At 40.1% G+C, this 144179-nt stretch overlaps 2 protein-coding genes and 1 long non-coding RNA gene across 9 annotated transcripts in view; 2 read left to right on the top strand and 1 right to left on the bottom strand.

Moving 5' to 3' along the window:
- Positions 1-3781, top strand: part of LOC134424049 (uncharacterized) — a 14871-nt gene extending 11090 nt beyond the window's left edge. Inside the window, exons 4-5 of the long non-coding RNA XR_010029319.1 lie at positions 2318-2384; positions 3663-3781. This is a non-coding gene — a long non-coding RNA (uncharacterized LOC134424049). The remainder of the gene's footprint in view (positions 1-2317; positions 2385-3662) is intronic.
- Positions 3782-5164: 1383 nt separating this feature from the next.
- On the top strand, positions 5165-47325 carry ESRP2 (epithelial splicing regulatory protein 2). Of its 6 annotated transcripts, none has more exons than XM_063167812.1 (17): positions 5165-5321; positions 5588-5740; positions 6649-6777; positions 24263-24376; positions 25414-25528; positions 26268-26366; positions 26488-26542; positions 27335-27445; positions 28282-28414; positions 28606-28648; positions 29147-29448; positions 31411-31632; positions 32902-33088; positions 34340-34535; positions 35544-35721; positions 42947-43056; positions 45958-47325. In XM_063167812.1, the coding sequence occupies exons 2-16, from the start codon at positions 5606-5608 to the stop codon at positions 43034-43036; spliced, it is 2109 nt and encodes a 702-aa protein (XP_063023882.1). In that variant the 5' UTR covers positions 5165-5321; positions 5588-5605; the 3' UTR covers positions 43037-43056; positions 45958-47325. The 6 variants fall into 6 exon arrangements, with proteins under 6 accessions (XP_063023882.1, XP_063023883.1, XP_063023879.1 ...); XM_063167809.1 differs by having other exon boundaries at positions 5167-5321; positions 27338-27445; positions 32902-33100; XM_063167811.1 differs by having other exon boundaries at positions 5168-5321; positions 26268-26360; positions 27338-27445; positions 32902-33100.
- A 17338-nt stretch (positions 47326-64663) lies between these two features.
- Positions 64664-129265, bottom strand: NFATC3 (nuclear factor of activated T cells 3). Of its 2 annotated transcripts, XM_063167805.1 has the most exons (11): positions 129111-129265; positions 112739-113858; positions 104627-104789; positions 92426-92625; positions 91586-91758; positions 90707-90847; positions 89058-89113; positions 88273-88399; positions 85424-86470; positions 76750-76851; positions 64664-68121 (listed from the first exon to the last, which is right to left on the bottom strand). In XM_063167805.1, the coding sequence occupies exons 1-11, from the start codon at positions 129208-129210 to the stop codon at positions 67997-67999; spliced, it is 3354 nt and encodes a 1117-aa protein (XP_063023875.1). In that variant the 5' UTR covers positions 129211-129265; the 3' UTR covers positions 64664-67996. The 2 variants fall into 2 exon arrangements, with proteins under 2 accessions (XP_063023875.1, XP_063023876.1); XM_063167806.1 differs by lacking the exon at positions 76750-76851.
- Positions 129266-144179: the final 14914 nt, after the last annotated feature.

Below are 144179 nucleotides of genomic sequence, written 5' to 3'. Positions count from 1 at the left end.
TAGAAGTATTCTGATCTAAGACTGAATGTCAGTCTTGCTTAAAAACCTGCCACAAAAAGGATATTTTCCTTTGAATTTTCTTTCTCATATTATACTATACCTGAGACTAGTAAAAAAAAGAAGCAATTGCAATGAAATATATTTAGGCAGGTTGTAAAGGCAATAAAGCTTCACACGAAGTCAATTTTGAATCCCAGGTAAGGCAGATTGAGAGGGTCAGGAAGTACTTGCATATTCATCTCATTAGGTAACAGGAATTGTAGCACATGGCTTGTAGAATTTACCATAGCATAAAGATCCTGTCTCAACTAGCTGCAGTGAGTTATTTAGAAACTTAGCAATGAGATCAGATTGGAAACCAGGAGAAAGTTTCTCATCAGCAAAGCAGTGCAGCAATGCACTGGAATGGGTCATCCCTGGAAGTTTCCAAGTCACAGCTGGACAAAATACTGGCTGGTTCAATGTGCTGGCAGTGCTGGCAGTAAGCCAGTGTTGGACAAGGGGGCTTGCAGAGGGTCAGCAATCATTTCAGTGATTCTAAATCCAGAAAGTTGTTCAGTAAATTATTTGACAGATGGCATTATTTCCAATTTTAAAAAGAAAGGAAATTCAGTTTATTTGTTATAAACTGTTAACTTTAATGTAAATCTATGATAATATTTATGAAGGACACTACTATGCAAGCATGTTTGATCTGTCCACAAGTTTGGCGGAAAAGTAAATGCTTTCAAAAGCCTGGTAAGTGTAATTTGGAGAAACTTGGCTAAACAACTCTCAGCATATTCCAGTGGGAACTGAGCACATATAAAATCTTTGTCAGATTAAACCACTGTATTGATTGTCATCCCATGAAGAAGAGAAGCCATGTGAAATAATAGGGGAAGTAATTTCATTTTTATTTATCTTGTCTAGTCACCAATTTTATGTTTTAACTTACCTTTAAGTCAATAGAAATAAATTCCAACTGACACAGGATTCTAAGTGAATGCTTCCAGTGTGGCCTGGTGGTGCTGGTATCTGCAGGGTAAAATCCATCAGAACCACAGTTCTGAAGCTCTTCTGCACACTGCTGAGCATTTGTGGCTATCTCAATGGAAATTATTTCGAGGCTTCTACAGTGCATTGTAATCATGGCACAACTACCTGGCAGACCAAAAGATCAAATCTCTCCAAACATCTGGACAGCAATCAAAGAACACTACTAAGCACTCGTTCCAATGCCTTTTCCCACTCATTTTCTGTTAAAGAAAGGATGCCAGAAAATTCTTTACCTATGGGTTTATGTTTCAGGAGTTACTGTAAGCTCCTCCTTCAGCAAATATTGCTGCAGTATATTACAATCCAATCCAGGAGTTAAGGACTGAATGGGTGTGAAATTTAAATGTCTTCTCACATTTGCTTACACATCACTTACAGATCTTTTGCTTCCAGTGCCAGTTCAGTTTGGAGAAGCTGAGGCATGCAGAGAATTTACTACTATCCCTATGGCTCCATACTTATTCAATTTAATATCTCTGTTTCTCAAAATCATAGGAAAAAAATTAGCTAGAAGAGACTTCTGGACATCTTTTGGTGCACATCCTTGCCTTGCCACCATAGCCAATTTTGAAATTAGACCCAACTTCAAAGTTAATTCACTTTTTTCAGGGTATTTCAAACTATTTTACAGGGATAAATATCATCATTATTTTCCTCCTCTTAACTGATGAGTAAAATATTCATGAGGACAAATAACTTCTCAATATCATACTAGTTTGGAACAAATGATTGACTTCCATATTCCCTGAAAGGTTATTGAGGTATTTCTCTAGATCTAAATGCAGCCAGGATATTACTCCAGATCTCATGTCTCAAAGTTTCATACTCCTTTTATCAGGCTTTTACAAAAGGACTTCAGTCATCAGGACATTCAGTTCACAGGAATTTTTAATAATGTAGTAAAAAAGATCCCTTCCCTTCCCTTCCCTTCCCTTCCCTTCCCTTCCCTTCCCTTCCCTTCCCTTCCCTTCCCTTCCCTTCCCTTCCCTTCCCTTCCCTTCCCTTCCCTTCCCTTCCCTTCCCTTCCCTTCCCTTCCCTTCCCTTCCCTTCCCTTCCCTTCCCTTCCCTTCCCTTCCCTTCCCTTCATGAAAATGCCACTACAAATTTATCCATTCAAGCACAATGCTTTTAATGAGTGTCTTCAATGGTCTCATGTGATCTAACTGTAAAACTGATCTATTTTACAGTTTTAATTGCTTGATTAATAAGAAAATAATCTCAGTACTGAGCTTGCGTAACAATGAGTGTCCATCTTTAAAACTTTTCTTCTCCACCCAGTTTCAGTTATGAGACATAATCCTTGTATGGACCTCTCTAAATATGCCTGCCAGGATTAAAGCTAAAGGTGAGCAATAACTATTTCAGCAAGATCTTGGTTACAAATTAACTTTTCTATGCTCAGTGTACAGGGGCTTGTCCCATATGTTTTTCAGGAACTGGATCCTGTTGCTGTTCTGTTGAGACATACGATGTCATTCCTTTACATTATTTAGGTCAATAAATTGCTAGTGTAGTTCAGAGCAGAGAATGGGAGGATTGTGGATAGAAGATGAATGAAAAGCTGATTGCATAATCTGATACTTTGAAATGTCTGTTATTGCAGGAAGGCCAGCATTTATTTAAGGGTTGTTTTTAAACACTTTAGAATTTTAAGTTTTAAGTTCATTTAGCTAGAATAGTTCAGATAAATTAGTAACAGTAGAATTATATGAGTCAAGACAGTCTAAAAGTAGAAACCAGATGGGCTTTCTATGAAGAGAGGCTACGTTTTATGAGATGAACTAATATAATTGTAAAAAGCATGGAAGCTTTTGGGCTCACCAGCCTTCAATACCATGTGTAGATTTCAAATCAATTTTCAAGGGTGTTTGTCATTTATTTGAGGAGGATTTCTTTAATCTGAGATATTGCTCTGAGTGAATTACAACCATTTTTCTTTCACATTAGATCCTAAAGACAACTACATATGTATTGGCATTCTCTGAGCCAGTTCACTGGAGCCTGTGAGCATATGTGTCAGCCTGGCCAAGAGTTTATCATGTGTATGATCTTCTATAGAAATCTGCTAATTAAAATCCCATTATGTAGGAAGTACTTACATATTAGGGCTACAAAATGACATCCTCATGAAGACAGCTAAATTGCCACAGCTTGGAATTTTTTTTTCTGTGAACATAGCTACAGTTAAAATCTGTATTTACACTTAATCTGTATATGCACTTATTTGTACAAACACTGCCTCTCTCCAAACACCTCCATATATATATGTGAGTTTGGGAGGCAGGGAACAGGTTGGGAAAAGAGGAACAGTTCTCACACTTGCAATCATTTTTATGGTCCTTATTACAGACGTCAGGGATAAGAATCATCCCACACCCAATAACAGTCTGTTACACTGTTTCATTACCACTGTATCCAAAGGATATAACAGAAGGAAAATGAATGGGGTTTTATTCTACCAAGTACTTCTGGAAATGCATTGACAGAGGAAAATATAGCTGTGGCATGAATTCAGCAATGCTAGAAAATACAATGCTGAAAATATTTTGAATATATAAATATATACATGTTGCAGCTTAAAGTTTTCAACTTTGTTCAAGAATTTGCCCTTTCTGTAACAAAGTATTTCCAGGATTGCTTCTCAGGCAGCTCCGTGAGTTGCAGAGACAACAGCTGAGAGGTGTTTAACTGTCTTGTGATGTCCAGTGAGATGCACCTGTGCAAGGTTTCCTGCATGGCCTCTGTTAGGTAAATACTTTAAATACTTGTAAAACATGAATTCTAAGGTACCTCACATTGAACAGCATCATTGAACTGTAATTTGTTTTCATTAAAATAAATGGAATTAGTCTTGCTGGTGGTGTTAGCATGAGGAATCAGTGCTTGCTAGAAGGAGGTCCATAATAACTGCTATAATTAATCAATTATAAAATTGGAATGTTGAAAGAAGACGAGAAAATGTGATTTAATAATTTAAGCCATCAGATATTCATAGTTAAATGTCCAGATCTTCATTTTCCCAGGATAGACATCAGTAGCTAAATAGCAGAACCAATTTTTGTTCAGTAAAAACTCTGTTTCAACACAACACTAATATTGAAATATAAACTGAAGACTTAATGAAACAAAATAAAAATTATGACTAGTCTAACTTGAAGCATTTGGCCTTTAAAAATCATTAGTAACTCATCAGTAGTGGCAGTAGAAAAAAATAACTTTCAAAAGAGTTTAGAAGCCTTTTGATCTTTTTTTTTTCTGTTTTAAAATTTCAAATTGAAAATATCCCTGAAATTTTTCTCAGTCCCCAATGTTACAAATATTGCCGCTGCTGTTAAGCAGGAGTGTTTTCATAGCAGCTAAACTTGGTGGTGTATCCCGTTGTAGTCTCACCAGTGAGAGAGGAGAGAGGAGTGGAGAAAAGCTGCCCACCTTGGACTGCAGTTAATGCCCGGGAGACAGCTCCTTATCCAGCACTTGTAGGGGAGAAAATGCAGGTTTTACACTGTGTTTTTGCAAAACTTCCTAGACACATCTTTTCTCAAAACAAAAAGAATTGTTCTATTGAGACCCATCTTCACAAATTATATTAAAGACAGGGCCCAAATTGCAAAGTACTCTCTGCCTGGAATATCTATTAAAAATCCGTGTGGAATGTTACACTTTCATTACACATTAGCGTTGGTGTCGGTAGCTGGATACACACACAGCAACGTGCACAAAGGGCAATTACTTAGAAGCAGGTAAAGACTTTGCTTTCGTGGAATTCAGTGCTAAGTCATAAATTGTGTTTTAGCCACGTAAATTGTTCAGATTTGCCCCGAACGGGGCGCGGGTCGGATCGCACCGAGCCCCCAGTGCCCCGCACGCCGGGCGCGCACAGCCCGCACCCAGCGCCGGGCGGCACCCGCCGCACTGAAAGCAGGTAGAGGCACTTCCTGCAGGCAGAATTCAACAGAGAAAGGGAGTTTGCCTCTGATCTCCTTCAAAAACCAATCAGGCCGGATCAGCCAGGCGTTGATTCTCCCTCCGTCCCTCCTACACCTTTTCCAGAGGCCCAATGGCCTTGTCCCTTTGGGAGATTGACTAGAGTCACATGAGCTGCACCAAGGGCAGGTAACTCAGGAGAGGGGAAGGGGAAGAGGGAAGGAAAAAAAAAAAGAGAGAGAGAAAAAAAAAAAAGCCCAAGCCCAGACTGAGCTGCCATGATGTCAGAGGTAGAGAAACCCACAGCTTGCTAATTTCATCTCCCAATCGGCCCCGGGAAGGAGATCACCGGGAACAGGTAGAGATGAGAGCTTTCTTTCTCCATGTTTTTTTTTCCTCAAATACCCAACATCCTAAATAGCTCTTTCTCTCCTCTTTATATCGTGACTTCTCGTTCGCTTCTTTTCCCTTTGATTACTTGGAGGTAGGGGGTGAGCCTTGTGGGAAATTTTTGGTTTAATTTTTTTTTCCTTGTTTGTTAGTGTGTCTTTCTTTTGCTTTTTTTTTTTTTTTTCCTCTTTTTTTTTTTTTTTTTTTTTTTTTGACCTCTGCTTTTGATTGTAGTTGTTTCCCCCTGTGGTCATGACGGCTTCGCACAGTGACTCTTTGGTGGTGTTGTTTGGGGCAACAGCTGGTGCATATGGGGCTAAACTGGGTTCGGATGAGAGGGAACTAATTCTCTTGGTGTGGCAAGTTGTGGATCTACAGAACAAGAAGGTATGGCTTCGATATCCGGGGCGAGGGCGCGTTCCCCGGCGCGGGGCGAGCGGGCTGTGCCGGGCATCGCCGCCTGCCCGGAGCCGTTTGTTCATTTCACAAATGCACCGAGGGGAGGGGAGGGCGCGGGGCCCGAGCCCGGGGCTCATTCCCTGCCCGGGGCTCATTCCCTGCCCGGGCCGCTCGCTCGGGGAGCTCCTTTTTGTTCCGTCTTCAGGGAAGGAGTAACTTTTCAAGAAAGTTTGGCCGCTTCCACACCCCACTGCCTCGTCCGCCTTAAATCATGTGCAGCTTCGAGGATGTCTACGGACTTTTGAAGCTTTAAAACAAAAAGTTCCCCCCGGTGGCTCCGAGCGTGCTCGCTTCCCTGGGAGCCGGCTCACGGTCACCGTTGGACCCTTTGGGCCTGCTTTTTGTTTGTTTAGCCAATGTTTGGATAACCTTTAAGAGAATATTGACTTCTTCTAATTCTTAGGCCAACCTAAAAGTCATCTCTAGTATTTTTTCTCCCCAAAAGCCCTATCATAAATAACCCCCTAGAGATGAAGGGCTTTGATAAAACAAACAGCACTATCAATTTCATTAGTGGATTCACGAAACTGCCTTAATATTTAGTGATCTTCCCTTTGTATTTAACAACTCCCGCAAAAGTCGGTGCTAACTGCAAAAGGCCTCCCACGAAATGGGCTTGGATACTGCGAAGCAGAGAGCGTGGCTCTCCGGGGTGGGAGGGAGAGAAACCGCGGCCAAAGGTTTCGATTTGTGAAATAGACAAATGCGTTTTCTCCTGGCGTTTATCGGGAGGTGATACTGCACCTTTCTGATTTTTCTGCAGTCTCAACACAATGCTAGAAAGAACTATTTCGATTGTTCCTCACTTTTGTCCATAATTTCTTGAATGTTTTTAGGTAGGGACACTACACAAATCCCTGGTGAAAGCAGACAACTTGGACTTAAGTGACCAGTGTCGCGAAGTCAGCGGCTTAACACCAGAGGGACTGGGCAAAGCTGAACCACTGGACCGGGTTCTTCAGCAGGTGAGCTGCTGCTTTTGGGAGCAGGGGCTCTTCAGAGTGAAGCCTGTGAATGAGATTTAAAGGATTTGAAAAAGGAAACGGATTTTAGTTTTGTCTTTCACTTTGAAATCACTAGCCAAGTTTTCATGCTTGTTTTTAAGCTAAACCAAAAGAGACCTGAACCATTTGAAATGGGAACTCCATAATTCTGAAACAGTTGTGTATGATACCAGATTATTTGAGTTGATGCTGTGAGTCCTTGAAAGATCTGACTTCTGGTTTTTTTTTTTTTTTTTTGATGGGTCTACTTTTATTCCAAGTTTCTTTTAAGCTTTGAAAGAGTAGGCCAGTAAGAGTACTGCTTAATAAAGCAGCGCTAATCAAAATTTCAAACTTCACATGGTACATTCTAATCTACAGGTTCACTGCTCTAATGTATATTGAAAACCTTTTTCTCATTTGTTATTCTTAAAATCAGCTGAAATCTTCAAAATCTTTCATGTAACATCAGATATGCTTGTTGTGTATCATTCTTTTACAGATGAGATTAATGAGTGGATTATAAAGTGATTTGGTTTGATTATTTTCTGATGTCTGTAGTTTTGCTCTTTGTCTCATTTAATATCACATTGAGACAGTAAATCTAAAATTTGTATGATACTTACAGCTCAAGAAGACTTAAGCTACTTGAAAAAACTTAGCACAAATAGTGTACACATAATGCAGTTCCCAAAAGTTTGCTTACTTTGACTGTCTTTTCTATGCATGAAATGTGCTTGAATGGAAAAATACAATAGCACATTTTTGTGTAACATATAAACCTGCCTTTCCACACCTTGTCTGAATCATTCGTAGGTGTGTTTCAGCAGAAACTTGCTTAGGCAGTAGAACAGGTTCATGTTGCTGTAATTTCTGGTGACACAGATAACTTGGCAGACTTGGTCCTAACCCTCTTTGATACTGCATGGTTAACACTACACTCTGGAGTGTCTCTGAACACGTAACTTCTACGTGGCCTAACATCTGTCAGCATTGGCTGCACTGGCATTTGTTCTGCTTGCATTTGTTTTGTTAGAGTCCAGGACTAAGAGGTGATTTTTTTTTTTTTTTTTTTAAAGCTCCATAATAACCCCTGAGAAAATGTGCAGCTGCAGGTTTGATCTTGTCCCAGATCTTGCACTAAAGACATCTGGAACAGCTTAGCCTAGTACACTCTGTTTACCTTTATAACAGACACACTTTAATTATACCCAATACTTTATGAGAGATTGTATCTTATTGCTGTAAATTGCACTGTAGGTGGGTCTGCTTTAGCAAATATAAGGAAATACTACCTTTGTGTGTAGGTGGGTAGAGACTCTTGAAAAACAACAATTTTTTTCCTTTTTGTTTGCATATATATGCAACTAAATAATGATTTTGCTGTTAATTGTTGGATGCCAGTTGTGATGTGGCCAGTTCCATCACCTTACCTAAACTCTTCTCCCTTCCCCTCTGTGTCCTGACTCCTGTGGGAATTAGGAAAGAATTAATTCAACTTCCCACTTACAGTGGTGGCAAAAAGCAAAACCCCATATTCTTTATTAGTAAATCCTTTCCTGCATTTTTGAAGACAAGTCCACGGGATATTTTAATTGCATCATGTATTTTAAGGATGAATCAGGTGACAACACATTTTTTTTCATAGTTAAGCATTTTGATTAGCAAAAGCAACAGGTAGTTGAAGTGGTTATTTGAAATGGAGGAGGAAAAGGAAGTAGACTTGTACCTTGATTTGAGATAATGTTATAGAGTATGTGAAATTAGCTTTCCACACCCTGCCTGGACTGTGGTAGAAAATTGATGATGCAGCTGAAAATTGCTCACCTTAGCACATATCTCAATCATGTAAATGAAAGTTTTGTGTCTGCTTCTGGTTTTTTGCCTTGGGTTCCCAATCTCCACACGTAGAAGGAAGTGAGAACCACTGAGCACAAATCCATTGTAACTTTTATCCATGCTTCAGAGGCCTCTTTCAACTTCAAACATTCTGTAGTTCTGAATCAGTGATTTGTAGCTGGCAAACAGCAGATCAGCTTTTGTGGGTCTGGAGTCATTCCCCCGACCACAGAAAGTCCCCTTCTATTGCTGTATAGTTCACTTTCCAGCAATGATGGGGTCTACCAAAGGCCTGTAGCCTGTGGTCAAGTCTTGCTTTTAGCCAGGCACTTCATCAAATAATGCATCTTTTTAATTTTACTTCATATTTTGGCACACTTACTACTTGAGTTTGTCTTGAAATTTTCTGAAGTAGGGTTCCTTCTCAATAAATTTTGGCTGTTGCAATTGTACAAGGTAAAGTCCTGAGGCACACTGCCCCCAGATAACCAAGCTGCTTGCTAAAGCATATGCTCTGTATGTTTTGTTGTAAGGTGTTTAATACTGTACTTGTCCAGGGTAACAAGCATTTGATTCCAGAGGTACTACTGCAGCTATGGGATCCATCTGTATTTTCTCATAGGTGGTGTGCAGGGTTGTGATAGCTTTCCTTTGTGGGGGTGGAGTATGTACAAATGTCAGGGAAATAGTTACCTGAAATTATAAAATGTTTGCCCTTTGGGAGCCCCTTGCTTGATGTATTTGGTTCAAAATGGCATTAATAACTTACCTCTAATGTGAGACCAGTAATGGTGAACTCACAGCTGCTGAGATGTTGTAAAATGCTACTGAGTAGAAAACTGAGGATTTTTATTTAACAAAGTGGGAGATCTCTTGTTCAAGTGTGTATTTGGAACTCTCTAAAGTCTGTGATCTAAGCTTCTAAACATGTATCAACTACACTACTTACCAAAGGGAATAGTTCTCTTCCTGCATGGCTGGGACATTCTTGCCAGTTTCATTGTTCAGATCCCCAAATCACAGGACTGGCTTATTTAGCATGTTATTTATATTTTTCTAGTTAATTGCTGTAGCTTTATAGTTCCCCACTTTGCAAGCTTTTAAGGGAGAGTGGTTATTCTCAGGCTGCTCTCTGAAACCTTGTAGGAATGGAACCTTGCTTTTAAAGAGCAAAACCAAAATGAACTTTGCCTTTCTCTCAGCCCCATTACTCTGTCATCAAAAAGCTGCCATCCTCATGTGCTTCTCTGATTGTAGCCACGGGGGCTCTAAGTTAAAGATCCCATACGAAGTTGAAAGTGTTGTGAATTTCTTAATCCCTCCCATATAGAAAACCTGGCTGAATCAGCATGACTTGCCTTAAGACATGTTACTTTCCTTTTGCAAGGCAATATTTGCATGTCTTCCTGAAAAAAGATGTCTAAGAAGAGCTAATAATGCTGGAGAACTGTCTGCAGTATTCAGCTGTAATTACCATCTTTCTTTGAAAAATATACATAAAAAGGGAGACATTCTCATGTGAGACCTGGCTTTGCTTTTGAACCTACTAAAAACATTCATTTTTAATCTATGGATTGATATTAAAATATTAAAAATTTGTTTAAAAGACTCTCCTTGTCTTGCTGATTGAATATACTGAATCAAATACACCAGTGAATATTTTGATTCATATTCTTAGAGAGACAAAGCTGGGCCTTTGCCCCCCACTACTCCCCTAAATAATGCTCAAATTGAAAATACTGAGTGGTTGCCACTTTATCAGGTGATAGCAAATTGCCAGTTCCCTCAAGCATGTTCGGATGCCTATTGATCACCTAGCTGAGCTGCAGGTGCAATTTATTTTCAGCAAATTCAGCAAGAAACAAGCTGGTTAAATGAGCTTTTGGAAACAAATGGGATGGGGGGAGAGGTGGAAGAACTCATGAATTCCTCTAACCTGATAAACCGGTTACAACCCTTTTTTTAAGAGAAACTTGTTCTGCAGCTTCTTCTTCACAAAGTGCTAGCAGAAAGTTTTCTTGGCTCCCTTGCCAGCTGTCGCATCTTCATTTTGGTTAAATGATTTATAAAATTTATTTTAATACCCCTCTCAGTCTTCAAATTGCAGAAAAATCTGAAAATGCACGGTGACTTTTTATTCTTTTGAGTCTTACAGTTGATCTTCCAACTTCAGATTATTTGTTGGCTGCATCACCTCAATAAAACTTCTAACAGAGTTTGGAGTATTTGCTGGGTCTGAGTTCTGATGGTTTGGAGCAGGTGTTTGGTGAATCTTTGCAAGTGTTACCAGACAGGCTGTTCTTTCCACAACAAACACTTAGGGTGTCGTTTCACAAGATTTGGCTTCAGCAGTGAAGCCAGCTTCTCCCCTGGCCCTGCACCAGACTTTGCCATCTTTTTGTTGTGTCAGTAAAACCCTTTGTGAAGCTGTGCTGTAAACAGGATCACTGAAATGAGCAGATGGGGTGGGAACTTAAAACTGCTTTGCTATCCAAGCTCACATCCTGTGAAACTACACCCTTTGGTTGTGTTTTCATGATCCAACACGTTTGATGACGATACCAGCTTAAGCTGTTTCTGCTCCTGAGCACTTCAGTGGCAACTTTGACTTAGGCAGGTGCTGCTACATGGCCCTCCCTCCTGCATTCTGCCTGTACAAAAGCCTTTGGGGCTGCAGATGGAGCTGGAGCAGGGCACTGTTCTGAGCTGAAGGCAGTTCTGGTTTGGAGTGGTTTTGTCTGATGCTCATGTGGCAGATTAGGAAGTTTCCCAAGGGCAGCCAGAGCACTAAGGTGTGGGTGAAAGGAGGGTAACATTTTAATACAGGTACAGCTGAGCAATTGATGTGAAACTGTGGCCTTGGTTTGGCATCAGCAGTGAGTGATGAGGATTTCCTGACAGACACAAGGGCCTTCAGGTTCCCAGGGTAGGTAAGTGATAGATTCCTGTTCTTACAGGAGGGCTGAGTGTCCTGTATGCAGGTAGCCTTATGTAGAGTTTTCACATTTATTAACATCCAATAGCTCCCTATTTTCATGGATAAATGTAGATGAGGATTGGTTAAATTATGTTGCATATGTCTTATGTGCTAATGCTTCCTGTAGCTGTAGGATGTTGCAGTGCGGATTTTTATTGTTCTTTTAGCTATGGCTAACTTTTTTTTTCAGAACCTTAGTTGCAATTCTATTGATAATGGCCTAGATAAATTATTTTTGTCTTTACAAATGTCTCAGTGCTACCCAGCTCTGAAGCCCATTACATTGTTCTTGAAACACTCAAATCTGGTCCCTCCAAAAGCCCAGAAAAGACTTGATAGCATAAACAGTTTTTCTGTTATGTATATTAAATATATATATGTGTATACAGAAATATGCATATGTAGACCACGGGAATCCATTTGTTATTGGTAGCACTTATGTTCTGTTATGTTGTGTGGAAAATCAGTGACCTTACCTTCTCCAAATGCGGCAATACTTTTATCTGAATTCCTCAAGTATTCCCTGTAGGAAATAGGAAGGTTTCCTTGCTTTGTTCCTGTATTTAGGTGTTTCACTTCTGAATGAGCAAAGAATTAATTAGTAAAAGAATTTGTCTAAAGCTGCGAATTCTTTTCCTTATAGGCATAAAAGTGTGGGAGCCTTGGCAAGCTGGGCTATCTTCTCTTAAAACTAGAAGTGACAATATTCATGAGAAGTGAATAATTTGGCCCAGTGATTTGAAGATATGAGTAGACTTTTTTGTGATCGCAGATGTTGCTACATTTTCTGGTGAAGTGGAACAGTAACAATTAATTACCAAGTCTGAGATTAGCATATATGGACAAATAAACTTTACTATGAGCTTGCAGAACAGCTTGAGGTGCCTGTCTTCACGGGGAGTGATGTTGTGCCATGTTTGTAAACTGTGTTACTAATACATTTGGATGTTTCCACACCTATAATATGTCTAAACACTGAATTTCTCTTGAAATTGTTCTTATGGGATTTTTTTTACATCATTGAAAGACAGCAAAATAGAGGGTAGAACCATTTTAATACAAAGATTGCTGGATTGCATGGTCCTCAGGGACTTTGAACTTCTTTCCTCTAACTTGCTCTAAATAGCTACTGAAAAAGTCACTGGAAGTGTGTTAATGAGTTATTGTCAGGGGTTTCAAAAGTGGCTGAGGAATAAATGAAGCATAAAGGATTTTAACATGCAGATGGGGCATTTAGCGACATGGTTTAGTGGTCTACTTGGTGCTGTCAGGTTAATGGTAAGACTCAGTGGTCTTGAAGTTCTTGTCCAACCTAAATGATTCTGTCATTTGCATTCTATTATTTTGGCAGTAATTATGTGTGCAGTGCTTCTATCTGTTCTTGCTGTTAACATGGAAGCAGCTTAGAAAACTGTGTGGATTTGTCTGAAAGTCTGTGCTCTTTCTATCTTCCTCTGGTAATTTTTGGAAAAGGTTGCACACTTCGTCAATCTGTATGTTGGTTACTTGATTTTTCCCCTCTTTTAATAAACCAACACTCTTCAGTTATATATGAAGTTCTTGGGTAGCTGAGTGCTGCCAAATGAGGGCAATGTCTCTGTCAATCTCTTGCAGCACTTCTTTGCAGAGCAGTTGGGTTTCAGACTGATGCACAGTTACTGGAATTGATACTGCTAGCAAAGCAGTGCTGTGGCCAGAACTAAAAATGCTGATTAAAGATTAATTTTTAGCAACATAATGTCAACCCTCTCTCATTTTATAATTTCTGTCATTTAGAGAGGAAATTTTATATCTCTTAATTAGAAACAAGAACAGTAATTCTCCCTCATGTTCATGTCTTTGCCATCTCCTCTGCTCTCGAGAAGTGTTTTTTCTTTCCTGTAGAGATCTCATGCTGTTTTCTGTTAGCTACAACCTTATTCCAATAAAAAGGAGGAAATGCTGATGCTCTAAAAGACACCTTGACATGTGTTCTAGGAGTGTCTTGAGTCAGAAGTCATGTTTGTTCTACAAATCTTGTTTCAGTGGTAAACTGTGGTGATGTTCTTTAAACTGTTCACAACTTGCTCCAGTGTACTTCTATATAATAGCCTCTGTTCTTGCTTTGTTCACAAACAGCTGCTTTGCTTATTTGTCCCTCATTCCTTAAATCCACATGCTGTGAAGGTAGATGTGAGTAAGGGGATAAATATTAAGCAAAAGGTATTGGGAATTGAAATTCAAATGATCACCCCTTTTGATGAGAGACAAAACAATTAAAACCAACTCTCTCATTTCCCCCAAACTTCTATTTCAAAATATTTTGGTTTCTCTTTCCTTCTGCTGCCTTTCTTTGTAGAGCTGCAGTGGGCAGAGTGTGGCAAAAAAAGATTGAGAAATGGATATTTTATTAACATTGTATAACACACCAATCCTCTTAAATCAAATACCATTGGATGGGAGTGGGATAATGAGAGATACAGAGTTGGAAATACATAATTGTCACAAGAATATGACTGTGACAGAGTTCTGCAGTTTGTTTGACTGGTAACCTGAGTGTCTCAGTGTTATTTTTTACAACAGAATTAAAGTTATACAGGACTTCAGATAACTGTAAAGCATGCGAGATTGCACCTTGTAAATATGAAGTGCAGAATAAAACTGCTGTTCTGGTGGTTATGCTTAAAGAAACAAAAGAAAATAGAAATCAACATCCTTTCTCTATAGGTGTCAGATACTAAGATTTGATCACAAGAAGCTGTGACTTGCTTCACATCCAGACAAACTCATGTCAAGCCTTCCCAGTCATAAGGAACTTGCTTTGGAAGCAGAAAGTTACCTGAAAGGGAGGATGTAGTTCTGTAAGAGGAAGCAACATCCAAGTAATATAACCATTAATGTCCTTCTGTGTTGGCCAGGTTTGAATCCTTTGGAAGACCAAGTGTAAATTTTGATATTACTCAGTTGTGAACTGCTAAAATCATATCTAATAGTTTCTCACTCTCATTTTTCCTTATGAGTCATTACCAATTTTTGATGCTTGCTCTAATCTGTGATTTGAAAGTTTGAGAGATTGAAGGCAAACCGATTTAGGGATCTAATTCCACTTGTCCTTTATGTATTTGTGAAAACATGTTTGTACAAGAAAGGGAACACTTCCCCATTTACAAAGCTAAGCAGAGTCAATTCAAGAAAGTTTGACTTTCTTTTGCTGATATTTGTAAGGGTTTGATCAAGAATCACTTGGATTCTTACATAAGCAAAGATACTTCATAAATTTCAAGACTGTTATTGAGAAAAGTCCATGATTATTATATTCTTACAGTACAAGTTTAATGGAGAGGCAGGAGCATGAGAAAATCATGCAGGAAACTGGGTTGTGGATGATAAGTGTCTCTTCATTCTTTTGGTGTTGCCTCATCTTCTTACTTTCCCTGAGTACTACTACTACAACAACAACAAAAAAAACCAACTTGAGAAACAACCTACTAGAAAAAAAAGTTTTAATTTTGCAGGCATTGGCTCTTCTCCTACAACTGGTTAAGCTTGCACTACAAACAATGAGGTAGTGTTGAGTAAATAGAGCAGTACCAAGCATTACAGTCAATAGAGCCAGTGCTAAAGATCACATTGCTAATAAAAGTTTGTCCTTGAAACAGAGGTGAGTGGGGGAGGTATAGAACACTGAGAGAGAGCTTGTGCTTATATCAAGACTTTGGGAAATGTTGCAGTCATGGCATTAATTAAAACCTAGAATTTGGAAAGTATGTTCAACCTTGTCTTTCAGGCTGTAATGACTTGCTCTGTGAGTTGAGCTGATAGCAAGCAGCCTGTGAGGACTGTGAGGCACCATTGTAAACCTGCTTGAAATGTAGGTAAAAGGTTGACAGAGTAGGGATTTTTTTTGTATAAGTAGTATTCAAAATTTTCTTTTTGCTTAAAATCAGACTTATGAATGATCTCTGCTTACAAATGATTACGTATTTTAGAAGACATGCATATTTTTTGTGTTATTTTGTTGGTTTTGATAGCTGTGGCCTCTTTCACACAGATTAATTTAAAGTGAAAACAGTTTATCTCAGTAAGTGTTTCTTTATTTAGCAGTTTCCTGACACATAATGTAGTAGTAAAGTAAGTCCACAAACTCTGAAATTCTTATGTTGCTGGACTGGGGTGCTTTATCTTACACAAGGCTAACTTCAAGTAGCTTATTTGTGGAGTACTCTGCATATTTCAACACTCTCTTATTAAAACAGGTTGTGCTTTTGAAGATAAAAGCCTGTGACCTGATTGCTGTGACATTCAGATGGCCTGAGCCATGGTCTTGCCTTTTATGCTTAATGCATTACCCGAATTAGATGCTGTAGATACCATAGCTGGAAAGCATGCAAATAGTCTGGTGTTTCAAACTTCCATCTAAGAAATAATTAATCAAAAATGGTCATAAAGTGCTCAAGTGGCATGGTTTGGACAGATCTTTGTCATGGCAGAAGGTTAGATGTTTGCATTCTTTCCTAGGAAGAATTAAAGCATTTAGTTAGCTATTGTTTACTTTGCTGCACAAAGACCCAGGTCCAATTAAAATGAACCACAAAAAGAAATAGTGTGGAAGTTTCATTTTTAAAACAGTTTACCACAGCCCTGAGTAACGATGGGCTGCTTTCTATGCTCCACAGAGTATCACTGGATAGACAAACCATGACAATTGTTGCTCTGTTTCTGTATTTCATGTTCCACCTGTTGCTGAACAATGCTGAACAAACTTATTTTTGTGCAGGAAATTAGCTGTAGGCTACTCTCACTAGCTAAGTTTAAAGTAGCCAGTCCCTCTATGAATTCTGAAGGAGTATAATGAATTTTAAAGGAATTTTCTCTGTTTTATGGAGTGAAAGGATGCAATAAATTTGAAGAATACTTTCCATTTTCCCCCTTGAAGTCTTGCAGTAATTATAAGAGGTGTCTGTAGACCTTTTTTTCTTGAGAGACCTGTGAGGTGACAACAAGGAGGACAAGGTGGTATTATTTCCTGTAACTTCAGCTTCCCAACAAAGTAAAAATAAAAGTGACTATCATAAATACACTTAAAAGCATAATTCTGTGTTTTTCAACTACTGCTTTTTTTGAAGATTTGTGATTGGAATTTCATGGCAGAGCCCCAAGCCTAGGATAGCTGAGACCCTCTTGCCACCTTTTGCTCACAGCATGAGTGGAAAAGAATTAATTTCTTTCTGTGAGAGGCAACAACAGGAGTTTGTCTAAATAAGCAGCTGCTGTGGAGGAAACTGCTTTGGAACAGCTAGAGAAGCAGCAGGGTGTGCAGCACCTGCTCTGGACCTCTGTTCAGGAAAGAAGACAAAGTGACAGCAGATTATCAGGTGTAAGAAGCAGCAAAATGTACTCGAGGAGAAGGCAGTCTCCAGTGCTTGAAGCTCAGTGCCACATCCTGCCTCTCCTCGAGACTTAGTAGGGTAAATTTGCTCTTACACTTGCAAATTCCAAGATGGATCTGTACTCTAACTGGTTTTGGATATGTAATGTCTCTCTTGAGTACATTTATGATGGCCTTTGTGACTGATTGATCCTTCTGTTATTTAATGTAGTTTCTAGGCCATCCAGAGGTATAAGGTGATATGTAACTTGACTGGTCATACTGGGCAAAATTAGATTCTCTGGCAAGCTGGAAATGGGCCCCATGCTTTTGTCCAAGCTAGTCTGCAGTCACTAAATAATCTCAGGCATTAGTGTTCAGTAGAGCAAATAATTGCCTTCCTCCTAATAGGAGAAATCAACTGGCAATATTATTTTTGAACATTTCTAGTGAGTGAACCTGGGCTACCTTGTTTGCCCAGCAATGAATTCACACTAAGGGGCAATTTCTTTTTCATGTTTATGTCTGATTGGTATCTAAATATTGTATTTTTACCCCTATTTAGCTAGAAGGGGAAAAGAAGTGATTTGTAGCTTTTGGCTACACTGGGGGTTATGCTTTTTTCTTTTCTTTCCATACAGCAATTTCAGTACAAGGTCACCATGTATCCATTATCAGCCATGTGGAATATCAGTTAACAGATGAACAAAGGCAAGGGCTTACTATAGGATTCTCTGTTTAAAAAGTTACCCAGCACAATAAAGGGTTATCATACTTGTAAATAGTGCTGAAATGCAGTCTGTGCACCTCCCAGTAGTATTGACATGCTTTAAATTCCTCCATTGCATGGATAAGGCTGGCATTATCACCAGGAGTGGAAGAGTGAAGGAGCAGAAGACTGCTCATGGAGAGTATTGTAAATAGATGTGAAACCCTCATGAGTGTAGGAACTGAGGCACAATGACCAAGTGAAAATATTTCCCTAGGCTGTCATGTCGTGGTGTGTTGTGTGTATGCAAGTCTTGTATAACAAAGCCATGGCTTGTTACTCCTGACTTTTCTCATGCTGTGTTAGACCCTTTAAGTCTTTGGACAAACTTCAGAATTCAGTGGTGCTCCAATCTTCCTTATGTTTTAGTGGCAGACAGGTTCTGTTAATGAGATTTGGCTGCATCTCAACTCTTGATCTCCTTCACTTCCCCCCATCCTGGAAAACATGTCCCTTCCCAAAAACCCCCAGCCTCTCAGGTACACACTGTGGTGCCTTTGGTGTCCTGATCTTTGGTGGAGCTGCAGAGTGGGCAAAATAGAATCCAAAGTGCGGGGAGTCACACAACAGCTGAGGCTGGAAGGCACCTGTAGATGTTGTCCAGCCCAAGCACTGAAAGCAGGGACACTTGAGCCGGCTGCCAAAGACAATGACCTCTTGGATCTTTAGTATCTTCAATGATGAAGAATCTGCAACTTCTCTCAGCAGCCTCTTTCATTGTTCATCTGCTGGAGATCTTCTTTCAGGAACCACACCTGCAACTCTATAATTGGGTTTGGGTGTTCTCTGGAATAAATTGTAGAGGACTTAGCATAAAATCAGGCTTTGAGGCAACAACTGCAGTGCCTTTTGCCTGTTGAAACAGAACTGGGAATAGAAAATCTTAAGTGAAACCTTTTTGAAGATTATCCTTTGTTTTCCAAGAAGACTGATCATTGTTATATGCTCAATGCTACAAGCAAAGAATGACTCACACCAAAAGCCTGAGAGTCTAAAGCTCTAATGTTGTGAATTGCAGTAATGTCTAATAAGTGATGATGATTTTTTTAAAATACAAGTTAGACTGGAAAACATCCATGGTTATAAACAGTATGGCTTTATTCATAGGTTTGCACAAAGGAGGTGTAAGCAGTGCACATTTATGTGCCTCAGATAAAACCTTTTTCTTCTCAGGGTACTTTACAGATCTGTGGATTCTTATTTTCACTTTCTCTAGAACAGTTTCATTTTAGTAATATGAGGGATTTTTAAGCTCAAGGGAATATATCAGAATGTAAGTCCTAAGTTAACCAAAATAATTTTTTTTCTAAGTTATTCCTGAAAGTTTTCTTCTTAATAATGACAAAAAACTGTCATTCCTGAAAAAAGTTTTATTGTCAGGGGTTTTGTTTGTTTTGGTGGTTTTTGTTTTGTTTGCTTGTTTTTTGTTTTTTGTTTTTTTTTTTTGTAAAGCACTAACCTAGTATGCTAAACCTGTTTAAAGTCTTTCGACAGGCTTTAAGCCAAATCAATTATCATCTCTCTGTCTCATGTCTCCAATTTTGACTGGACCAGAAATGATCTGTTCACCCTCCCAAGTTTAAAGATGGCATGGATGAAAAAATGAGCACTTTTTGATATGCTGATCTGGCAGGAAGTTGACCATGTATTCATCTGCAATCACCAAATTGTAAACTCTGGGCAGTTTAGTAACATCCTGTTGATACTACTGATTTGAAACCAGATTCCTACACTGTGAGGACCACTCTTTGTGCAAAGAATGTTGATAAATATAACTCATCTTTCTACTTGAAAATAGATTCAAATCTAGCTTCAGTGTGAACTACAATCTAAGCTGGTTTTTTTTTTATTTTTATGTTATACTTGCATGGAATTCCAGACCTGCTTAAACTGCAAGGATGCCTTTAATTCTAAAGCTTTGTGGATGATTTTGTCTTAGCTGTGATGGGTCAGTAGGGCCAAAAGAAGCAAAACAGAGAAATTCTGTGCATGACTAAAGGAAAGGATGCTGCTTTAAAGACTCACTAGGAGCTGCTGGAAATCTGATGCATAAGGGACAGCTGAATTTTCTGTTACTTCTCAGAGGTGATTTGAAGAAAGAACCCCCCAGAGTACCATGGTGTTTTAGAAATGGTTCTATTTGACAGCATGGATGCATTCTGTGCCTGAATTATCTCAGTGTATAATTACCATGCCAGGCACAGATACAGCACAGATGCAGTGGCCTTTCTCAAGGATGACAGCTATTTTTAGTAAGGAAAATGAGACTATCCAAATAGACAGATGTTTATTTTAGTTTTTTGTGCATCATAACTGTAGAAAAAGCTTAATGAAGAATCTTCTTGTTTCTCCAAGATCTACATCTTAGCTCAGCTATATTTAAGGCAACACGAAGTGGGCTGTTATTTTAGTCCCTTGGGATTCATCAGTAAAAAACACAGCAGCTTGTGCTGGCTTTCATCCAGATTTGCTGCTGGCAAAACATGTCTCTTCAATCTCTTTGTACTCTCGCTACATGACCAAAATCCTGTTTAGCCAGTTTTTCAAACTGCTGTTCAAAGTCTGTCCTTCCCTCTCACCACCTTTTCTCTAAGAACTGTTTTAGGTTTCGAGGAGGCAAGTATACAGAGCAGTTTGTTTGATTCTTCCTCTTCCCTCTGTTCCGTTTTTAATCTTGGTGTGGAATTATTGAACAAATTCCTTTAAATAAGGAATGACTCATCAGAGCTTTGCTGGAGAGACTGATCTGGTGGAATAAGCAAGAGAGGTGGAGGATGATGCTAATAGACTGGTTCTTGCAGTCAGAATGAGGGCTGGTTGCAAGATGCAAAGAGGTAATTAGCAGTGTGTGAGTGCTGTGGAAGGAGCAGAGGAGCAGGGCAGACAGGGTGTGTGAGCTTGGTGGGGGCAGTGCTGAGGTGGGGCAGCTTTGCCTGCTGCAGTGGGGGCATGCTTGGATGGCAGCATGAAGGTGAATGACAGCAGGTAAATAGCTGAGATGGATTTTATTAGTGGAGTGAAGGAGATGGAGATGGAATTTATGAAATGGCAGAGTTGTGGACAGGTTGTTCAACATGTGAGACAGAAAAACGTAATGTAAATCAGGTGCTGGTCTTAACTTGTCCTGTGCTTGCTCCATTTGGGTGGATGCTGGTTCAAGGCTGGCTTTTGAAATGCTGCCTGAAATCTGTGGTGCAAGAAAGGAGGCTGAAGATGGCTTTTCCTGGGCAGTGCTGAATTGCTTAACTGGTGTGGCTTGTTGTGCTGAACAATGTGGCTTTACAAACACATCTGCCCTAGTTGCTTTAACAAGTTTGACACATGGGTGGGTCAAGTGGGTCTATTGCCTGAAAGACTTGAGGGTCCAGTGTCATCTATAGCAGCAAGAGCTGGTCCACAGCTATGCCTCTGATACTCAACCTCTGCAGAATTAGGAGACATCTCCTGTGGGTGAAAGAAGCTACTTCAGGCTAATCTCAAATATCTGGCCTTCCTCTGGGGCTGTTTTGCCCCATGCTCTGATTCTGAGTGAATCTTCCCATTCACTCTGCTACCCCCTCCTCTCCTCAGTTAACCCATGCCATAGTTGAGCTGATTTGGATAACAAAGGTTGCTTATATCTCCTGACTATTCTTCCCACAGTCTTCTTGCCCTCTTCCAGAGCAGTACACCCCAAAGTTTGAAACAGGCTGGTTTTAAAATAGGAGTTTCTAAATAAGCTCCCAGCAAGTCCTGCCAACCTTGTGGCAGTTTATCTAAGGCACTTTAAGCTGCAGGCATTTGGTAAGAAAAGTAGAGTATTGTTTTGACATGTTGATTGTTCCACTGGAAAGGAGTTTGCAATGTTGAATGTTATCACTGACATTTAATAAATATGCAGTGCAAATACTAACGCTTGGTACAAATAAAAACAAATCCTGATCCTTGGGAGTTCTTTAAACCTTAGTGCAGTTGGAATTCTGGGCTTATCAGTGTCCCTATGCAATATTTTACTACTCTGGCATCTTCTCAGTACAGGCTTCTGAAAATATCTGTGTTTTCTTTTCAGCTGTAGGTTGTGTGGGAAATACCACCTGGAAAAAATGTGAATAGTCTAGTGCAACAGTCTTGATTTTTACTAACTTGACTTACACCATTTGACCTGAGCATTTCCTTCCTTGTGCAAACATTTTTCTCCTTTTGTTTTCTAACTTGATGACGTCTTTTTGATCTACAGTTCTTACATTTTATGTGTACAGCAGGAGGCTGCTTACATTTGTTGCTTTCTTCAGATTGTGTGGGTTAGATTTCTTCTTGTACCTGATCAAAATAGCTCCCTAACTGCACTGCCTGTATTGGCTCTTGAGCATCTCCAGTAACACAGGGTACAAAGTTGAAGGTTTGGGGAGTGTTTTATTGCTGTTCATCAGTAAGACTCTGCTTCCTTTCAGCAAGAATCCCTGTGCACCCCCTCTGGAGGCTGATTCCTATCACCATTTCCAACCCCTTTTTACAAATATTTGCTCTTTACTGTGTGCATTAGTTAAACAAAAAAACCCTAATAAGTTGCTGCATTTAGTAAGAAAGCAATTCTCATGTGTGTTATTGTGGTGAGAATATTTGTTGTTGGTCTGTGACTGTGGCCGTCCACAGAACTACTTTTCTGAAGTGGTTCCTCTGGAGTCCACTGGAATTTTCTTCTTTTTTTGATGTTTACACATCATCTGAGGTATTTTGAGCACTCTCAGATCTCAATTTTCTGACTTTAAATCATCTTTGAACAATAACTGGCTTTAAAGCCTCAGGTTCTTCAAGACTTCGGCTTGTGGTAGGACCACAACCTGTACTAGCAATTGGGAGGAAACAGGCTTTGGGAATCTGCAAGTTTGGGATGGTTGATTTTTAGTTAGTTGTTTTAGTTAGTTATACACCATCTGTTGGTGGTGTATTTGTTCTTTTTGTGTGGTTTGGTAGTGTGCGGACAATTGCATTATAAAAGTTTTTGTTTTGTGGGGATATTCACCCTTCTTATAGTTTCAAATATGTTCTCTGCTATTAAGTAACTTCACTTTATAGATATGTTCCTGTCTATATCTGTAAATATATCTGCAAATGAAGCAACTTAACACAAGGTGCTGAGCTGAGTGCCCCCCTTACCCAGCTCTGCCCCTCAGTTCCCTGTTTTGATGTGTAGTACCCACTACTACAGAACTCTGAACTCAGAATGGTAGTGGAACTCTGGTCAGCTGCCCAAGCCCCTGGATTGGTTTGAGCAGTTATTTTGAAATAAAGCTTGGATGATCATGTCTCTGCTCCTTCTAAATCATGTTCAATACACGTGTTTTCCCTTGTGGAGCCTTACCTTTGGGCTACAGGTGCTGCAACTCTTGCTCACACTTGGGTTCTGTGTAGCTGTGGGATCAGGTCATTAGGACATCACCTTTCCTGAGCAGAGACTGTAATGATGTAGTGTCACATGTGTTGTGATAAAACAAACCAACTCTCTTTTCTCCCCATACACAGGTTAAAAGACAGCACAAAGATATTGTCTAAGTCTCAAGTCAACTTTTAATTTGCTTTTGGGGGTGGTTGTTTTGGAGTTATAGTCTGTTGCTGAGAGCAGTGGGTGGCTATTGCATTGTGATTGTAATTATTGCTTGTTTGTGAGGTGATGCTTTCCTGGGAGGGAGTAGCATCAAGAGGGAAGCTTAGAATAATTACATTTGTCCCCTTGAAAATTAGTTAACAAGCTACTGCTTACTGATACATGTAGGTACTATAATATGCTAGCTGACTTATTAGGAGCTAGGAATTTAACACTGGTAGGGAGTAATAAAAGGCTGGAAACTGTTATCTAAGGATGGAAAATAAAGTAGAATAAGACAGCTGGAGCTCTTTCCTCTTGAGAATTAATCTGCTGGGGGTTAGCCACCCTAGAGCTGGGAATAATTTTTTTTAAATCTAGTATTCATAACATTTTAGCTATACCAAGACCTTTTTTAGCTTGGACGTGACTTGATTATCATTTTACTTTTGAAGGTATTAGATCACTATTTGTTTGGCTTTTCTTAATATATGACTTTTGAAACATAATTAAAACCTAATGAGTAGGTTTTTTGTTTTTGAACTAAAAAAAAATTATTAAGGATATAATCAGAGGTGCTATAGGTGAAGAAAGGGTATTGCAAAATCAATGTTGTGATTTATCTTCAAAGTTCTTTCAAATATTTAATAACTTAAATTATAGTTAGTCCAGATTCTGTACATTACCAGTATAGTATTATCACTTTTCATATAAACTCATAATTCTGCTGTATCTTCCTAATTAGTCTTTTTTTTTTTACTATATTCTGGGTGTTCTTGTTTGCTATTCCACAAATGCATGCAGTTTATTTACCTTCTTTAATCAGGAGCCCATGTCTGTTCTCCATCATGTTTTTTCAAAAACTTTTACAAAATGTTGAATTACTTTATCTCCTTTTTAAAAAGTGCTGAAGTAATGGCTGGTGCATGAAATTATCAGTCACTACAATAAAAATTTCTCTTCATTTTCCAGTTTAGTCAGCTGGTATCCAGTGATTTGAAAGTACTTGGAAGGAGCTCTTACACACTCTGCAGTGATGGCCAGTTACTCATCCGACAAGTTCTCCACCCAGAAACATCCAAGAAGGTACAAGATCAGAACTGGTGCAGAGAGGCAGCACTGGGAGGGGAGTAATACAATTCCACCTGGGAGCTGGAGTGTCCCAAGACCATTGAAGATGATTCCTTCCCTGCCTGAGCCATGAGTAGTTGTTTTAGGCACTTACTCTTGAAAGTCAGCCACACTGCTTGGACTCCCAGATGAGCATAAGGAATAGGAAAATTAGGAAAAACAGGATAGAGACAGAGGCAATACAAGTACTTTGAATTCTGTGTGTGGAGTATAAACAAAGGTACAGATCAAACCTCAGCAGAAGTGATGGAGAACTATTGCTTTGCTTAGGCTTGTATTAAACCAGTGTCCTGTGGAGGGTAAGCACACAGGTGGTGGTGTGGCCTGGCAGTGGTTCCCCATCTACATTTATTCAGTGGGAAGCAGAGCTGCTTCTTGTTTGCTACTCCCACATGAAGCAGCAGTTTCTGCTCCAAGTTCCTGGAGGGTTTAGAGCACCCTGTCATGCACAGGGAGGAGAACCTTGCCTTTGTGCAAGGTGGTGACTCTTGAGTTTGCTGGCTTAGCAGGGTCTGCAGGAACCCCACAAGAATGAGACCTGCTGACATAGAAGGAGCTGGCCAGTTATTGGGTCTTTTTCTGAAAGTTGCTGAAAGAGATTTTGTATTCCGTGACAATATTTATTTAAAATTTGTCATTGTGGTTTGGTACAAATCTGCTTTTCAGTGTAGCCACAAAAGATAAAATAGTGTCAAAAATAGGAATTAACAGTAAAACGTAGACATATTAAAATATTTTTTTCCCAGCCATCCTCTCCAGCTGTTTTCCATGGGTCTGACTCCCAGAGGTTATTTGACTTTGTTCATGTAGACATCCAGTTCTGTAGTTATGGAATTTGAACTGTGTTACAAAGGAACCAAACTGCTCCATCACCTACAAGCTGGTGATGTGGAACTACGTAATTTCTGAGAGTGCCTCATTCAGTTCAAAAGTATTACTTGAAATTTAAAGGATTAGCATGTATAAACCAAGTATTTTTGCCTTCCTTGTAGAACTTCTTGTTGTCAGACTGCTTCTATTCCTTTTATGATCTGCGCAAAGAATTCCACACTTGCTACCCTAGTTCAGCCGCCGTGAAAGACCAGACTATCAAGACCATGGCAGAATGTATCCTTTTGCTGCAGCTTATATCCCACAAGCAGTTCAGTTCCTTGAGTTTTATCTCTGTGATTATTACAAAGTTTAGAAGAATAAAACTAAATGTGGGTTTTATAAACTCACAGGGAAAGTGAAAGGAGTGTCTACTTAAGTGTGTGTCAGGGGAGTGGCTCTGCTTGCATTTCCCCCCCTCCCCCCAAATTGAATCTAATTGATTTCTAAACCATATTTAGTAAATCTGCCAAAGAAAAGCATCTCCTGCATTGGTGCTTGATCTTAAAGGAAAAGCTGAGCTGTCAGTGGGCTTTTTCAGCACCCGCTGGCCTGCAGGTTTCCACTGTTTGCAGATAATAGTTATCTTGCATGATCCTGACTAAAATGAGTTGAAAATAAAGCAAAAACAAGACCCAAACAATACTCTATATCTTAGTTCAAATTAGAGAGATTGTTGGGGCCCATCTGAATGGGATTGAAGTTCAGTTATGTTTAAAGTGATAGGAACTTAGTCAGCTTTTCCTTTTTTGGACTATTAACACTGAGATTATGTAAGCTCTCAATAGTTTTCAAACTGTGGTCTGTTGCAGTGAATATAAACCAGTTTATGAGCAGAGTAACATGTCTAATAGCCACATGTCCCTGCTAAGACCAGTACATTTGATTATTAGTTCTGTGCTAATTTCAGGAAAGCCTTATGACTTGTTTACAAAGGATTGTGCAAGTCTGTTATTTTCTATAATCACCTGTTTAGATCTAGGCTTAGGGACAGATGAAGCAGAGGAGGACTTTGGCGTGTGGCAAGTGAAGACCATGGTGGCTATCATTTTCAGCATGCTTTCAGAAGGTTGTAGTAAGTTAACTATTTATACTGAATGCTGAAATCCTTCTTTTCTGAAAGAATTGGCAGTGATGCTGTCATTCTTAAGTAATCTCTGACTCTGGTTATATTTAAACTTCTTGTTTTGTCACAGATCACATATTTACTGAGCCTGAAACTGTGAAACACAAGTATGAAACAGGTCCTTGGTAAGTGCCCTTGTCACGGTTGTTTACAAACAAAGATGAGTCTTGTGTACGGCAAGGAAAGCTTGTGAATATTTCCCCATGGTCATGTGAAAGCAGGCTGGCTCCTGAGAACAGCCCAGTGTACTCAGCAGTCACTGCAGTGCAGCCAGACTGTGGCTGGCATGCTGAATGCTGCACTTTAGTCCACCTCTTTAAAGTCACTGCAAGTTAAATGCTCTTTGTTCTCTTGCCTCTGTTTTGCATGGCAGCGAGGCTGTTTTATCTTACCCAGGGTGAAGAAATATTTGTGAACTTTCCCTAAGTCAACAGGGCTGATGGCCAGTGCACCCTGCATGAGCTGAGCTGCGTGGTGCTTCCCAAAGTGCTTTTACATGCTGAATTGGGTGTTGGGTTCAGGCATGAAGGGACAGGATGGCTCATTCTTTACAAATGCATTTCAGTGTCCAGACTGAAATATTTTAGGCATAAGTCATTTGTGTTGCTTGGATTGCTAGATCTTTCAAATAAAATCAATTCAGTTCCTCATTACTTTGCATTGAGGCAGTTTTCCTATTTTTTTGTTTAAGGAACTGCAATGTGGTGACAACATTGTGCATCTACAGTGTTGTAGATATAAAGGAATTATCCAAGTTATCTTCCATTTCTTTATTGAAAGGAATAATGGAGATAGGAGAGTCTCAACAGAAAATATGCTCCAAATTTACAATTCAGTTAGTTGCAATCTGAAGTTTGGTAAAATATTGGAAAACCTGGATGAAAGCTTAGTTTGTCTTCTTTTTTCTTTCTGTGCAGCAGTAAGTCTGAAACTGTGGACAGTGAGACAGTAATACGTGCCAGAGGTTTGCCATGGCAGTCTTCAGACCAGGACATCGCTCGATTTTTCAAAGGACTCAACATTGCCAAGTAAGATAAGGAAAATTAACCTTGCTTTATCACTTTATCACTTTGCCTTTAAAACCAAGTCCCTTTAATATTTCTTTTACATACATCCCCCACTCTCCCCACTGGAGTCCTTCAGTCTTTCCCCACTTGACCCCTTCCCATGCTGTGGCCATGACAGCTGAACAGGTTTATCAGCCTTAGAGTGTGCAAGAGAAAGTTTAGAAATGTGTGAAGAAGAAAAGAGACTTATCAATGGAAAGCCAATATACATTCATTTATTGCTAGTATCAAAAGGGAGAAACTCCTACTGCATTAATCAAAGCAGAGGCCAAGGCATGAAAAAAGCTTTAATTTTGTGCCAACTTATTATTCTTCTATACCTCTTAAACAGGCCACATTCAGAAACTTCTAAGTACTGTTTGGAATAAATTTTCATATGATTCATGTATATACCTATGTATAGATTTATGTGTATACATATATATGAAGAGAGTGAGGTTATTTATCATACCTGTCACTTAATATATATTCCAGATCTCCAACACTGAAAAAATATATTTTTTTAATTTAGAGAGATGAGGAATTTCAAATGTACATCTGAGATAATAGGAGGGACAAATTTGCAACTTTATGGGAGTTGAGAAAATGATGAACAACATGAGATCCACGAGCTCAATTAAACAGATTTTAAAGTATAATTCTGTTACAACAAAAATTAAATTTTGGATAGTAGCAATTTCTTTTTACATCTGTAATCTTCATGTTTAAGTCTGATTCCTTTACTATTCTTACACAGTTGTTTATTAAATATATTAAAGATTCAGACTAAACTTATATTTGTTGACTTTACCTTCCAGAGGTGGTGTGGCTCTTTGCCTGAATTCCCAAGGAAGAAGAAATGGGGAGGCTTTGGTTCGGTTTGTCAATTCTGAGCAGAGAGACCTTGCCCTGGAAAGGCACAAGCATCACATGGGTAGCAGATACATTGAGGTAAAAAGCTGTAACTTGAAACAAATCTTTGGAGAGAAACCTGAATATTTTAAGCTACGTGCTCATTTAAAACCAAACTGCACTTCTGTTTTCCTCAAAGTACCAAAACACAATTCTCTTGAAAGTATATGTGTCATTTAAAACTGAACATTGTGATTTTCATGTGGTTTTTTTTTGTTCTTTCTTTCAAGGTTTACAAAGCAACTGGAGAAGAATTCTTAAAAATTGCAGGAGGTAAGTGATGCTGAAGTTCAGTGTGATTACTTCAGTTCGTAGGAATGTTGTTCAAGTTCTTTTTTCTTTCCTTGACTGAGGATGCAAATGGATAATGAAGTAGCTTTTCCTGTTTTGTCTTCCAAGAATGTTTGACCCTGTCAAGTTGTTGAAACTGAGCTATGAGCATTTGAGCTGTGATGTTCACAGACTTTCCTCCTTCTTGGAGGAAGACCAGCCTTTGCAGTGGAAGCATCCATGTATCTTGTATTAATTCACACTGATCTTATCTTTGCTCCAATTTTATTAAAATATGAAGCACTTGCAGATGAAGAGGTTTTCCCCTCAAAACAGATTGCTGAGAGTTAGTAGTGTTTTGGGTCTTGTCTGGTTTTGTTGCTGGCTGCTTACCTACTGTATTCCTTAGTGCTTCCCCGCTGCTGCTGAATCCCCTGGAACTGGGTGCCCAGCCCTGACCACAGGTTCTTAGCTGACCACGTGCTGTTATCTCTCTGCCAGGCACCTCCAATGAAGTGGCCCAGTTCTTGTCCAAGGAGAATCAAGTTATCATCAGGATGAGAGGCCTTCCATTCACTGCTACCCAGGAAGATGTCTTGGGCTTCCTGGGGCCGGAGTGCCCAGTCACAGGAGGGAAAGAGGGACTTCTCTTTGTCAAGTACCCAGATGGCAGGCCCACAGGAGATGCATTTGTGTTGTTTTCCTGTGAAGAATATGCACAGAATGCACTTAAAAAGCACAAAGAAATACTTGGAAAACGTTACATTGAACTCTTCAGGAGCACAGCGGCAGAGGTCCAACAGGTTGTAACTATTGATTGTGAGATTCAAAACAGAACAGTTGAAACATTTCTTCTAATGCTTACACACAAATATGTTGTAGAGAATCATGAACATTTATTATATGAAAAATGTTAAGAAAGGTCAATACATATTTCCTAATGGGCATGGAAAATTGTGCAGCATTGGTTTTGCTTTGATCGGGGAGGGGGTGTTGGTTTTGGGGTTTTTTTTAAGCTGCCACTGCTTGGGTGGTTTAATTTTTACCTTCCTTCAGGCTATAAAGTGAAAATCATGTTTTTCTTTTCCTTAAAGGCTGACTGAAATCACAAAAATAATTCTAAAAATATAGTAGATTGATAGTGTTGTAGTAATACTTCTTGAGAATCTGCAGTCTTTAAATGCTAGTCTCCATGTACAGAATTTCTAATATTAAATCCAAATCTGGATGCATGAAATGAGCAACTGCTTTCTTGGAAACTAAGAATTAAGAGGATATATCTGGTTTTTTTGGTGAAAGGAAGTGATTTTTTTTTTTTCCCTGAGGTGATATATTTCCTTTTTCCCCTGTCCTTCACCAGTTCCTATCATTACCTTCTTAAACTGGTAAAACCATTATATTTTGTCACCAGCAGCTTGTCCCTATGAAAAATATCACATATAGTATTTTTCTTCCTGACACAGAATACTTCTAGACTGGTGGCTCCAGGGGGAACCAGTATTAGGTTTGGTCAGGTGTTTGCATAACCACTGGCTATAAAAGTGTAATACAGTTACTGTGCAATTTATGTGACAGGAGAAATCTTTCTGTAGAAGGGATGGGGCAAGGGAAAGGATATCCACACTTGTAGATCATTGCCACTACTGTGATATGGATATTACAACAGCAAAGAATCTGTGGGCTGTGAGGATTGGGACGTGGCATTTCCCTGTCCCCCATAACTTCCCTCCTGAGGGAGAAGGAAGCAAAATCCTCTAAGGAACAAAATCACTCTGTCACAGCAACCAAGTCTCTGCTTCCACTTTTTTTAGGGAGACCTGGATATAGCTTATATTCATTGCTTCTTCCTCTATGACAGCTGTCTAGGATGACACCCAAACTTTTTTGCTGCCTGGGCAAGAGATTATTTCTTAGGAAATTATGGGCTACTTGTTTGAGTAATTACAAGAATCAAAGCCAGCTCTCATCTATTTAGTGTAATACAAAGTAATTGCAATATTCTCCACACAACTAAGAGAAACTTCTGTCCTGAAATGCATTACAAGGACATTGTTGAAACCAACTCCCTAAGCCAAATAACTTTTAACAAAACTAAAGCTTTGTGACCTGCTTTTAGTAGCTCTTTTGGCAGAATGTGTTTATTTGTGATAATCATCAGTAAAAATGGTTTTCAGCAGTAAGCCCCTACATGTTTTGTATGATCCCTTTGTCATTTGGAAATGAGTCAAGAGAAAATGTTGAGATCAAAGTCTCCTATATTCTTATCTTTAACTTTTATTTTTTCCTCAGAAAATCTGTACTTGGAGATGAGCACTGGGGTTAAACAAATAAGCACTCTCACTTAACCAATCAGTTTTTAAAATAAATTAAAATTAGTACTTTCACTTACTGGCTATTTCAGGTCTCAGTCCTTTTAAAATGATTGGTTTTAATTTACCCTGATTTAACTAAGAACTGTGTGTGGCAATACTGGTTTATTAGCACAGATGTGATTTCAGATGTTCCTTTTTGAGATGCCATAAACAGTAATAGACTTTTAACTTTTTTATATTGACATGAGAAAAGTCTGTCATTGGGGTCTGGCAAATTGAATTTGTTAGCCTTCCTCTCTCCTTTTCTGAGTTTAAAACTTTCAAATGCCCAACAGAAAAGTAACTGCAGTGACTTAGTATAAGAAGGGTTTGTTGGAAATAGTATTGTGAGAACTGCCCTGTGCTCAGACAGATGATTGTAAATCTGCATTGCTGTGGGTTTTCTGCCAACAGGTACTCAATAGATACATGTCAACACCTCTTATTCCAACCCTTCCAACTCCCATCATCCCAGTCATCCCCCCTCCGTACACCATCGCCACGGGCAGCGTCCGCGACTGCGTGCGGCTCAGGGGCCTTCCCTACACTGCTGGCATTGATGACATCTTGGAATTTATGGGAGATGCCACGGGGGATATCAAGCCCCATGGAGTTCACATGGTCCTTAATCAGCAGGTAAGGCATTTTGCATGGGAGGAGTAACTTTGCATTGACTGAACAGGTTAGGAGTCAGGGCAGCTTACCTGATCTTGGCTTTAGTCTTCTCCAGCCTTGGGAAAATGTAATGTTCTCTTCATCTGTCTTTGCCTCATTTCTCTTCCCCTTTTACATACACCCTTGCTTTTCTCTCTCTGTATGTATATATGCATCAGCCTGGGAAAGATGAAGCTTGTTCTTTGAATGATAACCTTATCCTGGAGGTTGTTTTCAGCCAGAAGCTGGAGATACATTACAAAAATCTCTCCTTTAGATGGCATAGCTGCTCTGTCAACTTCAGGGTTCCTGCTGCGTTGAGTGCTCTTTGTGTCAAAATGAGCTTTTTCTAATTTGATGAGCAGTTGCTCAGGTTTTAAAGAGAGTTGATAATTAAAAATTGTGGTTTGGGTGTATTTTAATGATGTGATCATAGAGATATATTTTCCCTGCTGTCTTGTGTTAAAAGTAAGCTCTTAATGAGAGAAATACTGAGGTATTAAAGAAAACAAATGACTGATCTACTATATTTGTTTAGGAGTTTCTTTTGTGTGTGTATATTTTTTTGGTTAAGAAAGTTTTTTGTATTTTATACAGACAGGTATCTGTCAGATTGCAGAAAATCAGGCCTGGAAATCAACTTCCAATGCAGCTATGGACTTTACGAAAGGATCTGGAACTTTATGCTGTTGTACTATTACCTTGAAAGCAGTTGTAGGGAAGGCAAAGCCAGGCTCTTCCTAGAGCTTCACAGCAAAAGAATAAGAGACAATGTGAATAAACTACATCCAAAAACTCCCATTCCAGTTGATGGAAAAGGGAAAAAATAAAATCACAATGAGAAATTAGCTAAGCACCTGAACAGATTCCCAGAGGTGATATGGAACCTTCACCCCTGGAGATGCTCAGATTTCAAGTGGAGAAGGCCATGAGTGGCCTGACGTAAATTGAAAGTTAGTCCTGCTTTGAACAGCTTTTGGATGAGAGACCTCCACATTTTTTTCCGTGCTACATGATTCTGTTTCTTTCTGCAGAGGACTGAAGCAGCATTGTGTTAACTGGGCACTTGTTGCATGAGTCTTGATTTTTCTGCTCCTAAATAGAATTGTTGAGTTGTGAGTCATTTGTGCCAGAAAAGGAATAAGGATACAGGCTTTCAGGAGATGTTTGATCTTAGTCCTTTCTGCATTTCTTGTGATCTGGGTGATTTCATAACAGACTGACCTACAATTACTTCCCCGCCTCCCCTAGGGACGACCGTCAGGCGATGCTTTTATCCAAATGAAATCTGCTGACAAAGCCTTTATGGTGGCTCAAAAATGTCACAAAAAAATGATGAAGGACCGTTATGTGGAAGTATTCCAGTGTTCTGGAGAGGAGATGAACTTTGTTTTAATGGGTGGCACTTTAAATCGTAGTGGCTTATCCCCACCGCCATGTAAGTTACCATGTAAGTCTCCAATTCTTCTGCTCTCTGCTGCTAAAGGCTGATATGTGGTAGGTGCTGAAGCTTTGTGGCCTTTCACCTTTTGACTCGGGTTTTGCCATGATCAATAATCATCCATCTGTGTACATGCTAAGATTGGAATTGTTCCCTTTGGGCAATAATGGGACTGATCAGAGGCATTTTTATTGTATTTTCGGTGGTGAGTAGAGGGCAGCAAGGCCTTGCCAGTGAAATTGTTGCACACTTTGCTTTTTATGGGTGTACTGTTCTTCTGAGCTCTGCAGTAGACTTGCCTGTAGTGAAATCTACTTGGAATAAGAGGGATTTTTAAAATGGGGAGAAGTTCTGTATTCCAGCTGCCAATGAGTGCTCTTGCTATCTTGCCTCAGAGCATTCAGAAGGTACTCTTTGGGCTTGTTTTTGAAGGAAAACACCCACTGGGATGATATACTAACCAACCATAGAGTGGTGAAGTTGGATGGATTTTAATTTTTTTATTTTAAGATTACAGTGAACCTTACTGAGGAGCTATAATGGAATTTTACTGTATTGTTCTAATTAGTCTCACTACCAAATCACAAAGCAGATACTGATGTATTTGCAAAATAATAAAAAGCTGCCAAATATAGTACATAAAACCAATTTGACTGCACACCAAGCCAAGCTTATTGTTCCTGGACAAATTAGGTATTTATTCATCAAAAACCATCAGACTGGTGATCTAGTGGGGTATTCTCCCTTCCATTTGCTGTATCCTAAAAATACTTTTTGAAGTCTCAGGAAGCTTATACATAAAGTCTCATGGTCAGTAGTTATGGATGCCCATGTGTGCACCCACGTGGATGCCCAAGCACTATTATGGTGCTTTTGTCCCACAGAGTACAACTTCTGTTAGAAAACACCAGGGTGTGTTGGTGTGCACGCCTGCTTTCTCTATGCACATGGCTTTATGCTTTCTTTTATTAACTCTGAAGTTCCCTACTTTCCATTTACATTTAGACAAGGCTGCTCACATCTAGAAGCTGTGAACTTTTAGCAATTACTCATTCCCAATGCCCGAGTTGTTTTTCGTGGCAATGTAGCAAAGGTCTCCAGGGGAGAGGCTAGAGAGCAGTCTCTGCTCAAGGGTTCATCAATCATGCCCAGATGGTTTCAATCACATTGCTGTAGGAGAGGAGTTACTCATCTGAGACTTCTCCATTCTGATTGCTTTTTTGTTGCTGTGTCCTGGTTTGGTTTTAGGTCTTTCTCCACCAGCTTATGCTGCTTTCCAAACAGCAGCTGTGATCCCAGCAGAGGCAGCAGCCCTTTACCAGCCACAAGCCCTCCTGCCATCCACCAGGACGCCCCAGGCCTCTGCAGCTGCTCCTCCAACTGTTACCTACTACCCAGCTCAGGCTGCTCAGCTCTACATGAACTACACAGCTTACTATCCCAGGTAACCCCGAGATTTCACTGCTCCTCTTAACCTTTCATCCCAGTGCAGTAGGTGACTCTGTGATCACCTGTGAACAGCTCTTAAATTTGCACTTCTAGTGTAGGTAGTCCTGGGAACTTAATGTTCAGCAACAGAGGCAGAAACCATTTTAACTGTTTCTCTGTGACCTTGTAAGGGGATTCATCTCTGTAGGTTCTGCTTCAATCTCGTGATAATGTTGGCCAAAAAGGGTATTTTTGGTACTGAGGCAATGTCATCAAGGCAGTTCTATTTCTTGGCCAGAAGAGAAACTGTGTCAATTCACACCTCTACCCTCACCTCTTAGTTTGTTCTTTTACTTACAAAACTGTTTTCATGCTGAAAGACTCCTCATAGGTGTGTACTCGGTGTACTCGGTTTGATTTTGTACATCAGTGAGACCAAAGAACATTTTTACATGTGAAAGCAAAGCAAATCTCCACCTTTTCCCTTCCACAGATGGTATCAGCATGAGTCACTGAAGTCTGGTACAGGGGTTGTGGGGAAATAGCTTGTTCACTGATAGCTCCTAGGCTTGTGTGACACTTGCTAGCTTGAGTATCTAGGAATTTCCTAATGAGCCCTGACCAGTGATGGAGATGCTAATTACTCACTATTTTGTGGCTCTGAAATGCCAGATTAGGGTGTTTTCCTCCTTTTCATACTATGGCAACACCCCTCCCCTTTATTTCTTTGTGTTTTCATTAACGATCTACAACAAGTCATCTGCAGCTACTATTCCTACTCCCCTGTGAAATGACAAATGCCACTCCTTTTGTCTTTAACTACAAATGTTAGCCATTTTCCCTTGCCTCCTTGCTCTAAAAATAGATCATAAGACGCTGAAGAGAAATTAAGAAAGTCCTCAAAACAATCCACATCTCTGTTTTTCTGTAGTATTTGGATTATTTTTCAAATCTAAGTTTTTGGTTTCCTAGTAGAAACAGTTACTGGGTTTTGTAACAATTTTGCTCCCCCTCTCTCTTTCAGCCCTCCAGTATCTCCTACCACGGTGGGGTACATTGCAGCTCCCCCAGGAGCTGTGGCAGCTGCTGCCACTGCCACCCACACTCCCATCCTGCCCCAGCCTGGAGCCTTGGTCCGGATGCAGGGCTTGCCATATAACACAGGAATGAAGGAGATACTCAGTTTCTTCCAGGGGTACCAGGTTAGTATGTAGCCCTCTCCTTGAGACCTCTTTGGACCTCTGAGTATTGATCAGTGGAGGCCAAACTGACCAAGCGAGAACTTTTGGAAACTGCAAGATGCTTGTTGTATATTTAACTGGCAGACTGAAGAGTAACACACGATTTGCCTTCCTTCCCATTAAATAAACAAATCCTGATCTGGAAGCAGTGATTTGGTGTCTGGGTTTGAGTTTGAAGAGTTCAGAGCCCCAGTGGGAGTGGGGCTGCAAAGGGGCTGCCACAGGAAAGTAGGGGCTGCCAGAAGTTTTCTGTCCTGGCCACTTGGTGGTGGGATCCTTTTGGTAGGGTCAGTGTTTGACCATCAACACTGAAAGTTTGCTGATTTCTAATACAGAGAGCTGTGAGCTGGGTGTGGTGACTTGCAAAAAGAGACAGATGTCTTGGTCAAACATTGTTTCAGTTCCTAATAATTTTGGTTACAGGCAGGAGCATCTTTCATTAAAGCTATATTACATTGCAAACTAAAGAAAATCTGTATTATCTGTGCTGTCCATTCTGACAGCAAATATACTACAGGTAATATCAGTCTGTATGGACTGATGGAATGCTCTCAGGTGAACAAACAGAAATTTATCTTCTTGGTAAGTCTTAAAAAGAAAAAAAAGGCACCAGCTACAAACACTGTTTTCCAGCAGCCCTTATTTGATGTCTTCTGCCTTTTGTCTCAGAGGATACTGTATCTATATCCATGGTTTGTCATGACATATTTGCTAAAAGGAAAGGTAATTGAATATGTTCTGGTGAGTATTTAACCCCTGTGGGTAACAGCACTTACACAGTTCCAACTCTGCCCTTTTGGGTACTACTTGGAAGCTCTGACCTAAAATCCTCTTTGTGGCTCTCAAACCACTGCAAGTAAACAAGTGATTTGTGACAAAAGGCAATAATATTTGCATGTTTGTCCTTCAACATTTTGGGACAACAGTGATATTGCAAGAGGTAATAGGAAACATTCAGGCATGGTATGTTTTCTTTCTTCTTTTTTTTTTTAACCTTTAGATTCTTAGAAGACAATGAACTTTAATTTGTTGAGCCAGATATCTGGTATGCAATAATTGTAGACTGAGAACAGATGCTTAAATGTGTATGTTCCAAGTTTTGAGTATTTGGAAGATGCAGTGCTCTACCTGTTGTGTCTTCTCTTTGAACATTACATTTTTGTTTTGAAAGCAGTTCTGCATACTCAATTTTTCAGTGGAAAAAGATTATCACATAAAAAGTATGGTGAATTTTGACTAACAGTAAAAAGAAGCTGCATATTGTATTTTAGGGCTTTTTGTTCCACAGATATTTCCAGAGTTCAAACCGAGTTCAGTTATTTGTGGCTTTCATGATACCCAGAGAAGTAATAAACATTCATCCCATTGTTTAGCCATCAATATTTTGCCTTTTAGTTGTTTTCTACTGCCTGGGGGTTTTGATGGATAGATGGTGGATGTATTAAAACCTTAAGTATGGAAGCTTATTTGCTAAATTGAAATTCAGCTAGAAGTGTAACAGTACCTTTGAAAAATGTGACCTGAACCTGTCCATGCATGGAACAGATCAGTGACCACCTCTAGCACCTCTGCCTTTTGTTAAATCTTCAGTTTAGTGAACCTGGACTTTGTGTCTCATGCTCAGTTTGCCCTTCTCCTCATTTCTGCATTTGGATAGCAATTCCTGGTGCTTGTATTGCACAATTAAATGGTTATAGGAACAGAAATTTTGCCACAAGGTGAAACCTATATTCTGTTGCTGCAACCTCCTGTGATCATCAGTTACTGTTATTAAATTGGTCACCTCTTTGACTTCTTTAGAAGATGTTGTCCAAATGAGATCAGGCTCAAGGTCTTATAAGGGAACCAGGAATTCTTTTGAATTGTTCTTGGAATCCTGCATGTGGTAATGCTAATTTTATAGTCATTCCTTCCTTCAGGGCAAAAAGAGATGGTGACTTACTCTAATGGGACAATATTACATCTCTGGAGCAACAACTAATTTTTTTTTCTTTTTTCCTCCCCTTTCTTCACATTGTTTTCTCATTTTCTGCTGCTGCTGCCCAAGGATTTATTGCACGATGCTTCCGCTCGTTCATAAAGTGAGCCCTTAATAATCATCAGTGGTTTGGGCATGCTTTTAATCTGTGTACAGCTAATTGATGTTGGTATTCAATGGTCTTCTGTGTTGGTATTCTGGGAACGGATCGGAGATGCTGAAATGGAAGGGTGATTTTTGTCTTTGTGTGTCCTTGTCTGGAAGGAACAGGGTTTAAGTTTTAGTTCTTGCTTTATTCTCCTCTGAATTTTTCCTTCAGGCTTCATGGGCTCTGTATATTGCATGTGTGCACATGTTGCTACTTAAGTGAAGGCACTTTTCATACCAGACCTGCCTCTTAAGAGATATCATGGGCTTCAACAAGCTGGTCTCAACATCAGTACATGCTTCTAAAAAGAAATAATTTAAAAGTCTGCAGATCAGCATTTTAATTTTCTTTTAATTTTATTAGTATTAGCCTCTTGTTTAGTGTTTCAGCAGCTCAATTTCTTCCTGTAGTTCTGTCTTCTTGGGGTTTTTTTGGTGGAAATTCCTTCCAGCTCCCATGTATTTCTTGTAACTTGGATTAAGCAATTGAAAAACTTGGGAAGAATTTTAATAGTAAATCAGGGAGATGGCAATTTTCCCCATCACCTTTCTGTATAATATTGTAGTATACTGTAATCCTCAAAAGAACTAATATTAGTACTCTCTGATTCAGTAATTCACATTAAATTATTTTTAGTTGTAGTGTAAAGCAATAGGGCCATTGATTTGAGTCCAATTATGTGCTGGATACATAGCTAAAGGATAACTAAAAGCAGCCACATAATCCAAGCCAACTAAAACCACATTGAGAAAGCAACAAACCCCAAAATAACCAAAACAACAACAAAACCCTCACCATGCCATTCACCAGCTGCTCAGCATATCCTGGTCTCTGGGCTTTATGTTGAAGTGAGTGACCCATGGATGGGATTGTGAGGAAACTCTTGAGGAATTCAGAAAAGTAACTCATATTTCATATCATGGGTTGAAGTCTGTGGAAGAGGTGGTGCAAATGTAGTAATAACATACAGCAAAACTCCTCAGTGTTACTTCAGGCCATCACTCTGTACAGCTGCAGAAGCAGTGAGAGAACTCCAGTAAATAATTATTGAACAGGGGTAGTAATTGTGATGAATATATGTGAAGTTGACACATAGCAGGACAAAATTTTTTGCTGAAGAATTTTTATTTTTCTTTATTTAATGTCTAAATACTTAATAGGTTTTACTATTTAGCCACTAAAGGAATTAATGCAAAATATTTTAGTCTCCAAATACTGGAGACTCTTTTGGGGTAGGGGTTCTCATCCAGTTTTTGTTTTTTGTTGTTGTTATTTGGCTTGGTTTTGTTGTTTGTTTGGTTTGGGTTTTGTGTGTGTTTGTGTGGGTTTTTGTTGGTGTGCAATTTCTCAATAATTTTTTTCTGAGAATGCAAATAGCAGCAGAGTTGGTATCATAACAAGAACTGGTAGGTTAATGTAAAAGCAGAGGTAGTTCAGCTGTGCCTGTGGTCTTAGCTGACCAAAAACCAGTTCTCAGCTGTTGTCTTGGCCAGGATTCAGCCTCCTTTTGGTAGTACTTGCCCAGTTTCTTGGAGGTTGGCATGAATGTGAACTCATGCCTGCCTGGAAAAGACCCTGTGGATTAGTTCTTAGAAAGCAGACTTGCTGTTTAGGTAAGTTGTGTGTAAGAATAGCTGTTAAAAAAACCCCAACAAAGAGACTAGAAGATGACTAAGATTTAGGGGCCAGGGTCACCACCTGAACTTTTTAAAAGCCCCCTGAATTTGCTGAAAAAGGCTGGATTGGAAATGTAAGGACTTCTTTGTGTACATGTTTCTACATAAGAAAAGTGTAAAATAAATAGTGTTCTTGAAAGCCCTACTGGGCTTAAGTGTCTTTTGTCTGCAGCTATAAAGAGTTTTTGCAGTATATTAATTCTCCAAGGCTTCAGAGACACAGAATTTAAGGCTTGCTGGTAGAGGGGAGGAGGCTGAGTTGTAGTTAAAACAGTACTAAGGAAGTCAAGGGAAGTGGATGGATGGCTAAATTCCAAGGGTACTAATGACATTTCTCTGCTCTGTCAGGACAACAGACATCATTGTTGCTGACTTTTTAGGGATTAGGAGTTTCTTTCTCTGAAATGTGTGCTTAAACAAAGTATTCTCTATTTCCTTTAAGATCTTTTTGGAATCTGATTCTCTGCAGTCTGAGAGGTGGATACCCCATCATCTGTGTGCCAGTCCTAGGCATGGCACCCTCTGACTAGGGAAGGGAAGGGGGAAGTGGCAGAGGAAGAATTAATTCCCACTTACTGAGGTTGGAAGTTATCTGGCAACACAGACACTATTCCATGCTCACCCCCACACTCTCAGAATAGAGCACACTGCTTGTTTTGCTTTATTCCTAAATTTATCTCCCACCTGGAAATGTTGCCTGTGTGGAGAAAGCATTGTGAGACTGGGACCAGTAAATTAGAGGTTACAGTTTCTGTCTGTTGCCTCCCACGTTTGAAGCAAGAAATTAAAGTGGCACCCTCTGTATTTTTGGAACAGGCATTACCTGTTTCAGTCTCTGATATACAGAAGGTTCAGGTGGTATCTTTCCCACACAGAATTCAGGTATTTGTGGGTGTTTGTGTTGGCAGTCTTATGGTACAATTGATGTGCTTCTGGGGGCAAAGCCAGTGCAGGGTGTTTCTTCTGACTCTTGTGCACAAGGTTGCAGTTATCTACCATCAAACCTGATTCTGTATTCCAGGCTGAGTCTAGCTAGGCTTTTTTCCAGAGTCTGAGAGTTCTCTTTGGGAACTGTTCTGTGATAAAGTTTACAGGCAATTTGGGCAAGAATTGCAGCCGCCTTCCTGAAGTGGCCATTTTGTCTATGATGTTTTCCTTTTCTATCATTTGCTCCTGTTTTTCCCAGTTGGAGTGTGTCTAAATATACTTTCCAGTTTCAATGCTGTTTTTTTTTTTTTTTAGCAGTGGGTTATTTTCTCTAGATTGCTTTGTATGTGCTGTTTTTAGACTGAGTTTGAATATTCACTGTAGGAACTGCAAAAATGAAATGGAAATCAATGACTTACTGGTTAGTGACCTGGTTAAATCTGTGCGCAGTCTGTGAGGGGAAGACAGTCCCATATTTCTCTCAGCAAGAGAAGAACAAAGAAATAAAATAGGTTGAAGAAAAAGAAAATTCAAGGAGGAAGTTTAGTGTATTGCATCTTTATTAACCAGTTTACCCTTGGTCTGGTCCTGTGTGGTTGGATGTTCTTGTTTTGTTCTTATGGGTTTTGAAATGCAGACAGAATCAGAAAGATTTACAATCATGTGCTTACTTAGGCAAGTTAGGGTAGTTTTCATTTTATTTGAAGAATTTACTGTTCTACAGCTTCTGTTTTAATTGACTGCAGTCTCTCACCTATCCTTGTGATTAGATGCTACTTCTATTTCTAGGTCTTTTGATGAATTTAGTTTTCTTCTTTCTTTCTCACTTTCTTTAGGTTTTTTGCCTAAGCTCTGACAACTCTGTACAGGATATCTTTACAACTTTCATATTTTCTACATTGTTTATTCCATTTCAAGTGTAACTTATGAAATACTGTCCCTTACAAGAGTAAAACTGTAGAACTTTGCCTACTGTACATCTACTGATAATCTAAAGTATGTACTATCTTGAGACATTCCTTCCAAAGAGTAAACTTACATTTTGTAGATTTGTTTCAAGGGCAGGTCTGGGAATCATAAATCTAATATTTGCACGGTCTGGTTGCCCTGGCAGAGACTATCTAGAAAATACTTCTTATATTTGTCTTTTACTTAATGGCATGGGTTTAGATGTGGCTAGAATTCAGTAGTAAAATTTTGGGGGGTTCTTTTCTTTTGTGTTCTCTGGGCTCTTGGTTATTGTTTTCTGTGAAAGGTGTGTACAAGATGGTTGGTGTTTTTCTTTTCAGCTTCCCTTTGGATGGATATGTGTTCTGTATGCCCAAATATACTCCTTTTCTCCCTAAGCTGGCAGGAGACTTTTTGCATGATAGAAATATTAAAGGAAAGGCAGCACAGTGCACCTACATTGTATGCATTTGGCAATCATCTAAAGCATTAGTCTGTCTTGGGGGGGAGACAGGAAACTCTTCTTGCCACTGAAAAGATATTCTACAACTCAGGTTGTGCTAAAAACTATTGTCTTCTGGATTACAGGAACCATTCAAGTAATCTCTGCAGCATGTGTAAGAATGCTCAGTCCCTTCCCAGGATATGTGATTTGGAAAGATTATGTGCTAAGAACAATATTTCATATTGATGTATTTCCTGACTATATATATTTGTACCAGACCAGTAGTATGAGTGATTACTGTTCATATTCAGCATCTCAAAGAATTCTTAGATCTGATTCACGTATGAGGATTTTGTTCTAATTTGATAGTGTGACTGTTCTGTGCAGTCATTATTTTTATTTTAATATATTACTTCTTCAAATCTGTAATGATGCAGTTACACTGTATAGTTTATTTCATTTTCTAATGTAGAAATACACTACACTAGCATAAATGCTATTTTACCTTGTGAGTGCATTCATGCTGGGGCATTGATTTTCTTTCATTACATTGGTGTAGCCTATGGAGTGTTTTTCACTCTTCCTTGGAGAAACTACACTTCATGAGTGCATAAAAGATCTGAGTGAGATCCATACAATTATTCTGATCCCCCGCCTCAGTGTGCAGAATGGAAGATGCTCATCTGTCCCAGTGAGAGCCATCACTGGGTTTGTGATTGTGCTTATGAAAATGTAAGGGTTTGGTTACCTGGTGCTGCTATCTCATGAGTAGAAGGAAGAAAGGAGCACTTCATGGTCTGAGCTATTTCCCTTCCTTGATAAGGAGCAGTTCAAATACACAGTTTAGAACATTCCCCACAAGCACTTACTTTATTTCTACAACCAGTAATGCAATTAATGTATGTTTTATCTTACATAAAAGTTGTTTCTGTCCAGTTCAGTGTCTCCTGCCAGTTGTTATAGCTGATGCTCTTAATTGTGGTTGCAAATGATGGTCTGTGTGGCTTGCTGTGCCAGACTGTTCCTTCTCTTGCTGATTGTCCCATGTCACACTTGTACTGTAGTATGCACCTGATGACTACAATGGCCTAATTCAGCTGAGCGATCAAGCCAGGAGTGTGTTACAAGCACCGAAAGAGTGGGTCTGTTTGTAACTTTGTAACTTCTGAAGAAGGTAAGCTGTGACGGCCAGAGCCTGGCTCTCCAGAGGTGAATGGGAAGGGAAAGAAGGGCTTGGTGCTACAGAGACTTTTGCTTGTGGCTCTCCCCTTAGTAGCTTGCATTGGGATCCTGGTTTTAGTCTTCCTGCTTCAAAAATCAACTAACCCAAGGAAATGGGCTGGCTGTGATCTGTGGCTGCTGGGGCAGCAGTGGTGGAGGTAGTGATTGCCTGGTTCTGCTCAAGATGGTATGTTCAACCTCCAGAATGGTTTGTTGATGCTTGTATCTCATGTGAACCTTTCAGTCCAATATTTCTCTCTTAGTAAAGTCATAGAAGATGATTTTTTTTCTCCCTGGTAATGCTAGGAAGAACACAGAAATATGTGTGTGAAAACCCCCAGACCTCTGGCTGTGTATTTCTGTACCATATAACTGGCTAGAGATTAATGTCTCCTTCTTGTTCTCCCTAATGCAACATGAACTATTGCATTAGTTTTTCCAGATGAGGTTTTTTGGTTATAGTGACTTTCTAATGCAACTATCTAGGTTTGCTAACAGTAAATTTGCCTGCATTTTTTGGCACTTACACAGTTCTCAGAGAAATTTTATTATGGCCTATGTGAACTACATGATGCCACAGTACTACTGTATTCCATTCAAAAGTCTACTGATTAGTTAGTACATTTTCTTTTTCCGTAAGAAAAAACCAGAACAACCTCTCAGTTTAAAAATGGCAGTCACATACTGTGCCTTGAGAGAATTACTTTCATAGACAAATGTACTTTCACTAACAACCACCAAGTCAGTTGTTTTCAAATTAGTTGTTTTCTTGTGGTGTTTTCTTGATCTGTGAGGAGCAGATGGACTGCATGGTCTGGTGATTAACTGGAAAACCAGATCAGCACTTGGTTTCTACTAAGTGTGACATGGAAACAGTCTTTGGCCAATTCATGGAGTAGCTCAGTCTGAATTATAAGTGGTACAAGGTAGTATTATATAGGTACCACTGTTAGAGAGTTTAAAAAAAATTCCAGGAAAAATATTTGCATGAATCTGAAGCTAATTTTAAAACACATGTGTACATACAGAAAATCTATTTCTCTAGAATTATTTGTATAATAATAATAATAAATAAGTACTTAAACCAAATATATCTTAAAATTAAACTGAAGAGGTTAATTTAGTCCTTTTAATTATGTTGCTTGCAGATTGTGTAGACTTCTTTGCTAACTTTTTGTGCAGCTCTCATAACATGAATTTCTAGACCCCTACATTGGTATTACACCAATACTGCCATTTAAACTATGTTCTTAGAGCTCTCCTCTGTGCTCAGAGGTCTAACTGTGTTCCATATGGTTTTCAGCTGACTCTGGGCTGAAATATTAAAATTCTGTTCTGGACTGATAGTAAATTAGTTGATCCCATATGGATTAACAGCAAAGAGCTGGTTTAGAGCAGAGGATCTTTTAAGTCAGATTTGCAGCTCAATCCAAGTTCTGTACAGCTTTCTCTTTGAGAGGGGGTTACTCTGAAATAAAACAAGATTGTTTTATTCCAAAATAAAAGTGGGCTTTAGAGGTTATGTATTTTATCTGTCTTTTTTTATTTCTTTTGCATGTTATTTCTTAACTAACTTTAGTTTTCTGAGAAGAAATTATAGAAAGTTTGTACTAACTGCCTTATGCATGGTTTTGGTTTTTTAAGTGTGCTGTTTCTTATATTTTAAGAATATTTTTACTGCCTGCTCAGTGTTTGGGTGAGTGAACCTCTAGCATGCACTTGATTTATTTTCATATGTTTGAATGTAAAGCTGATATATGGTATGATACATGAATGAAATGCTATTGGTAATAACTGAGAAGTCTGCTGCTTCTTGTAGTCTACCAGACACACACAAGTTCTACAGAAATGAACACTTAAACATTTTAATCTTTTATAAACTCAAGAGAACATATGTCACATGAACATAACTTGAATTAATATTCATAAAACTGGTTGGTTTTCCAGCATTGCTTTTTCTGACACTGTTTTTCAAAAAAACTAACTTTGTATGCTGAGCTTTTGGTCCTTCAGTCTCTCATTGTGAAACTTCACTGAGATTCATTTCTGTCCAGCAACCAGGAGTTCAAACTTAGCTTGGAAGAATTTCCTGCATCTTATGGAAAATGGATGGGGTAAAATAGGGCTGACTGTAATGTCTGCTTTGAACTTAGCAATTTGGACCTGCCTTTTAAGACTTTATGAGGGCAAATGCGCTCAAAAGTAAATCAGCTGCAATGACTAAATAATCTTGTCTGCTAACCTGCTTTTCCTTAGCCTTGTTAAAATTACAATAAATATTTATTTAATTCAATTTTACACCAAATTTTACTTAATTGTTCTGGAAAATCTTCCTTGTGCTGTATACCTGTGTTGACTTCAGCTCATTCTCCCAACACAGAACTCACACAGTGCTTTTATTTTTGGCATGTGTGTTGGTGTTTTTTGTGTGTGAGTATTGACATGCCTTAAAAGCCTTTGTCACTTGGCCAGTAGTCAGTCCCTATAGTACAAGAATTATTAGTGCCTGGATTTCTTGCTCCATTTACCTCCTACTAACATCTAACTCTCTCCTTTAATCTCAATTGCTTCTCTAGAAAAATTTTTGCACAGAATTATGTCTACATCACTATATTCAGCACTCCAGCAGAGTCAGAGCTGCTGCAGTTTGCCAAGCGAAAATTTCTTTTCATCTTTGATTCCTTCTCCTTCCCATTCTTAACTTCCAGAATGTTTTCACCATGGACACAGGAGTGGAGTGAGCCAGAAGCACTAAAAAATGCACCAGCATTAAAAACTACATTTCCAGGTGTCCAGGTGTTGTTGCTGGTCTTAATAGTTTTTTTTTTAATTTTTTCTTCTTGTACCATTGCAGCTCCAAGCAGATTCCATCCTCATGCTTTACAACTTTAGTGGGCAGCCCAGTGGCGAGGCGTTGGTGACTTTTCCAAGCCTGGATCTAGCTAAGCAAGCAGTGGCTGAGAGAAATGGACAGCTCCTGGGCAGCCGCAGTGTGCAACTGCACCTGGTCTAACTGAACACTCTGGAGGATGAGGAGAGGATGCTGCACTCAACACCCTGCCCTCTGCAAAACAAGAAGTCTTCCCTTGCCACCCAGGCAGCAACAAATGTGCCTTTTCAGCATAACCTGTTGGAATGCAGCATGGTGCATGTCCTTTTTAATTTGAAAAATGGTGTCTCCCATGCCAAAGATAAAGTGAAGCCAAAAATTGTGCAGTTAATTTACTTAATTTCTAATGTACCTGTGTAAAAAGAAGCAAAGCTGCTCCTGGCATGCAGTTAATTCTGAAGACAGTCCAGTATCACTTCAGCTACCGGGGCCACGGGCGAAACTTACTCAGTAGCATTTGAAGTGGAAAACGATGCTCGAGTCATTCAGATCCTTCTGTGTTTAGTTTTTAAGAGTTTACACTTGACAAAGTGTCTCATTCTTGTAGAGTTTAAATGTCTTTAGAAAGGTCTTTTGGAATGCATGTCTTACCCAGTTCAAAGCGTAGATCATATTGATTTTTGTTTTGTTTTGTTCTTGACTGGAAAATATCAGGATGCTGGATCCTGAACCAATTGTGCTTTTTCATGTTTTCATTAGACATTGTTTTGCAAAAGCCATATTTGACCTTACCAGTGTACTGCTGCAATGTGTAAAGCAAAAAAATAAAACCAACAGCAAAACCAGAAAAATCCACTCTTCCCATCCTGCCCCTAACCCCATATTCTTAATCTCTACAGGACCAAAAATGGCACATAAACCTGAGTACTAATAAGTTATATTTTTTTATTTAAGCATAATAGCTTTCAGATACTGTATTAAAGATTTTGCTCTAGTTTATGTGCATGCAATTTGTTTACATCTTTAAACTACTTTATTTGTATATTATGAAACAGCAAGATATGTTGAAATCTGAATTCTCTAGTGCATGCTTTTTTCTTTTTCCCTTATGTGTATATACATAAGCTAGAAGTACTTTTACGTCATGTAGCATGTGTTTAAAAAAAGACATCTGCTGTAGAAGCACTAAATGACTTTGTTTTTACTGTGCCTTACTTCTAAATCATTCCAAGTGCAATACCAGCAGAGCAAAATGTAATGAATTCTGTTGTTGACATGTTCATGGATGTCTGAATTGATCTTTTTTTGTTAGTGTACAATTTGAGTTGTACTTTAAAGAACTGAATGATGTATGCTTCTTTATATCACAATAAAAGAGATGCTTACAATGTGCATTGCCTTTTGAAAGTAATTTATGCTTTGCTTTAATGTATTTTCACAGAGCATCAGGCTTTGATAAATAGCTTTACACACTTTTCTCCTAGATTTAGATGAGCATTTGTACTTTGTGACATCTCTGTTTTTTGGGGGGTTGTGGTGGTTTTTTTGTGGTTTTGGTTTTGTGGGTTGTTTTTTTTTTTTTCATTTTGTCTTTTTGCATGTTCTAGTAAGCCAGAAATCTGTATGATGCCTGCTTCTCTCCTAGTGCAACGCATTTTAGGCAACATGATGTAACTGTTTACATGCTTAGTGTTCTCTTTCTGTTGCCAGAGGAAACAAAGTATTGAACTTGAAATTGCATTTGTGTTTGCATTTAATTGACCTAACGGGTCACTCACTTATCTGTGCAACCCAAAATGCTACATTTAAGTCAAGATGCAGCCAGTCTGCCTTTTTGTACTGAAAATTAAACAGGGGGAGGTGATCACATCAAGATAAGAAGGTGTGTTTCTCTCTAGTCAGACATATCTCATACCAGATACCATTTCATCATCAAAATCTCCCAAATTAAGTTTCAGCACAATCAGGTGGAACTGGAGGGAAGGTTTTTTAATTTTATTTTTAATGGGAGTGTTTACACTAACCTATTTCCAATATTCATCTTGGTGAAGTCTACCAAAAAATCTTACTTTTAAAGTAATTTGAACAGTATGAAGGATAATTAGCCTTTCTCATTGTGCCTTGGAGGAAAATTTGGTAGCTGTGTAGTCCATTTATCACACACTTACAGTCTGCCACAGTCCAGCTGGTGACAGCTTTGCAGGCTATTGAAACCTTCTCATTTTTCCTCTTATAAAACCCAAATAGAACTTGTGGGTTTCTGCTTCCTTGGCAAGGTGAGGCAGGGCTGGACTGGAGAACCTCAGCCATATCAGTCGTGATATAGATGCAAACACTCTCCCTACTCATTTAACACCATTGTGACTTACTTGGAAACGATCACAGTTCTGCTTGGGGACCAGCCCCATGCCCATCACAAACTGCAAACAGGCTCTGCCATGTGTGAAATCTGTACCTATCGCCCACTGCTGTTTCATTCCCTGTTTAGCATGAGATGGTGGAAAGCGGCTCTAGAAAGTGAACTTGGGGATGTTCCAGGCTGTGTGGTTTTCTGTGTGAAACCAAACATGTGGAACATGGGACCAGAGTATAATTTTTAGCAGTTACTGGTGTAAAATGACTGCAAGGGGAGTGGCAGCATTTTGGGTAGCCCAGAGCCTTCCAGGTGGGGCTGACAAGAGACCAGGCCTGAGGATGCTCTTCTGTGAACTTTGACTTTCTTGCTCATTTTGAAAACTGTGGTCTTGTCTAAAAAAAAGAATAAAAGACAAAAAAATAAGGGGGGAACATTGAAAAATGAAGTGCTGCTGACATAGGGCGGTGGCAGGGATCCATCATATTCACAGGATATTCCGAGTAGGGAAGGACCCACAGAGACCACCCAGTCCAACCGCAGCGTGAATGGCCCACGCGGGGATCGAACCCGCGGCCTCGGCGCTGCGGGCACTGCGCTCTGCCCGGGGCTGAGCCTGTGAGGGGCCAGGCCGGGCCGGGCCCCGCGGCACCGAGCTCCGCCAGCCGCCCCTTGCGCTGCCCTCTGGCTCGGTAAAACCGGGAGGCCGAGCCCGAGCGGGCCGGTCCTCCCGAGTTTGGCTGCAGGGCCAGAGGGGCCGCGCTGGGCTGGGCTCGCACCCGGCCTTTGAAGCTTTGCGGCCCGCAGGCTTTGTGCCCCGGCCCCTCAGGTGAGGCAGAGCTCGTGGCCGTGGAGCTGCGCTGAGCCCTCAGCTTCACCTCTGCTGCTGCTGCGGCCACCAGCAGTGTCCCTTGGGGGCTGCTCACCTGGAATTTTGCTTTAGAGTTGATGAGCTGGCTTCAATTCCAAGAGCTCTCCTTCCCAAATGGAAGATAAATACTTGCATGACACGTGTTTGGATGATGGCTTCCATCACTGGTGAACGCTGGGAGCTTGGGGTAAGGCCGAAGTGTTTTGTGTTCTTTGATAAATTAATTTACTCTTTGTGATTGAAGTTTTAGACTATGCTGTGCTGCAAAGCTTTATCAGAGGAATCCCTGTCTTTAAATGCATGTAGCTTAATAGAAAAATAAAAAAGTGTTAAGCTTTAAGAAGTAGTGAAGTTTGGTAAAGAACTCTGATTTGACTTTTACTGTTGTTAAAGAAAGGGTCCTCACACTCAGCCACAAAACTGGATTCTCAAAAAGAAGCTTTTTCTGTGCTTGCCATCACAAAATCCTTCACCTGCATGTGTGTTGCCATGTTGAGTAACTGCACAACAGAATTACCACTGGTTGTATTTCTTCTCCTGATTTCACAGTACTGACAGTGCTGGTTTGGAGATGATTCATTAGTCATTTCTGCTCCCACTCTCTTGAGACTGACAATTTTACCTGGAGATGATTTCTGTCTTGGCCTATCCCATGGGATGTTCCTGCCCAGCTTAGAGAGAAGATAGCTTATTCTTATTATACTTGTTGGAGGTGAGCCTGAAGAGTTTGAAATGTTCTCTGTTTCAATAGTTACAGCTGTGGATCCAGATCAGGTGTTTCTCCTTGGGATTTCCTCATTTGCAGAGCAGGCTTGCCCAAGACAGGCCTAAAAGTTTTGTTTGTTTATTTGAACTGAGATATTTTCAACAAATATTTTATTAGTGAAATTCAATTCCTAAATTTTTTTTAAAGAATAAAGGCTTTTCAGCACCTTCATTTCTGAAATAGTATTTGTTCTGTTTCAGCCAGTTAAAATGAACTGCTGGTGAAGGCTGGCAGTTCAACCTCCTGGGTCCTGTCTTACATAGAACTGTTATAAATCTGTTATAATCTGTTATAATATGTTTTGAAAATCTGTTATAATATGTTTTGAGTCTATTGCTAGAAGTGTCTCCTAAAAGCTGATTGCATCTAAGGAAAACTTGAAATATTCTGAAACAGAAAATTCCTGATGTGCCAAGGTTTGCCCGTAGTAAATTTTGCCTTTTTATATCTACTTGTTATAAATCTTTTGAAAAGGAATGGATGAGGGCTACTGTGTTATTTAGCTGGATATGCAGCTGAAATGCAAATCTTCAAATAAAGATGACAGCATGTTAATTTACTCTTGCTAATTGCAATTTCTTTTATTGCAATGTTATTATAATAGTTTTAAAAGATGTTTTAAATACATGTTTTTATATTAAATAGTTTTAAATACATGCTTTTGTAGTTTTTTTAATAGCTATTTTTTGTGGCTTTCTGTGTGCTTGCTGATAATATAAAGTTGAGAATAAATAAAATGCCTCCCTTCTGTAAACATTACTAAGGTACTGCTGTAATTGTGCCGATTCAATGTTAGCCGTGTCTTTGGGAGAATGTCTTTTGCTGCCAGCAGATGTCCCCTTTCCATCGGGGTTCGCAGGAAGCAGCTTTGGAGCCGGCAATACTCTGGTGTCTGAGAGCCTTAAAGTCCGAGGTCATTTTGCAGCTCATAAAATTGTTGATTTAAGTTGGTCGTGTTGTTTTTTCATTTTTTCCTTTTTTTTCCCCCCCAAATTTGTCCTTGTTTTTTCTGTTATAAATGTTGTCTCCGAGTTCGTTGATATTCAACACGGCTGCTTTGAAATGTTCAAACTGATTTCAAGGTGTGAAAATCACAGTGCTATCTGACCGCATTTAGTCGGGGGAAAAAAATTAACTTTTAAAAACTGCTCTAAAAATGAAATGCATAAAATGTTTGCTAGCAATCCAGTGGCAATGACTGGAGACAAAAGGAGTGCTTTAAGTGTCACCCTAATGAAAACATGCTGTGTTGACCAAAATGAAAGAAAAATTACTCTTTAGTCTCTGGCTTTAAGAAAGAAATCCGTAGAACAGCATTATAGTGTAAAGGCTTTACAGTGGATGGCATTTGCAGTAACAAACAGGGTTGGAGCCCTCTTTGCTCAGGATTCTTCTCCTGGGAAGCTGAGAAGCCCCAGAAGAAAAGGAAAACAACATTATCTCATTTGCTTCTGCTGTGTTTTGCTGCTCTGGAGTGTGGTTTGGAGATTGTTTATCCAACAGGTGCTTGTTTGATTGGTTTCATGTGAATTGTTCTTTCTTAGTGACCAATCACAGTCCAGCTGTCACAGGACTCTGGAGAGAGTCACAGGGTTTTCATTAGTATCTTGTAAAGCCTTCTGTTTGCATCCTTTCTCTATTCTTTAGTGTAGTTTTAGTATGTCATTCTTTTATATAATATAGTATCATAAAATAATAAATTAGCCTTCTAAGAACATGGAGTCAGATTCAACATTTCCTCCCAACGATGGGAGACCCCAAAAATACCACACTCACTCACACTGTGGAGTGCAGATCATATAGGAAGAAGGGTAAAAATGGGGAGAGGTTTTTAATGTTTTGTATTAAATCTTGAGTTGCTCCAGCACTTGCCACATTTTGGGGCTGCCTAATGTTTTCAAGAGAAATTGGAAAGGGAGGGAGTGTGGGGAGTTGCATATCAGTAGTTCCACAAGTTAGAGAAAGGAACAAAGCCTCCCACCCACAACCCTTAACCCTCAAACACCAGAGTCATCGTTGTGAATTTCTGTTGCTTTGAAGTCTGGGGACATTAAACAGGGCCTTCTACTGCTCCTAGACCTCCTGGGACATTCTTCTCCTGTTGAGCAATAAGTGAAAATAAGAACCTGTTGTGCTTAATTTGGGAAAGCAGCTTTTACAACAGACCTGATGAAGGTGCAATTGTTCTGGTTTATACCAATGTCCTGTACTGGTCCCTACCTTCCAGCTTGGCTGTTACAGCATTGTAACTTTTGAAAGACTTTTTTGTTGTTGCTGTTTGGTTTTAATCATTCCTCGTTATCAGCACTTTATCTTCTCCTTGCTGGAGGTAGGGGAAAAGTTAATGTGCTGCTGGTAGGGATCACTTGAATGTGTATATTCCCTTCTAAAATAACTTGGGATGTTTGAATTTGATGCAACTTTTAAAATTGTATTTGTGTGCAAAAATATTCAAAATCTTCACTCTGGATACGTTTTAAATAATAATACTTAAAAGTATGCAAGAGCAAAATGAATGAAATATTGTTTTATTTCTTCTTACTACTATCCACAAGAATAGGTGAGAGGTGGAAGGAAACAACACAATAACTGAGGAGAGGAAAAATGATGTATTTTGGAAGGGGGAGTCTCACTGGATTTTTCTGTGAGAAGCTCCAGAAAGCTGAAATCTGTTGTGTGCAATGGAACAGCATTAAAATTTAGCTGTCTCTGCCACATTGAATGAAAGATTTTGGGTTTGTTAGGAAGAGTAAGATCTTTTCCTGCTGTTTTCTGAACTAATTCAGTGTTTGGGATCTCTCTGGGACTGCTTTCAGTAGGGATGGGAGGCACACAAAGTTCAGCTGTGGGAGAAATGCAAAGGTGTGGTGGAACTGCCTGGTGCAAAGGCTGGTGAGGAACAGGTCCTTCCTCCTCCCTGGCTGGGGCATGAGAGGTTAAAGTGAGGAAAGGAGAGTCTGAGCCTTACCTGGAGTGTCACATTTGTCACCAGACTTAGTCCAAGGAATTCTTGGTCAAACATGCCCTGAAAGTGTGGGGCTCATTCCCATTGGATTAGGTGTGCCCCTTTTGTTTGATGCAATGCAGTCCTTGTGCAATTGGGAACTTCACTGTGAAAATCCACACAGGCTATGCTGAATATTAATTGTAGCAATAGCATGAAATTAAAATGTTCTTGAAAAGTTCAGGACTTTTTGGTCTTTTTTGTTTTGTTTTGGGATGAGCTTGGTTGGTTATTTTGTTTTTTTGAAAAGCAATGCAAAAACTTAGAAAACCAATCAATTTTGCATAGTTTTTACTGATAAGAAATCTATGTCTGGGATTATAAACTGTCTAAATCTAAATCTGCTATTATAAACTGCCAGATTGCTTACAATGCTGGGTATTTTGTATGTGTGTGTTAAATTGCTCTAAAATATTTTATCAAAGTCAGGTACATTATATTCCTGATGGTGTCTGGAGCAGAGATGATGGATGGATGATGATCTGCAGGCCATGAGGAAATGTGTCCTAGAGCTGGAGTTACACCTGGTAGTGCTCACAACAGCAATCGACCTTTTCTCTTGCTTGTGAGGAGGAGAAGGCCTATAAGGATGGCAGCTCCATATTTTCAATCAAATGGGGCTTCTGCTTGTCTGTAAAATCTTTTTGTTCAGCTAAAAGATATTGGTAACTGATAACAGCATGTCTGTGGTTTTATTTAAAGTGATCTGATCTTGTCTTGTAAAAAGTTAGCCCCAGAAAAGAAGGGATTCCAAATTTTCAGCTAATGGAGGTGGTTTTGGAGATAATTTGGGGAAGAAAGAAAATGGTAAGGCCGTGGACCTAGACACTGATAATACATCCCAGAGAGTGTGCTAACAACAGGGGAGGCTGTGGATGCATTGAAGACAATATTTTGGATTTATGGGTTGTTTGTTTCTTTTTTTAAATCCTGTTCACTGGCACCAGGTTCCACCAGTGGTTCCCTCTCAGACCCAGCTACTCTGGCTGAACAGCCCCGTGCAGCTGCACTGTGGGAACTCACAGCAAGCTCAGCCTTGGAATTGGAGCTTCCAGAGGGCTTGCAATGACCAGGATAATGACTCCTGTAGTGGTTTAGGGGTGGGATGGTTCTCTGACCTGTTCTGAACAGGAAAAGCAGGTTGCAATGTGCTGAGGAGGCAGCATGGGCCCACATTGCCGGTGGGCTGGGAGGGGCTGGCAGCCAAGGGCAGCCCTGCTGGCACGCTGCTCCTGGGGAGCTCTGGGCAGCCACCAACACAGAAATCAGCCCAAGTGCGCTGTAGATGGAGCTGAAGCAGCTCTGGGTGGGCAGGACCAGAGCTGCAGGCAGCCCAGGCTCAGCCCATGAGCACAGCTCCATGGGGCAAGCAGGAATGCAGCTCCCAGCACAGCTCTGCTCGTGTTGCTGCTCTCAGCAGCTGCACTCACAACTGATTATAACTTAGAGACTCTAGAATTGTTGGAGACAATCAGGACAAACCAAAGTGGGGGAAAGAAGGGGTTACTGGGTACAATTGCAGATTGTTCATTGCGTGTCTGTCATTGAGCATAAATGATGTTTAGCCTCTAGATACAGAATAGGAAATTGGATTTGAAATCAGAAAGAAGAGCCAAGGAACAGTTTTTCTTATGCCAGCACCTCGGTTTTTATTGCTTTAAACAAGGCTTAGTGAGGGGGGACATGCAGAATTTGTGTGGATGTCGCTGTAAAAAGGAACTTTGAGGAATAATTATGGAGCCAGTAATGAAGCAGACACGCCTGGCTCTTGGAGCCCTTGAATTTGTAACTCTGCAATTTGAGTCAGAAATCCTTCAGAAGAGCTATTACTGAATTAGAGTAACTTTTAAATTCTATTTAGCAAGCACATCGTCTCTTCAGAAATTCTTCTCATTCCTATGTATTGTTGTTGATTTCAGGAATATTCAGTTTCATATTTGCTTCAGATTAAAAAATTGTGAAGTTTACAGGGGGAAAATGGTTACTCTTTAGCAGACTATGCCACTGAAAATTGAACTCCAGAAACTCTTTGTGTAAGAGGACTTGCATTTTTTCCTGAATGCTCAAAACCACTGCCATCCCCACCCCCACTTGTATGGTTTTTTCTATTGTTCAGTGTACCCAGGAAAAATAAGATCCTGTGGTTAAAATTCATTTTTATTTTTTACCCACATAAACCATAGGATGTTTTTTTAATTTTCATGTTAGAAACACTCCATCATGTGTTCCCAAATCAGCAGTGGAACACTGAAACCCAGAGATGAGTTTTTCAGTAGCTTTCTTTGTGAGTACCTTTGGAACATGCAGTGCTTTGCAGAGCCCTGTTTAGATGGAGTTGTGCAGAATTGGTAGCTGCTGTGACAATCCCCCTCACTGGGAGATGTTGGGAGAATACCTGGGACCCTCTCTTCTCTCCTAAGTGGGTTCTGCTGCTGTGCTTTAGGAATTACATAAAGACATTTCATGCTTGCTGCCCTTCAATGACTCCAAAGCCAACAGATGTTTTTCAGGGATGGCAGACAAATCCTAAGATCTCAATCTGATTTCTCCATCAGTGGTGAGGTTTGTAAATAGATAACCATCAGTAATATGGAAAGCAACCCAAACCAGTACCTGTCCCTGTGGTGGCTCCATAGTGCCAAAAGCAGTAAAGCATGGCAGGCTTGTTTTGGGGTTTTTAGATATGAAAATGAAAGTGGCAATTTATGGTAAGGATGACATAACAGAAGTGTGAAAGGAAAGCTTTTGTCCTGCATGTGAGATCACGAGCAGCTGCTCAGGTTGTGCTTCCAGAACACCTTAGTGGCCTGGCCTAGGCTGTGCTCCACACTCGGGGGTCTCACACTGGTTTTTGTGTGTTCACTCCCTCTCCAGAATGTGCCCTGCTCATGTTCAGTGGGGTGGGCTCTGTGTGGGCTCTGCACAGGGGGTTCTCCTGAGCCCCTCCCTGCCTGGCCTGCACACACAGCCTGGCTCAGCAGTCTGCCCTGAACAACAGCCCAGGTTTGCCCTCATATGCCCCAAGTATAGATTTTGTTTGTGGAATGAGCTCATCTGGTTTGGGCCCCATTTGAGTACATTTGAAGCATGATGTTAATATTTAGTCTAAAATTATCTTTGTTTTCCACATACTATCTCTACAGTAATAAGATCGGGAACTTGTGATTTTTTTTTAACTCACCCCCTCCCCCCACATAAATTTTTCACTCTGAGGCACAAAGAAAGTTGGTTTTTTTAAGTAATTTTTTGTGAACACAGTAAATGCACCAATAATCAAACCACACATCCAGCCTTTTGTCTCAAGTCTATTAAAGTATTAAAGATAATGTTCTCTTGATAATGCTCCATGATGGGAAAGCATTCCTCTCTTTCAAAAGTGCCTTTACATTTATCTTACTGCAGCGTTCCCTAAAAGATTGCTAATGTGGAACTTTATAAATAATCCTTTCTGCTCTGCTGTAAAAGTAATTTAATGGCCATTTCTGGGAGGTATTTACAGGAGGTACCAGGGGTGCCTGACAAGGTGAGGTGAGTGTCTGGCTCTGAGCAGGGAGCGGTGGGTGCTGGTGAGCAGGGTGAGCACACTCTGTGCCTGCTGCTCCCAGCCCACCCAGCCTGTTCTGAGAACCCTTGTAAACATTGCTCCAGCTGTGGGAAGCCACTGCAGTTGTTGCTGGAAGGCCAACCAAGGCCAGCCTTAATTATGCAGACAAAAAAAGAGAAAATAATTTAAATGTTCCCAACACTGAGCAAACAACAAAGATTTCCTCTTAACCCCACTGTAGCAAGAACACCTTTTCTCTGAAGGACACATTTTTTTATTTCCAAAATGGCTCCTCTGCCTGAAAGCCTACCCTGAATCATCAGTCCTACCTGGCCATGCCTCTGAATCCAGCCTCTTTTGCCACATCTCTTCTTGCTTACAAAAGTGATTTTTCTGCACTGCTTTTTAGAAAATAAGTCTACAGGGGGTTGATTTGATTTGATTCTCCTCACTCCATTTTTTTGAGACTTCCAGTGTGGGGTACCAGAATGCTGCCTTTCTTAAATACACCTTCATGTGTCCTTTCTTTAGTTTCTTTAGTTCCTTTAGCTTTGCATCTGTTTTGTGGAAACCACCAGTGGTGCAATACTGACTTTCAGGTGGTACCTTTAGTGGCAGGGCCAGATGGGAGACTTCCTGGGCAGTTGTGCACAGCTGGTGTTGGAAGCAATTGTTTCATGTGGTCTGGATGCTTCTCTGCTGCTGTCAGAACAAGAGAGGGACATCATATTAATTGTTTATATATAAATTATTCATTACTTTTAAATTAATAAAACTAGAAGCCTGTGTTAAAAATTTCGAGGGTTCATCAACCACCATCTGTTAGTTAAGTGAATGTGATGCTGGGGCATAAATAAGGCATTAGATGAACCCAAGTAGCTTTTCATAGCAGCAGAATTTTGGAGCTGGGTGGGAGGACTTTAAATATGAAATAATAGGAACAGAATGGAGTGAGATAAGGCTCTCTAACCAAGAGCTGGCTCCAGGCATTGCTGCCACTGCAGATATGAGTTGCAGATAAGAAAAGCCCCTGAACAGCTCTGTCCTGCTCCCTCCCCATGTTTTGTTCCTCTGGGAGCACAGGGAGGGCTGGGTGTGAGTGCCCCACCCAAACCCTCCTGATCTTCACTGGGAGCTGCTCCTTCTCTTCTCCCACTGGAATCTGATATGGACTCACTAATAGCACGGAGGGGGAAACAGCCAATGCAGCCTAAAGTTCCTTTGGTTTCAGGCTGACTTTAAATGGTGAATTTTTCTGGAAGTAGGAAGGGAAATTGCTGAAAAAGCTGGGAATTGTTGAAAGTTTGAGTTACAGGAAAGATTGTGATGGAACAGCTCATGATCAATATGTTTGCAAAGACCAGGACTAAAAGGTGCACTTTGTAACCAATAAGACTCTAAAATGCTTTCTATATGTGACCTGAAATGTCAACCAAAACATATATTGAGTTCTGGGAACTGGGGATCACAGTACTTACCAGAGATTTTCTCTTATCTCAGTGGGACATAGTGGAAAATAACTCGGACTTCAAATGATAATTGCTTAAGAAAACATTTACCTTAGTAGCCTGCACAAACCCAGGTGATTACATAATACCTACTTGAAACTCACCTTTATTCAGCTGGCCCTGATATTTCTTAAATCTTGACCTTTATTATAAATATTAAACACTTGCTGCATTCCAGCTAAGTGGAGGTTGTCTTCTTGGTGACTAACACAACTTTTTTCTGACATTTATTTGAAGTACCTCGTGACAGAAAGTGGGTTAAAACAAAATTGTATCACAAATCATCTATGATACAGTGATACTGAATTATTAGTATCCTAAGACATCCATTTATTTTACCAAAGGTTCTTCAATGCTGTGATGTTCTGCCCTGTGTGAGCCTTGCAGTTCCAGTGTATTTTCAAAACCTGAATGCCCGGCAGGGAGCCTCCAGTATGGCCAGCAGCTACCAGGAATTGGATGTGCTTCTGTGGCACATGTGCTGCAACCCTTCCTGCAGCTGTGCCCTTTGGAGGGGGAACCTGCTCTGTTGGTGTTTCAGGTGGGTGCAAGATGTCCTGGGTCACTTGCTAAAATGTCCTGAGGTCTCAGTTTTTACATTCATAAGGAATGCCTTGCAGTTACCCAGATTACTTTAACTAGCATGAGTTAAGAGTGATTTAGATTGTGGATCTGTGTTTAATCATAATGCTCAGAGCAGTCAGGTTAGTTGTTTTATTTTTCAAAAAACATATAGGCATAGAAATAGATAAGCAACCAGTGCTGTGTTTAGTCTAGCTGCATTTATACTGTGTGAGAAAGCTTTCTCTTTGTGCAATAATCAGCTTTGCTCTTTCCCCTTCTGATAACCTCACTAAAGGGTTTAGCTTTTGTGCCTTGCACATTTTTGGTGGGGTATCTTTAGTTTTTACAGCCTTTATTCCCTTTCAGGTCTTCTAGAAGATTTATCCAGGTTTAATCTCAGCTGATACCCCCTTTCTTCCAGATCCTTCTCTTTTCTTGGGCAGGAGAGTTGGGCCACCCTTTTAGTTACAATAAAGGCTGTTTCCCTTCCATATCCATGTAATTGTTTCCAGCCATTAGCATCAGTTCTTTCACTGAATTGCTGAGGTGTTTTGCCTCAATGAGGTGTGGAGTTCTCTCCCCTCCGTGGATGATGCCCGTTGCTGTTCACCGCGGCCCTGTGTCAGTGCGTGTGTGCTGGCACAGCGCTGTGGCTCTGTCACCTCACTGCTGGCTCTTGAGACACCTGGCACTACCCAGCCCCACTCAGGGGGAGCAGATTCCCAACCTTTTCTCCATCCAGCACTTTCTGGTTCTAGAAGCAAATCTCCCCTGGCCTCGTCTGTGGCCAGCCCTGAGATGAGGAATCAGCAGCACTCCCAGGAATTCAGGCTTTGCTTTTCAGCTGGATTCACGGTATCCTGGAGCTGTCAGGCGCTCCCCTCCTCTGGCTGCGAGGTGGTCCCGGCATGAGCTGGAGGCGGGAGCAGCGGGGACCTGTCTGCGCTGGGGACAGGGACCCTGCAGGGGCCGTGACCCTCCCGACCAACCCCGGCTGGCTCAGGGCAGGCACAGCGAGGCTGCTTCCCTCAGTGACCTTTCTGCATGTGAGATTTCACCTCCTATTCCTGCCCGCTTATGTTTGTTTTGTGGGAGTCCCACTGAGAGTAAAGTGACTCAAAATACACAAATGGAGAGAAATAATTCAAACTGCATGTGATTTTAAACCTCCTTTTCAGTTGCAAATAGAAAGCTAAAACTGGTTTGCCATTAACTTCTGGCTTTAAGCCGAAATGTCTGTGCCTTTGAGGAGCTCACAAAGACTAACTTGGATTCAGGTGTGTGTTTCCTGAGCACCCACACATTTTGCCAGAAAAAGAGACCCAAGAGAACTGTGCTGTGTCAGCTTTTCTTACCCTGACTTTTCTTGGGGGCAATTAGAACTGCATTGGATCTCTATGTGAATTAAATTTTATAACACCACTGGCCCCATGCCCAAGCTGCAATTTGCCTTCTTAAAAAAAAAAAAGAAAAAAATAATCCTAAATATCTTTTTGCTGTTGTGATCCTGATGGTATCTATGTGACTGAGAGAGTGCCAGTAACACCAAATGAAGGTTTGACACTTGTTTAAACAAATTTGAGAGCTTGGGGGACATTTTCAGAACTGAACAACTGAGTCCTTGAATCTCAGCAATGTGATTTCTTTTTTGTTAACTCCACCCCTGAGGATATTTTATGTTGCATGGAGCCAGTGCTGATTCTGCTTGCTGGGCCTGTCTGCAGCACATCTCTGCTGTCTGCAGAATGGCCTTCAGTGAAGCCAACCAAGTGCATTTTGAATGAAGGAAACACCAGGTAGCTTGAAAGTTATCTTACAAGCTGAGAGTAAAGACAACATTTAATTGCTTTCAAAAATTTTTCTACTTTGATTATTAAAGACTGAGTTGCTGTTTAAATATAATATTTAATGTCACTCAGAATTGTTCTGGTTTTAGGTCATGTCCTTCCAACCAAACAGGAAATTTTTTTTTTGTTGTAAGTGATGGAATTCTATTGTACTCATCTGGTCCAGATGGTATTTGACCTGCTAAAAGTTCATGTGCTGTTGGAAAAAATATTGAGTTTAGTGTACTATATGTGAAAATGATACAAAGTCATGAAGGCAGAGTCTCTGTGGGGGTGGTCTGGACAGGAGGGCACAAAAGGCACAGAAAAACGGAACAATTTACATTAGAATGTGCCCTGCTTTATGTTTAATTGTTGCTTATCTAAAAAATTATTTTTGCAGCTTTACTGCTATCTAAAAAATAAATCTAAGAAGAACATTGTGGGAGATTTTCCTGCTTTCAGCTGTGAAGTAGTTGAGGTCAGCCTTTCACAGGAGTGGAAGTCTGTAATTGGAGACAGACCTGCTCAGTACCAAAAATATTTTCTCTTTTTTCTTTTCCTCCTCTTCTCTGTCTTTTGTATGTTTTGTATTCCTCTTTCTAGCTAAGGAAACCTTATTGGTCTCCAGTGTCATTTTAGCAGCTGGATTAGTTCCAAAGGGTTCAGGCTTGGGCAAGCAGCATTTGAGTCTCTCAGCAAACTCTGCTGACAGCCACAAAATGTACAAAATGTATGGCTGTGCCTCTGCAGGCCACGATGTCACCCAGCCTGGATCTGGCCAGTGTTGGACTGCCTGTTATCCTCCATTGTTTGTGCAGCTTTTCCATTAAAACTTCTGTCAGTGCTGAGGTCAGATGGCAATGATGACATTCTTGGCATAGCTTCTTTTTTCATATCCTAAGAAAAAAATAATCCCATAGTAGCACTTAATTCAGTTTGAGTATTGCCTTATTTGTCCTACTGGCTTGATGGTTTATACTCCTCCTCCAGCTACTGTGACTACAGCCAGGCAAATGTCACAGGCTGGTATTTGCTGTTACTTGAATAAAGTTATCCTTGACCTCTCATAGTTGCTTTCTGTTGAAGATTTTATTAGCCAATTTTTATTCCTGGTAAGGGAAGAAATGGTGGGAACATGGAAATGCAGAAATGCATGTGCTGGCAAAACTGTGTGTGCTGATGAGTGCAGCAGGAACTGATCACACAGCACAGACCTGAGCAGGAGCTGCTGAGACAGGCAGGGGTGAGGATTCATGGCTGAGCAACCTTTCCACACGGAGACCCAGCCTAGAAAACACACAGGGTAAAGCTGAACCAATGGCAGTTCAACTGGAAATCTGCACATCTGCTGTCAACTGCAGCTGTTTCTGACCTGTAAATGGTTGTTGCACCTTTATTATGATGTAATTCTTAAAATGGCAAACCTTGAAAGTAGACCTTAATTCATGAAATCATAGAAAACCAGTGCTTTGGACAGGCTATGCAGCAGCTCTGGAAGAACTACTTCAAGTGATGGAAGACTGGAAAAATCTGTTCTTGCATCATACTTAGAGAAATTCCTACTTGAAAGAAGTGACATACTGACTGCTAGAAGTTTGTCTTGTCCTTTTCCAACACATTGCAAGAAACACTTGGCTGGTGGATACACCAGGGAGTTCTTGGAATATTTACAAACAGATCCTTTTATTGCTGTGAGAAAAAAATGATGATGCATGTAGGACAAAACTCAGCTATTCTGTGCTGTGTGTTTGTTACCTCCTTGGCAGAGAAGAATCCATCACACCTTCTGTACCAAGCTGTAGTAAATTTAGGAAAGCAACCCTGACCTTTCATGCCTTGTCCTAAAAAATGCTCTATACCAGCCTAAATCCTTGATGTTGGTGTTGCAGCCAGAACCTTGGGGATGTGGAGAAGCTGGATTTAGGAACTTTTGTCTTTGATTCCAGAACCTGCAGTCATTAATGTGTGGAGGTATTTATTGAGAGATGCTGCAGTTGTTAACACGTAGGGTGGTTATTGGTTTTTATAATTGCTTATTTTCTAGAAAATATTTGCCTTCCCAACAGCCAGGATTTTCCACACTGCTGCTTCCCTGTCTTTCCTGCTTTTTATTACAAGAAGGACTTTTCTAAGCCGTCAGTCATTTATCATTCCACTGTCAGAAGAACTTGGAAGAGTAGTTGTTCCCTTTTCCCTCCAGCTTACTTCATATGACACCACTGATTATCCAGCACCACATTCCCAAGCAATATTTTCATATCAAGTCCTCTTTAGGTGCATCACTTTTCTTTGATCGAAAATTACAGAAAAGAACAAGCACAGACTACAAACATTCTTCCAGCTCTTACCAGCAGGTGTCACAGCAATGACAGGAAGGAAGAGGTAAGTATTTATTTTTCAGTGTCCAGTAATAAAAACCACAAATGAAATGAAAACTTTACATTTGCAGCTTGAGAACTTGTATAGCCTGACTTTTCTAGTGGATCAATCTCTTAAAAAACAGGATCTATGGAACACCCAAGTCTTTGCAAAGTAAATATTTCTTTTCAATTGCTTCTGTATATTAGTCTGGGTTTTTTTCCCTTCTGTTTTCTTTTGCATGTAGCAGGTGTTAACAAAAAAACAGTAGGTTAGAGTAAAATAATTTTTTAGAAGATCTCTGCAATGGCAATGCTTTTTGTTTGTTAAGAATGACTGATAAAAATTATATTTTTACCAGGCAGAATAAAGTTCTGAGTTAACTTCCTTTACCAGAGAAGTCTGTATGCAAAACTATGCATGAATTTAAATATATTGAAAATCCTTTTTCCTTTTCCATGGCCTTCTACATATCTTAATACTTCACTCACTACAGCAGTGGCTAGTTCCTGAATACTGTTATTGTAAATTAATTGAAGCCAAAGGACAAAGAAAAAAGGTAGGGACAGAACAGCTCAATCCTCACCTCATTCAGTCCCGTGGAGCGTGTGGTAGATACAGAACATACATTGGTATTTTGAGTTAGGCAGGGAGAGAGAGGACCAGAAACAAGCAGCAGGAAGACAGCACGAGTGTGTGCTGTGGAATATTGTAAGGAAATACTGGCTACAATATGAGAAGTAAAAGACCTTGATTTCTGCCAGCATTTCCTTTGGGTTTGGGTCCCAAGTGAAAACGTCTGGTTACTCTTCTGAAGGAACTGACTTGCACAGGACGTTCCTTTTCTCTGATTACCTGCGACACCAAACCAGTGTTGTGCAAGGCAGAAGCGCCGTTTCCACCGTGCCTGGAATAAAGCCCGGTGTGTGCAGCGAGAGCCGCGCGTGTGCCAGCGCTCCTGTGCCCCCCAGCACCGAGCGGAGCCGCCTCCAGCCCATTTGCATCTGAAAGGCGAAGGAGACGCAGTCAATGGCTTATTGCTGGTGTCGGTGTGTGCTAATTATACCCCGGGTAATCACCCTGCAGAACATGTGAACGGCTTTCAAACTGCCGGCGCTATTTTTACCAAAGCTCGGCTATATTTACCGTGCCTCGGCTGGTGCCACTCGAGCATCCCCTTTCTGGTGTATTTATAGGCAAACGCAGCTGAAGGTAACGGGGCGGGACAGGCGCTCCGCGGGGCGCTGCTCCCGGCCCGGCCCGATGCCGGCTCCGCTGCTCTCCCCGTGCGGGTGAGCGGGGCAGCCAAAGGCCGCAGCTTCTGCTCCGCGCTCGGCTCGGAACAGCCCCGCACCTCCCCGGGTAGGGAAAGGGCCCGGCAGGAAACTGCAAGGGAAATAAAAACCTTTCCAGTAGCACCGAGATCACCGAGATGAGATACACATTGTAAGGCCTGGCTGTACCCACAGGGCTTCCCTCCGGGCTGCCTGATCAGCCAGGATTTGGCAAGTACCATGAACTTTGTTGGAATTTCACATTTATTTCAGAAACTGTTTAACTACATCTATGATAATATCCTTTCAGGAATGGGAATTACTTTTTATGATGAACTCTCTTGAATAATAATTTCTGGAAAAATCTTTCAAAATAATCTCGTGACTGTTTAATTGAAGCAGTAACAGTTGAAATAGGGAAGCAGCAGCACCGTGCAGGCTGACACGCTGCCAGCACTGCCCATCAGCTCCGAGGCAGGGGGAGGTTCACAGGCTGGCTCCAATCTGAGCCCCAGTCTCTGTCAGATCGCCCTTCCAAGGGGAATAGCCAATGCCCCTCACTTCCCCTGTCCCAGCCTGGCACAGCTGGTTACACTGCACCACAAATGGAGATTCTTCCCACTACATCTGGGTCTGCATTTCAAATAAATGACAATGTATTTGCATTATTTTTATTTATTTGAACACTATGATTTAAGAGCCTAAATGCAAGTTTTTCCCTTTATTTCTGCAAGTAGCACTGCAATCATAACTTACAAAAATGTTTAAAATACAAAATGTACATGAAATTACAATACAAGGCTCTGTAAACATCTAGAACTTAATCTTTATTGTCCCACATTTTTAAATATAAAACTTCAATTTGAACGATTTCCAAACCTCAAGGAATGACATCCATTATGAGTATCAAAAATAGAGTTTCAAAGCTTTGTATCAGAACAAAACCATTTTTTCATTCTTTGGTTTAAAAAGGGTGGCAGTTCCCCTGATAACAGGTAAGTTTTACTACAGAAATTCAGATTCCTAGTTTATGGTAATTTCACAACTCACCCCTGTCCCCCTGGATTAATATGCTACCCCCTTTTTTTTTCCCCCAAACATTGATCTTTGACCCTCCTTATAGAAAAGCAACCTCATCATTAAGGCTTTCCTTCAGGATAACCTAAGTATTAAAAATTTTTGGGAAAGAACTCAGGGAGAAGACAGGTCTTAAGGACAAGGAAGTGGATGCCAACAAAATATTAACAGTTGCCGGGTTCTGTTGTTTAATTAAATTTGCATAGTCCAATAGAGATCATGTGCTTTTTATATCACTAAAATTATACAAGATTAACAGTCTTTATCTACGTTATCACACAAGCTAAAATAAAATTAAGACCCTTGTATTGAAGCTTTTACAAGGCAAATACAAAACTGCTTTAGTATCCAAAGCTATATTTTTTTAAATTTCATTTTTAAATAGGAAAGCATTTCTATGTCTACAGGCATCAAGGTATTTAAAGGCATCAGAAAATTTAGTGCATAGCAACTCCGGATTGTTTGGGCTCCTATACTTTAGGTACAGTGTGAATTCCAGCTACTTGGAGAACTTGCAAGGAGAGTCTGTACCAGCAGGATAAAGGAGCATAAATCCCATACAGTATGAAAAGCTTTTCAGTCAGAATTCTCCTACAAACAATGCTTAATGCAAAAGACCCAATACATGAATGAAAACTGGAACGTGCCTTGCCACCAGCACACACTGTGAGACAATGACATGGTTTACAGCATTGTGTGGTTTGGTTTGTTTTGAAGGTGTTAAAAACAGAAGTAGATGTATTTCTGAGCATGTGAGTTCTTTCTAGGACCTTTAACACACACGAGTAGAGGACAGAGAAAAGCACCATTGCTGAGGGACAATTGCAATATCACACTTTCCAGATTCCAGCCCTGCCAATTATTTCCTGCAAATGTCAAGATTTGCACCACTCAACAGTACATTCACAAAAAGGATGCTTAAGATTCCCAGCAGGTACATAGTGGCCTTGCATTAAGTTGTTTGAAATAATTATGATACATCAAGTTAGTAGCCTCAGGCTGCAGTCTTAAAAGGAAGTACATGATAAAATTACAATTTTACCCACTTAATATGGTCTTTAGAAGTTCATGATTCAGCTGTTACAGAGATGAGATTACAGCTATGGTATTGCTTGGGCACTGACTTCACTCCAGGTGTAAGGTTCTGCCTGCAAAAGGCTCAATCCAAAGTTTTCCCCACCACTGTTTGCCAAAATGCAACATCAGTAGAGGCTGTGTTTGCTTTCCCAGGTGTTGTAACTCAGCACTGCTCTCCACTGTCAGACCCCTTCATTCCTTTGAAGTCTACAGAGGGCATGTGCTCCCCATGTGTTAACTGCTAAAATGGCTACACTTGCCTGAACTGGATCCAATGCAAATATATTTTCCAATTTTCTAATTCTTTGTGTTAATTCACTCTTAACTTTTGTTAGATCGTCATGGCTCACCCAAATGAGCAACTAAAAGGAACACCTCGGATGTTCTGAGCTGGCCTTTGCCATGACTGGTGTACCCTGTGTGTTCCATGGAGGGAAGCTCTGCAATGAGTGATTCCTGGGGGAGGGAAAAGGCTGTGGCCTCCACAGGCAGTGCTGGATCCTCTCCACAGTGTCTGACTGGAAAGGGCAGAGATTTTTAAGTAATGATGTAAACAGATTCTTTCAAATTCATCAGATTATGGGGATAAAGGAGATGCATCCTCAGAGCACAGCAGAGTTTACTGCTGCTGCTGAATCTTGTGTATTTCTTTGGTAGCTCCTGCTTCACACCTTTGAAATGAAACATGGACACATGGTACTGCCCAACCACTATTCACAGTAAATTACTTTTAGCAAACTGACATTTGCAAACAGCCTGAATTTAAGGAACTGCAACTGTCATCTCCTTAGGAGTTCCCAAGTGGCATGGTTGGGCATACAGAATATAAAAGATGACAGATGTGATCAGATGATCTATTGCATTGAAAACTTGAATGCCACTGAACTGGTGATTTCAAACCCATATTCTGCAGGGATAATGGGAATATTTAGATCCTCAGCAAACATTAAATTTTCTCCTGTATCTAACATGGCTTTGACGTTGCTGTTCTTTAAACTAAAATCCTACTGCTCAAATTTGATTACAAATGTAACTTGCTAAGAAAAAAGCTATTTCAAGAAGGAGCCTGTGCTAATAAAGATCAGGAAGATTATCCACAAAGTTATAAAAGTTAAATTTTGGAATGTAATTTCTATCCCAACACTTTCATGATGGAATGGTCTTTTTGCAGCCTATCAAGTAACATCTTCAGTTTATAAACAAGTGCAGATCTACATTTGGCTTTGCTTCCTATGAATCTAAGAAAGAAAACACTACAGTATTCATATACACAATGGCTTCCGTGGCATTGGCTTCAGATGACAGTTACAACTTGCCACTGGAAGATCTTATTAAGAAAAAAAAAATGAAATAACAGAAGCTTTAAAGGCTTTCCAAAATGACCAAAAGGTGTTACAAATCATCAGTTACAAACTATACTACCTCTAAGGGCAAGCAGCACACTGAAGATGTGCATTAAATCTTCCACATTCAGGACTGTGAATATTATAAGAGCAAACTAACACCTCCACACATCTGAAGCACTTAAAATATAAAAGTATTCTATTTAAATGCAAAAAGCAAAGCTTGTTTATAACTTTAAAACAGTTAAAATATCTGGTGTAGGTTCTGTGTGTCCGTTTTAAGAAGTCTCTTTACAGCATCTGAGGAACTATAATTAAAATGCTCTGTCTCTACATCAAAAATGTAACCCACTAAAAGGGCTTTGCAAGGATCCACTGTTCCAGTTCATAAAGGCCACAGAGTTGGAAGCACAGTAAGTCTAAGGAGGAAGAGGATGAAGAAATATTCAGAGAAACTGTGATGTTGTCATGGATGCTGAGTCGTTAGCTTATCCATTACTGGATTCCATCAGATATTCTCGTCTCCAGGGACCCAGGACACGGATGTGCAGGCTGGCTGGCCACTGGTGGTCCATGTGACACTGAGATCTGGGACATATCTCTTCCTATGATCTCATTCACTATAAAAAAAAAGAAGAAATATTAAAAATTGACAGCTTTTATACTTTCCAAAAGGCAAAACTCATCAGCATAACCCTTTTAAAAATAAATACTTTCAGAGCTGAGCCTTGATGCTGTTATGTAACAGGAGATGAATGAGGAGCCTGGCTTCAGCAACAGTTAAGCAAGGGGGAAAAAACGTCCTGCCATAATCCATGCAGGAGAATCCCTAAGCTCCTTGAAGAAAATAAGCACATGAGCATTCATGACACACAAGTAACTGAAAGACACAGCACAGGTCAGGTTTATTGAGGTTTCCCCACAGAACTCCTTCTGTTCCAGAGCGTGACAAGCACAACAAATAACTCCAGCAACTCCTGGCTCTTTCAGGCTACTTACAGAACTTCCTAAGAACCTGGATTCAGGTTAAGAGAATATTCTTTTTAAACACTACATACCTATTAATTGGGCCAGTTTTCTGTATACTTGCATTTCTGAAACCACAGTAACTGAATTATATCAGTCAATTTCCCTACAGTGAAGATTCAGCATGGACTAATATACAGGCCAGTTTGTGTCAACTTCAGACAAGTTTAATCAACTTGTACTATTTAAAAGTGAGGGACACCTCCATGAATGTGACAAAGTTAACCTAGGTTATTAAATTATAATCTTGAAGTCCTACTCTAAATCCTATGTAATTAAATGCAGGACAATTGAGGTTGGAAGATGATAAAAATTATAATTTTAAAGGCTAAGTGTAAAAGCAGTGATAGAAATGTCTATTTTACAAAAATGGACCTTGGGAATGTTATCAAAGAAAACTGAATAACATTCTATGTGGACATGAAAAATATATCATTAAATAATAATGACAAATTTTAGAAAAATATTGGACCATGACCACAATCTAAATTATTATTTCATTGTTAGAAGCAATGAGTCCTGTTGATTCCCATTACTGAGTGGACAGTAAGTTATATCATCTCTTTCTCAGCAAGACTTTGAATAGGCTGAATTACAGAGGCCTTTCCTTAATCATTGCATGAGTTTGCTTGGACCTTCTACAAACAGGTATTTAATGGATCTTTTTGTTGACTAAGGACCATTTTTATGTTTAGAACGTTTTGTTCTGCTAATAAGCTGCTTCTGTTGAACACCTTAACAGATCTGGAACTCAGGCTTTTGCTACTTTGTTCTCTATTGGGTAATTTTACAGGACAGTGTTGATGCACTTCATCACCTTTCTTAATGCTTCCTTAATTTTCCATAGCAGGATTTACTTTCCTACCAACTATTCCTGTCTGGTAGAAGCATAACAAAACTAATCTACAGCTGGTGTAAATTGTGTTTCTAGCACTGAACAGCCTGAGCATTGCCATTTGTTGCAGTAGGATCCATAAGAAGTTCTGAAAGGAAATTTATTAATAATGTGAATATGCTGAAGTTCATGTAACTTAGAAAATTCAGCTCTGAAAAGAGGTTGTGTCACTCAGGAGAGCATTAAAACCACCTCCTGCACAGCCCTGTGTGTAATGAAGGAGTTTGTTACTCATCCCTGCAATGGTTTTCTCCTCACGAGGGCAAGGACAGCTTGTTACAGCCCTGGTATTGAACCCAAGGGTTCCAACAGGTCACACACACCGTGGAAAAGCCAATTCCCTCCAGCATTACAAGATGTGCAATTCATCTGGCTTAGAAAAACCTGCAGTCAATGAACCTAACTGCACGAGGGCACTGCAAACTGTGTGACTGCAGCTAGGGCACTTTTCTAAGTACTTTGATTAGGCCAACACAATACATAAGTAAAAAACTGCTAAATAAACCCACAACTTTTTATTTTTTAAACAAATGATAGATGCTTATTCATAAGAACTGTGCTCCAGCAGCTTCTGTCAGGGCATTCATTAGCCTGCTCTCAGGAGCTCCAACAGCTCTTATCTACTGAACAGCAGCTCTGTGCAAACCCAGTGTCCCAGCTGCTCAGTACTGCTAAAACTTTCATGAGTGCTACAATAAAAACATTACCAATAACATTCTGAAGTTCAGTATTTTGAAATGATTAGTTACTTCCCTTAAGTTTTGATGGCTGATCTGTATCTCTACTAGCACCATCAGCACAAACTGGTCTGTCCTGCAATGTTTTGTAGTTCCCACAGGCAGAGGTGTTTAACTGAACAGCATGTAGCCATTGGCACTGCACTCTCCTTGGAACACATTACTCTGAAGACAATAGCTGGTCACATGGGGTTTTATTTGCCAAACTTCTGCAGAAGTCATTGTGTAGAATATCAAAGCTACAGGTTAGTTTGTGTTGCTTTATTCCAAATAATCACTGATTTATTTATAAGAAGCTGTTTGTAGCTCAGTGGGGTTTTTTTGCAATACTTTTAGATGTGGTGAATACAGATTTATCTGGTGTACATGGATTTCCATTAGAGATATCTACCATTTCTTAGGCAAATGTCTTCATTCCAATGAAGAATTCTAGTGGAAGAACCTTACTTGTCCCAGTAACTTTGCAAGAATTACTAGTTTATAAAACCAACCAGCATTCAAGTGTGCTTTTTTCAAAATAAGATGTAAATCAGTGTTCTGCTAGAGCACCTTGCAGGCCTCAAGAAAAGGCTGAAAATGCTTTTCCTGCTGTGTCTGACCAAGGCATTTTTTCACAGACCTTGGCCTCCCAACTAACACATCTTCCTATTCTGTACTTTCCAGGAATGTCCATTTCAGCTGTCTGGAACTCTGTACCCAACAAATGGACTGGGGGGAGCCTGCAGACTCCAGAAGACTCTCCATTGTTCAGATGAGGATAAAAATAAAGGCTTCAGAGAAAGGAGAACTTGCAGAAGGCAGCAGATCAGTCTCTAATCTTTCATGGCACATACAATATTCATATAATACCAGCATTATCAGAACTTGTCTTTCTGATGGGGAACGGTATAAATTAAAGCAGTTTCAAATGTAAATCGTGTAGTCAGTAAGAGATAAAATCTTGCATAAAAATGTACAAGGCTGAGGGTGAAATCATCCAACATTTTCCTTTTTATATTAAAGACTAAAAGAGAAATCCAGGTCAGTATTTGAATGCATGACATGTCACCTTCTTCCAATGAGGGGCAAGCACACAAGATGTAACAGTCTGTGATTAAAACTGAAAACTTAATTAATGTGCATAAATACAGGTTTTCTACAATATTGTCTAGCAAAACTCAAATTCTTCAGGTGACAAATTGGGAGAGGAACAAATTTCAACAATTCTGATAAAGGACAAGCTCAGGCTGTATTGCTGATGCTTTATAAACAAAAGAAAATTTCTTTACTTTTATAAAACCACTTTTCCTACCTCTCCTACTTTTGACTATGGGCTGCAGGGGCTACTCTGTCCTAAAAATATAAAGATTTCATACTCCCTTTTGCTTAACCTTAAGAGCCATCCCATTAGCAACTAGACACTGGGAAAGCAGCATGCATGGCTTTGTTAAACCTCCTTGTCTTGATACCATTTCCTTTCTTCAGCACCAGTTTGCAGGGGAAGGATGCAGAGCTTGTTTGGGATTCTGCAATACAGATCTCCAGGAAGGTTTTGTTCTCTGTGTTCTGTAGTTCATACTTTTGCTGCCTCTTTGGAGAGAGCCAGTTTCATTAGACTTTAGATGAACAGTTGTGCAAGGAGACCTTGACTTTTCAGTGCATGGCCCCTCCAGTTTGGTAATCCCTGCCTGTTTGGTACCTGTGGTGCAGGTGCTGACTGCTGATCCCACAGCCTGGACCCTCCATTCACTCCTCAAGTCAGGAGGAACCAGAAATGCCTTACACATTGAACCATTACAGAGGCCTTGCTAATATTTAGTAATCATTTGGTACCTACTGATACCTAAAATCATTCTGAATGATCAGTGTCAACTGAGTGGATGATATCAAAAATGCCACAAAGTGTTTCCTGTGCTAACAGGCCAGGTCAATAATCCTGAAATGACAACTGGAGCAGACAAAGAGAGAGAAGGGTGCACACACCACCCTGTGTACACTCATGGCACATTCCTCCATACAACACTGATAACTGCACTTTGAAAACTTGTCAGATATGGCACAGATCAAAATGTGATACAGCAGGTTTTTTTTTCTCCTTTTTTGAATATTGGGTTGTGAAATGAAAATTATTTTAACAACTTTTCTCTGTCTATGTAATTGACCTCTTTGGCAGTTTTCCCAGATTTCAGAATTTCAGCTGTTACTTTATTTGCAATAGTTTCACCTTTTTCTCCCTTAGTATTTATCTAGAACATAACCTGGCTGGCAAATTTATACTAACAGTTAAAAACAGAGGGTGCAGAACAGAAGTTAAATTGGTGGGGAGAAAATCTGCTACAAACAGATTAGATTGGCCTGGTCAGTACTGGTGATACTGCAATGTTGCATTGCAAAGCTTTTCCCTCTCTGTGGTGCATTGGAAAAGGAGCAACACACTGCACTGAGAAAGCACCAAACGTCAGACAGAGGCTCCAGCATACAAAATGAAAAACTGAAAAATATGAAGCAGCATCCTAACATCAATATGGGTAGAACAGAGTAGAAGTAGCTCTGACTTTGGGATCTGCTGTAAAATAAGAGCAACCACTGACTCTGTTTTACTGGGTTCTTCCCATGGTTTTCATTTCCCATTGTGCTCTGTCTGCTTATTTCCACTCCCTGCTCACTGCACAAGGGGCAGCAGCTGGAGCACTGAGGCCTCCCTGCCCCTGAGGATTTTGCCTCTGGTCACTGAAGGCTTGCCCTGGACAGCTGACAAAGCCACAGCCTGACAGCCAGGCTGCTCAGGATGAGCTCTTCAAACTTTGCAACTTGCTATGCACAGTTTTAAGACCTGAAGTTAGGCTGAAGAGCTCAGCCATTTGTGCAGTGAGTGACACCCAGAGCTGTGGGTGCTGATCCCATCAGCTGCTCCAGCACTGAGCAACCCCTCTGGAGAAATCCCCACCTACAGAAAGTGATCCATGTTCACAGATTTGAACAGAACAGAGCTCCTGTGCTATGAAGCAAGACATCAGCATTAGAAGCTGGTGCTTCTAATAATAAACTCCTGGATGTTTTGGATAAATTAACCCCCCCCCCCCCCAGAACTATGAATTTAGAGTAACAAGTTCTCTTAAGGTGTTTTTAAGGTGTTTGAAGTTCTAATATCAAAAGTAAAGGCATTATCCTCCTTAATCAAATGCCAAGCAAAAACGAACATGCTTCTGAATTGCTCTGTATCTAATTTCCCCTCTCATTGTGCTAAAAGACAAATATTTTGTACTGGAGCACAAAGGAAAACAGAAGTATATCTAAGCATATATATTTTTATAGGAATATAAGAAAAGGAAATTCATGAACCTACAGGCCTTTCAGGGAATAATGCAAGTAACCTCTTTTTCCTTGCAGGAAGCCACTAATCTACTTTCTACAGGACAAGCAAGTATCTTTATTGGCAGTTACCAAACATTTTAGGTTTTTCTAAGTCAAAAATTCTTCCTGAAAACCTCTATGGAGAACTTCAGACAAACCAGTTCAGATTACAGACCACTGCAATGGGCGAGAGCAGAGACGTGCAAGATACAACAATGCTTCCCCAGGGTGTTCCATCAGCCTCCAAAATGTGTTTGTCCCAGGGAACTCCTGAGTTAGAGACAGCATCTTTTGTGCCAAATGTTCCCATTTGGATTTTTCTCTCTGGGATCTTTTAAGGTCTGGGCAAAATTCTGTCAACTGCAACATTCTGTGACAGCAGATTGCAAAGCTTAACTCCCCATAGCAATAGCAATGCTTTTCAGATGTGCTGAACCTGCCCCAGGATTACTTGATGGTCACTTACTGGTTTCCTTCCCAGGAATTACCTTCCATTACCTTTTCTGTGCCCCCCACTCATTTTATTGTATTTGGCATTTTCTCCTCATTCCTTTTTCTGGCTGCAGAGTTCTAGCAGATCCAACAACAGGCATTCATCTAATTCCTCCGTGGCATCAGGGACAAAATGTGGCCACAAAATAGATCTAAGGAGTAGCATTTTCTTATTCTCTGCTGTTCCCTGGACATTCCTAGCATTTATTCACCCTTTCAAGACTACTTTTAACACTACTGAGAAGTTCTCATGGTTCTCATTTTAAATTCAAGACAGCTTTGAATGAGAATAGTTAGCACTGTATTGATGAGTGCAGGTTTGATTCCTTCCCTTACTCTCATTTCACTTTAACTACCTGGTTTCCTTTAATCACAAGATCTTGCTGTAGAGGTTTCTGGAGAGTTTTTGGCTTTCACCCTTCTGAAAAGCAGAGCAGCAGCAGTGTCACATTTACCCAGGCTCCACATCAGGTTCTACTTTACACTTAACTGCTGCTTGCTCTTCCAGAGCTGCTGTCTGCCATGTCATCTACTTGAGGACAAGTGTCACTGTCACGGCTCTGAAACCTTTCTGCTGACACCTTACACTGAGGCAGATCCTGCCACGTGTCTCTTTTTCAAAGGACTCTGGGCATGAGAATCTCTAGTTCCTCAATTGTCAACATCAATACACAAAACTTTCTAACATCACTTACCTAATTTTAACTGAGTGACTGATTAGTCATCTGTTGGTTACATTTCCCATTTAACTTCATAATTTTTATGTTCTGTTCTGATTTCTGCATGTGGAAGCAGCTTGTAGTCTCTCTCACAGCAGAGTAATTGCACACTTAAGAACCTTCATAAATAATCTGCAGACTGCTTGCAACTGTGTGACCCTTCTGACCACCTATTATATTTTCATAAGCTTGGTTGTTTTCTACAGTTTGCCTTTTCAAGTTTGCCACAGTCTGTGATGCTGAAACTGCTACAAAACAAAATCTAATTTTTTCAAGAAGTTTTTGTGCACTCCTTTCAACCAAATAAAGAGCTATTTCCTCATGTGGGTTCTCCTCATGTTTTGGTACTCCCTGTAGCACTCACCTCACTTACCCCTCCTCTAAAGGATGACTCAAGTATTCCATTGGTTATTTCCTGCCTTGGTAGATGCTCTGATCTCCTGCAGCACACTGCAGTCACAGTTGCTCTCCTCCTCAGCAGTATAATTTAGAAGCTGTGTTCTTCCTAATTTAAGCCTGAAAATTGGCTCTGTAAAAATTCTGTACTGGCAGTGGATACAGTTAACTTGTCTGATTTGACACCGAGCATTCTTCAAGGTACAAAACCATCCTACTTTCCTCTGTATCCTATCCTGTATTAACACCACACTACATTGTGCCAAATACACAAAATACTCATTATTTTCATTTTTAAAAATGCCATGTTTCTCAATTGCATTTGTCAAATGCTAGCACTTGTGTGTAAATGTGTTTCTGTCTGGGTTTCTGTTTGTGTGCCCTTTATAAAAGGGACCTGTCAGCATACATTTCATAGGCCTAAATTTGGGGGTTACCACACTATGTGTTATTTTTCACTTGGGGACACTGGTATTTGAGGGTTATTTTATTATTAGCCTGAATTTCTATTTTTCAAGAACTCCTGCTCTTCAAAAATTATTCTGAACCTACCAGATTCTGAATTGCACAGGATATAGTGCAGAACACTGAAATAATCTAAGTTATAACTCTTATTTTACTAATTGATTTGCTGTTTAAAGACACAGGAATGTCAGCTTGGCGTACAGTCCTTTCCCTGGCTCTGCCATTCCAAATAGGAGCTACTTACCTTACTAACAACATTTTGATAGGTAAGGAAAGCAGAATTAAGTTTCTTGAAAGCTGGCAAAAGACCAGTGTGGTTTATTTCAGCTTCATAGGCAAACTTAGGATCAGTCTACACAGTAATTGTGTGAAAGTTTTATGAAGAGCTTGGTTATTTCACTGTCACCCAATCTACTGTACATTTACAGTACTGTACATTTACCTTTACAAATTTATGGAGAAAGTAGAAAATGTTATAAGTCTTTACAATGTATATGTGCATGTATTGAGAGAAAAAGGACAGTATAGTTCTTTGGCATTTTAGGCATGTTTGTAATAAAGTGAAAACCACTAAAGTCTAAACACAAACAAGACCAATAGACCATGCAACAATTCTAATACCATTAGTATTTAGAAGAGTCATAGGGCCTAATTATCTTGCTTATATGTGAAATAAAGAAGCTGAAATAAAAAAATCCAGATATTCTTACCCAATCATAATGCACATTCAACTCTAAGTCTAGTTATGGACCTGTATTCCTAATACTCTGACTGGAGGTGCATACCACTGTATTCCATCTATTTAAATTGACATTGCTTCATCTTTTTGAAAAAGAGAAACATTCCAAATTTCTCAGTTGACTGATCTGGCCACTCTTCTACCTTGCCCATATTTGGCTTCAGATTTTCATATCCTCTTCTGCTACTTTACTAGATCCTTCAGCACACAGGAAGTTCTGTGGTAGCTCTGTATACTTTGAGTGGAGGTTTTTACTGAATGAGTGTACACCTGGTTCACAAATGCTAAATTTCCAACTATTTCAGAATACACAGGTGTCTGGTTATAGCAATACTTCAGCATTACACAGTGCTTTTCACTTGCAGCTCTTAAAACTCTTACAACACTTTCCCCTTTCCTTTGTGCTCCAATTTCAAACATTGAAGCATTTCAGTAAGCAGACTCACCCTCTAGATTTTCCACAAAGGAGTTGGACATGAGTGCTGAATGTTGAGTCCATTTCTCTGTTGAACCTGATGGCTGGTATTCCAGGTCAGAGATAAAACTGTCTGTGTCAGAGAAGAAGACAGACATAACTACTGACTGGACTAAACCAAAAGTTACAGTTCACTCAACCAGGAAGTGATTTTCATTTTTGTTTTAATAGCACTAAATTGAAATCCCCCATTTCATTCACAAACACTGCGTATGTGACATAAGTAACTATTTATAAGTTATCAGAGTGCTTATTAAAAACATTATCACTTTTCCTGTATATTTACTTGTATATTTACTTTCATTTAGCAGCCAGAGCCATAAAGGTAATGGTTATTTTTTTGGATGTCTGCATAGTTGCATCATCATGAATGCATTTATACTACTTAAATCTGATTTTAGTATTTGTGTTTAGAACATTCTTCCCTCAGTTTTTTCAATTAGCTTTACTTACTGTGGTCAAATTAGAAGTACTTGTGGCACTGGACAGCAACTCCAGGGTGGGCAAAGGAGTCCTAGTGAAGCAAACCTGTTGTGCCATTTTGCCTCTGCCCCAAGCACAGGGAGCTGTCCCAGTGCACACCCTGCCCAAGGCACGGCTGCAGTGGGGCCACCACAGCTCCAGTGCCAGGTCACCCAATGCTGTCTTGGCACAGGTGGCTCCCTCAGCCTTGGGCCACATGAGAAACCCTGCAGGTAGTGCAGAGCTGCATTTCATGGAACTGCTTTCCTAGAGGAAAAATCAATGTCAAATAGTGTGTTCATTATTTTAACCAACAAGTCTGTGTTTATTCAGTTGTGATCAGTGGCTAGGCAGAGCTTACAACAGGGCTGGATTTGTTTTTTTTCCCTGCCCAAGACAGGGTTGCAAATTTAGTCAACTAGGCTTTAACACAATTAAGAAAATTACTCTGGACCCTGGCTAATTTGTGCCTTCTGGATAGAGGCACACACTTGTTTTGCCAGCATGGTATCTAAGCCCTGCTTAGGGATGACTCCTGGGAGAACAAAGGAATCTACTCTTACTTCCTTCTGAAATTCAAGCAGCTCAAATTACCTCTTTGGGTGACTTCTTATGCTTAATTGTTCAAAGTGTAAAATTACACATGTTTAAATGGGAAGTGGAAAGCATTATCTGGGTTTCAATGAAAATGTCCGCTGCCATTGTGAAGGAAAGGAGTAAATTAAGGATAAATTCTTGTCAAATAATAGGAGATTAAAAAAGATCATTTCCCCCCATCAATTACGGTAGAAACAGCAAGAAAGTGATATTTAAATAAAGATCTAATGAATCCAGGGAGATGGGCAGGAATCTGCCTCGTGAGGAAACAAATTAACTGTACCAACAACCCTCTTTGGAAAGGTGAAGCTTTCAAAAGAGCAGACAACAAACACTGCCAAAAAGCCTCCAGAGAGAACAGTGGAGTTCATTAGCTTATAAAGCAACAGCCTCTGCACCATTAAGACAGCACAGCTTATACAGTAAGGATTATATGTCACTCTGGCAGGAAAATATATTTCTGAGCAATTTTTCTAATTAGTTTCATCCTTAGCAAGATCCTGAGGTTCTTGTGTGCACTACCAAAGCTGCTGACAGTGGTGAGTGTTTGCTTTTATCAGTCCCTGACAAATTGTGCCATGCACAGCACACACAGCATCTCCAGCCAGCACCTTCTGGAACAGAGCATGCACTGCCCTCAGGCACACACTGCTTCTTGTTTGGGAAACGTGGGACATGAAACAACAGCCTTTTCAACTCTGTGATACACATAAAGATTTTGTTCTAACACACATATTAGGCAGAACTTGAGGTACCAGAAAAATATACATTAAAAATACCTTTATACTTTGTAATACCCTAAACATTTGAGAAAGCTTTCTGTACCCAAAGAATATAAAGCCAAAATAAAACCTAAGAAGTTCAAACAAAAATCAAGAAAAATGATGCCTGGTAGATCTGTTTAACTGATCAAAAATTCATACTTTTCTGAATGAACTCATTGTCCTGACTCAGTCTTTAAGTAAAGAAAGTTTAAGAAAAGCTTTAAACCCTCAATTATGAGCACTCGGTTTGGGTGAAAGCAGGAAGTCAACTTTAAATTAGAGTTCTGTTATGGGTACAGGCAGACCAAAGAGCTCCTGGAGTCATTCCATTTGGTTTTCAGGGTCTCCTCCTACAGGAGTCAATTAACTTCCTGTTTTTGTAGCACTATCTGATTAAAAGTTTGGCCTGTGTATCCTTTACTGCTGCTGAACTGGAGCAGGATGTGCAGGCTGTGGGACATAACCTAGAAGATATACCGGTTTTAGAAGACTAAATCTCCCAAAATATTCTAGAATGCATGATTGTCTGCAGTGCTGCTCCAGTGAGTAGCAGAGAGTGGAGTTTTTTAATGTGCCTCATAAGAAGAAGTTTGATACACACTGTGTGTTTTAGAGGACAGGTGAGTGAATTGCTCTCCTGACAGAGGTAACAAGGACCAGCAAACCTCAAGGAAAACTATGGACAGAGTGCAGCACACATTTCCTGGGACATACACCTTCCTCTGTCAGCCTCAGACAGAACTCTATCAGCTGAATTTATGTGAACAACCTCTTCAACTCTGTCACATTGCTTGGTGCAGTATATTTAGCCTGGTTTTGACTCCACATGACCAGTGAGTGTCAACTTTCCCTAACAAAAAAGAAGCTGCCAGGCTCTAATTAACCCTCAGTAGTCTGTGCTGGAGCAGCCAGCTGATTGTGCTGCTCTGGGACCAAACCTGTCACAGGTCAGGCCAGGGCTGCTGTGGCAAACTACCACAGACAGGGGGGTGCCTTGCAGGTCACATTCCAAGCCAGAGGCCAGGCTTGCTTTCAGTAATTTCAGGTTTAATGCCAACTTCACTAAGCAGTACTATTTTTTTCCCCAATTAACTGTATGGAATGTTGGAGTATAACTTTCCCATGCACATAATGTACAGAAAAATGAAATGTGCCTGCAGAATCACAGCACCAGCTCTGCAATTACCTGCTACAGTAACAAATACCCTGCTCATGGCTTGGCTGTGCTGTCCCACTCTGCATTTCAGCCTGGTGAAACCAACTCACTGCAGTCATGTTTACCTTTTCTCTCACACAAGAAGAGAGCTGAGTCTGACACAGAATCCAGGACAAGCCTGGGCTCTAGAGGACACATGGGCTGTGCAGTGGAAAGTGGTGCTGAAGGGTCTGTGTGGATTTTGTCTGGGGTCACAAGGTGCACTGAGCTCCTTCCAGTGCTGCTGTGATTGCCAGCAGCCACACCTTGGTGCAGAAGTGCCACCTGCACTGATGGAAGAAGTCTCTAACCTCTTCTGATTCTTGAATGGGAATCTTTTTGACGTGGTGAGTCAGTTGAGTTTACTGTGCATTAGTTACAAGATGTTCTGTGGCTCTCCCAGGGAGAGCTGGCCACAGACACCTGAGGATTTAGCTGACATCTTTACACATTAGAAATCTGTAACTGGAATGCATCACTGACACAGATTTTATGGACACAGTGAGTGAATCCCCTAGAAGATACAGTCAAAGCACCCTTTAACTGCTGACAACCCTGATGCAAAACATTTCACCTTTGCTCACTGCTCCACCCTTCAGCTTTTAGACCACTGCTCGGTCTGGATCCTCATTGTGTTCATAACACACATTTTCTCAAAGTAGATTTCCATTCTCTTTCAATCCATTTCAGGTTCTGCCTTCTCACCTCAACATCTCACTGCAGGATTGCTTTTTACTGCTGCCTCGTGCTGCTTGACAATGCAGATTTAGTAATCAGAATGCTAAGAAAGGAGGAGTTTGAACACAACTTGACTGAACAGTCTATACTGGTAGAGTTTTCAGAATGCCTTTCAGGGCAGGATTGCTCCGACAGCTCCAGGCACAGGGTAGCTCAGAGTCCTTGGCCTTGCTGGGCACACTGCAAGGTGCAACATTTGGCTCTGCACTCAGGAGACAATACAAACACCTTGCCTTGGAGATGTACATCTCAGGTTTGAGCTGCTCTCCTCCACACTACAGCACACTCCAGCATTCAGTACTTTCTGTGCTTCTGCAGACCTCCAGTGGCAGGATGCTGCTTTAATTAACACTGATCTTAATAAGTAAGTTTTAAATACAGACAGAAATACAAAGTATAGTCCTTCTCCAATACTTTATTACTCACCACTTTGATTCTCCAGAAATTAAGCTGAAGCTACAGTTAAAAATCTGCCTGCAAAGATGTACAAGTCTTCTAGCCAAGATCAGAATAATCTGAGCTTCTCAGCAAGAGAATTTATAAGCTAGAGAGTTATCACAGAACTATTAAAATGAATGAATGCTAACAGCCTAGAGTTCTACATGGAATGTGTCTGACAAAGCAGCCTCATTGCTTTATATACACAAAGTGCTTAGGGGATTTCTGGTTATGATTTATAGTAAATGCACATACTGGATTTTCTAATCTCCAGCTTTATGTAATGGAGATGCAATGAGTAACAAAATATAAGAGGATTAGTAGAAGGTCATCCTGATTTGCTGAATCTAGCCAAATAATACCTTAAAAATGGTTAAATACAGGTGTACATGTTAGAAATGTCATCACTGTAGAAAGCCATGAAATCCACAGTAAATTCCCTCCTAAACTGGAAACCACAAAAGATTAAATTTGAGAACAACAGTACTGGAACAGTTTTAAACCTAAAACCTGACAGTGGGAATAGGTAAACCATTACATTAGGAGCACTTTTTAAAAAGAGAGGGGGTAGATTAATTAAGCCTCATCATATAACCAGACTGAGTCTAACTTTGGGTAGCTTTTCTTTGAAGTGGGGAAGAAACTTTATTAGATGGCTGTGCAGCAGTATGGATGATGGATATGGGAAAGGCCAGACATGACCAGCTGCCTGTTTCCTGTCACTTCAGCTGCCTTGTTTGTATCTGTTTGCAGCCCTAAAACTACACTGTCTGTCCAGGGAAATGTTAACCTGAGCTGTTGGCCAGAGGGCTGACTTGCTGAGAGATGCTGAGGGAAAAAAGGTCCAACACACTGAGAGACAGAAAAGGTAGAGGGGACAAATAAAAGTGCATGGAGCTGTTTTTACTTAGTTCCAGCCCAAAAGTTTCTGAGTTTGTGCAACCTCACAACTGCAAAACCTAAGCAGAAAAGAGAACTTTTCAGAATGCCTTTGAAGTAGTAGCACACAATACTACTTTGAAATTGTGTTATGTTTCAAATATTTTTTTATACTGTAATTTGAATTTTGTATCTTTGTGACCTCATGCATTTTGATCCCTTGTTTCAAGTGAATTAGGTTTCCCTGTAGGATGCAAGGATAGGAAGAGGGGAAACAAAACATAAAAGCAAATTCAAGGTGGACATTAGAAAAGTCTAAGGATATCAACAAGGTCCTCCTGAAAAACAAGACAATGAAGAGTCACATAAAGTTCAGTATGGGGGGGAGAAAGGAAAGAAGCAGGAAGGAAAGGAAGGAAAGGAAGGAAAGGAAGGAAAGGAAAGTCCTTTGCCAGACACATGGGCAGGATCTGTCCTTCCATTGTGTAACCTGTGTTCAACCACAGAGTGAACAGAGCCAGGGAAAGGGCAAAGGAACACAGCAACATTTCAAAAGGTTCTCCATCTGGTCACTGGCAAACACCTTGGACTTTGCAGGGAAGCTGCAAATGTGTTCCACCTTCCAGGAGATGCTGGATCAAGACTAATCCAGATGCTCTTGACTTGAGCACAGATGGATGGAGCAGCTTTGTAGCTCTGTATTATGCAGTGACTGGGAAGGGGTTTTGGTGTGGTTTTAAGAAAACACCTGAATGTTGGTTGAAGAGGCAGTAAGAGTCATTTCTAGGGGTCTTACTTAAATGAATTTATGTAACTAATATACACACAGTCACATCTGGAGGTGGGGATTTCTCAGTTTTGTGGGTTTTTTAATTGGGATTTTGTCTTTAAGAATTTTAAATCCAATTCTGTCAAGATACACAGTAATTCTGTGATTTATTCATCATGGGGTAGCACTTCCATACTACATTGAAATTTTGTAAAATATTTCTTGAAATATTTTATTTTCTTGGCAAAGAAATAGATACTATTTTAATTTTGAAACAGTATACATTACTTAAAAGAAAGAAGATGATTTATGCTCTCAGAGTTTTTTGTTTATTTTAAGAATACTGATTTAAATATTTAAGGCCGGTAAGCCAGACATGATTTAAAGAATTTTCAACTGGCTTTGCCTTAGTGTTTTATTTTGAGAGGTTTATTTGCCTTAATTGGTAACCTTCAAAAACCTATTTGCCAACTAAGTAGAGCTTTCAGGTTTGATGTATTAGTTGGGAGAACATATTGTAACAACACTCATTTTATGTATGTAATTATGTTTGGATTTTTTTCTTTAATTGTTATAACATTATTGTAGAATAGCCTATTTGCTATTTGTGCTTGGCACTATTTGTACAGAAACTAAAATTCAATTATACAAGAAAAAGAAATTTTAGAATTGTTTTTTAAACCAGAGTAATATGTCAGATAAATTATTGAAAAAAGTGTTCCTGTCTAAACACGGGGGTTTTTTTCCCTTAAAGCTGATTAAGCAGAGGAAGTATTCACTCACATTGAGAGAACTGAGCAGTTTTGCTTCTTGTCCCTGTGCCCTTCCAGACTTTGGGAACAGCAGGTTTCATGCTCAACATCTGATTTGTATTTGCAGATTGGAAAGGCAAACAAGCCCCAAACCCAACCCCAGGAAATCATCGCACGGTGGAAGGGAAAGCTGCTCACAAACCCAGGGCTGCTGCCAAGGGCAAGCTCAGCACTTAAATCCATGCTCAGTTCTCCACACATGAAGTATATTTAATCAGCAGTTATCAGAACTTTAACTTTCTACAACAATCACTTAAAAAAAGAATTTAATTAAGCTGTGGCCATTTGACTCCCATGTTCATTGTACTCTGAACCATCAGCAAGTGGCCACGCTTCCAGTGGGGCTCCAACAGCTTCTCCTGTGATTCCATGGCTTTGTCAGCACAGAACAAGGCAGTGCTTTCAGTGCTAAGCAATGGAAATAGTATCAAAAAGCAACAAATATTTGTGACATAGAGAAAAAAACCTTTTTACTGTGCATCCATTTTAATTTCTGAACAAGTATAAACAAACTGCCAAGATATTCACAAGTGCTAAACACTTCTGCTTACTTTGTGAACAGTCTAACCACAGTATTCAGTTATATTTGATTTGTTTCTACTTTTTTTTTGTGGGTGTGGAGAGAAGAAGGATGAGAAGAAGGTAGGTTCTAACCTGACACTTCTTGAAACATTAGATTTCCCTCTTGTTCCTCTATACAGAAGTACAAAATGCTATTTTTTTGCTGCATGCTGTTTCATAAAGCCTTGCTTTTCTCCCCTCAGCAAGTCCTTGACAGAATCAGTCTCTTCCTTCCTTTCTAAATAAACTTAAGTTGATTGATAAACAGTGTTTCTAAAAAGACAGCTTTGTTTAATTAAGGTGGCTATTGAACTGAAAGCTCAACTAGACTGGTTTCTCTCGTTTTCCTCCTACTGTGCCATGTCTTTAAAGGCATTTCTTACTAAATTTTATTACTACTGTCTGGAGGTAACAATAGCAAAGCTCAATTTATGCAGGGAGTTGGGACTGACACAGATACTTAACAGATGGCCTACACTTAAGTCTTTATTCTACTGCTGATGCAATTAAGTAATTACCAGGGATGGTAAAAAAAACCCTAAACCACAACATTTATGACTACTTTAGAAAAGAGACACTGGCACAATTCCGTTCATCAAAATCAAACACATTTTACACAACTTTTAAGGCTAGGCCTTCTGTTATTCCAGACTTTATTAGCATGACATATTCTTTAAGTTGCTTTGCATCTACACCTCAAAGTCTGATGTTTAGGATCTAATATTTTTCTTTTTTCACTTCTTTGGAAAATAGCTATTTAATTAATAACTAAATTTTTAAAATTGCCCAAATATTTACAATACAGTCCTTTATAGTCTGGCCTTTAGCATTATAATGTCCTTGTTCTGTTTATGTTAAACAAGTGAACTTCTCAAAAAGGTAGTCAGAGTGGAGAAAGCAAACAGCCACTGTGAGCAGAGGTGCTGAATGATGACAGTATCTACAGAATGTCTGTGAGGAAACCAAGACAGTGCCAAAATGCATGTGATAGATTATCAAAACACCAGCCTGCCCTTCAAAACTGGGACAACTCCAAGAAACAAGATTCCAAACTCCATCTATGCAACTTAGATATCGTATTATGAGTTTTACTGAAACGTATCAGTGACACAATCAGAAAAGACTTCAAATGACTTTCTTGACTACAAGGTGTCAATGTGTAAGAGTTGATCCTCAAGCCTTATTTTATGACAAAACCAAAGTTTGTGGGCAAATCAGACTAAAATGCTTGAATTGTGTATCTACAAACAGTTGATATAATTAGTTTTAAATAATTTGTTGCTTTGGACACAAAAATATGACTCCATGACTGATGATATAAATTTCCTTCTTTGAAGAGCAGTGTGTTCTAAACAGAACAACCCTCCCACACCCACTTGGTAGTTTAATGCCCATTATAACCCCAGTATTGCAATATTATATCCACTTACCATCATCTAGTGTGATGTCTTGTAGTCCTATGGTTTGAAAATTCAATTCCCGGTCTTCAGGCTCTGGTTTGATGTGCACAGCTGCCCCCTCGGGCGCAAAGGGAGAGGAGTCACAGCCGGGGTGGGGCCCCAGGGGTGACACCGCGCCCAGGGCTCCGAGCGCGGGGCTGGCGGCCTGCGGCGAGGGCTGCCCCGAGCGGCCCCCGGGCGGCGGCGACGGGGCGGGCCCTGAGCTGGGGGATTGGTAAGGCAGAGGCTGCAGCTGCGGGGAAGAGGGGCCGGACAGCGGCGAGTGGCCCAGCGGGTGCGAAGCTGTCGGGGACGGGGAAGAAGCGGCCGCTGGGTTCGGAGAGTGGAACGGGACCTGCTGCAGCTGCGGAGAGGCCTGGCCGAGGGAGCGGCTCATGGCAGAGGGCAGGGAGCCCTGCCCGGTGCCCGGGCAGTGGAATCCCATGGACGGCAGCTGAGCAGGTGACTGTCCCGAATGAGCTGCGTGTGCCAGGGCGTGCCCTGCTGGACTTGATGCTGGCACAGAACCTGGGTTTGAAGAATGGAACTGCACCGGTGGCAGAGCTTGGCAGCTGAGATTTATCAAATGAGGTACAGCCGTGTCCTGTGGAAATGAAATGGCATCGAATGCTGGGCCGGAGGCAGAGTTCATGGGAAGGCCAGGCTGTCCATTGTACACATCACTAGGCTGCATAGGCTGGTAAGAAGGCCTCACGGGAGGTGCTGATGTTACCTGAAAAGACTGAACCACGGCAGGAGGCAAAACGTGACACTCTTCACTTGGACTGAGGTTTCTGCCCTGCATGTGTGGCAGGTGTGGCACTGCCGAGGTCACCATGGCCGTGTAGGGCGGCTGCATGGGACACACGAGGCTCCTGGGTGACGTGGACAGCAGATTGTCATGGGGGTGCCCCTGCTCCGGGGAGGGCAGCTGGGCTCGCATGGAGTGCAGGCCCTGGACGCCGCCCGCGTGCGGCAGGGCCAGGGACGGAACAGCTGACAAATCCACCTCGTCTCTGTGCTCTTGCTTCATTATAACTGAAAAAAGTAAAACAGTTTTACAATTCCAGCCCATCTGTACCCTGTGACAAATACACACTGACTGCTGTTTAACAACCACAGCAGCACGTTTAGTATCATTGCTTCCCTTCTGCTCTGCTTTCACCTTCTTTGTTTCTGTGCCTGCTACCCCAACCCTGCAAAGCCAGAACAACTCTCCCAGCAGGTATTCAAGGGCAAGCATCTCCCCTTCCAGCACATCTTCCTATACAATGGATGGTTTTAAAGACATTTGCAAAGCAGCCAGAGAAAGTCCGGTTCATCTAAAGGACGTTCTTGTCACCAGAGGGGGGGAGCTGCTGCTGGGCTCCACTGAAAACGGGCAGATGTGAGCTCAGTATCGTGCACTAGGAAATGGTGAAGGCAATTTTTAGCAGGCTTCAGGCCTTCCTTAGCCTCTGATCACAAGGACAGCTGAGCTTTGGCAACACACACCCCAGCCTGAGTAGTGCACTATGTTTTAATTACAGCAGCTCTTTAAGCTCATTCCCCAATTTCAGTGATGGCAGCAAACTGTTCTTATAAGAGCTACAAACTGACACACTTTCAGTTACAGGTTTATTTTTTTAAACTACTGGTAGGCTCACAACAAGATACTGATCTTAAGTGCTAGTAGAAAAATACTAACACTCAAATGCTCATTTACTACTTTATAAAATACAGTTAACTAAATATTACAGTCAAATGAACTGTAATACATATAGAGTGTTTTAAGTGCTTGTGTAGTAACAGCTGCAGTTACAATTCAGCTTGCTTCTTATTTAAGTAGTAACTGTCATTATTTTGTTCCACCATTTAAATAATTTAAATAGAGATATTTCAAACAAAAATATAGATGTGTAACTATCTTAGGAGCTGATATTCTTGAAGAACAGTTGACAAATACCACAGAAATCTGATAACACAGTTAATGTGTACTTGGCATACCAGACACCTCGGTAACACTGCCTAAATTTAAAAAGTAGGTAATTTTAGAGCACAACAAGTGAGCACAGCTTATTTTAAATTGTGTTAACTAATGGAAGTTGGCTTTGTCAGCATATACAGAAGTTTTAAGAAGTTTATATGAATATCTGTATCTTTAAAGACTCATTCAGATATCTGACTTCAAGTGCTCCAAGCAGCACCAAAGGGTCCCCACCGTCACTGGCACCTTGGGAATTGTGACTGCTCCAAATGGGCACACAGCTGAAACAGAGCAAGGGGCAGGACAGGAGCAGGCACTGCACATCTGCTGCAAGCTCCTCCTCACACCAAGTGGGAAGGAAAAGGCTGTTTACTACATCTGCAGTTAACATATCCTGGTTTTACTTCTGGCTAAGTTACAAGCTGATTTGTCTCAGTAAACCGCAATCTATCCAGAGTGCGGGAAAAATAATTTGACCTTCCTTGTATCTAAACCTATTTTTTTTCTTTTTTGACATTTGAGAGTGGAAAAAAATGCACAAATTTGTTCTTCTATGATCTCACTATCCACCATGTCTTACCAGAGTTATTTAAAGAGCAGCTTCTAAGATTCATCATCATTCTCAAAGAAAAGTAGAATGCAAAAATTATTGTGTAGAAAGTGTAATGAAGAAATAACTAGCTGTAGTCACAGTACTGGAGTTTACTACTCTGTTTTTCAGCTTTTTATATAGATAAGCTTTAGTAACTGTTTTACAAACAGTTCAAAGCTAATCCTATGTTCCTAGCAAAGGATCAAAACTGTCTGGAGTATTTTTGTATGTCCACTTTAAAAAACAAAATAAAATGTCACTTTTGTATTTTTCATTTGATACCTGGTGTGTAAGTAAAACGTTGAGATTGGCTTTTTTTCCTCTTGCCATTGCAGAGATAAAACTGCACCTGAACTGCAGCTGTGATGGCTTTGTTATGGTATGGAGGAACTTCAAGTATGATGTTTGCCTATAGAAAAGTTGAAATAAAAAAGGTTTACACATTAAAAGCAAATTCTTTTAAATACAGAAAAACTGAAACACTTATGGTAAAACTAAAGCACCCTAATATTTTTAAATTGGCAAACTTCATGCACATTACATAGTGAAACAGTACTACAGGCAAACTTTTATTTGGAGAATTTTATTTTCTTTTAAAATTCTTTTAAGAATTTTATTTTCTTTCTTATATTCTCTGAAGATAATGCTTTAATTAAACAGACATATCATATAAAGGATGCTTTGCTTATCTGCCAGAGCACAAGAAAACCTTCTAGCAGTTAAAATACTGCATTTTGAATCATTAAGCTTTTAAAAAAATTTTAATGCACTGGAAGAAATTTGTCAGGTTAGCAAAATTATCTTAAGTTTCCGCTTTTTAATTTTCAAGTTCTTTTTTCATTGCTTTCACAACAAGCATGCTATTTCCAGTTCCTTCAAAGCATCCTCTTAATGGCTACTTTATAGTCTTCCTAAGACAATTTAGAAGTCTCCAATTGTCTGCCAGAATTAGTCAGCGATCTACTTATTTTAATAAATGAAGTCTAAATTTCAGAACAACAATGAAAATATCAATTTACACATTAAAAAAAAATAAGCTTTCTAAAGTAAGAAAAATTGTTTCTCACCCCTTGACACTTTTCCCTAATTATTTTCCCTTCTACTTCCCATTGAGGTCGTCCATCTGTTGAGAAAAATTTACAAATAATTCAAGCAAAAAGCATTTTCTTAACACTTTAATAATTAATCTTAAAAGTATTTAAATACTTAATATCAAACAGGATTTATTTTAAGTCACAAAGAGGCTGTTAAACTGACAGACACACACTGTAAACAGACTAGAGAGATGCTTTAGGCGTTCCAGCAGTACAGCCAGTGCAGGTGCTGCTGTGCAGGACTGTGCAGTGCAGCCCAGCGTGCAGGTCCTGCACAGGCAGCTGAGCTGCAGGGAGGCTCTGAGCAGGGCAGGGCACAGAAGGGTTCTGCAGGGCACAGAAGGGCTCTGAGCAGGGCAGGGCACAGAAGGGCTCTGCAGGGCACAGAAGGGCTCTGCAGGGCACAGAAGGGCTCTGAGCAGGGCAGGGCACAGAAGGGCTCTGCAGGGCACAGAAGGGCTCTGCAGGGCACAGAAGGGCTCTGAGCAGGGGCAGGGCACAGAAGGGCTCTGCAGGGCACAGAAGGGCTCTGAGCAGGGGCAGGGCACAGAAGGGTTCTGCAGGGCACAGAAGGGCTCTGAGCAGGGGCAGGGCACAGAAGGGTTCTGCAGGGTACAGAAGGGCTCTGAGCAGGGGCAGGGCACAGAAGGGTTCTGCAGGGTACAGAAGGGCTCTGCAGGGCACAGAAGGGTTTTCCACTCCTTCTGAAACCTTCCTGAAGGGTGCTCAAACTGCTGCTGCTGCCACTTGTGCTTACTCAAACAAGCTGCTGGTGACTGGGAGGCTGAGTCAGCAGCAGATAACCCAGGCCACCCCTCCCTGCCCGGCCCGGGGTCACGGTGCCCGGGGCTCCCCGCCCTGAACCCACAGACCCTGCAGCTGGGCAAGGTGCCCGTGCCAGAGGGGCAATCACCTGGGCAGCCTCCCTGTGCCCTGGCCTGGCATAGCCCACACCCTGCACCCTGCACTCGGCTCCCTCTGCACTGGGTGCTGTTACAGGGAACCTGGGAGAGCAGCAGCTCTCTCTCACCCAAAGGTGTTCAGCTTGTGTGGCAGAACACATGATTACATAACATTTTGTATTTGCTAATAAAAATAACACCATTCTTATTTACATATATACAGAAATAATAAGATGTAGAAAATTGCACTTGGTTAGCAAATTTTTGGTTTTAATAATTTCTTTTGCTACTGTTTTCCTGAAAGTTCAAATCAGACACTTGAGTCACCAAAATGATAATTTCAGCTGTTCAGATTTTATGTTTTATTGTTTTCTAGCTAGCATTTATTTCATTAGCTAGGGAGTCAGATGTAACATGGCATCAATGCTAAATACTACATTTCAATTAGATCCCATTTTCACTTTTTCATTTTTTTGTAAGAAGGAGCAAATACATGGTATGATCTGTACAGCATCTTTCAAATACACACATTCAGAGTTAGTTACCCTCTGTCTTCCTGAATCAGAAGGACTACTTCATTAATAACTGCCAACCAGCACACAGATCAGTGCCTAAATGAACTTTCCAATTACTACTCTTAAAACATCCTTATTTCTTAAAATCAAGCTCGGATACTGAGCTTGGTTTGAAAAAAAAAAAACCCAGCAAGACAGTATTTACCTTGTCCTTTTTCAAAAAATATAATTTTGGATTCAGGAAGAAAATTGGATCCTGTCACCACCATTTCATGGCCTCCATTTACTGAGCAGCTGTTGATGCTGTACTTCTCAATCTGAGGAAGTTCTTGTGCAGATCGCTGAGCTTTAGAAATATTAAGGGAATAATTATTATTTACAATTTTAATCATAATGACATTTATTTTATGAGTCTAACTTGAAGAATCAGGGATGAAACTAAAATTACCATCTGTTTACATACACAAATCATATTTGTCTATGATTTATCTTTGCTTTTAAAATTATTTTGAAATTACGTAATTACAGAAAAGAAACACCAAGAAGACATGAATGCCAACAGTCTCTACTGTTACAGCAAATTCAATTTTTAGTTTAGGAGTAAGTACTGGATTAAAAATTACTGTAGTGGTTTCTAGATAAAATAAATTCATGGGGAAACTCAGATTAAGGTTATTCCTTGACTCCTTAGTGCCAACATTTAACAAATCAACTCTCTAGAAGTTCAGCTGTCCACTAGATATTACCGTATAGGGAAAATCATGCTAAAGACTCTTATCAAGGAAATGGTATCAGCTTTAGAATGAGTATTTTCACTGAGATGTATCAGCTGCCTCTGCTCATACACAGGCACTACTGAAGTTGCTAAAGCCCAAACCCTTGTTTTTCCTCTAAACCTCCAAGCTGTTGGCAAGTACCATCTTTACTTAAAGATACATTAACCTGGTAATTGAGTGCTTTGCACACAATGCTTTTTACACAATTGCTGTACATAATTCTGGCAATAAATATTGTCAGAGTGACACTACTCCTGACACATGCAGAAACCATGAGTATAGAAGATGTACAGTTAGAGCAATCTTACAGCATTCAACAGGAATGGAAGCAGTCTGCAGAGATAAGACTTTCCCACTGGGCTGTGGGATGTGCACACGGAACACGAGGCGCACTCTGGTGTTCTTCCTCCCAATATCTGTCTCTCCTTTCCGGAGCTCTATGTCTGAATTGCGCAGCTTCAAAATACCGGCACAATCGATACTGGAGATGGGAGAGGATGGACAGATGGATCACAAGAGAAATGGAAAAAATAAATCAAACTACTGCCAAAGTTCACTCTGTAAGCCTTTCTTTTGTTAAAGAATGAAGCTGTTCTATTTTTCCCCCCATTATGGTATTTTAAGGATTATTTTAAATGTCTGTGATTGAAAGAACGCTTAGTGTGGAAACAGCAGCAAGTACTGGTGAAACGGTTTGTCTTGTAAATGTCCAGCTGCTGCTTTTTTGAACGTTTAAAAGATTATTTGTTATTGCACATTGTTTAACCTCCAAAGTGAGTTATTTAACATAGTAAATGTCATTTACAAGGAGCAAGAGACCACTATTTAGTTCTAGTTTAGAAAGGACTAGAGAACGAAAAAGTGTACCCATCAAATCCCAGCTGCTATTCCACACAGTGGTCAATTATTCATATGAGACACACAACCTCGGTCATGTAACACATTTGTACGAGAGCTTCCCTGCCTCTCTGCTCCTTTACTTCTGACTGTTCTCACACCAGCTTGCTATAAGAGATGTGTCACTTCATCATGAGTCATATTTGTGGAAAATACGCTGATTTTACAGGACTTTTCTTTTACCTTTGCACAAACGAAGAAAATAAAAACTACACATAGCAACAAAACGGCTGACTCATGCTGTGAAGTACCTGGCTGACATATTATTCTCAGGAAGAAGTGGAATTTCCAACACTTTGGTGCTGGCAATGATGATCTCCTGGCTGGCAGTGGCCACGGTCTTGCCGGTGATGCGGTGCACCTGGTAGAAGGCATGGGGCCGCAGGTAGCGATCGTCGGCCGTGCCAATGAACATCTGCAGGTTCACCGGCTTCTCGCTGTAGCCCAGCAGCTGAGGGGGGCACAAGGAATAGAGCAGCTTAGGTGACTCCCACTGCAGCTGTGGGTGCGCCCCACACACACACAACCAGTCCAAAGAGTTAGCAGTCAGCAGTATTTCATTACAAACTTCAGAAAACTGAATACAGGTATCTGTCACCAAACACGAGGACTGGCAACTGGAATGAATGAATGAATGTCAAAATATCATTATTATTTTTGAATCTCTCAAAGACAATTTTTCAATCTACAGAATTTCTACATCAAAGCTATGCTATAAGTCTGTTTCTGATAATGTTTTTAATTACCAATTACCAATTTTACTAAGATGCACCTAGATTCTAGAAATACTAAAAACTTTTAGCTTTTCTGCTGTGAAATAGAAAGCAACTTTTATTAAACTTAAGAAGTTTTGTGAATGAAAATGTATCAAATTAGGACAAGAAGATTCAATCAATATCTAGACAATCAAGTGTGGTTTATTTTTGGCAAAGAAAATACTTCAAACCCCCAAATTCTGCAAATGGTAATTTATACATATTTCCATTTCTCAAATACACATGTAACCACCAATGCAGTCAGTTACCATAAAACCACCTGTTGCTTGAGCTAACTGCAGCAACTCTGGTGCAACACTGAAACAGCAGAAAAAAATTATGAACTGAAACTAGAAGAAAAAGCCCATTTTATGATAGCACGTGGGTAATTTGTTAAGGAAACAAACATAAACAACAGTAACACCAGTTTCCTTTAACCCCTGTTATTATAAATCTGAAGCCTACAGAATATTTCTTACAAATCTTTTCCTTCACCTTGCTGCAACTGGCAGATTGATGCAGGCTGTAAGTTATATAATTGCTAAGCGGCACTGGAGCAGATTTACATTTCATTGACTTTGACATCAACTTATGTTCAAACAGTAGGGAGGGACAGACAGTCATTCTTTAAACGTGGTTTTGCCATGTCAATGTTTTTGTCTCTAGGGAGAGTTATTTGGTCACACAACAATATTATCCAAGCTCTTTACACAACTAACACTTAAAAACCAAACAAAACATGTCAATTTAACCTACTTAGAAGAGTAATTTAAGCCAGTAGGCAGCGGCACACAAGCCCAAAGCACACCCGCACCCAGCAGTCAGAAGCCCCACTGCTGGTGCAGCACTCCTGGCAGGGAGTTTCATGGACCAAATGAAAGCCTGGTTTCTATATTCAAGTGGCAGCACCTACCAGGTCTGTCACTTTTATTAGAGCTTTCTCAGTCAAGAATAGAAATTTAGGTTTACACAGAAGTCTGGAAAGACTTTGTTTTGTCAAATATGTTATCCCTGGAGTTCTCAGGGAAAAGTGCTAAATCCACTTAAAAAACACCAAATCAAACCAAACTATCCCTTCAGCCACTGAATGGAGACAGTCTAGATTGTCAGAATTGCTTCTCATGTAAGTAAATGGTTACAGTAAAGAACCTCCTGTGACAGTCAGTGTACTGGCAGGTTTCTCTCCCTTCACTGTCAGAAGTCAACTATAAACTCCAGGAACATCAGGACCACAAGGAACTTTCCTCTTAGTGTTGCCATCACAGTGGAGCATAGGGACTGTTACACCAATTAAATATATACACATGCATAAGTTCCTTTTTATGCTTGATGCAGGACTCGAGTGTCTTTCCAGAAGTGTCTTTTTCATTAAATACCAAATGAATAATTGATCTTTTTTTAAATCAGTCTGAATTATTTTAGGAATTTAAAGAAAATTAGGACACATATTAGTTTAGCATTACAGCAGCCATCTTGTCACAAGTTCTCAACACTGTGACTCCACCATCCATTTTCCTCAGAGTTAAAATTAAATCTTAACACAATGGAATACAGCCTAAATGTGACGTTAGTTAAATGTGTTCACTCTAATACTGGGAATTATAAAAATTACAAGCCAGACCTATTCAAAAATTTGACTGACTTCCAAATGCGGTCACTGTGACAAAGCTAATTTCCAATTAAGGCTAATCTTCCCCATGCTGAACAATGGACATGTACACAGCAGTTCTAGAGATACTGGTGATACCAGAGATAAGGAAGGGTGGGGGATACTTGTAAAACTAAGCTGGTCTCTCTAAAGTGCATGAAGACCATCTTCTGCAGAGGACACAGAGCAGGAGCTCAGTTTAGGAAGGTAAAACATCCCCCATGCCAGCAGTCACACTGGCATTGCCCAAGAGACTCTATGGCCATATACTCTGGCAAGGTAGCAGAGACTTAAAAATATATACTTGGTATTGCAGGCAATTTACTGCTTTTATTCAAGGTCAAGTAAAAAGATAAACACCACGTCCCCCCACGAAGTAAAGGAATAAATATAACCAATGTGTGCAATACCTGTGGCAATAAAGTAAGCCAGGGAGTGGGAAAGGAAGAACAATCCCCATGTACTCCAGCACAGAGTGTAATTCAGGGCCTGACTGCACCAATGGAGCCTCATTAAAGGGAATATCCCAGCCTCAAGCAAGCAGGGACAGGCTGCAGTGTCCCTGTGCTCCCAGCAGCCACAGCCAAAAGCCAGCGAGCTCAACAGGCTGTGCATGCTAACCAGACAGCCCGATGTGCTAGTGAAACTCAGGCAGCTGAAAGGATTGTGGATAGAAAACCCCCAAATTTATTACACAAATCTATGCTTTAGAATGAATATTTCCCCCTTAAATCTTGTGTAATAAGCAAGCTGGCAGCTCCAGGCTGACTTGCCATTATTGATGCAAAACCTACCTTGAGAATAATGAAGGAGAACTACAACCCCAAATCAACTTCAAATCAGGAAATATTATTTATTTAGGCATTTAAAATGCATTCCTTTTAAATACAGTTTTGCTCTCATTCAAAAAAATATTAATTGTTCCTAATTTCATTGACAGCAGGGTGATGCCTTCTTACCACTTTGTCTGCTTCATGCACAATTCTGTATGTTGAACAGCCCAAACATTTAAATCAGTAAAAATCCCCAACCTGCTAATTGTTTTTCAATGAAAATAAGTACTTAATTAACTTGGGAGAAAAAATACTATATTTTGTTTAAATACATAATGAAGCCATGAACCTTTAGTTCACCTTCGTAAAGAATATACACAAATAAGAACACAGTGTGTTTTTACAGACCATAGGTATTTAAATAAACAGCATTTTACAACCTACTGGCAAGTGCTGCAGAATCAGCACCATGAGGAAGCACTATGGTAAGGCACTACAGTGTCAGTGTGCTCAAGATTCAGTCATGGGTCACTTACAGAGGAACAGTAACCTGAACTACTGGCTGAGCCCTAGGAAGGCTTTCAGGTAAACCTCCCCTCCCAGCACTTATTCCATTAATGTGCAGTATTAGAGCTGCTCACTACAAACAAAAAATTGCTAATTTTACTTTAAAAAAAGATATAGCACTTTCCCAGGAGCAGCAAACAGTGTGCTGCAGACAAGCAGTAAGTTACTGCACTGTGTCACCAGTGACCTCTAGAAACCCTCCCCTGTAACAGAATCCTGATCCACCACCCACTGCTCTGCCGAGGAAACTCAGCCAAGTTGTTTTTGTGTTTCTATATCGTTTCCATAGCAAAGGTCAGTGCCTGCGTAAGTTAAACTAAAGCTGGAAGGCTAAAGACTGAAGGTCACTACAGGATAAGCCACAAGGGCTTCACGCCAAAGCAGCTCCACAGTTACTACACTGCACACAGGAAACCCCTGCATGGCACTGCCACTTCAGGGCTTTTACCAAGCAACTACACAGGCAGGCACCTCAGGAGAGAGTTTTGGATCATCAAGAAGCTGTAGTTTATGCAACAAAAACACTGCTATGTTCTTAATGCACACATGGAAAACCCTGTAAAAATCTGTCACGCTAGAGACTATATGGATTCACTTGATCACTAAAGACAGCACTATTTAAACTTGGAATTTTGGGGCAGTGGTGAGAACCTTTCCTTGCTGAGAAAAACAAAGAGGTCACCTTATTTTAGAGGCATCAACCTGGAAAAAATAAATTAGCATTTTTCCAGATTTCATGTGGATTATATTTGGACCATAGCTGGCTCACACATCATTGGTTCCATGCTCTTGTCTAAAGAAAACAGCAACTTGAAAAGCTTGTGAGAAGACTCTTTTTAGTCTCTAATACTTAAAATTTTTACCTCCTCATTCCACCTTTTTTTTTAATGAAGAAGGTTCTGTCCATGTTTTCTATTTATTGTTGTAGGCCAAGTCTTACCAATCTCTACTCAAGTGTAAAAGTGTCATTTCTTAAGACATACAACAAAGCTTGGAAAAAATATCCAAGAGCAAACAGACACCTCACAGTAACCAGGTACTTACAGACATCACTAGGATACTTGGAAATAGTCTGGGTTTTTGAATCAACATATCCAAAACCCCAAATACCTACTAGTGTCACTGAATCCAGAAATAATGTCAGCATTCCATACACCTACAGTTTCAGTCTCAGAAATTAAGAGAAAACATGGAACTGGGTGTGTGTGTGTGTATAGGGTGGTGGTGGTAGGGGAAAGATAATTTCATCAGTTAGGTTTTATGCTCAGCTATCAAGCATATTGTGATACCCAACAACATTCTGATGGTGTCAAAACCTATTTAATTGTATTTTTAAAGCATTTTTCCTGCAAAACTTTCCAGCATTTATTAGGAAATTGCCATGCTTAATCAAACTTTCATTGAGGTTTAATACTCACATTTTATGTGCCTTTTTTTTTGCTTGCTAATTGTGGATGAACATTTCAGTGCTCCTTTGCCTTTGCACAATTAATTCACTGCTTAGGGCATTACTGGATTGGTGAAGTAGGCTGATTAGAAAGAAAGCTTTTACATACAAATAGGCCTCCCTAAAAATAGGGCACAGTCTTGAAATACAATGCAAGGTTGACATAATCAAGTCCCTAAAGTTCACAATCCATCTTCACCAAATGCACCAGTATGTATACAGAGATCCTCAGCTCAAATGTGAAGAACAGGGAAGGAAACTCACCTGTGTAAAGACCTACAAGCACTTACTAAGCATTTAATTCAGATGGAGATTTCCAAGGCTCTTCAACACCTTGATATGAAAGGCAGCTTGTAAATAGTTATTTCCCCCTTGACACACTCACAGCAGCTGGATGCATTTCAGTGACTTCTGTATTCCTTCCAACACTCCCAGAGTGATAAGGTAAGGAGGACAAAAGAGAAGAATGCAGGCCCCATTGTAGAGGGTGAAAAGAAAGAGCTGTTCTCATGAATCAGCTACTTCTTCCTTTTGCATTGGAAGACTGAGCTCACTATGAAACCTAAACAATCCTGAAGGAAAAGAACCTTCACTGCTTAAATTTCAGTCCACTCCAAAAGTAAAAGCCAATTTCTTTAAAAAAGAAATTATTTAAAGAAAAAACTGAACCATCTAAATGTCTGATCCTCTGAGAAAAGGGAGACATGACCCACAAGGCTGGAATCTTTTGGACAGTGGGATCAGAGAGGTTCCAGTGAACGGCTTTGATCAATGGAACTTTTTCCTGCAGACATTTCTCCACAAGACTTTCCCTTTTGAGTGATGTGCAGCAGCTGTCCTAAAGAACTGTGAGGATGGCTGGGTTTAAAAGCTGAAGGGCTATCTGCCAAGCTCAGCAGCACATCTATCAGCCATGACTTGGGATGACAAGTAAGGGATGACAAGGATCCAAGGGCATGAAGATGAACATAATTTAAAACAAAAGACACCATGACTAATGCCAGTGATACAATTTATTCTGAATTTATCAACAGCTGCATTTGGAAAAACTTGGAGCAAACCATGGGCATGAAATGAAGAAAGCAGAGCTCAGGGAAGCTACTGAAAGTCAAAATGACCTCAGTCATCCCTTGCAGCCTTGCAGAGGTGCAGTGAGTGCTGACCTATAATCTCCAGTGGACTGCTTAAAAGAGACTGCAGAAACTGATGGAAGGAAACTCCATTCAGATCTATCATGCAATACCCCAACTGCTGGCTCACAAAGTCTTAACAGCACATTGGACTCTTTTTAGAATTTCATTCTGATTCTGCAGAGGTTATAATGTTACAAGAAGTTAAAAGTCTGATTTTAAAGTTCAATACATTAAACCAAAACATCTATTTCAATCCCTTCCTGATGTGCAGTGCTATTTTCTGTCGCTTGATTATTTGGTGCACCTTTCCATCAAAGAAAAGGAAAAGCAAACACATCAGAAAAGTCATCCTTTGTGTTTTGTTAAATAAACTTATTGAGTAGACTGACTTCAAGACTTTAAAATAGTACAGACCTTCGCAATTGTGAAAAAAATAGTGACAGATAAAAGGAACAAACTTTAATAAACTATTAGGTAGGGGCACAAGTCCAATTAAAAACATTTTAAAGGTCATCACAAAAACAAACAGATCCTGCAAACGACTGAAGCAAAAAGAGTAATGGCAAATATCAGTTCATTATTGGACGTGGTTCCATGTGTTTACACATGTACAAAACATGTGTTTAAAAACTTGGTTTAAAAACTTGGATTTCTATTTCTGAAATCTCACACTTTTACACACTCTGCTTGCAGACAGGATTGGAAGGGTTTTAAATGCTGACTTCAGGCATTTTTTTAGGTGTTTTAGTCCTGTCCCATTTTACATTACACAAAAAAGAATATAATCGAATAGCTACAACAATATTAGGCTAACAGAGTGCAGAATTGCCAGTCCTATGTAATCTGCCATCAAACCATCCATGTGCACTTGGCTCTACCACACTCTTGGAAAAATAACGGTGCTACTCCTGAAATACCAACTCCAAATGCTAATTATGCTATGGAGAGTTTTTGGACGAGCATTGCTGGGATAGGAAGAGGTTATTCCCACATAACATGTAGAAAAAAGAAAACTCTAATAAACCAATGATACAAAAAGCAGATGACTGTTTTTATTGGTTTTCACACCAATTACTGCATTTTCTAGAGTGAGTACAGGCATCACTTTTGCTATCTGTTTTTGGGATTCTGAAGCAGAAGATGCCTAAATCAAACTGTTCTTGAAAGATACATAGGTTTAGAATCTCATCCAAAGGTCAATGCTTTTTGCCAGTACAGCCCATTACACAGTTCACACAGGCTGAGATTTACTTTCTGCCTTTTAGATTTATGGGCAGGTTGCTGTCACCAATCAACAGGAGGCAACTAGAGCTGGGATACAAGCCTGCCTTCTGGTGAGGGACAAACCAGGAAAAAATTCAAGACAAACATGAAAATTGGAGAGTGGAAGGCAGGAAGAATGGGAAGGGTTGCAAAACACAGAAAAAGAGTGCTGTTTATTGGACATAGAGAAGAAGGAGAATTCCAATATTATACCTAATATTCAAGTAGTTACATGCATGAGCCACAGGGAACAGCTGGGAAAAGGTGACAGCAACAGAATTACAGGCCAGGAAACATACACTCGTTTAGACAATGCTTTGTTAATTTACTTTTATCAGATCATTTGCCATTGCCTGGATAGATCCTCTCTTGTTGGTTGCCGTTTCTTCCATCAGGACTCAGGCAGAGTTTGACAGGCTTTTTGAGAACACATTCCTGTCTCAGAACTTTCAAAGCAGTTCAAAGGGAGTTTACTTTTGCTCAATTAGTTTACTTTTTTCATCCACAGCAGCGCTTATCTTGACTTCAAGCTCTGCAATCACTTTAAACAGAGCTGACACAGATCTCCATGAAACCTCACACAGAAAACTCTGCTTGTCAGTGAGTAGCAGTGCGTAGCCATCTAAACAAACTGGCTTTTATTTAATATTGCTTTCATTTTTGATCTTACATCTTTTTTTTACCTGCAGAACTGCTGAGTTGTTCATATGGATTCCACAATGCATCCCCTCCTCTGCCACTGTAAATCTGCTACAGGAATAATTCTGCTTATGGCAGAGGAACAGAATGATTCTATCCTTAAGCACTTTGCAGTACAGGAAAAAGACACTTTTGGTCCAGGCAAATTCTTAACAGCCAAACAGCCTAACTCCAAATCTATCCTGCATACCCAGGGTGTGAGTGGGTTCTAGACAGTGTCTGCTGCAGATACACCATCAGACTGCCACAGTGGCCCCAGGACAGACACTCCTTGCACACAGAGAGGTGCTAAGGAGCAGCTGTGAGCCCACAGTCCCTGAGTACATCACTCTGTGTGGTTACAAGATGACCAGCATGGACATCACCTTCTTCCCTAGCAACAAGACAAAAAAATAAAAGGAAATACTACTTCTTGTGCACAACACAGCCTTTATGATTTACTACCAAAAGATGTCATTAATTTAAAATCCTTGAGCTCAGAAAATTGCAGAAAATTACATGAGTAACAGGAACACAACACATAAGACAAGTTTGTTGTTTATTTAAAAAAGAAAAGTTCATTTAGATCAGAAAACTAACATACAAAAGTAAAAAACCCCAAACTATCCCAAATAGATTCTTATCAGGTGCCCACCTGCTCTAAAAGGCTTTTCTGTTTTTGATCATAAGCATTACCCAAGTGAGGTCTCATGAAGAACCCTACCAGTTCAGACAGAAGGAAACTCATTCTAGCAAATTCTAAGTGCAAACATGATTTTATTTATACCCGTGGGAAGGGTGGAAATTCAAGCAATGATGACTGTTCATTTGGAGTTGGATAAAATGTGACAGCTACTTGTTTAAAAGGCTCCTAGATGGGTGAATTGCAGACTCTAACCTATGAATTAGAATGGTAAAATTAGGGAGTGCTCAGAGGCTGTCTCCTGGCAATGCACTACAAAATTTCCACATCATTTGGATGACAAAAGCTCAACATGCCACCTTTCTCCTTGCAAACCTTTCTGCTATATTATTTATTTCTTCCCTGTGTAAACTGTCAGCATTATCATGCAGATTCTCCACCAAGGTAAAAGAAACTGTTCCAGATGACAAGGATTAGCTGGAACATACTCCCAAGAAAGCAGAGCTTAAAATGAAAGGTATCTGCTGCTTAGAACATTTAGCATTAAAAAAAGCTAAAAACAAGGGAACATCATTATAGAATTAGCTTTCTTAAAGTTAAGAGATATACAAAGCAAAGCATGATGCTCCACTTATTTAATTTCCTCCCATTTGGAAATAAGCTGATTAAATGTACTCACAACAGATGATGCCAAATTTGTCAGAAGCTTAGTGTCCTAGCAACAGGTGTGGTACAGTATTAGTAATAGATTAATGACATGCACTAATACATTAAAGGCTTGAAGCCATGTACTATCTTAAAATCTTTATTTTAAATGATACATCAAGTGCATATGCAGAACTACAGAGGCTTCACAGTTTGGAGGTTAAATACTCCAGCTTTCTATAATATAATGTTCAAAAGCAAAACAAGTTGTGTAAGAAGGAAAAGCACAGAGGCCCTCAAGCACCCAAAGATGTGGCAGTTAGACTTGACAACCACTGTAGGTCTGCTCCAATTAAAGGATTCTATTCTCTTTACCCAGCTCCTTTCTCATCTCTGACACTGGTAAACACACAGTCATTTCACACAGGAAAATGTGGAGTGCTTTACTGCAATGATCACACACATGAAGTGATTGCTCTAAAGCTAAGAGCACCAAAAAGAAAAGTCAGAAAGAAGTAGTAGTGCATGCTATGATGTGGATTTCTGGAATAAGCTTCCAGAAGTACTGGAAAACATTTCAGTTTGTATGAAAGCAATATCCACCTGCTTACAGATATTAGTATTACCTGTTCCAAATTTGGCCTTTCCCATGCTGTTTTTCCAAGCAGTATGTAAAAAGTAAATACAAATCAATGCTTTGTTTCATAACAGCTTCCTATCTCCTATCAAACACAACAATTAATTTGCAGTCCAGCTGGAAGAGAGAGACCAAACTGCAAAGTTGAATATTAATTTGCATTTGCATTCATTTTAATTTAGAGAGACACAGTACAATGCATGTGTTGAAGTATAAGACTGTCAGACACATAAATGCCATCCTCATTTTTAACACAGCATTTTCATATAGCAAGGTATTTCACAATTTCAATGCAAATAAATAGCTCTTAAAATCATTGGTGTAAGTCACCCACTACAGATGTTTCTTCTAATTTGCATTACTGCAGTTAGAAGCATCCAGTACTGCAGCTTAGAATCATCTAGTGCTGTAAGCAAAAGAAAGCCTATATATTTGTCAAATCTTGCAAATAGCAGCATAAATTCCCTTAATGCAAATATTAGAGCAAGACAAACAGCCAGAGAAAAAAAATTAAACAATATTGAATGCGGTTCACAGCAGTTCAGGAAAGATTTATTTTGTCAGCTAAAATCTCTCAGGTTTCTGTCCTCATTAATGATGTGTTAAATTCCACTGAGAGCACCTTGGCATGTGGAAGTTGTGTCTACTTGTCCTCCACTGACTGAAGCAACACACCACTCCACATGAAGGAACGTGTCTTGCCAGCTTTCCAACCCCAGCCTAGGCCAGGCATCCTCAAATTTCTCTACTTTGCAGCACACACTTCCCTAAGAAGCACCTGACCTTGTCTCTGCTGTGCTAAGAAACCCTGTGGTCTGACAAAAGGAGAGAATTGCAGCTGGTTAGGCCACAGCATTGTGAGAAGAAAAACACTGAGGAGCTTTGCAGGGAACATGAAAGCTGGATGAAGAGCTCAACCTGAGAACTGCAATGGAAAAACAAGGAAAGACATTCAAGAAAGAAGATGGGATGCAGCTAACCAACCCTTTTTAGAGGGAGAGAAAGGAATGATACAAAGACTTGAAGAGGAAAAAAGGTGTAAAATGAAAAATTTCAAGGTAAGCTAACAGAGAAGAAACAGTGATGGGCAGCCCAAAGAATATGATTAGGAGTCAGGCTGAAGAAATTCATCAGATGAAGAGCCTGGAAGCAGAGGCTGCTTAGACAAATTAATAACAGCAGATCATCCAAGACACTTAAACTCTGCTAGTATATCTTCATTGATATAGATGAAATGTAATGATGTAAATTTCACAATTTACTGACACAATTCACTTGCCAAAGAGGAGGAATAAACTATAAGGAGGAAAAGTGATAACATGTTTATACTACAGTAAGAGTAGGAGAAAGAATGAGGATGGATTATGGCAATCCTATCAGCACTTTGCATCTGGTCTGCAATAGTAATGAGTCACTTTTGACTGCTGGAAGAGGATAAATATATAAAATACATTTTTAATGTCTAGACTGTAGCAAAATATTTAAGACTGAAACACTGACTTTATTGGAAAAGAACATGAAATATTTCCTCCTGGATTTGGAGGAAAAGACAAAACCTGCTGCAACCTTCATGTAATCAGATTTTTCTCCCCTCCTTTTTTAATAAGGATTTTGTAACTGCTGTCTGATTGGACTTATAAACAAGCCATTAAATTTTGTCTTAACCTGGCTTGGAATTAATATAAAGACCATTATGCAATACTGAGGTAAGTGAAGGGACACTGCTTTCACCTAAGGATGTGGCAAACATAAACAAGGCATCTTAAGGAGCCCCACAGTTTCTCAGCACTATTTGCCCATGTTCAGTGAATGAGGGTGGGTTTCAGTCCAAGCTGTGTGAGCCAGCTGACACCATGGATATTAAAGGAGACATCAGAGACTGTCCCTAAGCAACCCAGAAATCTCCCCAGCACAGAGCAAGACGTTTGTGTACACACCTGAACACTCCAAGTGAGAGAGCAGCACATCACATCTTATGCACACAATTATTCTAACCAGACCAAACCCACATATCTTTCGCTTCAAAGAGAGTATGATGCCAAAGCCAAGTCTAATTTACCAGGACCTTACATCTTATTCTGAGCTCAACAAGAACTGGTTTTATTGGTCAGTGTTTTCAAAATAGTTACCATCATATTTAAGGGACAAAATCTTGCCCAGGAAAGGCTATAAGCTTCACAAAAGGTAACAATTCACAGCATTGTAAATACCAGTAACTGTAGTTTAAAAATTACCTTCTATTAAAGAAAGCCAGACTGCCTACCTTTACTACAGGGTGTCCTCCAGTAGATGCTTTTACTGCTCCTCTGCTTCCTTCTGTTTCATAGTGAGCTCTGTGATGAGTTTTAGGCTGGACTTCTATTTTCAGTTCACACTGCCCATAATGGCTTGGTAAAGGCCAGTCAAGAGGTGGCAATGAAGATGTGCTGCAATCAAGATAAGGACATGTGGTTACACAAACGGTGCCACCTGGCACAGCACAAAGCCTTCACTGTAAAACACAGACAATGATGTCACTTCCCTAACGAATGATAATCCAACTAGAATAACTATCAGCTTAAAATTGTTATGTGAAAAAACACAGTTTTGCTGGTACATTAAAATCTTGAACTAGAATGGAATTTCTTGAGCGAAAGAAAGGTACTCTACGACCTCCCAGTTCCACACTTCCAGGGCTACTCTATGCCTTTAAATTCACTTTTTAACCTTAAGTATATCAGCAAGCAAATTCAAATGTGGTTTAGAGGGAACAGTGTAAACTGAATCTGACAGTCATGAAGTTTTAACTCTGCACTGTCTTACAGCTTGCTGTATTTGCTTTCCTTTGGCAAGCACTGCATTTTGTTAGCTATCATTAAAGTGAACACTATGTGGTCACCCTAAGTTTTAAAAAGCTACTTGTTCTATCTAGCCATAAAGACTTACTGCAGCAGGCAACAGAGACACCCAAAGTTGTGTTCAGCTTGTCCACAGACACACTCTTACATACAGTAGCAAAGTCACTCCAGGGAAGAACAAAATACAGTAATAGAAATAACATGGAAGAACCTCAAACTAATATTTACCTACCCTTTTACCTGCACAGATTTATAGACTTAACATTCTAATAAGATGATGAACAGTCAGATTCAAGCCAGTAATTACCTGGCAGAGTAAATTCAATTAGGAGCATTTAAAAGTGAAAATCTTTTTATCTCTTATGTACCCAAATTTCTCTGTTAAAATAGCTGGTATACACTGGACAGATATGGTACATGAGAGAACTCTGTTAATGCATCACAGTCTATAACAATTATTGGGAGCTATTACTGGAAGCTGAATGGTAAATCCAATCAAGAAAAAAAGTATTTGTTGATCATGACCACTCTCCATACAGTGTCTCAGAGAGATTTACTCCTCCTGCAATTAATTAACAATAATGTGGCACAAGTTGTATCAGACTCACATTATCTTCTGAAAAAATATTTGGCATACTAGGACAAACATGGAGACAAGAAAATAACCAACTCTCAAAATTTTGTCATTCTTTGAAAACAAAAAGAAAATAAAAATAATAAAACCAGCATAAGTGAGCAAGGAAGAGGACTGTGCACGTGCAGATGCCTAAAATGCTAAAAAAAATTGCAAGAAATTCCCCAGTAAATGACACAGCTTTTGAGGCTGCACTGCATCAAACAGATGTTCTCTAGAAGCAGCTGGTCTGACAGTTACAGCTGCTTCCCTTTTGATGTTGGATACCCAAACTGTTGTTTCTCTCTGAATATCTTCCTTGCCATCTCTATCCAGCAATGGATTCTTTACAGCTTTTAGGGTACTCTGTCATGCACCTTCCTGCCTTGTAGGGTATCAGTTTTATGTATTTTTGCTTCCACATCATCCTTACACATTTTTTAGACAAATACTATAGAGGTACACATTGAATCAAATCAGTGATCTAACCTGGGTTCATTTTGAAATGTAAATTCTTTAATCCTATTAATTTAACAAAGTCCTAGTTGCCTACACACCTTCAAGCAGAACTAAGGGGTGGGAAACAGAGTGGGAACTTCCTAGCCAGCACTGTCACCTTCCTAAAGTCATAGAAACCCACAAGACTGCACATTAGATCAATTTAAAAACGCAACAGAATAAAATCTACAAACTCTTGGGATTTTTTGTTTTATGTTTTTTTTTTTTTTTTTTTTTTTTTTAATTCTATGTACAATTCAATATCAAATGAGAAAAAATATGTCAGCTTTTGGGGTACAAGAAGTAACAAACTTGCATATGTTTTGAATACTTTTTCATATGAAGCAATGCTATTTTGTACCAGATGCTGAATATGGGAAAACAGGTCTGAAGCTGCCAGCTTTACTGCATGTAAGGATCTGTTCTCAAGAAAATATTATTCAGTCTACACTGATAGGTGAGGATCAGCAGTAGAACTGCTAGATTTAATTCACCACAGTTATCAGCTGTCAACTGTGCACTGAGGTTCACTGAACTTGTGCTCAATCTCTGATAGTGCAGAACTTCAATTCAATTTATACTGGTGTATTGCTCTTAAAGTATCTGGAACATGTTGAAGAATAAGCAGCTCAGCTGCTTCAGAAATGAACAAGTACTTTTCTGTCTCTCCCCAGCTTACACAGCATGACAGCTCTGTGTTATTGATAAAGACACCTAACTTTCTATTCAGAACCCAGATCAGCTGCTGGCCATGAGGGGTTTTTCAAGTTATTTTAGAACAAAAGATTAGGAAAAATAACAACTCATGTTTTAAAGTCCTTCACTTTTCAGTCTTGATGGGGAAGGAACTTGCTTGTAGATATTTCCATGTTTCATTAGTAAATTCTACCCAGTTTGGTGCCAAATTACTGTTAGAACAGCTTGGGACTTAAAAACTTCTGTGCAAGGCTTTCTCTCTCTTTTTTTAAATTAAAAACCTTATTAGCAATGCAATAACCTACTAGTAAATGACCAAATCACATCAGGACAGGGAAGTCATGAGTGACAGTCATTCTAAAGCTTTCATGAAATCAAATCTTTGCATATTGTTTGAAACAGCACCAATCTGTAAACCTACAAATGTTCTTCTGGAAATACCAAAGGAGTTTTATGAGCTGATTAATGCAAGTCTCAGAAAGCTCATACTCATATATATCACATCAAGACTAAAGACTTTGGAGAACAGCAGCTATTAAAGGGAACTCAGAGCTAAAGAAAGAACCCCTTGGCAGCATTTTCAGCAGAAACAACAGCATTTGAAGGTATCATGTCATTGATTTTATCAATATTAATCTAACAGATACCTTCTTCTCTGCAACCATTACCTCCAAAACAGAACTGACTGAGGAAACAACTGATGTTCAGTATAAGAGCCAAACATGTCCATAAGGATTTGAGCATTGAGAGCTGTAAAAGGCAGGGTGTGCTCATGGGTGACTCTGCCCCTCTGCCATAGGAAGAAGCCTGGGGCAGACACAGGATTTGCTTTGACTGTGGCCCCAGAGCAGTGTGCGTGGGACACAAGGAAGAACAAAGCCTATGGGACTCATTAACATAATTCAGCTAAAAACAATTACCTTCCACTTGTAGCACTGTTTTTGAACACAGGTGCAACTGACACAAAAACTCATTTTAGCCACTCTGTATGAAAATGTTCCTACCTCCTTGTAGCTACTAATTCTAGTAGCAACCTTTCAAAGATACCCCTTAGTACCTCCAGATAGTTGTGAAAGTTCACTGGTTGAGATTCCCAAATCTACTAGAGAGATACTTTTATTAACTTTTAGTTGCAGCAAAAATAATTTTCCACTTAAAACTCCTCTCAACATTTCAAAAGAGAAAAAGCTCACTGACCATACAATGGCTATTCCACATTTTTTCCTCATCCCAAGTTTTTGCAGAGATGAACCCACAGTGTATTCTGTGACAAGTCAGTGTTACAAGACAGCAATCCCCTGAGAATTTCAAATCCTAACTAGGATCCAATACTGTGGTTTTCAAGGTCTCTTGCAGAGCCAAGATACTGCTGTGGCTGCTCTTCACTGCCTAGAAAAAAGCCATATTCTCCCTGATGGAGAAATTCTGAAGTTAAGAAATTTGGGGCCATTCCAGCTGCCACAGTGGCCTATCAATAGACTTTATTCATCTGTTTACATTCAAAATACCATTCTGCTCCTGGCAGAGCAGTTCACATTGCTGTCAGAGTACTGGTACAGTGAACTGCCATGGGGAAATCTCTATTCCATCATCCCAGAGCAAAGCAGAGAGAGGAATAACAGGTACAGCACTAAGGCCCTGCACTAATCACTACCTGAATTTCCCTGGATTCAGTAATGGTGTGCAAACATTACAGTGATAGCGTTGGTTATTAAAAACCTGAGAGGGTCAAAGTTCCTTTGCTTGTCTCACTTAAGTGGGTTCTTATCTTCAAAGTCAGTCATTTGCAAACATTTTCATTTTAAAGTTTTGCTAGTAGAATAGCTGGTGTTATTTCTATTTATCAGAAATAGGTGATAAATACTTGGCAGACTAACTTTGTCTATAGAAATCTTTCAACCTGAGTGCAGTTCTTAAAATTAAGACTGAAGGCCCAAAACACTTACGGTAAAAATAGGAGAGAGAATTCTGTTCCTCTCTATTCTTTGGATTTCCAAGAGAAAGATTCAAACAAAAGAAACAGTTTCCTCAAGTATTCCACTATCTACCACTTTATGTAAACTATTTTTTTTCCTGAATGAGTTAATTACATTGTCAGCCATCCTAGTTTTCAGCAGTAAAATACTCTCAAGCTACCATTAAATGCCCACCATTAAAATGATTTCTGAGCTGTAAATATGTCTGTTAAAGTCTGTTTGTTCATTACCACTAGGACAAAAAAACTATTTGATGTCCCATCACTTCTCAGTGTCATAGATTAAATTAATGACAAAACAGTCTGGAGACAAACACCAATTTATGTAGTAGTTTTTAAATCAATGTGTAAGTCTCTGTGAATTCCATGAGGCAAGTAAAGGAAACTAGGTCTTATTTCAAGATTTTTGACCATTAATGAATATTGCCTGGTTATCTTCCAGACACAAAAGCACCATTTGTTGCCATCAAACACCGTGGGGCTAAACAAAGAAAAAAAAAAAAATGAATGACTCATTAAGTTTACTACCCTGCAAATGCCTGTTTGCTTGAGACACAAATTAGATTCTCAAGATCCACTTGACCAAACCTAAAATCTACTGTTCCACTAGTCATTCATGTTAAAATAGAAAGTTTAAAGCAAAAGATAATCAAGGCTTTTAAAAAGCAAAAATACCAGAACTGCCATGATTTCCAATTGCATCAGAGAGCACTTTTCTAACAGCCCCATGTTACCTGTGCCTGTGATGGTCCTTAACTCCACAATACCACAGCCAAGGTCAGCACCAGCAATGCTCCTGATCTCTTATGAATTGTACTTGTGGAGTGAAGTCCTCACCAAAGGTATTGTATTATATCACCTGCTCAGCAGAGACTTCTAGGTGATCTCTAGACTCTTTTTATTCCCCTTGTTCGAGTAAAAAAAGCACTGTAAAACAGACCTTTTTTTTCACTTTCTGGAACTCTTACAACTCAAACTCAAACAGCAAGTACGAAAGAAAGTGATAAAATCAGCACACTTGTGGAATGCTGGAGTAAAATGCTAGTGGGAAGGTTGCATCTACTATCACTACATTAAGATCCCAATAAAGGGTTTTTTAATTGGAGGGGAAGGAAAACATGAGAAACATGTCTTTCCCATCACCCTGTGGGGAGGCTGGGGGTGAAAGAAAGAGGTAACTTACACAGCAACCAGAACAACCATGTAATAAATAAAATTACCAAGTTAGTTGCTGAATATTCTGCAGAATGACCAACTGAGTCTGCCATCACAGCAGGTGAGTGACACCATCAGCAGCCACCTGCACTATTCCCTGTTCAGAAGCTGCTGCCCAGTTCTCTCACCTGGAGGAAGGAATTGCTGCAGTGGCCCTGCCCAAGCCCTTGCCCACACTTCTCTTTGACAAGGAGCAGAAATGGACTTGGGCCATGTAATACACAGACATTTCTCACATGCCACTGACTGGCAGATTATGAGTTTCTGTGACCAAATAACAAGCTGTCATCAAACAAACCAGTTTGGATGGCATGTGAAATATGACTAATGCTCAAAAGCATCTTATACATTTTTAGATTTTCTTAAGCATTGCACACTTAGTGAAAACAGAAGAATGAGGAAAACATGGTAAGGCCTGACAGATAAAGTAGATAACAGATTTACAAAACTTTAGAGAGCACTCAGAGCAGAAAGTGCTACCTACACATTTCACACCACAGAACATGGAAGGCAAATCACTCCCCTTCTCCCAGGGGTCAGTTATTACAGCTGGGTGTGTACTTATTTTATCTGCTTGGAATCAATACTGCTGTTTACTTCATGCACTACTTTGTGCTTGACAACACAATCAAGACATTAACAAGTACACTATTTTTACTATATCTAGTAATTTATACTACAATTAATACAATTGTACATACATTATGGAATAAACACATAAATAACAATTACATAATTCTTTATGACAACTAATATACTCACTTTTGGTCACCATCATCAACTATTTAGAAACAGAGGGTCTTGCATTTCATTGTTATTTATAAAATGTAAGGGTCAACTTAGGTTTATAAGAATCAAAATTACAAAATACAATATGACAGAATGGAAGGTTTTACCTGCTGAAGATGCACACTGCCATAGCCCCTGAGGAATAGGTTACAACTGCTAAGTAATTCAACATTTCACCGAGGATACAGCTGCCAGTGCAGCCATTTCCACCAATTCAATAATCAGTCAACATTTTTGGCAGCAAATGCACCCAGCTTAATAGGTTCATGTAGCTTCCTTGTGTATAGGTGTAGTCTTCATTGTCTTCTGTTCGCCTATTTTATATTTACAAAAATTATTCAGTTCCTTCTTCTAAATAAAGCCTGACATTTGAAATAAAATTTTTATTTTTTAATAAAAACACTAAAATTTCTTTTTATTCAGTTGTACTCAGTTCTCTGCAGTACAAGAGGAAACAGGTATGAGCTGTCCATGTTTCAAACCATTTTGTTCATCCCACAGATCCACAGCCCGTGCCTGTTTGTTCATGACATCTAACCCTACAGTAGTGCTCACCTTTTAGGAACAATGTTAGCATGCAAGCTAACAAAAATGGCAAGTTAGGACTGCTTATATACAAATATAATGCAATTCCAAAATACACAAATAAGTTAAAACTAAAACATCATTGTTTTAGTTTGAATGAAAAGACTCTGCAAAGAGATTGAACACCTATTACTAACAGATGGCAATGGAATTTTAAAAATCCCCAGACTTGAAGACAGTTAAGTTATCTGTTACCACAGTCATTTCAGACCTGGTAGAACAGATCCAGCCAGCAGCTTTGCGTCTTTACTGTTAAATTTTACAGTAAACAAAATCCATAATCAGTTATGTGGAAGAACATTAAAGGAGAAGGAAAAAAAAAATACTTCTATTTACTAAAATCAGTACAATTCTGTGCAGAGAAATTAAAACCTATGGTTATAAAATTAGGCAAAAAATAACCAAATGGCTGAATAAGTATTGTTTAAATGGATTTAGCTATTAACAAGCCAAGCTGGATGACATCTTAAGAATTTATACAAGCTCCATAACTTGAAATCACAGAACTGATCCATCTAAAAAGTGGAAAGGGGGGACTTTTTCACTCAATTAAACCAGTTCCCTCTTCTGAGTCTCCACAAATCATCCTGCTAGCACATGACAAGACTGCAAAAGGAAAAGACCTACATAATTCTATAATTCTGGTCGAAATACCTTGGAACTACAGCCCAGACATCCATTCTTTCTGGATGACTTTCAGCATGGCATAGAAATTTTTTTCTTTATTCTATTTCTAGAATTTATGAGCCCAAAGAAGTAAATCAACACAAAAGCAAATAAACTCCGTACCTCTTTTGTGACCTCCCAGTTTTAGAAAATCATGTAAGTCATGTTTCCCTAGCTATATTAACATGTCAAGTGCTCAGATTAGATGGGACTGCAAAGCATGTATAAAATCCACAGACATTTAATTCAGCTGGGCCCTGTGCATATACCCAAACTTTACTTAAATAAAACTAATCCTATTTACAATGATCTACTGTGTTTTTAAAGATGAAGGGTATTTGGTATCTCAACTTGTTTTTTCCTAATTATAGCATCCATCTGCCTTCAACAAGTTTTCTTTAAGAAGTCTTAATGCATCACTGAAATACAAGGGCATTTCTATGTCTACTTCAGAGGCACAGGAGGGGAAGGCCAGGAAGGAGCCACTCTGTAATCACTCACCGGAATATAGGGGTGTGACCAGGCTTCGGCTTGTTCCAAGTAAAGTGCGAAGGAACAGAAAGGAATTGGTCTCCAGGCAAGTCTTTTTTCAAGGTGTGCTGGGATCCAGAGCAATCATCCACTGCAGTTTCAAGGGATGATGACAAGTTACCTTGCTCTTCAGGACAGATATCTATTTTTCCAGATAAAGTGGCAGTCTGATCCTCTGAGGTCTTTCTGGTTTTTAGAGGAATATCAGTCTCTGTACAACACTGAAATGGTGAAAGCCCAGAGTTAAGGCCTTGTACATTATGAATGGAAGTGTTCAGCCACGTGTCTTCTGTTATGCTTCCTCTGGGAGAATGCCCGGGGGATGGAGTTGGAGAATGGTGAGGAGAGAGAGAACCAGCATAGCAAATCTCAGCACTGGAGTGGCGGCGTTTCCCGCAGGGGGATGTAGGTCTGGATGAGGGCCTTGATGTTGGTCTGGGGCTCAGCCAATTTTCATCTGTAATACTAGTTCTAGGAGAGTGACAGGGAGACTGTCTGGGGGACAGGGCATGCCCAAAGCCATAAGGCTGCTGCCACGATTCATCGCTGGGACCTCTGGGAGAGCCACCAGGTGATGCCAAAGGAGAGCCAAGGGTAAATCGAGCAGCTGCTTCATTCAGCTCTGAGTCTACATCATCATACACATGGGAAATGGATTCACAAGAGGAAGCATCTGAAAACCAACTCCTGGATGAAATGCTGCTGGCAGGGCTGGGACTAAGGGATGATTCCCTGTACGATGGCTCAAGAGGAAGATAGAGATGGTCCCGGGAAGGCCTTTCCATGTACTCATTTTCTGTGCCATTTGTGTGTAATTCATCTTCACTGGCCTCAATCCCCTGGTGACAGTTGGGTGAAATCGATGTGATTTGAATGCTGGGGCACTCGAAGGGTTTGGGTCCACCTAGTGGACTGTACTTGGATTCTGGTACCTCACAAGTGCCTTCATAGTTCTTGTGACTCTGAAATCTTGTAGGAGAGGAGTGAGACTGCAGTCCATGGCGAGGAATACAAATTGGCTGGTTGACAGAGGATGATGGCTGCTCTACATTAAAGATGTATATGGATGCACAGTCATCTGATTCAAGATCTGAAAACGAAATTAAAAAAGATAAAAAAAGTAGTAAGAGTCAGAATGCAATACTTGGATAAATGCCATAAACAAAATCCTTTGCTTCCCAGACTGTTATCAACATCCTAGACATTTCCCATTACACTAGTTACACAAAATAAAGCTAATTCTTAATTTTAAGTTTTCCCCAGTCTATTTTACAACTAAATATGACTACAGTATGATTTTCTATCATATATCCTGTTTTCAATCAGATTTCACAGTTTATACACATCTTCATAAAGAAATTATAATGCAAGCAAAAAGATGGGTTAAAATCCTGAAAGGATCTAAGCTTGAACACTCAATTCAAACTTCATCTTTCATAACTGTGTTCCACTTATAATTAAACATTTTTAATCAAAAATCATTAAAAGTTTGTCTTTTTGACACAAATAGGATGAAGGTACTTTCTGCAAGTCCTGTCAATACTTACAAGCACCAGAACATCACATCCATAATATTGATCTACTTTAACAACAGAAAGCATCTCACAGTGACTCAAGCTTGAATGAAGATTATGAGCTACTAAAAACATTCAACCAAAGGAGGCCTAACAAGGAATATTACTAGAGATACTAATATATTGTATTCCTAAGATATATTTTTTGTAGGTTAGAAAACTCTCAAGTGCCTATGCTAAATAGCATTTTTCAGTGCAGTTGTATCAAGTTTGAGCACAAGTTGTTCAGCAAAATAAGTCAAAACAAAATATTCTCAGACCTCACTAACTTATCCAAAACACAGGAAATATTCCAAAGAAAAACAAGCAATTGAGAAGGAGTACAAGTCCCGGTAACAAAATCAGCAACTTTGTGTCACAGAACTGAAGCAAATTTTCTTGCCCCATTTCTCAATATTAAATTAACTGCCAATAGGAGACATTTGTCTGAAACAAAAGTAGAAAACACAATTTTTTTTTCTTATTTTGCAGGTATTGTGATTCCACTCTTTTTTCTTTTCACTTGTAAATAGGGTCGTCACTCTTTAATTTTCCACAAATCCAGGCTAGATGACATAAATTGCATATCTAGGTATCAGTTCTTTTTTAAAAATTATTTTTATCCTGAGTACCAGCAGACTAATAATATTTGTTTTAAAATAAATGTATTCTCTCTCACAATCAGTTAAAATATCCAGACTGGAAGCTATGTATTTTAGCCCTTTAAATGACAAAAAATCTTAGTTTGTTAATGAAGTCAGTCTATTTCATTAATAGCAATCAGCTTAAAAATAACTAAAACAGAAACAAAACATCAGCTCCTCAGAGACAGGGAAGCATTTTCAAATGAAGAGAAAGCACATTGTTACCAAGGAATGGACTACACTCCTCAGACTTCACAAAAAAAAACAAAAAAGAAAAGGCTGAAGGTTCATGAGCAGGGAGCAACTTTATAAGAAATCTATTGAAGGAGGCATACATTGCATTTAAGGAGTACTTAGCAATACTATAAACACTGCATGATTTTATACATATTATGGTTATGTATGACAATTATCCATATTATATATCATTAACTATTACTATATGTGTTAAGAGCACTGAAAATCAGCATAGGTTGATTTCTAAATATGCACACACTGAAAGAATCAATTCTCAGGAAGGACTACTGCACATATCACACACAATTAACACAAGCTCACTAGCAAAACTGCATTTCCCTGTTCTTTCACTAGGGTAACATTTTTTAAAACTTTACTTGAGGGTCTTTTTGCTGTTTTCCATTACAAAACATGAAATGCAGACAGTATTGGTTCTAGGTTTTCCACATTTATTGGTGTATTAATGCAAGATCACAGATATCTGTTTCCTAACTCAGCATTAATAAAAGCATAGATCTAGGGAAGAAAAAGGCAATCCTATGAAGGCTATAATCTACCTTATCAAAACTTAGAAATAAAACAGTTACAGCCACAGAACTTTTAAAATTAAAATTAATAATAATAATAAAGAAAAACAGCAGTTGGAAGCCTTCAAGCCCTGTGTGTAACCATTTACTGTCATTAATTGTTTTAGGAACAGTAGCAGCACATTGTTCACACTAAACCTCTCACCACTGCAAAGAGCCTTATTCCTCTTGCACCAATAATCAAGAAACCTTAAAATATTTAAGACAATTTCTCTACTTTCAGTGTCGCAGGGATTTACAAAAGGCAGATGTACATTGAGAATTTAACTTTCACAATGCTGAGGTGGAGAGATCAGACCAGCACAGAATTACCAGCACCAGCTGGGAAGAACAGGGGCAGAGATGGAGCAGACAGGAGACAGAACGTCTGGGACTCAGGTTTCTGTGGTCCCTGTCCTGAGTTTGGCTGTGCTGGCTGTTACCCCTCCCCAGCTGCACACACAAAACAGGAAGCAAGAAACCTAATGAATATCCCATCCCAAAAGCACACTTAACACTGTGAACACAACACAGTTTGAAGTCTAAATCACCCACATAATTTTCAGACTCAATTGATAAACATGTAGATTTATTTCAGTCTGTGCACACAAATCCTCCCCCTTACGGTTCATGTGTTTAAATAACCTGTTAGCTGCTCACAAAAAGGACAACACTAAGACCTTCACAAATCATGTCATTAATTCTACTAGATTATTTACCAGATATTATTTTTGTCCTAATAAAGATTGCAGAGCTGAAAGAGCCCTCTAACCTACCTTAAGGAACCAGTAAACATACAAACAAACATACACCTGGGAGGGAGGGGGAAAAGAAAGAATGGAAAAAACTTTGTTGATAACCCTTAAAAGAGAAAGCAGTGAGAACAGCACAAAACAAATCCAACACGGGGCTTCAAGAAGCAGAGGGCAAACAAACAAAGGAAAGCCTCACAATAGGCAAGTGTAAGGAAAAAAGTTATGGAGAAGCCCAAGGGAAAAAAATGGAGTTCTGGAAATCTGGTTACTTCATAGGAGAGCTATTACATGCAAACAACCCTATTGGGGGAGGAAAGACAGTAAAGAAGTTGGCCAAGTCATGAGGCCTTCACTGACCATAAAATATATGAAAGCACTCAAGACACAAACTGGGGCAGCCTACGAAGGTAAAGCACAAAAACTACCACAAAAACATGGGGGCAAGATGACAAAACAGACACAGCAAAATACACAGAGCAAGAGAAGTAATGCCATTCACCTCAAATCCCTTCATGCCACTGAACAGGCAGGTGTGCTAAATGCTTTTGCTTTGGTAAGGACAACAGAATAAACTGCTAATAAAGATAACAGCAATGCAGAGTAAAGAAAACTGGACTCAATAAAAGGTTAAAAAATAATGAAGGATTATGGGCCAATAAGTTCAACTTCAGTTTTAGAAGTAGTATTAATAGTTTATTTGTTCCAGTAAGCATTTTAAAGGAGACAAAGAAACAAAACAAGTCACTGTTTCCTAAGAACAAACCACGTCAAACACATTTTCTTTTACAATCAAAGGAGATCTTCTGGACAAATGGCATAGAAAGAAACTCAGCTTTGTTTTTACTTACTAAGACTTTTACCACTGAGAAGCACAGAGAAGCCATGAGTCTTTAGAAATTTACTGGAGTCTTCCTCCCCACCCTGCTGAGATCAGGTTCAGTACTGAGGGATCACAAAAATGAGCAGATGCTCTATATTCACAGTGTATAAGATAAATAAAGCTGCACACTTCCATTGCAATCTTAGATCAGGCATGTGTGTCATCCACTGTCAATGAGAACCAGAAGGTTGCTCATTTTGAATGTACATTTGCTACTGTCTGGAAACAGCCTCGTGTACAGAAGCTCCTGTTCAGCATTAAAACAATGCTGGCTCATCCCTAACTAAGCTGCTAACTACACTTCAACATAAGCTGTCTAACTGGGGAATATAATTAAATAATATCCAGAACAACTGCTTCTAAAGTACATTTTGCTTGCTACTTGCTATATTAGAGTGCACATTCAGGACCAGCAATGCTTGCCCACCAGTTGTTCACTCCCCAGTGCTGTACTGGCACATGCACATGTGCAGCTGTGCACTCAGCCAGATTTCTCCAGAGAAGGAAGGTCAATTACTATCAAATGTCTGAACACGAGCCCTGTGCCAGAATTACCCAAATTGTTTTATTATTCTAAGTTTATAAGCCCATAAACAAACATTTTCAGACAATAGGAGTTGCTATAAGGTACGAAGAAAGTGCAACTTGACCTAGGTTTTATAAAACTACTACTGTGAAAACAGGATCAGCAATCAAGTCCTTTAAATAGCATGAGGAAAGACCTGGACACTGACACAGACATCATGTGTGCTCTCAGGCAAGTCTGTCTCACTGTCTCACAAGCTTCAAAAAGAATGACCAACTCTTCTGTTTTCCACTTCTGTCATGACAGTTACCATTATCTCTTTCTGAACACAATGGTTACAAAAATATTTGTAAAAAGGGACAAAAAGCATATGTGGCAGGTTTTTTATTTCATTACTCTGCAGGTTTGCACAAGTTGATTTATTTCTTGGGATGAAGAAAGAGTCTTAATCTTCACAGGGAACACAAAATAGTCAATAATCAATAGTTTTTATTTTGTGTACTTAAAAACACGATTGATGAGAGTTCTTGGTATACTATTGCACTAAAGCTCTATAATTGGATATTTAACTCCAGTTTTCCATTACGAGCTATCAGTTCTCCAGAAACACTTCCTACAAGCTTAAACATCAGCTTAAAAAATCCCACAACCCCATAGTGAAACATAGCAATGTATTAGTTTATAAGGAGTACAACTGACTAGCAAGCCAAATATGGTACTGAAAAAGAATAAATTGTGAAAAAAAATTAAGGTAGCAGGGTGGAGTAGGGGGAAACATCCTTCTAGACCAAAGTTAGCAATACATGAAGTACTGCAAGTTTAAGTTTTCACAAAGGGATGATTTACAACTCTCATTTTACGAAGCAGTTTACTCTCTTTGATGGTTTTGTGCTCTGTTTCATGGTCATGTCAGATTACTCAAAAAAGGATAAAAATGAACTTTACTTTTGTCAATCATGTATGCCAGAAGCCGTTCTGTTGTGCCAGTCACAATTTCACTCATTTTCTTTTGTTAAGCAAGTATACTGGAAATGTAAAAGAAAAAGCACCTTCTCAACAGTGGGAGCTCTTCAAGGAGCCTTTTCCAATTCTAATCTGGATAAGAATTCATTATCCTTTGTAGAAATACAGAAGAATAAAGAAGCTGCAGTAATTTAAGCAGTTTAAACAAGAGAAGAATCCAGCATATCAAATGTTTACAACTGACACTGACTAAAATAAGAACATACTGGCTCTCGGGGTGTAACTACACTAAGGTTTTTTGAGCAACAACCACCCTCCCACACACCTTCACACACCAAGGGGGAGGGGAACTGAGATGTTCTTTTAACACAGATGATTTTGGTTATCATATTTACAGTGCACTAACACCTGTATATGTACAACTGACAGAATGGCAAGCTTTAGGACATGGGAGGAAACAAGCAACCAGGACAGGAACTGCAGGTGTTCACTATCAAATAAAAACGTAACATGCAACTAAACAAACCCTTAGGCCACAGCCTGGTACGCATTTAAACTAGAACTGCTGTCTCAGTGTACATCCAGCTTCACACTGAAGTAATGAAATTACATTTCAAATAGGGAAAGAACAGCTCTGAGCTACATTGCTAACAGGTTATGTACAAGGCAGGTAAAGAATTCCACTTGTAACTGTAAGATTCAACAAGAATTAGTCACTCTAAGTTCAGTTACAAAACAGAAAATAACAACCGGATGCGCTCAGCAGTGTTTGTACCTGGGCCTTCTCCAGCTCTCCTGCTATCTCTGGTTGATATGAAGCATGTCTTTAAATGACAACTTTTTATATAAAGCCTTTGGTTGAGTACTTAAGGATTATTCATTAATACTCATAAGAGGTTAAAAAAAATCTGCTTCTTGCTTTAGAAGCCTCCAAGTTCTGTGGACTCCTCTATTTTTAATCTGTGGCTATATCTTTCAAGAACATGGTACTTCACTGCATAATAACCTTGTAGACAAAACAGAAGCTGCTGCCCTCCAGTTTGATGAAGCCTCATTTGTCATTCACTGTCAGATCAAAGGTAATCTTAGCATGACCCAGTAGTTCAGAGACATTAGTGTACAGCCTTTTGGAACAGCACAGAGCATGGGCACAGCAGGTGCTATCACACAGCATGAGCAGCCATCTGACACTGCTGCTCTGAAGATGAACTCTCTTATTCTATGATCAGGTGTTGGAGTCTGCAAAAGGACTGCAGCCCTGCAGCCCCACAGCGTTTCAGACGTGTAGATGTGAGACCTGAGAGAAGCCTGATCACTCCCAAACTGGTGTGCTGTGCCTGACCCACTGGAAGTACACTGAGCATAAAGGTAAGTGAGAAGATGAGGCAAATACCGAGTGAAGGGAACAAGGGAATTAATCGTGGGCTGTAATTGCCAGCAGGCCAGGTTTGCCTAGATTCTTGCTGCTGTGGGCCAGTTTACCATGCACAACTTTTCCTTTGTGGGGGCAAAACCAACAGGCTCCATGGAAAGGTTCTCCAGTCAGTCAAACAGAATCAACTGAAATCCTCACCTAACTGCTACATGGATGCCTTTACCACCAACTGACTTCTAACACAACCTTGCTCACAGCAACCTGCTGCTCTGTACAGAGACACTGCCAGTTCACTGCTCCAGCCCTGAAGCAAGCACTGAGCAGAAACTAAACTTGCAAAATCAGGTGTTAAGCAGGGCTGTATCAAAGAAAACAGACAGGAGCGTGCAAGAACATTTGTATTTTAGTTGACAGGAGAGTTTGGTGATACAGAGCAGGGTCTTTGTGCAAACTGGTAGAAAAGGAGAGCAGTAAGCCAAGGCAAGATGTGTGAGTGGGGAGCAGTCACACAGTGGAGGGGAGACTGAAATGGGGGCATCCCCTTTCTGATTATCAAACAGAGCATGACACAGAGATTAGAACTGGTATCAATAATATCTGAACAAACTCGTTTGGGAACTCTTCACACCTCAGCCAAATCACACTGTACTGCTGCAGCTGCCTGCATGGCAGAGGGCAAACCATTCCACAGCAGGCACTCCTACCACACAGTTAACTCAGTATTTCAAACCATCAATTATTACAACTTTTCACCAATATTATAATGCAGTGGACTTCAGGTGCATTAAACTCACAGGCTGTGTACATCAACTGTAATGAGCCAGAATGACAATCTGAAACTGCCTTGATGCCAGAGGCCTTTTCCCATCTGCTTGCATGAATGTAGAATCAGAAACACCTTGAATTCACTTTGCTAGATTGATACAGTAAAAGGCAGATACAGTAAAAGACAGAAACATGAATCAGCCAAATGAAAAAGAGGAGGCTGAAGCTCAGCACAAATACCATTTTTCTCAGCAAGGTTCAGAATGACACCCCAAAATGTAGAGATGGTGATATTAGCCACGTGTAACTTTGCATCTCTTCCCAGAGTCCTAAATGGCTTGTGTTTATTCCAGCAGGACTGGAGGCATCACCTCATACTGTACACAGCCTAACTCCTGCCCCCAACACAAAAAGCATGGCAATTTGAAGGACAGCAGCATTTGCTCTCAAAAGACTTAACATGACAAATTGCACTGATGAAACACAGAGACCTACATCAGCTAAAGAAGCTGTGCAAAATACAAAATATTGACAGATTTTCTTAGTAGTTCTTTGGATTAAATAATGTATTTCCTTATGGCCTTGTTGTTTGAATACAGTTATCCCAAATGACACTATTAAAGCCTTTTGTAATCAGTTACTGCATCTCCTCCTTCATGTCCTTGACTTAGGGAACAACTGCTAGAAAGCATCTAAAGACACACGTGAGCAGCTATACATCACCTCAGATATTAGTACAGGCACAATGCAGCCATCAAAGCAATGAATCATTGTCACTAACAGTTAATAAATGCAACATGACTGGATTAGCAGATTGTCATTCTGTCACACTTTCATTTTGGCTATGAAGACACAGAGGGCTACTCTGTACAACAACTTGAGTTAAAAGGTGACAGCTTCTGCCCCAGCCCAACAACAATCAGGCACAATTTCACTCCCTCTCTAGCACAGAGCAAATACTACCTCTCTCAAAGTATGTGTAAGTTATCCTTCCATTTTTCCCAAAACCATTAAAATGTGGGATTTAAAAACCATTTCTCACAGCACTTGTTCCCAAAAAAGCAATGTTAGCAGCCATTAAACCATGAAGCTTCTCATTAACTCTCTCCATCAACCTGCTAAAAAAAAAAAAAAACAGAAAACACCAGAAATATTCAACTCCATTGAAGAATTTTTTCTATATTAAAAATATTTCTCACTTTTAGAAGTGATGACTCATCTTCAAAGTGCAGCCTGAAAGACCATTTTTAAGCATGCAATTCCTATTAACTTAAATATTAATATAAATAATATGATACAACATTTTTGGTATTAATAAATTAGCTCTTAGTACTTGCTCATGTCTTTATCTACAAACATCTTTCATGCAACCTCAAATGAAGTTTTTGTTTCTGCTTGAAAAAAACCCACCAAAATCATCACACAATACCAAATAAAACCACACACAGAATTCTATTTTCATGACTTTACTGCTGAAAGGTCATGGGTTTGTAGTCAGATCTCCAGAAAGTTCATTCTTCTCTCCTTCCACCAGACCTGCAGTGCTTTAGATTCAAATTCATCCTCCCTGAATGACTTTGAACAGTTCTATGATTTTTTAATGTTCTCTTTTGCCAGTATTTCACAAGAACACTCACAGATGGGTGTACTAAAGGTAGAAGAGAACGCTGCCTTCTTAATAAGCTTGCTCAGTTTTACTTAGCCTCACTGATCCTTTCACTCATCTTGAATTCCACTGTCATTCGAGCCCACATGGCATGCCTGGACAAATGCAAGGACTTGGATGCTGTTTTACTGGCTGGGCTCCCTGCCAAGGCTGCTCCACGTACTTCCCTGGCCCACTAGGGCAGCTTGAGGCAACAGCTCCGTATTTACGTTATTGCTGGGAACAGCCAAACTGCTGCTTGCTATTGACCCAGGCCCATCTACTCCAGTTTATTCTCTCTCATTCACAGCAACATCACAGAGCTGCCTACACGTCAGGTGGCATCTCACAAACTGCTTCCAGTTGGACAACACAGACCAAAGTAATGGCACCATCATGTTTTAAGCAGAAGGCTACTTTTTACTTGGAGAAACAGCAAGGAATTTATACTTTTCAGAAATATGTAAGACAAAAGCACTAGCCCAAATGCCGATCTGTATCTGACCATCTCTCTCATCCCAAATCTCAGGATTTGTTTTCATTTACACTCTGCCCACAATTCAGTTGGGAAGAAAGGGGACAGAGAGTGATGTGCAACTATGAATTCACAAACAAAATAAGTGACATTTTGTCAAACTGGGGACCTTTTAAAATCCCTGCAATACATAGTGACTCACTAGCTAGTGACTCTCAATGCAGTATGTAGTGATCAAAGAACCATACTGCCAAAACAGAAAAGTTATCAAATTAGATTAGCTGCAACTACAACTGCTTCGCAACACCACACAAAAGATTTTGGTATTTTCCCTGAATAGTCTCATCCTGGTCAAGCTTCATTCAAAGAGGCAAGATTTAATTTATCCAGAATACTGTGAAAAATCACAACATACTCAAACATGTCAGCTTGCCAGGATTATCATCTTAATCTCTTACTTTTAATTGCCAGGCAATTCTTGACTCCATTGATAGCTGTACTTTAGTAAACATTCTCCTTTGGTCTTTCTCAGTGTTTCTCTAAGCTATCTTGAAGTCACAAGACCCTCTGGTTTTGGCCAGATGCAGCTGTTTGGTTTTCCCTCCTCCCCCCTATCAGCAGATTATATAACCACAGCCTATATGACTGATTTGCATTGTGTCCCTGTGTGTCAGTCTTTTACATGCAGATACCAGCATCCACCACCTTGTAGAATAAAATGATAGTAGCTCAATTTCCTTCAAGTGCTGGTTTATCACTATATATTTAATACTCAGTTATCAGATAAATATTTCTGTTAGAAAGTGTCACTTATATCTAAGAGAGAAAAAAAATAAATGGATTCAAGTAACTTATCCATTCATTCCTTTGTTGGAATAGCACCAACTGATCCTATTCTTAACCACACGAGCACTCTTTTGTATAGCAAATGTTAACAGAGCAGCACAGACAGCTGTATTTAGATGGATGGCCCAAATTATATATATTAACCACAGTTACCATCTTGTGCAAAGACTTTCTCTCCTACCTATTTATATAGATATCCAAATCTAAAAAGAATCAAAATAATTTAAAAAATAATAAAACTTCAAGTGAAACATACAGGTGTGCAAGGTAGCCTGGTAAACAGACTTCAAAAGATGTCTCACAAGCTCCTCTTAACTCAGCCAGGGAAAGCAAACTTTGCAACAGTTTGCTGGACCAGCTCTTTTGAGCACAAAATCAAATTTCACCAAGAGCAATCCTCAGTCAACTCACACCATAAGTTCACAGCTACTGCCAGCACCCAGCCCTTCATTTCCCACTCAATCTAATTATAAGACTACTCTCTCTTTTTTACCACAATTTGATTTTATTAAGATTATTTACCTTAATCACAACCTCAGGGAAAAGAACAAAAAGTTCAACCATGCTGCAAACTCCCGTCAACAGCTTAGACAGTTTTCTACTCTCTACCAACAATCCCTGAGAGCAATACCAGTCATGAATGCACATTTAGGAAGGGGAAAAGGATACTTCACATATTAATGATGAAGGCAAAGCTATAAAGACTAGTATTGTGCTGGTGTTTCAGTATAAATCAATGGTTTTAAGACTTCTATGGCACACATAAATGAAATAACACATACATAGTGCCAGTTTTCACTACAAGAGAACTCTGCCTAGCTGAGGGAAAATCCAGCCCCCATCATCACTTCAGGGCACTTGGTATGTGGGCAGGAGACAACGGCAGAGCAGCCCAAGCAGCTCATGGATGCTCACAGAGAAAGGTCTGACACGAAAACCTTCAGAAAATCAGGCATTACTCTAACAGTCACTATAGCAAAATGTGCATTTCAGTCCTGCTATCCAGTAACAAACCAATAACCCACCAGCTCCAAGTGAAAGGAAAAAAATCTCAGAGGAGAACAGGAGTACAAGTTTGTAAATCAATGAAAGAGACAAATCCAAACACAGCGTCCGTATGCAGAACGAGGCTGCAGCTCACAAAGATGTTTTGAACAGTTGCTAAATTCATCACAGAACTGGGATGGTTTTTATACTCTTCAGAAGAAAAGTAAGAGATATCATAAGATTCATTTGTAACAAGATTACCAAATAATATTACCTAACCAAATGTTAAGTCACAGAAAATACAAAGAACCCATTTTCATCTTGTTTCATAAAATAAAATAAATAAAATAAAATAAGTACTATGAACCTGAAGCCCAAGGAGGGTAGTTTGATCAGTTCTTTTAAAGCACTCATATTGTGGGAAAGCAAATAAACAAAATCAACCAAGGAAGATTATTTACATGGAAATATTAACTTCTCCTTCTCTACTTCATAATCCAAGAACAAAAGGTAGAAGTTAAGGTGAAACTCATATTACTGTTTCACAGAGTAACAAAGCATTAGCCCCTCTTTAGCTCTTAGGATACTTAATCAGAAATAACAGGAACATTTTAGGCAGGAGGCTGAACAGCAGCATCAATAACTCATCTGTAACTCTTCATTTCTGCATACTGAACAGTTTGCAGCCTCTAATTTTAAGTTAGTTGTGATTTCATATACCAGGAAGAAACAGTTTTGCATGACACAGAACCCTGTAAGATCCCAAATTCTCAGCTTAGTAGTATATACTCCCAGTACAGCTTTTACCTTGTAGAAACTCATTCTTTTAAAGCGAAGACGAACCCCTAAAATAAAACTTCAGAAAATTTTACAGCAACTCATATTTGCTTTCATTTTGATAAGTTTGGCATTTAAAAAGTATAACGTGTCCTCAGCAGTGTGAAAAACTCAATGCAGTTTAATTGCCTAATAAATTCTAGACAAATTCCCCCAAATTACACGGAATAGACTTGCAAAACTGGTGGTGGTGAAGGGAATTGGGGCACCATTACAAAAGCATTCCAGCTAATTCAGTTACTCCAGTGTCACCCATTACATCCCAAAGGTCTGTTCACCAAAAAGCCCAAACCAGGGGGCACATCAAACACTGGCACTGACAATTGCAAGCCAGTGACATCTCTCAGCAGACTGCGGAGCACCTGAACGTTCCGTGATGCACGGGCTGACTGAGACATTCCTGATACAAGGTGGCACAATGCAATCGGATGCTACTGCAGCTACCCAAACTTTTGCAACAAAGTGCAAAGCAAAGATATTTGATTCACTTCAGAGTGATCTACAGCATCACCTTTGGGAACTGGAGGCTTGAATTCCTTGGTCATAAAAAGATGAAGAAAGAACTGTAGCCAGAACTGTACCAAACACTTTTAGTGCTCAACACTACAAACCCAAGTGACAATTTCTTTGTTCTTTGGGATAAGAACACTGAACAAACAGAGAAACAGAAAGCAAGTTTGCAGAAACTCTTGCTCAGTACCTAACATCCACTCAAAAGCAGCTGAAGAATCTTTTGAGAATCTTTAATTTAGCAATTACCTGAGCAAATTTTTACCTCCACTCAAAACCTACTGGAAATGGGCTACCCCTTTTAATTTCAATCCAAGTATCGTGCAAAGATTGCAGTATTACACTAGGGATTGCAAGCATCTTCACACATCTTTCATGCATTCTCCCCTGCAGCAGGAACTGCAACTTTCAGATCAAGCAAAGAAGCACTAATGCAGAACACAGGTCTCAAGTCCTGCCACTTAGCACAAAACTACAAATGTCAGTCCTGATATCCTGAAACCCACTGAAATTGTTCTGTGGATAACTAAAATTCCCAGCTGATTTCTCTTACTGTTCTTTTAATCTTTAATATCATAAAAGGGATAATCTACTGCCTGGCACTAGCACTTCCTTAGTAGTTCAGATACCTAAAGTATTTCAAGGAAATGAAAGAATAGCTCACTTTGCTTTGCTTTTGATTACAAATACAGTTAAATATAAATATGAAACTGTATATACTTACATGTGTACATATATAAAAGAGTAAAATCCTCACAACACTAGTCTCAGTATAAAAGACACCATTAACATAGATTTCCATGTTATTTGCACAAGAACTTAGTACCAGACACTTCCTTCATCAAAATGCCAGTCTCAAACTTTTAGAGACAAAGCACGAAGGATCTGAATGTGTTTTTAGGTGTTCTCCATGATCACGGAAAACTGAGTAATTTTAGTATTATTTCTTTCAAATTAGGCAACTTTCCCTGTGACCTACATGTTTTATTATTAGCATACACCCTTCGCTTACTTTGCAGCACAAGAGACACCACCATTGAAGGAAGTGATATGGGATTATGAAATAGATGCTTTAGGGAGCTCTAAGAACTTTTTTTTTTGTTCATCTAATGTATTTGGAAGAGGGGTAAAGGAAAAAATAGATTTCCAATATGGGACCTCTCATATGAATTCTAGTTCTTCATGTGTAAAATGCAAGGGCAGAATGAACAGATGAGCTCTGGCAATACTTTTAACAGAGGACATGAAGGCAGAGTTCTACTCTAACCCTTTCCCCGAAGGCCACATCTGTGCACAGCAGGCAAGATCATCTCCAGAATTCTACAAAACAGTAAAATTACTTGAGCTTCACATGCAGAATTTCTTACTGAGAGCGACAGCAAACAAACTAGTTCATGGTCCAAATATCACATTTTTAAATTTGACATAAGAACAGTTCCGACTTTTTAAGCATGGAACATTCTCTGCATTCAGAGTAACATCGAACAGCTTATTAAGGACTGCTACCCAAATACAAATAGAACAGTGAGTTGATCCCACACTAGTATTTCCAGCTTTCTGAGAAACTTCTTCTCTCATTCTCATCTGTCATCAACAAAGGAACATAGTTTAGACAACCACTTTTATGTCAAAATAATAGAAATGGGGGTGTCAAAATTATTTTTGTTGTCATTTGTTCACATGTTTTCCATTGTTTTCATACAGTACTGTCATGCACTTATCTATGCAGAATTCAGGCCCCCTTCACAACACACACCATCTGCTATTGTACTGAAATGGAAAATAGACAAAGCCTTCCCTGATCTGAATGAATTTGCAAATTAAATCTGAGCATCAAGAAAGTTAGGGATTTTCTAAGGAGTTAATCCTGAGTGCTTTCACACAGACTGTATCAAACAAATTTTTTTCTAATTAACTTAGGCAGACAACCGAGCCAAACAACATGGCTGCATCATTTAGCCTGGATACAGCCGTGTTTCAAGCTATCTTATCATCTAACACTTAGACATAAGACAGCCCATTACCAATCAAAACTTATTTCAAGTATGTTAGAAAATAAAGCACGCAGCCATCAAACTCTGGTACAGCTAAACAAGGCACAGCTGGTCCTTATTGATTCTTCACGCCACAATTCACAGGGAATACTTTGTTTTCTGCAGTTTGAAGAAATATGAGCATTTTAAAACGGGATTTTCAGGCTCCAGTACTACAAAACAAAGTAAAATGGAAGCACTCTGAGATGTATGCGTGCATCTGTACACAGGGACCCAAAACAACCATCACAGACTCGACACGCGGTGTTCGCCCGTGCAAACGTACAAAAAGTCTGCAGAACACACTGGGATGTTCTATATACGGGGAACACTTCGGCTGAAACTTTTCACCGCAAGTGCCCGAGCGCTGCCCTGCTCCGGCCCCGTTAACACCGGGCTCGGGGGGCGTGGGGCCACCACATCCAACCCGGGGCCTTTTCCCCGCCGGCGCCACCGCGCCCGGGGCGGCTCCTCCCGCACGATGCGAGCGCCTGCGTTTCTTTTCGCAAAGAAAGTTCTTACGGCGGGGAGAGGCCCGGCCGATCGCTGCTGAGCCCCCGCGTCCCGCGGGAGGAACGGGAGCGGCGCCGGGAAGCGGCCGCGGCCTGAGGCACGGACGGACGGCGCCGCTCCCCCCGGGCTGCCGCCTCCCGCAGCGGCGGGGCCGGCGCAGTCCCCGCTGCCCTCCCCGCCTCGTTCGGAGGAAAACAGGAACCCGAGCGACCCCCCCGGCCCCGGGGCGCACCTGCGGGCCCCAGCGGCGGCCCGGGGCCGGGCTGCCCGTCCTCGCCGAAGATCAGCCTGAAGTCGAACTCGTCGGTGGCGCCGCAGTTTGCCGTAGTCATGGGTTTGGCCGGCGAGGCGCAGCGAGACCCCGTCGCCCCTCAGGGCCGCGCCGGGTCCAGCCGGGCTGCGCTCGCCCCTCAGGAGCGCCGCATAACACCGGGCGGCGGAGGGGCCGGAGGCGGGGCGGCGGCGCGAGCGGCGGCTGCGGCCCCAGCGCGAGCTCCGGTGCCCGGACGCTTCTGTCACTCGGGGGGGGGCGGGCGCCTACTACGGGCTGCGGCTGGACCCGCCCCCGCGCCGCGCCCCGGGCAGCGCCCCCCGCCCCGGCCCGCCCCGCCGGGCCCTCCCCCTTCTGTCCGTGCGTCCTCCGGCCGTCCCTCCCGCGGTGACGTCACGGCACCGACAGAGCCCCGTGACCGCCGCCCGACTGAGAGAGAGCGAGAGAGACCGCCCGCTCTCCGGGCGCCGCGGGGCCTGCCGGGAGTTGTAGGCGGCGCTCGGCGCCCAATCGGGCGCGGCCAGCGGCGCGCGGGGGGCGGGGCCGCGCGCGGGGCGCGGTGCCACGTGTCGGTCCCGCCGCCGCCGGCAGCGCCCGCCCCGCTCCGAGCCCGCTCCCGGTCCGGAGCCGCTCCGTGACCCCTCCCGCACAGCGCAGACGGCCCCACGTCCGAGCCAAGGAGCAGAATTCCCTTGCGGCGTGCGGAGCGTTACGTTCTAAAACACCGCATGTGAATAGGTGGTGCTCTTGGCTCCAGCTAATGACCGGAATAATTAGGTGGGATGGCGTAAGCTGAGGAATGTCGCTTGGGTAACAAATGCTGGCTCCGGGACTCAAGGCTGTTAGCTGCTTGCCTTCCGGCTCAGTGGGAACAGCGGCAGGCAGGCAAACACAGAACCACAGAATACTGAGCTGGAAGGGAGCCACAAGGATCCCGCAGCTCCTGGGCCTGCACAGGACAGCCCAGCGTGTGTCTGAGCACCCTGTCCGAGCACCCCCGGAACTCCGGCAGCTCTGGGGCTGTGAGCGCTTCCTTCGGGAGCCCCTTCAGTGCCCGGTCCGTTCAGTGCCCAGCCCGTTCCCGTGCCCAGCCCGTTCCCGTGCCCAGCCCCTTCAGGTGCCCAGCCCGTTCAGTGCCCAGCCCCTTCAGGTGCCCAGCCCGTTCAGTGCCCAGCCCGTTCAGTGCCCAGCCCGTTCCCGTGCCCAGCCCGTTCAGGTGCCCAGCCCGTTCAGTGCCCAGCCCGTGCCCAGCCACCCTGGCTTGCACTGTGGCACTTCTCGTGCCCTTCACTTTCTGGTCACCACAGCTGCTGCAGCAAAGCTGTAGAACTGTGGGGAATTCTCCTCCGAAAGCAATTCCAAAAAGAATTTAAAAGTATGGAATAGTGTCTTCTCAGTCTTGCATTTTGCGAGATCTGCATCTAAAAGTTTTTAACTATAAGGGAAATAATTAAAATATTCCTTAGCAATGTATGTCATCAATGAAGGGAACCCAGCAGTCAGCAGAGAGATCACAGAAGCTTCAGGATGCTTTGCCTGCACGATAACATACCAGAATCTATAGTTTTGCCTTGCACTAAGATGAAAAGACAAAAAGAAGGGCAAAATAAACCAGAATTTGCTCTTGCAGCATGAGCATCTGTTCCCTGCAGGAGATGGCAGTACAGAAACTCTGACTGTCCTGATGTGTCTAGAATTTGCACTCTAAGAAATCATAGAACAACTTGAGGGAGCTTAATGCTTGAGTCCTGTGTCCAGTTCTGGGCCCCTCACTTCAAGAAATACATTGAGGTGCTGGAGCATGTCCAGAGAACAGCAGAGAATTGGTGAAGGGTCTGGAGCACAGGTCCTGTGAGGAGAGGCTGGGGAAGCCAGGGTTTAGCTTCAGGGGTGACTTTATCCCTTTTTTATAACTCCCAGGTGGGGGTCGGCCTCTTCCCGCAGGCAATCAGCAACAGGATGACAGGACATGGTCTTGAGCTATGCCAGGAGAGGTTCAGGTTGGACATCAGGAAGAATTTCTCCATGGAAAGGGTTGTCAAGCATGGGAAGGCGCTGCCCAGGGAGACAGTGGAGTCACCATTCCTGGAGTGTCCAAGGAATGACTGGACTTAATGAAATAGTCACTGTGTGCTGTGGAATAAGTAAAATATTAATCCTTAATACATAGGACCTACGAAGATTTTAGGTTTGAGCTGAAACTTTGAAATTGATGGGATTTAAACTACTACTCACAAATAGTCAAGTTTGCTTACAGCCAGTTATGTAATATTCACAGTTTAATTTGAAACTCATATTAACCAGAAATATCATCACTATCTCTAAGGCTTCATTACTCAGTTGAAAAATCATCTGAACTAGTTAGTGTGTTGTGACTCTATGGCCATCTCCAGGTTAATATTGTTTGATTCTAAAATAATTCCAATTGTTTCTATGCACAGGGTCTTTCCATATTTGTTGCTGTTTAGGCAGATCCCAACAGGTGTGTCATAATCCCAGGCATGTATTTGTACCTGGATGTTCTCATTAGAGCCTGTGAATGAAAGTGAGACAAGAAGGCTCACGTGAAGAGGAATTAGCTACAGTGAATAATCCTCAGTCCAGAGGCTCTTAACAGAGTGCAGTGAATTCTCTGTGAATTCTCTCTCTCTGTGCACTTCTGAGGAAGGTCAGTAATCTGTGCTGAAGAAAGCAAGCCTAAATGAAAAGTTACTTTGTGACATTGCAATTCTAGAGGAAACAGAACACATAATATTAAAAAATACTTTGCAGAACTTGGGACAGCAGGAGTTTGCCCAAGTTTGCCCAAAATGGGAAGTTGCTTCTAGTGCAAAAGCAGCCATATGTTTTTTACTTATCTTGTAAAGCACTGTCCTTGCCATTATCACTTCCCACACACCACCAGCTATTTCTTTACTGAAAATACATGAGCAGCTACAGCTACTGTTCTTACCACACTTAAACCAAAGATTCATGCTCTCTTAAGGTAGACAATTCCCTTTTCTGAAGGAAGCCTGAACCTTTATAAGGAGCTCACAGCCAGTTGGCCTGTAGCCTCTTTTTATCTCTAAATCCAAGGTCACGTAGCAAGACAAGCTGGAAAAGTATGTGTAATTGGATTAACTGAGGTTAAGAAAAACCCTCATACATTCTTGAATGAAAACAGATCTACGATGAACCAGTCAGTAAAATACACTATACATAAAATTACTTTTAACAGCTAATTTTTGTCTAAAAACTTTGGGATAATCTTTTGCTTTTCAAAGCCGCTGAATTAGACTTTGTCTTATTGTTAAATAATTGTTGTGTCAGATTACAGCAAATGGAGCAACCACAGCAGTTTCCTGTTCTGTTATACCAGTAGATTGTTCATTATGAACGTCCCCAGTGAAAAATACAATCAAACTTTTTCTCTTCATAAGGGTGGACTTGAACACAAGTATTTGATCCATGTTCTTTGATAAGATGCTCAGACTATATTTCTAATGAATATGCTAAATTAAAGATTTTAATATTAATGACTTGTTAATTTCCCTTGACTGTGAAGGAAATCTTGTCTCCTCTTTTTCTTGTCTCCACTATTCCTTCAGAAAGCTATAATATAAGCAGGATATTAAGTATTGCTTTTAGTCTTACCTACTGCTGTCAATTGAAAAAGAAAATGGACTATATGTCCTAAAATAAACAGAGCAATTGGTTATGACATGACCACCTAGCTAACAAGGTAAGAATTTAGAGAACATGTAAAAGGTAAAGTGGTAAGTTATTTACAGTAAGCTTTATAAAGCTTTTTACTTCAAAAGCCGATGTATGTCTTTGAGTTCTGTTCTTCCATTGCCAACATCATCCTTTCTTTTTATCTTGCCTTCACCATAGCTTTCATTTTGCTAACTCTGTTGTACTGCACGAGAAAGCACATCCTTTCTGCATCTGAAACTAAAGAGAAATACACCTTCAAACCTCTTCTACACAGCTGAAGAGCAATTGGGTGTGGCTGGGAGGGAGTTGGTAAAACATCTGACGTGAGTGAGCTCACATCAATTTCCAGAGAATTATGTCAACCTCTGTGCTTGAGATCCAGGGCATGGATGGCTGATTTGGCTTTTGTTGGCTACTGAGAAATGAAACGGTGGCAGTAACAAGGGCAACTTTATTTCACTTGTGGTTTTGTGAGGAGAAGTTTCCTTTATTTATTCATTTATTTAATATGCATAGGTGGTTTCTGTCCTTGTTGCTTCTAGGCTGTGTTATTGCATCCAGATGGGGATACACCTTGATCTGGTCAGGAGCTGGAGTTATTGCATGTGACTGGAGAAGGAAGGAACGTGCTTCCTGTGGTATTTGAATCCTTTCCAGGCTGTAGCTATTTTTTAGGCGTGTTGTGACTTTCGGCTCCAAAAACCTGAGGGCTACATTGTGCTGTGTTTTATTTTCCACACATCATCCGATGCTGGATAGCTAGGAATTCTGGATCTGCAGCCACATCCCAGATCTGTATTTGTGTTGGAGTAATAGGGATTCCTCCCCCCTTCCTATGGGCAGCAAATCAAAGCCAGCTGTGCAACTGTAGCCAGAATAGGCTTTGCAAGACGCATGGTCAGGCATTCGTTCTGCATGATTCAACCAACCAAACAGCCTCGAATTAGGAATATAACACAGAAGGTTGCATTTCTTCTGCTTGATCTCATTCCCATTTGTGGTTGAATCTGGACCTGTTTAAAAGCCCCACACACCAGCGTGGCATAGAAAGGGCAGATGAGAAAGCACAGAGAGAGACTCCTGGATTGAGCAGATAATGTTCCTTGGCTGCAGCTATGGTTATGCCTTTTACAACTGCTATTGAAGAAAGCATGAGTACAAAAAGGGACATTTTTTGCTCAATGTGTACACTTACTACCCTTAAATTCATTTGCAAATGGCATACAAACAAAATTATCATAGCCTTCGTGTCTCTTCCAGCTAACAAGGCACATCCATTGTTTAAGCAAGCAGAATGGTGTTCTGCAGGAGGAAGATAGTATTTCAGTACAGAGCCTATGCTGAAGAAGATTAAATTCAGCAGTCATATAGGAAATAGGCTTGCATTCTGCACACAAGGTCATAGGTTATTTATATTTAATATGTGACATCTGGCATTTAAAATCATTTCCTTGGCTAATTACCAGTGCCTGGGTGAAATATGAAACTTCTGCCGTTGGGGAATTAAAAGCAAAACAAAAACAAAAGTAGATTGCAGAGCATTGGAAAGTTTTCTAGCAAAATTAGGAGTTGCGCTAATTCAGGCATTAGAATACACAGTAGCAAAAAACAGAGTACAAGACAGTAATTTGACTGAACTTTGATAGATTTTCAGTGAAAATCTGCACTCATCCTTTTAAGTTTTCCTATGTCAGGACTTGGCTGCAACACTTCTATCTAGATCTTGAGCTTGCTGTTTGATCAATGGGGCATTTGTAATAGCAAGATTACAAAGTTAAAAAAAAAGATTGCCGACAAGGTGTGTGTTGACAAAAACATACCCACATAAAAACTTAATGAGGTCACAGTCTCATTTAACCATTTTACAGTTTTCCCCAAGAAATTTCATCGCTCTCCTAAACCTACTGCAGTCATATTAAATACACTTTAATATATTTCTCCTCAATATACTTTTACATTAAACAATCATTGCTTTGCTTTATTGTTTGTTTAACATGCCATGTAAAGCAGACATTACTTCATAAAGTTTGCTGCTTTTTATATTTCTAGAGTTTTACAGAGCAGGTTGCAAGCCTCCCATTTGGAGGTCACCATCACACATGTTGAAAAGACTAAAAGGGTCCAGAAATCTGGCACTAAACTGCATGGCTCTCCTCACAGACTTTGCTCTCAGATCATAGAGTGAAAGCAAAGTAAAATTACCAGCTGCATTATTACTGATACCAGTATATAAGGACACTCCAGGCACAAGTACTTGCTTCTGAAATGATTGCTTTTACAGATACCTTAGAGTCTTATTACAAAGCCTAAAGTGGTTTGTGAGTGAAATCAGATGACAACCGAGATTGCTACCAGAACAAGAACAAACTCCTTTAATGCATAGTGATGTTTGCATAAGATAAATATTTGTGGAAACTCAGATGAGGTTTTTTAAAAGCTCTTAGGCTTGAAAAAAAAGACTAAGATGGCTTTTTACTTACTTTTCCGTATTTTAACTTTCATTTTTGAATGTTCACTAGCCAGCAGACAGTCCTCTTGTACAGTACTGGGATATAGATAATATGGGCTCTGTTCCAAGCTTCCCTTTTTGTGCAGTCTAATTTTCAGACTTCAGAAGGGCACAAGTAACTTGCTATTTACATAGACAAAAAACATTGTCTTTGTTTCTCTCTAAGGTGAGGGTAATACAACTCCTGTTCCTCTTTTTACTTAGATTGCACATGCATCTGAGTAAGGACTCTCAAGTCTGGAATACTTCTTATACACTCCATTTGAAAATTTAAGCAGCCTGGCCAGATGATTTGGGCTGGTATTTCTCTTTGTACTGGACAAGGAGAAGCATCACCCAACTGTAGTAGCAAAATGGAACCTGAGTCCCAGACCCTTTAGCTATTTTGTCCTAGGATCTATAAATACTATGGTCCTTCTGTGGAATGGTTCTGTTTTGTTCAAGTGTAATGCACACATAGTTGAAGGCGCAATGGTTTTTCTGTATTTCATATATACATTTGATATCCTTTGATTAGCTTAGGTATAACCACAATCATTTGTGCTCAAGTCATCCCTCCTTATATACTGTCATTTCATAAATGATACATAGACTTTTCTTATCCATAAATCAATGTTTCTTCATCAGTATTTTAATTATCTTCAGGAGCAGAAAAAATGGTATTTTCCCTCATGACAGCTTTTTACCATAATTCAGAATAATCAACTAGAATAAATGTATTACTAAACTTTTCTTGATGTGCCTGTTCCCAGGTTTCCATAGGAAGCCTGATGGGCTCACTCTTGAGTGAGCAGGACTGTCAGCCTTGTGCAAACCTCTCTGGTGTCCTTGACTCGGTCAGGCTAAGCCAACATGAAACAATAGGTTCCAGTGGGGCGGAAAACTTGAAAGGCTCCCTGGCAGGTTGAATCTCAGACTTCCACCTTTCCTCTGTGGATCCATTGTGCAGTCCTTAGAGCCCATCTGCTCACCCCTTGCTCAGTCTGTACCTAATGAGCTTTCTGACTCAACATCCTAATTTGGGCACAACAGGTTTCAGCTGAGAGGTAACGTGGAACACGGCTGCCGTCCCCCAGCTGTTGCAGGTGCTTGTGTGTCTTTTTTGCTGTAATCCATCCCAGTCTGAAGTCAAACAGGCCAGCCAGGTGGTTTACCTTTATCTTTGCCTTTGCATTGGAGTAGAGGTGGGGGTTTTCATTAGCTGCCCTTGCCTCTCCATTTTTCAGTTGATTGAGTTTCCGCCTGGCTGGATGTCCAGATTGCAGAGTGTAAGAGGGTTGGTTCTTCTTTGACAGAGCAAGGGCTGGGAGCTTTAACTATTTGATTTGGTCACAGAATCAATCCTCATTACAGCCAGTCATCTGATATGCTGCTGGTCCTGATCCTTATCTTTCTACCCTAACCCCTTCCCAAGAATAGACTTAGCTGCATCCTCTAGCTCCTTATATATTGAGTGGATTGGGATAAAGGTACTGCTGTATATTAAACATTTATGGAAAGTAGAAAAGACAAAACACAGAAAGGAATAACTGATTAAATACTATCTAAGTATTTTTCCTAGCTGGAGAATGAGCTATTCAATTAATAAAGTGATCCAAATCAGCTCTGGAAGAATATTACTCAGTAAAGGTTCACCCATTAAAATTAATTTAGTTTTGCTGTATTTGCAGATACTATATATGTATTCATCAGATATGTATACAAAGAATGGTTTGGCTGGTAATTTATATTGAACAAAACAACAGAGTTTAAATGAATGCTCACATAAAATGGATTTTTAACATGTATTCAAACTAGAAATCTTATTGAAAGGGTTCAGGTCACTTAATCATCGAGCAAAACCAAATCATATGATCAGTCCTTTTGCTTTCATTATCAAAAAGGCCACAGATGCCTGTGAATATGCACAAATCATCTGTCTACAAGTACAAAATAAAATGACCTACTGCTTACTCCTTTGGAGACCAGGGTCTGGTGTTCCTATACATTAAGAAGAAATAACACCAATAAGCTACAAATATTTTCCCATTGAGAAAAACAGTAAGAGAAAAGGCTAAACTTGTTAAATTCAACATTATGATGTTATTTGATTGGTAAATAATTCTGTGAGGTCTGTATCAAACTTAAATAGATTACCTTCCCATTAAAAAATGAAATTTGTATAAAACAAATCTATAATCCATGACATTAAGAGTGATTAATGTTAAAATACAAAATATATCAATTCTAAAATGATACATACTTTAGAGTGCCCAAAAATCTTTTTTCTCATATATTTCGTTGCATAATATTTTTTGAGCATTATAATTGCTTGACTTTGACAGACTGAAAATATGATTATTACAAAATGTCATGTGCCTTTATCATTTACAATGTTGGCTAGTTAACATTTAAAGCATTCAAGGTTGCACTGGCTCCTGGGAAAAACAATTAACTATTCAGTTTTATTTTTATTCAGTCTGCCTTTTTTTATAAAGAATTTCTTTACACCGAGGTCCACAATCTGTTGATTAATCAGAAAGCAGACAACAACTGCAAAATATATCATCAGAAAATTGCTCAGTGTTCAGACTACTCTTTAGTTTTGTCATTTACTTCTGGTTTCTGTGATTGTTAGGCTAAAATATCATAATAGTAGTTACATCCAGGTAGTAACATTTGGGAGGCAAAGAATATAAGATAATGGAAACTGGTCATCTCCATGAAGATGGGTAAAATATAGACAGGGAGGTGTTAGTAAGTAGTTTTATGGCAATTTTTGCATTACCTTAATAAACCCTTTTGCTGAACTAAATACATTCAGATAAGAAAAGGTCTCTGGAATCTGCCACTTAGCTTTCCATTATAACTCCAACATACACATCTTCTCCAGTTTTGCACAATTAAAAAAGAAGAAACAATCAATCAGCCATGGAGTGGTTTCAGCTCGGCAGGGACTCAGCAGGACTGGCTGTCCCCACAATCACTATAATGCATGACTTTTTTAACATGTAGTAGCATTAAGCTGTCCTGATGGCTCAGCAAAAAAATGCTCAAGAGAACAACAGCTGCCCTTCTTGGTGCTCTCCTGCAGCAGACTCTAATCCCCTGGGTTTATACAGTTGTTCAAGAAACATTAAAAGGAAAAGCCTTCTAAAGCACCAGAGGCACCAAATGGGACATTGCTTGCTCCAAGTTTTATATGTGTTAAGAAAAACTATATTTTATGCTTTAAATTTTTTTACAGTAGCACCTTCCAAAACCAGCCAATGTATTAAAGATCTATATCACAGAATGCAGTTTTGTATTTATTTTTACAAAGGGAGGGGTATGTCTGCTACAGTATGACCATAAACTGGAAATGAATCTTTTCCAGTCAAGACAGTACTTGAAACTTATTTGTCTAAGCAACTTCCAAAGTTGTAAACCCAGTCCAACTGGCTACCAGGCTCTCACTGTGCTTGGTTCAAAACAATTGGTACAGACCAGTGAATCAGACAAAAGATCAAACTAAAAATAGTTTCCACATTGGTATTTATACATCTTCAGAGTATTAAAAATAGTCTTACTGGATTTCTTGGAGTTTTTCTCATTGGGGATTCCCTGACAAATAATATTGAGGCTGTAATAAAATTGATTGTAAGAGTTTAAAATTAAGCTTTAAAATTAGTGTAGAAAACATTTGTAAGCCAATAAATGTTGGAGCAGAACTTGAAAGAAATCCAAACTTTTTAAGGCATAGAACTACACATAGGATATCCAAGCAATGTTAACTCTTTCCTATAGTAGTCCTTTAGTTGGAAAATAAATTTGATCTACTTTTTAATATGCTTTTAATCTGAGATTACAATCTCTTCTTACAGTAAATGATGTCAAGCATTTGCTATTAATGTACAGCATTTCTGGTGTCAACAACTTTGTGAAATATCTAAAACTCTTCTGTTAATTAGCTGTAACATCAATTGTCTGTGTGAGGCTTCATGTTAGGAAATAGTAGCTATATGTGGTTTATATTGCTAAGGGAATCACAAATAAGAAATCCTAAAAGGAAAGGAATGGTTTCCAGTAAACTGTACAAGACCAAAGGTTAAGTAACTCTCAGAACATGAGGTTATGGGTTGAAGTAGTTAAAGGGGAAATATTCCAGAAATACATTTCAGAAAATAAACTAATTAACCCATAATATCACCAGAATGACAGGTATTTAAACAAAAGGGAAGGGGTGGAAATAATCCCTTTTTTGGGAAATCTACTTCAATATTTATAATTTAACCGGCCCAAATATGACACAAAATTAAAAATTTAATTAGAATTACGCAGGATTTAAATTCCTTTGTACATTATATCCTTGCATTTCTCAGTAGTGGCTCAATTGCTCAAGAAAAACAGTATTCTGGAAGGAAAGTTTTTCTATTTTTTCTGCTTCCATTCAGGGTGTTTTTCTCTAACACCTTGAGCCAACCTAATTTACAGTTGCCACAGCCTGGCCCCCACCCTCCTGTGCTGCTGGTGATTTGTGCTGATGTGAGCGCTGCGCCGAGGCAGCTCAGGGAGCTCAGCCAGCTTGAGGCTCCTGCTCCAAAGAAAGCAATTTTTGTCTCAGTTCCCTGAACTGGCTCATTATCCAGCAGCGTGAGTGGCAGCAGGGAGGGAGCTCAGCCAGCTCAGCTTCAGGCTGGTTTGAGAGCAGGTCCCAGAGAAGCCCTGGGACCCTCAGTGTTCTGAGGTTAACCACCCTGCTGGGAGCCCACAGTGACATGAGCTGTAATTACCTCTGGACAGGTAGTAAATTAAACAGATGAAACTTCACCAAACCTGAGACTTCCACCATGGGAACAGTAACATCTTTCAGCAGAGAAGTCACAAATGGCCCTGCATGACTTGTTACAAGTGGTTTGCTGGAAGCAGCACAGCAGAGGTGCAGTGGGATGGCTGCTCCAGTTGGACATTTCCCTGTGTGGAAAGGGGGTTTCCACACACTTCCTTCCCTATGACCCTCCTGTATGAGAGCTGCCTAAACTCACTCAACCAGATGGAAATGTCTCACTCACTTTTGCTGTGGTAATTTTCTGCCTGGGGCAGAACAAGGTGGGAATGGAGTAATTTTCTTTGGAAGCAGGTTTTTCAGCTCAACTCAGCTCAGCCCGTGCTGTTCCCTCCCGGGCTGGGGACGCATGTCCTGGTGGGATGGCTCAGGGAAGGGGTGACCTCTGCCAGGCACCCCCAGCTCACTCAGTGGCACTCACTTGCAGTCACTATTTAAATAAGCCACATTGCCCACACAGCTTAAACTGAAGGTTTTTCCCTGTGAAAATCAGGATGGAACCTCTATCTATCATACCTTTATCACCTCAGTTTTCTTCACCAACAGCCCACCTGCCTGTGCCTCAGAGCCAACTCTCTGAGGTATTTGATGGGTGTGTACCAGAGCTCTCTCATTATGCACCAATTTTGCAATGAGGCCACAACAAACATGTCAAAGACAGGGCTTTGCATGTAACCTTTTCCTGTTCCTCTATTGTTGTGTCTCCACACCTTCTCCATAAAATTAAAACAAAAAGAGCAATTTGTATCAACTGAACACGTCCTGTTTCAACAATAAGGTACTAATAAGGATGAACCTGTTGCTTCAACAGAAATTGTCAATTGCTTACCTTGTGCCAAACTGCAGAGAGTGAGGAGAGAAACAAAAAAAGCTTTTAAACCATGGGATTTCTGAAGGTTTGATCAAAGAACAATATATGGAGAATGAATGCAGGGCAGCAAAGGCATAATCACAGGTTTCTGACCTACAAGACTTGCAGGAAAAGCCAGCCCAAGTCAGGTACAGTACAGAAATCACTGGAATTGGTTCAATTTGACTGAATGCCAGAGCACACTCAAGTCCAGGGAACAGAGCCAGACCTGACCCCATTTGCAGGACCTTTGTTGCTGTTTTAAACATGTATCTTTACTGTGCCAGATAACAAGCCAAAGATGGTATTAGCCTTGCAATTAAAGAATAATTAGCAAAAGAAGCAATGCTTTGATCCATACCAGTTACTTAGACTGCCGTTAATGCCCACTGGGGTGTATTAACTATGGATTTTTTCTATAACAATGTTTTAATCAATTAGAATAAATAAATTAATTTAGGCTACATGATAAGTTATAACACCTAAGTCTCAAAACCTACTCCCTTAAAATCAGCAACCTAGCCATTAGACTGGAGTTATAACTACAAGTATTAGGAAATAAATTTAATATTTTCATCTGTTTGCACTCTGAGGCTTATAAGAATATGGTGTTAGGCAATGCCAGTGTAATGGTCTGCTCCTTCCCTCTGTGCCCTGCAAGCATCCCATCTGCTCAGCTGCCTCAGCAGGACCATGTGTGAGACCACCCCGTGAGCCAGACCAAGGGAACTGGCCCAGCTCTGGGCTTTATTTGGGGAGAGGGGAGGATTGTCAGGGCTGGCCGAGTTCCCCTGCTGACACCCCCACAAAGAGCTGTGTCAGCAGGGCCGGTGGTGCAGCAGGAACAGAGCAAGGATGGCTAAAGTTAGCGCTGCTGCCAAGGGCTGCTGTCATGAGACAAAACCACAGGAGCAGCCTGCTCACTGGCCATGCCCACAGCAGCCCCAGAGAAATGCTCCAGCCCTGAGTCAGCCATGAGCCCCACAGCAGGAAAAACCCCCTGAACGAGCAGGAAAAACCCACTGAATGAAACAGATGGTATCCCAGGATAAATGCTGGGAACACTCTGCTGTACAGCGACTTTAGAAGAAAAGCTGTGATGAGGATGATCAGTAGTGAAACTTGGAGAAAATTAATCTGAAGAGTAAATAATGAGGCTTGTTGGAAGTGATAAATACAGGGCTATTGAATTGTTTGCTAAAGAATTCCCTCATTTTATCCATTGTTTTAAAGACATTTTGCATGCAGTAAAGCAAAGGATAATCACTTTAAAGGATCATTGTCAGAAAGATGTATATGAAATAGTAAATCAAGAAAAACAGGCTAAAGCTTAGTTCAAATAGGAGAGAATCTTAGACAAAAGACACTTAGACAGAAATTAATCAACCTTTTCCCTCCTCACAATTCATAGCAGTAACTCTGAAAACAAACAATTTATCCTCTAGGGATGATTGTTTTTCTAAGCCATGGCCCTGATGAATGTATTTTTTAGTCTCAGATATAAGGAAAGCTACAAAAGGTTAAAAAATCTGGGTATAGTTTAGATAAACATCTAAGAATTTGGAAATTCATCTGAATGCTTTCTATCAGAAAAAATGTGCTGTAAGTCTTGTGAGAAAAAGGCTTATTTGTGATGTTGGCTCTTTTATTTCTGTTCTCAGCTGGAATATGATGAGAATAGTCAACCTCACACATGGTGTTTTGTCTTCAGGAGTTGTGGGGAAAAAGTTCAGTTCTAAAAATAGAAGATTATGGTGAGACTTTCATCCTACGTAAACTCACTTTGCCTCTTGTGAGAGGAGAGACAATAGGATAGCAATGTAAAATTTTCCTTAACTGAAGAGCTGCATGCAGATAAAGAACAGAGAATTGTTTTCATTTTACAAGATTAAAAAGTCCCCATATATTCAACTGGAAATAGAACTTTTGTTCTGATTTTTAGTTTCATGGCACAAAATCAAAGGTGCCTCTCAGCTGACTTGAACTGTAACTCTGACACCCACCAAGTTCTTATGACAGTGCCTAGAGATGAAGCTTGACCATACACAGCAGTAGGACTGAGTCTTAGCAACAAATGGAATAAGTAGTCGACCATCATTAAATTACCTCCAAAAACTACATTTCATTTCCAAAATGCCTTAGAAATTTATATTTTTTTCATTTTAAGTCAGCTGGATGTAGCCTCTAATAGTAGTCAAGAAAATGAAACTTCAACTTGTTGAAATTTTTCTACCAACAGTTTTATATGACAAATACACATATGTGCAGGGAAGGGCCATGGTGTGCATGTAAATTCTGTGTGCTCTGCCTCACCAGGGGCAGCTGAAGAAATCACATCTCTTCCATAATGGCAATTCTCCCTTTTGATAGATCAGGAGGTTTTTTATCTTGAAACAAATGGGTTTGGTTTATATTTCCTTGGACTAGCTCTGCTGGGAAGCCTTTAATATTTCTAATCTCACAGACACCCACATCAACAAAAGCATCTACAGGACACAGTCTGATAAATGCTGCTTTTGCCAGCAGTTCTGTCTTAAACCATCCTTGTCTCCAGGCTCCTGGTTCTTCCTTTTCTTTCTGCCTTGTTGCCCCCAATGAACTCTTTGGAGAGGAGTAGCAGTGATGTGGAGAATACAGGTTTTAACCTGCAAAAGCTCCCTGATCCACTATAAATCAGACTTGCACTATTAGGACTGAGGAGATTCCTACTTAAAAAGGGTCACACACAGCCCTCCATGGTCTCTCCTTCTCTCTCCCACCCTGGATAAGGTTGCAGTTTCACACTGCTTTTGTATGAACCAGCTTGTTGTTACTGACTCTTGCAGTTTATTGGAAAATTAAAAATTCAAATATGCAGACTATTTTATAACCCCACATAAATGTACAAACTTCCAAGATGCAGTACGTTTGCTCTCCCCAAACCAGATACACAATATAGGTATTTGTATGTAAAAATGCATAGACCAAATTTTAAAGGCTCTATAACACACAAAAAAGAGCTGTTAGGCAGCTGCTCACTCCCCACTTTTATGAATAGAGGGCTGAGTTATTACTCTGTATAATAGAGTACTTGTTTTTCCATGAGGTAGGAGGTAATCCCTAACACTTATTCTGTTTACAGGTCATAGCTGCTTCCCCAGTGATTCTCCCAGGGCTTGGTATATTTTC

This window comes from Melospiza melodia, chromosome 13 (assembly GCF_035770615.1).
Source record: "Melospiza melodia melodia isolate bMelMel2 chromosome 13, bMelMel2.pri, whole genome shotgun sequence".
Lineage (NCBI taxonomy): Eukaryota > Metazoa > Chordata > Aves > Passeriformes > Passerellidae > Melospiza > Melospiza melodia.
Note: the sequence above shows the minus strand (reverse complement) of the source record. Positions and strands in the feature narration are given on the sequence as shown.

What these genes read in the sequence shown, in the direction of transcription:
- ESRP2 (XM_063167813.1), top strand. Translation starts at nt 5,606, where the DNA reads ATGACGGCTTCGCACAGTGACTCTTTGGTGGTGTTGTTTGGGGCAACA. An exon ending in AAAGGACTCAACATTGCCAA is followed by an intron (nt 27,446 to 28,281) that starts GTAAGATAAGGA and finishes TTTACCTTCCAG; the next exon opens with AGGTGGTGTGGCTCTTTGCC. An exon ending in TACACAGCTTACTATCCCAG is followed by an intron (nt 34,536 to 35,543) that starts GTAACCCCGAGA and finishes TCTCTCTTTCAG; the next exon opens with CCCTCCAGTATCTCCTACCA.
- NFATC3 (XM_063167805.1), bottom strand. Translation starts at nt 129,210, where the DNA reads ATGACTACGGCAAACTGCGGCGCCACCGACGAGTTCGACTTCAGGCTG. An exon ending in GAGGACACCCTGTAGTAAAG is followed by an intron (nt 92,626 to 104,626) that starts GTAGGCAGTCTG and finishes TGCCCCCCTCAG; the next exon opens with CTGCTGGGCTACAGCGAGAA. An exon ending in TTCCATTCCTGTTGAATGCT is followed by an intron (nt 90,848 to 91,585) that starts GTAAGATTGCTC and finishes ATATTTCTAAAG; the next exon opens with CTCAGCGATCTGCACAAGAA.